The sequence below is a fragment of the Maylandia zebra genome, linkage group LG19, assembly GCF_041146795.1.
Source record: "Maylandia zebra isolate NMK-2024a linkage group LG19, Mzebra_GT3a, whole genome shotgun sequence".
Taxonomy (NCBI): domain Eukaryota; kingdom Metazoa; phylum Chordata; class Actinopteri; order Cichliformes; family Cichlidae; genus Maylandia; species Maylandia zebra.
The window spans coordinates 24,295,623-24,439,145 of record NC_135185.1 but is presented as its reverse complement, the minus strand read 5'-3'; the positions used below and the strand labels follow the sequence as shown (position 1 = coordinate 24,439,145).

Here is a 143,523-nt window from a genome sequence, read left to right as displayed (position 1 = left end):
ATCCAAGCATTAGGAGCCTTTGTGTTCATATATATATTCTTACATTGGCAGCAAAATGTGTGATCTTAGAGAGAAGACGTTATAGCAGCTTCCATAACTTAAAAAACTTATTTTGCTAGAAGGGTTTTAAACTAAGTTGTCTGTTTGGGTTTTTGATTTGTTTTTCATTATTATATGATTGTGTTTCTGCCACTGACTCATATCATCCAAATAGGATTATTAGGGTTGTGGCTATCATACTAGGTGACTTACCTGGGAGCAGAGTGTGTAAATCTATGTGTAACCTGCATAAAGCTGACAGCTACCCTCTGGGCAACTGTCTTCTTAAAATTTCTTTTTCTAAATTCTTGTACATGCAAATAGTGTTTGGTAATTCTGCAGCTACTGTATTAATACTTGTTGTCAATGAATAAAAAAATTAATTTCTATTCACCGTGTGACTTATTTATTCAAACAAATCACTACATAATTACGCTGTGTAAGAAAAATTGTGACGGTTTAATAAATCACATCATACATTTATGTATGATCCAGGAGATAAAAATCTCCTGGATCACCTGTTGAGAGAGAAAGAATAGAAAACAAGCAAAAAAACCAAAGCAACATACTAAACACAACACCATCGCATTAATCTAGCTAAGTGTAAACAGCAGTAAATACTAAATATTGAATGTTGTTATGCAGCACGCAGGACAGACAGCGCACAATGTGCTTTGAAGTAGCATATCAAATTCATTTCAAGATACTGACTATATTTTTAAAATGGTGCACTGGCAGACCTCCAGGCATTTTTGTCATTTTTCAACACAAATATCTTAAAAAACACCTTTTTAAAGGTGAACACCTGAAAGTTTTTCCAGGTCTTTCCTGCAGTCAAAATGAATCAGGATCTGTAGTTTGGAATAGACATGTCGTTAAAAGTCTCCTTCTTAATTAGCTCATGTTTTTACATTTTCTTCTTCACTGTTGTTTTTTGGCTGCTCCCTTTAAGGGTCGCTATAATGGAAACCCAAATCAAAGTCTGTGTATTCCAGATTTAAATTTGCAGTTTATCGAGGATCACTGAGCAGTCCTTACCTTTAAATCTAACCTCTTTTCTTTCTCAAATGTTGTGCTTGTCTTCCTACGTGCTATCCAACGTGTGAAACCTGCTGTGAGGACTATTAAAGTGTGGCCAGAGGGGACAGACGCAGTGCTCCAGGACAGATTTAAAAACACAGACTGGAATATGTTCACCCACACAGACCTGGACCAGTACGCCTCATCTGTACTGGATTACATCTCCAAAACCACAAACAGTGTCACCACCCAGAAACGGATCACCATGTACCCCAACCAGAAGCCTTGGATGAACCAGGATGTTAGTCTCCTCCTGAAGGCCCGCAACACCGCCTTTAGGTCAGGAGATGCACACGCCTACAGTACAGCCAAATTCAAATTCAAATTTTATTTGTCACACACACACAACCATACACAGTATGACATGCGGGTGAAATGCTTGTAGCTGTACATTGCCCGACCATTAAATGACAGAAGAAAAAGTTTTACAATATTTACAATTTACAGGTTACTACAAAATTTACAAATTAACTTAGGAATTTACAGTAAAGAATGTGCAAATAGCAGATGAGATTATAAAGATTATAAATTATAGGAATTATAGGATTATAGGAAATGTGTGGTGGTGCATGTGGTGACGTGTGTGAGAGTCCAGTCTTATAGTGACGTGTGTGGGAGAGTCCAGTCCTACACCTGGTTCAGGGCCCGAATAGCCTGGGGGAAGAAGCTCCTCCTCATTCTCTCTGTTTTGGCCTTAAGGGAGCGGAAGCGCTTCCCAGACCTCAACAGTGAGAAGAGTCCATTGTTGGGATGGGAGAGGTCCATCATAATCTTCCTAGCTTTGGACTTGCACCGCTTGGTGTAGATGGACAGCAGGTCAGGGAGCTCTGATTGAATGATGCGTTCGGCTGAGCGCACCACTCTTTGCAGATCTCATCTGTCCTGCTTGGTGCTGTTCCCAAACCAGGTGCAGATGTTTGCCGTCAGGACGCTCTCGATGATGTAGGAGTAGAAGTTCTTGAGCACCTTCAGTGGCAGATGGAAGTCTCTAAGTCTTCTAAGGAAGAAGAGGCGCTGACGGGCTTTCTTAACCAGGGAGTTGATGTGGCAGGACCATGACAGGTCCTGAGTGATGTGAACACCCAGGTATCAGAAACTGTCCACTCTCTCCACTGGCATGCCACTGATGATGAGGGGTTTGTAATTCCTCGCCTGCTTTGTAGTGAAGTCCACGATCAGCTCCTTAGTCTTGCTGATGTTTAGGAGGAGGTTATTCTCCTGGCACCAGGTCTCCAGGTTCCTAATCTCCTCCAGGTAGGCCGTCTCGATGTTGTCGGAGATCAGGCCCACAACAGCAGTGTCGTCAGCAAACTTGACAATGGGAGTGGTGTCTGATGTGGCTACACAGTCATAAGTGTACAGTGAGTACAGCAGGGGGCTTAAAACACAGCCCTGAGGCGCTCCAGTGCTGAGTGAGATGGAGGGGGAGACTTGTTTTCCCACCCTCACTGATTGGGGTCTGTCTGTGAGGAAGTTGAGGGTCCACTGACACAGTGATGAGCTGAGTCCTAGATCCGTCAACTTGGTGAAAAGCTTAGAGGGAATTATTGTGTTGAATGCTGAACTGTAGTCCACGAACAGCATCCTAACATAATTCCCTCTGCCAGTGTCCAGGTGACTCAGGGATGTGTGGAGCAGGTGAGATATGGCATCGTCTGTGGAACAATTAGTCCGGTAAGCAAACTGAAGTGAGTTGATGGTGGCAGGAAGTGAAGAAGCTAGGGCTAATCTAAAGAAGGGCATCAAAAAAGCCAAACACCATTACAAAAAGAAGGCAGAAGAACACTTCTCCAACTCCAACCCCCGACGCATGTGGCAAGGACTCCAGACCATTACAGACTACAGGACCACCAAACCCTCCCCCGCATCCTCTGATGTCTCCTTCCTCAAGGAGCTCAACAGGTTTTATGCTCGTTTTGAGCGAGGGAACCCCACAACCACAACCAAAACAGACATGACGCCAGACCACCAACCTCTGACTCTCTCCCCCACCGATGTAGGAGCGGTGCTGAGCAGGATCAATGTCCACAAGGCTGCAGGTCCTGATGGCATCCCCGGGCGTGTTCTCAGAGCGTGTTCTGGGGAGCTTGCACGAGTGCTCACAGACATATTCAACCTGTCCTTGGTCCACGCTGTGGTACCGACCTGCTTCAAATCCACCTCCATCATCCCGATACCCAAAAACTCCAACCCATCTAGCTTCAATGACTACCGCCCAGTAGCACTCACCCCCATCATCACTAAGTGCTTAGAGCAGCTGGTCCTAACACACTTCAAATCCTGTCCCCCCCCCCCCCCCCCCCCCCCCCTCCTCCCCCTTGACCCCCACCAATTCGCATACCGCCGGAGCACAGTGGATGCAGTCTCCATCGCACTGCACTCTGTCCTCTCACACCTGGACAACAACAACACCTACGCCAGAATGCTGTTTATAGACTTCAGTTCAGCATTCAATACAATCCACCCCTCACAACTCATCAGGAAACTGACAGACCTGGGCATCAGTTCCCTCATCTGCAAATGGTTACTGGACTTCCTGACAAACCGCCCCCAACATGTCCGGCTGGATAACCACTGCTCATCTACAATCACAATGAACACCGGTGTACCACAAGGCTGTGTGATGAGGCCTTTCCTCTACTCCCTCTTCACCCACGACTGCAGACCTGCTGATGGTTCCAACACCATCATTAAGTTTGCAGATGACACCACGGTGATTGGCCTCATCAGTGACAACGATGAGGCCGCCTACAGGGAGGAGGTGGATCGTCTGGCTGAGTGGTGCGACACAAACAACCTGCTGCTTAACACCAAGAAGACTATGGAACTCATCGTGGACTACAGGAGGAATGCTGACCCACATCCACCCATCCACATTAAGGGGACGGCTGTGGAGCGCGTGAGCAGCTTCAAGTTCCTGGGAGTCCACATCTCCGAGGATCTCATCTGGACGACCAACTGCTCCAAGCTGGTCAAGAAGGCTCACCAGCGCCTCTTCTTCTTGAGGACTCTGAGGAAGAACCACCTGTCCTCAGACATCCTGGTGAACTTCCATCACTGGTACCATCTAGAGCATCCTGACCAACTGTATAACAGTCTGGTACAGGAACTGCTCTGCCTCGGACCGGAAGGCGTTGCAGAGGGTCGTGAAAACTGCCCAGCGCATCACCGGAGCACCACTTCCTGCCATAAAGGACATCTACAGGAAGCGGTGTCTGAAAAGGGCTGGGAAAATCATCAAAGACCCCAGTCACCCATCACATGGACTCTTCACCCTCCTGCCCTCTGGGAGGCGCCACAGGAGCCTCCGGACTAAGACCACCAGGTACCGGAACAGCTTCTTCCCCACAGCTGTCAGACTCCTGAACTCTGCCTCCTGACATCTGACCCACGTTAAACTCATGGACTGAACATACACACACCCAGAACCACCTACACACACACACAATGGACAACCGTACCCTCAAACACACAATAATTACATGGACTGAACCACCACTCACAAACACTAGCACTTTATATAGCCTCTGTAGAAATTATCCACATATCTCACTTATCTTAACTGCACTACTTTATAGTTCTGTGTAAATAATCATTCTGTACATACGATAATTTTTAATCCTACAACTGTTTATAACTTGCATAGTTCACATTTCTGTATAGCTGTATATCTCAGATTTCTTTAAAGTTATTTATTTCATATTCTGTATAGTTTTTCATATTTATATCCTGTTCATAGCCTGTACATAGCTTGTATTCACTACAGCCTGTACATGCTTATAGTTATAGAATATTCATAACATACTTCATACCGTATACATTATAACATACCATAATAGACCCATTTCTGTAATATACTTACATATCTATACTATTGCTAATATATATTGTAATATATCTATATCATGGCTAAAGCACTTCTGGATGGATGCAAACTGCATTTCGTTGCCCTGTACCTGTGCATGTGCAATGACAATAAAGTTGAATTCTATTCTATTCTATTCTCAGAGTAAAGTTATCTCTCACTCTTTCTCTCCCTGTGACAGACAGCAGCTGGGCCTTTAGCTAGCAACACACTGTGCCACACACAGCATACAAACAGTTTGTGTGTTCGCTGTGAGTTGAGCCGATAGAATTTAAAATTACCTGCCACTTTATTTGCACATAAGTGAATTTTTTTTTAAAGTCAATATTTCGAGATTAAAGTCAAAAATGGATTTTTAGAAAAAGGTCTAAATGTGGAGATTACTGTTGCTGTTTCAAGACAAACTGCCATGGCTGCTGTACCCTCTAAAAATGCCATGTTTAGTTTGTTAGTGAGACAAACAGATCAACCGTCTTGTGGTACATCTTTACTGTGTGATACATCTTTACTGTGTGCATCTGTCCATTACAAACCATTTCCTTTCATGCAAATCTACTCTTGCTGTAAATAATGAATCCTAGAAAATAAAAACTGGTTATGATCTGATGATCTGATAACAAGCATGCCACAGTTTAGAGAACCAAAAACAGGTCTCGCCTATTATAAATATAATTTATACATACATAAATATATAAGTGAGGTGCGCCTACACATCGCTTTTTAAAGGAGTACCCTCAAACACTGTTATATAGAAATATATTTATCAATATAAATAAATGTTGTCTGTCATCTTAAGTACCAAAGGAACAACTAATCTTCTGGGATCTGCAGCAGAAATTCATTTTTTGCATTTCCAACCATTTTCATGTGCAATGGTGCTCCTGTTTACGAGTGTATATATGTGTGGTGTGCTGTGTGAGCTTCTGGGCTGATAACAGATGGTCTTTCACTGATATCCTATGCAAAGTGTCATCAGCTGTTATCAACACGAATGCGTTCTGCAGAAGATACTTCCTTGTTCAGGTTAGCATAGATCACATGTTGCACTGGTGCTTTCCTATGAGAGGAAGAGTAGGGCATTTTACACCAAACTGGGATGTCTGTTTGTGTGGGGTCTTTACTCTTCACGCATTCATCTACAGGAAGGTCAAAATTCACCCTCAGTCAAATGTTACTGAATGCACATTTAATCTCACAAAAGATCCATATCTAATGATGGAGAGGATGCTGATTATTTTTAGTTTTATCATCCCTGTTATCCTTCTGCACAGCATTAGAAAAGCTCTGAGAAACAGTCTAGCAGTTCGTTTAAACACTCAGAGAATTAAGCAGCTGTCATGTTTTGCAGTTCTTCTTGGCTTATCTTGCGTCTTCTTCTTATAATTGAGCATTTTAGTTTGCTTTTCATTGCTGTTCTTGAGCTTTAGTTTAATTATTATTTTAGGCTGAGCTTTGTTAGTGTGCCTGTGATTATTATTGCATTTCAAGGTTCTGTCAGAAATATCCCCCCTTCTGGCGTTATTTTAGTTCCCCTAGTGTTTTACTGTCAAGTCCCCGTCTTAATGTTAGGCTTTGCCCTGTTTTGTTGCTTCGTCTTTTTAATTTGGGTCTTTGGCCTCTTGTGGTCTATATTTTTTTACCTTTCCCGTTTGTGTCTAGATTCTGCTATGCCTTGTTATCTCCAGCTGTGCTGACTCTTCATGATTACTTTGTGTATGTGTTTAAAGCCTCTGGTGTCCATCTGTCTAGTTCCTAGTGTGTTTTCTCCTCCTGGTGCTATTTGGACTTTCTAAGCCTTTGTTTGGATTTTTTCTTTTAGCATTGAATCAGCTGCAATGAAGCTCACTTTTTTATTTCTTCAAGTCTCCTGTAGTCTGCACTTAGGGCTATGGCTGGGTATCGCCACTGATTTCTACAATCGATTCGATTCTGATTCACAAGCTCCCAAATCAATTTGATCCACGATTCGATTTGATTTGAATCTGAAATTTTTTTGCCTCAGATAGTCAGAAATATTATAATTCTGATCACGTATCGGTACATTTCCATATTTTTATATCGATAAAAACAACAAGGACCATTATCTTCAGCTTCATCATTTCTGTTTCCATGATCTCCTTCTGTACTGTCATAATTATTCACGCACTGGGGAAAAGAGGGGTGAGACACTCAGAGAATGGAGTAGGAGGCCACCACTTTCATCCTGTGAGTTGTTCATTCTGGCATTCCTGATCTGCTGGGTGCCCATTCTCCCATGAGCAGGATACTAGATGTACTCGACAGAATAAATACTGAGATTCTGCATACTAAGCCTTCTTTAGAACCCTTCTAAATCCCATTTTCCCATTCAGCCTTGTTTCCAAGAATCCAAGAGTGACGGGAAGAAGGTGAGAGGCAATTCAGTGAATTTTGCCAAAGTGACCAGCATCCAGAGACTTGAGCTAGGAGTGTGTTAAGCAGTGAAGTGGCAGAGAAACTGAAGACACAAGGAAATCAAGATAAGTACAGAGCACAGACGTAAAGATACAGCCTGGTTACCACCATGAGATAGCTGACAGACTGGCACAGAGTAGATGAGTAGATGCCCTGCCCTTAAGTATTGCCTCGTTGATTGTCATCAGCAGGTGAGCAGAACAGGTGAGGAACCAATGCTCTGCCCACAAAGCAGACACAAAGCAGACACAGAAAGACACAGGATGACCACCATGATGGATGATGGATATCCTTGATAAGAGCTTCTCAGGCACACAGCTCTGGCTGTAAGCACAGAAGCCCCAACCAGCTGCTGTTTTAAATTGTGTTATTTGTGGAACAGTCAATCAGTGTTTTCCAATAGAGAAACACATTTTTTGTCCTCTGTGCAAGATGAATATGTTCCTGTCATTTGCACATATAATCCAAATGTACAGTTAGGGTGGCCCTGTTGTATTACGGAAGTTTACAACATGTATGACTGCAATAATTGCAGCTTGCATCCATGCTCTAGACCAAGGACAGAGAAGCAAATAAAATAAAAAGTATTCAAAAAGAAAAAACAAAAGAGAAAAAAGTGAGTTCTACTTTGTTTAATTATTGGAAACAAATAGTGTCAGCGACAGTTTTATTACTTCTTATCAAAGAATCTAAATTTTGTTTTCTTCAACTTATTGTATCGAGTATTTATTCAACTCAAGTCCTTTGCAACAATTATGTCTAGGATTATTTAATTGCATTAACACGGGGGCAGGCATTTAATATTGAATCAATATCTGCTTTTTATGCATAAAGTGTCATCTTCTGTTTTGAGGTTTTTCATGAATATTTTGGAGATTAATTAAAATCTCTGCTCTTCGTTTTTGAAAGGTAGTTTTGTTTATAGTTTTGTTAGGTGTGGTATTATATCCCTGTGATTCTTCTATACATTTATTGTAATTTGCAAGGCTTATTTTGTACTTATCTTAGCGTCTTTTACCTTATAATATAAACACACCTTGAGGTGACTGTTTTTGTGATTTGGCACCATTCAAATAAAATTGGAAGGCTGAATATTATCTTCTAATTGTGTGTATTCTGTATAATTTATTATATATGCTTGTTAATTGAGACCTTCTTAGCTCTTGTTACTGGTGACTTTCAGGCTGCATTTAGCTTCTTCCCTTTTCTCGTATCTAGTTGTCTCTGTCATTATGTCTCCTCGTGTCGTGCTCAGTCTGTCTTATCGCACCATTTTGGTTTGTATGTATTCTGGTTTGTCTGCTCCCTTTCATCAGTTCCTGTCTTTACTTTTAAAGTTTCTGTTTCTGCCCATGTCATTTAGTTTTACTCACTTTCTCTGCCCTTTCCTTTTTCCTGACTTACCTCAGCTCTGTTCTGTTCCCCACCTGTGTTCTTACAGCAGAGTAAGTCCCGTATTGGTATTTTAATCGATAACGACAGCGTCTAACATGTTGGCATTAAGTTAATAAATGGAAAATTTTCTCTGTCCATAATAGGGTCATTTTTGTTAATAAAATCAACCCAGAGAAAAACATTTTTAGAAGTAACTAAGGAGGGGGAGACACAGGAGAGGTGGAGGAAGATCTCAGCCTGGGTGTTTATTTTCTTATGTAGTCTGGAAGATGAGTGGATGGTGGGGTGGGTGCAGTTTTCTCTGTGGTGGGGTTGGGTGGACTGTCCCGGGCTCTGTGGGGCCGGGAGGCGCTGCTGCACTGGGCCCCGGTCTGGATGGGCCTGGGCCCCCTTTCCCTGGCGGGTCGCGGAGTATGGGGGTGCCTACTGGGGTCAGCGGGGGAGCTGGCCCCAGGGAGGGGTCACTCGCCCCTCCCTTCCTTCCCTCCCCATCTCCAGCTGCCTCCCTCTTCCCGCTCCACCACAACCACCCACACGTGCAGGACCTTGGAGTAGGGGTATGTCACCAGGGTGCAGAGGAGGCTACCCCCCCCCCCCCCCCCCCCCCCCCCCGTCCCCTTCTGGCTGCCTCTGCCTCAATTTTATCCCACAACTTAGACATTCACATTACTCACACTCTCATTACACATACATATAGGATCTTGAGGGTGGGCACGATACACGGAATCCAAAGTACCATCAGGGTGTACACCCCACCCCTGGCGTCGTTGCCCACCTCTCAATGTTAAATACACGTAGACATTGAGGGCTAGCAGGAGGGACCATGCGCTTACCTGCTGCTCTCTGGCAGGTAGCTCCATGCCCTCCTGGGTTTTAATTGCACCTTAGAACACACATGCATCAACACTACAATGAGCGGGTGGAGGGAGGTTTGTAGTCTTCTCTCACCCCCATTCTCTGCGACCTGCTGGAGCGGGGGGGCTAGGAGGAGGAGTTGGCCGTCCGACTGCGGTCTGGAGTGTGGGGCCTCCCTGCTGCTGCGGAGTCGGGGCGGTCTGCCTCCCCCCACCGCAGGGAAAAGGGTAACACCACCTGGGTCTGGGTGCAGTTCCCCCCCTCCAGGGGCAAGGGTACCTAGACCCGGTTTGTAGAGTATGCTTGGGGAGTGTGATCGTGTGTACAGCGTCTCTTTATGTCTGTCTCCACGTTGGTTGAGTGTGGAGGAAGTGCATATGAGAGCATGAGGGTGGGAATGGATGTTTGTGTATGTGTGTGCCTGTATTTCTGTGTCTATATGTCAGGTTGGGTGTCAGGCGCCACCTCTCTGGGGACATCTTAGGCCCTCCAAGGTATGGAGGCCTATCTCCCCCTACCACCACTTCCCCTGCCAGTGGCGGACTCCCTCAGACATCGGTGCGTTGGTGGTTCTTTGTGTCCGGGGATGGGCGTCCAGGTACACACCGGTTCACAACTTGGCGGCCGCTTATCGGGGCCTGGAGCCTGGGGCTCGCTCGGGCCACTTCGGAGGTGGGGTGCCCCCGGCCTCTCGGCCTGGGGCTCGGTCACTCAGGCACGGCTGGCTGCCGGCGGAGCTCACGGGCGCGTCACTGCAACTCCCCCTGGCTTCTGCTCCGCGGCTGCTGAGTGAGCCCTCATCTGGGACTCTCCTCAGCTCTTTCTGGGACAGTGGCGCGGCTGCCACTCTGTTGGTCTTCCTTGGTCTCTAGTGTTCTGGGGGCCTCTGGATGTCTGGAGTTTTGATCTCCTCCATACCTGCTTCATGCCCTGGAGGACGGGGCTGTGGCCCCCCCACACCCTCTAGCAGATCATTACATGAAGGAACCTTTTAAAAAACAAAAAACAAGCGCGTCCATGCTCACAGGTGTACACACGGGTGATCACACCCACAAACTACACCCTTTTTGGCTCCTACCTCAAAGCACACTGTGTTCTGTTGATCTTATGTGCTGCACAATAATGTTTAATATTTAGTATTTACTGTCATATTCCCATATATCATTGTGATGTTGTTTATTCTATTACTCTTGTTCTCTTCTGCTTGTTTTCTTTTTTCTTTCTCAGCAGGTGATCCAGGTGATTGATGTATGCTTTTTTTTTTCTGCTCATTCTGTTGGTTTTTGTCTTTTGCCCTTCTCTCCCGTCCCTCTTCTCAGCTGTTTCTCTTTCCCTCTTTCTTTCTCCCCTTCTTTCCCCCAGTCAAGTCTGTCCCGTATTCAGTAAGTGAAAATAAAATCAACAATAAAAGGTGAATCAAATGGACCATTACGGCAAGGCTGGGATGGTCAATTTGGTAAAGTAAATCCGTTGGGCATCTTTCTTTGCCTTTAGACAACAATTCTGATGGCAAAAGAGCCAAACGGGACAGGCGCAAAAAAAAAAAAAAAAAAAAAGAACTAACTAAGTACTTCATTGAAGAGTCAAGGAAGTGGTCATAGACTGGGTGTGATGTCTCTCTTATCTGAAATCACTTGACTATCAGTTTAGTTTCTTCTTTAAATTAAGCGTTTCAGAAAGAAGACTGTAGCAGAAGGTACTGAGAGAGTGTAGCTGGCTGTTTGCTCTTTTTCCATCAGGAGCACAGACTAATTTGCCTGCAAGGTATGTAAACGCTTAATTTGACTTGGAATTTACTTTCCTATGTCTTTACCTTTAGTTGGAATATTTGCAAGGTCTAAATCACTGTCCATCAGGAACAGTGTTTTTGACCTTTTGGCACTATCTGTATAAAAAAGGAAATTTCTTCAGTTTAACAGCTGCACAGGTTTTAGAAGCAGTGATGTTCTTAGATGTACAGTAACGTGTCGACAAGTAGACGGCAGATTAACTGATTTTGTCTCAGCATGTTTGTCTCAGCATGTTTTGTGTTTTGATCAAATTCAGCCTCATGCAGTAAGAACGTTTATAGTAATGTATTTAACACAAACGAAAATGTATTTAATAAAGACTGCCCCCCAAAACATATAATAAATTCACATTTAAATTGTTTTAAACTGTCTGTAAATGTGAGGATGGGAATACTAAACTTGTGAACTTGTTTTACGTAACTGGTGCATTGGTGATGACTCTATGATGCTGGAAAGCACGCTCAGCTCTAAATATGATGTAAAATGTGCATTGGTTATGCATGTTTTCTAATATGATGATGGTCTTTAAAACTGAATCAAATACTATATATCAATCCATTTTCTTCTGCTTATCCAATTCAAGTCGCTCGGGGTCTGAAGCCGGGTAGTTACATATCAGTCTTATTCAGAATTAGGTGTATCTATGTTTTCTGTCATCATAACAAATTATGTTAGAACAATACCAGTTAAAATTATATTTATGTTTTCTATTTTGGTATCCTTTATTTCACTCCAGCATCCCTGCCAACTTAATTCCTGACACTGAAGATGTCCGGAAACCAAAGCAACGCAAGTGAAGAGCATTGTTTTGTTGACAATGACTTCACTCTGGCTCCAGTTTATGTCATCTGCCTGCTTGCAATCATCTTTAATGCGTTTGTGCTGATGGTTTTCTGCCTCCACAAGAAGGCCTGCACTGTGACTGAGATCTACTTGAGCAACTTGACTGGAACTCATCTTGTTCTGATGTGCTGTTTGCCCTTCTGGACTGATGATGTAAGATTAAGCATTGACTGGCCTTTTGGTGAAAGCCTGTGCATGCTGGTACAAGCTGGTGTGAGAATGCATTTATTTTGCAATATCTACTTTCTTGTTCTGGCTATCTTAGATTGTTATGTGGCACTGGTGCACCCACTTTTCCACGAGTTGATGAGCAGGCCATTTTATGCCAAACTGGGATGTCTGTTTGTGTGGAGTTTTGGTTTGGTCTTTGCTTTCCCCATATTCATCTACAGTAAGGTAAAATTGAACCCTCAGTCAAATATTACTGAATGTATAGTCGACTCCACTTCACAAAATCAATATCTGCTGTATGAGGTGAGAAACATAATATTCAGCTTTATCATCCCTGTTATCATTATTTTGTTCTGTTCTGTCAGAATTATTACAATTCTGAGAAAAAAGCGAATGGGGTTTTTAAAACCTGAGAGAACAGAGCAGAAGACCACGACTCTCATCCTGGCAGTTGTACTGTCATGCCTGATCTGCAGGGTGATATTCTGCGTGAAAACACTTGTGTTCGAAAACACTGACAGTCAGAAATGTCACATCATGCTGGAAATCATCGATTTGGTCTGTGTGTGCTTAGCCTTCTTTGACAGTGTCCTTAACCCCATTCTCTACATCATCATTGGAAAAAGCTTCCAGAACAGGACAAAGGAATTCTTCAAGCAGTGAAAAAAGCCTTAAAGGTAGAATAATTAAACTGGCAATTATTCATCCAAGCATTAGGAGCCTTTGTGTTCATATATATATTCTTACATTGGCAGCATAATGTGTGATCTTAGAGAGAAGACGCTATAGCAGCTTCCATAACTTAAAAAACTTATTTTGCTAGAAGGGTTTTAAACTAAGTTGTCTGTTTGGGTTTTTGATTTGTTTTTCATTATTATATGATTGTGTTTCTGCCACTGACTCATATCATCCAAATAGGATTATTAGGGTTGTGGCTATCATACTAGGTGACTTACCTGGGAGCAGAGTGTGTAAATCTATGTGTAACCTGCATAAAGCTGACAGCTGCCCTCTGGGCAAATGTCTTCTTAAAATTTCTTTTTCTAAATTCTTGTACATGCAAATAGTGTTTGGTAATTCTGCAGCTACTGTATTAATACTTGTTGTCAATGAATAAAAAAATTAATTTCTACTCACCGTGTGACTTATTTATTCAAACAAATCACAACATAATTATGCTGTGTAAGAAAAATTGTGACGGTTTAATAAATCACATCATACATTTATGTATTCAACTCTCAAAGAACATATGAACAGAAAATATAAACATATAATAATCGTGTATTTTCTGTTTCTCATATGGATCACCCCATCTCAAATCAACGTGGGCCTTCTGCTCGACCATATCTGAATTGAATAAAAATGTTATGACTCAAAGTTTCAAAATATATAATGAACTTAAATGATTGCTGTGAATTTCTAGCCTTATATATCAAATTCATTTCTTTCTTTTGTTTTGTATTTGTTTTTGTTTTTTTGCCTGTCCCATTTGGTTCTTTAGCCTTCAGAATTGTTGTCTGAAGACCAACAAGGATACCCAATGGATTTATTTTGCCAAATGGATCATCATGGCATTGCCGTATTGGTCCATTTGATCGACCTTTGTTTTTATTATTTATTTTATTTTATTTTCAGTTGTTACAGACGGGACAGACATGAGTGAGGGATAGGAAAGGGAGAAAAAAAGAGAGGAAGGAAAAGAAAAACAGAAGGGAAGAGGGACAGTGAGAAAGGGGAAAAAAAATCTCCTGGATCACCTGTTGAGAGAGAAAGAATAGAAAACAAGCAAAAAAAACAAAGCAACATACTAAACACAACACCATCGCATTAATCTAGCTAAGTGTAAACAGCAGTAAATACTAAATATTGTTGTTGTTATGCAGCACGCAGGACAGACAGCACACAATGTGCTTTGAAGTAGCATATCAAATTCATTTCAAGATATTGACTATATTTTTAAAATGATGCACTGGCAGACATCCAGGCATTTTTGTCATGTTTCAACACAAATATCTTAAAAAACACCTGTTAAAGGTGAAAGCCTGAAAGTTTTTCCAGGTCTTTCCTGCAGTCAAAATGAATCAGGATCTGTAGTTTGGAATAGACATGTCGTTAAAAGTCTCCTGTGTATTTTAATCGATAACGACAGCGTCTAACATGTTGGCATTAAGTTAATAAATGGAAAATTTTCTCTGTCCATAATAGGGTCATTTTTGTTTATAAAATCAACCCAGAGAAAAAAATGTTTAGAAGTAACTAAGGACTTCAGTGAAGAGTAAAGGAAGTGGTCATAGCCTGGGTGTGATGTCTCTCTTATCTGAAATCACTTGACTATCAGTTTAGTTTCTTCTTTAAATTAAGCATTTCAGAAAGAAGACTGTAGCAGAAGGTACTGAGAGAGTGTAGCTGGCTGTTTGCTCTTTTTCCATTAGGAGCACAGACCAATTTGCCTGCAAGATATGTCTTTACCTTTAGTTGGAATATTTGCAAGGTCTAAATCACTGTCCATCAGGAACAGTGTTTTTGACTTTTTGGCACTATCTGTATAAAAAAGGAAATTTCTTCAGTTTAACAGCTGCACAGGTTTTGGAAGCAGTGATGTTCTTAGGTGTACTGTAACGTGTCGACAAGTAGACGGCAGATTAACTGATTTTGTCTCAGCATGTTTTGTGTTTTGATCAAATTCAGCCTCATGCAGTAAGAACGTTTATAGTAATGTATTTAGCACAAACGAAAGTGTATTTAATACAGACTTCCCCCAAAAAGCATAATAAAACTTGTGAACTTGTTTTATGTAGCTGGTGTTGTGGCGATGACTCTATGATGCTGGAAAGCACGCTCAGCTCTTAATATGATTTAAATTGTGCATTGGTTATGCATGTTTTCTAATATGATGATGGTCTTTAAAATTGAATCAAATACTATCAACCTATCCATTTTCTTCTCCTATTCCAATTCAGGTCACTCAGGGTCTGAAGCCTGTTAGTTATATAACAGTCTTATTCAGAATTGCATCTCTATATTTTCTGTCATCATAACAAATTATGTTAGAACAATACCAGTTAAAATTATATTTATGTTTCCTATTTTGGTATCCTTTATTTCACTCCAGCATCCCTGCCAACTTAATTCCTGACACTGAAGATGTCCGGAAACCAAAGCAACACAAGTGAAGACCATTGTGATTACATCTTTGTTGACAACAATAACATAATCATCGCTATGGCTCCGGTTTATGTCATCAGTGTGCTTCGATTCATCTTTAATGCCTTTGTGCTGATGGTTTTCTGCCTCCACAAGAAGGCCTGCACTGTGACTGAGATCCACTTGAGCAAGCTGACTGGAACTCAGCTTCTTCTGGTGTGCTGTTTGCCCTTCTGGGTTGATGATGCAAGAGCCAACTATGACTGGCCTTTTAGTGAAAGCCTGTGCAAGCTGATACCAGCTGTTATAAGAATGAGTACATGTTGCAATATCTACTTTCTTGTTCTGGCTATCTTAGATTGTTATGTGGCACTGGTGCACCCACTTTTCCACGAGTTGATGAGCAGGCCATTTTATGCCAAAGTGGGATGTCTGTTTGTGTGGAGTTTTGGTTTGGTCTTTGCTCTCCCCATATTCATCATCATTAAGTTAGAATTCAACCCTCAGTCAAATACAACTGAATGTACACTCGACTCCACTTCACTAGATCAATATCTGCTGTATGAGGTGAGAGACATAATATTCAACTTTATCATCCCTGTTGTCATTATTTCGTTCTGCGCTGTCAGAATTATTCAAATTCTGAGAAAAAGGCTAATGGGGGTTTTAAAACCTGAGAGAACAGAGCAGAAGACCACGACTCTCATCCTGGCAGTTGTACTGTCATACCTTATCTGCTGGGTGCCAGTCCACGTGGCATCGTTACTAGTGTTGCTGAAATGTCACATCATACTTGTAATCATCCAAGAGGTCTCCATGTACTTACTCTTCTTCAACAGTGTCCTTATCCCCATTCTCCACGTCATTATTGGGAAAAGCTTCCAGAACAGGACAAAGGAATTCTTCAAGCAGTGAAAAAAGCCTTAAAGTTTGAAAAATTAAACTGGCAATTATTCATTCAAGCATTAGGAGCCTTTGTGTTCATATATATATTCTTACATTGGCAGCGTAAGGTGTGATCTTAGAGAGAAGACGCTATAGCAGCTTCCATAACTTAAAAAACTTATTTTGCTAGAAGGGTTTTAAAGGCAAGGCAAGGCAAGGCAAGTTTATTTGTATAGCACAATTCAACAACAAGGTGATTCAAAGTGCTTTACAGAGACATTAGAAACAAGAACAAATAAAAAGCATGATTTAAAATTGAATAAAACAAGCAAATAAACTAACTAACTAATTAACAAACAAACAAACAAACAAACAAACAACAGTATATAAAATCAAAACAGATAAAATCAGAACAGTAGATAAAATCAGTAGTTAAATGTAAGTTTTGAAATTTAAGCTTAAAGTGTGGATTTGGTGCTTTATTCAAATGCAGCTGAGAATAGGTGAGTCTTCAACCTGGACTTAAATAAACTGAGTGTTTCAGCTGATCTGAGGCTTTCTGGGAGTTTGTTCCAGATATAAGGAGCATAAAAGCTGAATGCAGCTTCTCCGTGTCTGGTTCTGACTCTGGGAACTGATAAACTAAGTTTTCTGCTTGGGTTGTTGATTTGTTTTTCATTATTATATGATTGTGTTTCTGCCACTGACTCATATCATCCAAATAGGATTATTAGGGTTGTGGCTATCATACTAGGTGACTTACCTGGGAGCAGAGTGTGTAAATCTATGTGTAACCTGCATAAAGCTGACAGCTACCATCTGAGCAACTGACAGGCACCACTGGTTTGGTTTGGTTTGGTTTGGTTTTTTGTTTTGTTTTGTTTTGTTTTGGTTTTTTTGCAGTTGTTTTGCAGTTTCTGGTAATTCTGCAGCTACAGAACTAATCTTCTGGGATTTGCATCAGAAATTCATTTTTTGCATTTGCAATTATTTTCATGTGCAATGGTGCTCCTGTTTACGAGTGTATATATGTGTGGTGTGCTGTGTGAGCTGGCTGATAACAGATGGTCTTTCAATGATATCCTATGCAAAGTGTCATCAGCTGTTATCAACACGAATACATTCTGCAGAAGATACTTCCTTGTTCAGGTTAGCATAGATCATTGTGTTGCACTAGGGCTGCTCGATTATGGCAAAAATGATAATCATGATTATTTTCACTGAAATTGAGATCTCGATTATTTGACGATATTTATTTAACAATAACAATGTATTGAATAATGACTTTAAAGATTGTCAAAAAATAATATAAAATAGTGTGCAAATACTGATGCAGTGCAAATGTTTGCAATATAAGAAATAAATGAAAAATGTAAACATCTATGTTTAGTGAATTTTGCAGTGTTGCTCTGTGGTGCAGCTACGACACTGTAGCAAAGTTTACACACTATGTCTATGACTCCGCGAACCCATAATGTTTCCACACCACTGAAGTTTTTTTTACCTCTCTGTTCAACCAATGGCAGTCACTCTCCTCTCCAAATAACTTCTACTTAGCTTTCCGAGCTTCCCTCGGGTTCTCTTCTTAATTGTTGTGACAGGTATTCGAAATGCAGAGCGGTGCGCTCGATTTGCCACATGGAGCAGCGCGAGAGTAAAGCACGAGGGAGGGGCTAATAATCGGCTCAGTCATTTTTAATGGTCGTTGAAAGCCCAGATCGTAATCGAGATTAAAATTCGATTAATTGAGCAGCCCTATGTTGCACTGGTGCTTTCCTATGAGAGGAAGAGTAGGGCATTTACACCAAACTGGGATGTCTGTTTGGGTGGGGTCTTTGCTCTTCACACAGTCATCTACAGGACGTTCAAAATTCACCCTCAGTCAAATGTTACTAAATGCACATTTAACCTCATAAAAGATCCATATCTAATGATGGAGAGGATGCTGATCATTTTTAGTTTTATCATCCCTGCTATCATCATTTCCTTCTGCACTAGTCAAGTTGTGAGAAACAGTCTAGCAGACGGTTTCAAACTCAGAGAATTAATAAGCAGCTGTCTTGATTTGTGGTTTTTCTTGGCTTAGCTTGCGTCGTCTTCTTTTTGTTAGTGTTCCTGTGATTATTATTGCATTTCTGGGTGCTGTCAGAAATATCACTCCTTCTGGCGTTATTTTAGTTCCTGTAGTGAAGCTCACTTTTTTGTTTCTTCAAGTCTCCAGTAGTCTGCATTTGGGGCAACACTTTTTCCCAGCCCCATACAGTAATTTCATTTGCATGAATATATTCATACAAATGTATTTATTCAAACTTACACACACATATAATGAAGTCTTCAGGGTTTTTTAAGTGGCTGCAAAGGTTAGAATATGTATACTCATGACTTGACGTTTCAGGTGATTGTTGGTGTGAAAATGACACTGTGAATTGTAAAGCGCTCTTGGTACGGAAGATAGATAAGATCTCTGTAAATTATGTATCCTGTAAAATACTCAAACAACATTATTTCCTGGAAAAAATGACCATAATCTGAAAGTAAGTATTTTAGAGTTTACATATCTCATATATATCTTTTTCATGATTCATACTAAAATCTGCTTGGTTTTAGCAGATATTCTTTTCATCATTTGCAGCCATTTTCATGTGCAGTTGTGCTCCTGTTTACAAGTGTGGTGATCACGCTGTGGGCAGGGACACAGCTGAACCTAGGTAACCTATGATCCACCGACCTATGATCCTGTGCCTACAGCTTTTTGTGCCACTGACTAAAACTAGATAATGAAAGTTTTGTTAGCCCAGCAAAAACAAGCATCACTACATAACTACACTATCAAATCACAGAGCTTGGATTTTGCCACTGCTTTCTAAAAATTATTATTTTGATTCAGCCTCTTTGGGAACTAATTGAAATATGAGCATTTTGAGTATTTTGTACTGAATATCAGTGTTACTTAAATAGACATGCATCTCTGCATCTCCAGAGTAACAACATAGTAACGACAATATGCCAGAAAAGAGACACTTAAAATGATATATTTTCTGGTTTTTTGTTTAGAATCCCATCCAAATTTGGCTCTGTGACAATATCTGGAAACCAAAACAACACAAATGACGAAGTCATTGCACTCCTGATATAATTAGCTTTGTGTAAGCCGTGAGACCAGTTTTCCCATGCTTCACACGCGTACATCAGTTTGAAGAGGAAAAAGAACTCCACGGGACTCCGATGTGAAAAGATGTAACAAAAAATGTATTCCACAGTTTGCATCTTACAGGAGTGGTCAGGTTTAACTTATCCTCAACAAAATAACCTACTACGGTAGGAAAACCGTGTGGCTCTGTTCTACCCTGCTGCCGCGTATAGCTTATGCCGTGTTAACTCTTTTTCTCTCTCCCCCCTCCCGCACCGCATGCGCTAACCTGCATACATCCGTGATGCCCGGATTTTACTATAAACACGAGTCTTTTAAGGCACATGTATTCATGGTACTACATAACCAAACCAACAGAGCAATAAAATAATTTTAGTTCCACCATAAACATGCATTTACTTCCAAAATTATTAATTACACAAACAAGCTTAACAACAGCGAAATATAAATACTAAAACATATGAACTATCTTAACTTGGCTCCCACAAGCTTGTTGACGGTGATGTTGGCGGTTTCCAGTGTACATGCTGGTCATCAGTGTGCTTGGAATCATCTTTAAGGGTTTTTTGTTGGGGTTTTTGCATTTTTGCTAATGGTATTCTGTGTAAGAAATGGCTATGACTGGCCTTTCAGTGAAATCCTACGCATATAGTCATCAGCTGTTATCTGCATGAATGCGTTCTGCAGCATCTAAGTCCTCATTTTCCTTAGCATAGATCCTTAGGTGGCACTGTTGCACATACTTCGCCAGGAGCGGAAGAGTAGCCTACTGGGGTCTTGACTTGATCATTGCTCATTGAAGTTACAATTTCTCAGTTAGAGAGAACATTAAAAATAAAAGAGAAATGTACCATATTATTCAAGCTCTTAAAAAAGCAGGCCAGTTTAACTGTTTAAAAATTGAGAAGTCCACCACCAACCTGGCATTTCTCCTGGTGTTCCTAATCCACTGCCATTTCACATGAGCAGGATACTAGATTTACTCCAAGACATTCACATTCTCGAGTGTCACATTGTGCAGGTCATCTTCTAACTCATCCTTCTTCTACTGTGTCCTTAACTCCGTTCTCTATGTTAGTGTGGGAAAACCCTTCCAGAAAAGAGCTGAGGTACTCATCCACCAATGAAATAAATAAAACATCCAACTTTATGTCCTCACACGCACACACTGAATTGCAGTATTGAGATATTTTAAGTTAGGACGTGTGCTGTGATGATTTTAAACGATGAATGGGGGATTAAGTATGAGCAAAAAGTACCTAAGATTTGGAAACATGCTGTCATTGTTCCAGTTGCTAAGGGCAGTTCACCTAAGGTACTGAATGATTTTAGGCCTGTGGCTCTGACTTGAGAAGATGATTAAGAAGGAGATTTTAATGCATGTTGAACACCATCTTGACCCCTTCCAGTTCGCCTATAGAGCAGGGAGAGATGTGGAGGATGCTGTTCTCACACTCCTGCATTTCTTGAATAATCATTTCAAGGCCCCTCACACCCATGCAAGATTATTATTTGCTGACTTTTCATCGGCATTCAACACAATTGAACCCTTCTTACTTGCTCACAGACTTTACAGTCATTTTAGGCTTTGCGCTAGTCTGATTGGCTGGCTGACAGACTTTCTGACCAATTGGTCACAATGAGAGTGAATCATGTATTTTCTGACGTGCTCTCCTCCTCTACTGGATCTCCCCAGGGTTGCTGCCTCTCACCCCTTCTGTTCATTCTGAACACAAATGAGTGTTGCAGTAATTTCTCGAACAGACACATCCTGAAGTTTGCTGATGACAAAGTGATCGTCAGTCTTCTTGTGGGGGACGAGTCAGGCCATGGGAAGTTTGTAGATGATTTTGTGGATTGGTGTGATGAGTCCTTCCTTTCACTAAAGACATGATTACTAATTTTAGGAAGTCCTTTTTTAGCTCTTCACCTACTATCATTAAGGCTGCTGATATTGGGATTGTGGACAGTTATAAATATTTAGGTGTGATACTTGACCATAAATTGTGTTTTGAATCTCATGCTGATGCCACTACTAAAAAAGTTCAACAAAGACTGTTCTTTTTGAGGAAAATTATATCCTTTAATGTCTCATCTGAGATGTTCTCTTTGTTTTATAAGTTTAATTGAATCTGTGATGTCTTTTTGTATCGCTGTAACCTGAAAGTGAAGAATAAGAATCGGTTGGGACTTCTGGTAAGAACTGCTCGTAAAATTTCAGGGCGCTGGCAAGATGGACTTTTGGCCATTTACAACAAAAATGTGCTTAGGAAGGCTCTTTCTATTGTTAATTGCTTGAACCATCCACTTCACAGTGAGTTTGAGTTGTTGCCTTCTGGCCACTGCTTTAGAGTACCTTTGAGGAAGACCAAAGACTCCAGGTTTCTTTTATCCCTACTGCATCCCATCTTCTTAATGGCAAATAACCGTCCTGTGACTTTCTATTACTATTAGTGTCATTATTATTTTATATTCTTGTTTTGTTTACGTTGATGTTGCATGCTGCTAAACTAATTTCCCCTTGTGGTATAATAAAGAATTTGAATTGAATTGAATTGAATTGAAAGCATTTGATAAAATATCATTTAAAAATACCTCAGTGATCCTGTTACACGGGTTCTAATGAAACACTGTCAGGGTGCACGCCATCAAAGGCTTCATGAGTTACTAAACCACTCAGTATATCTGCAAGGCCATCAGTGTCTTATATGACATCTCTAACTTTTTTTTTAATAGCATCAAAGAAACACTAATAGAAAATCAGTGTAATGTAAATATATTACATATCATAAGCCTAATTTAATCTCATGCAGGCCAAATAACAAAGGTACTGTTAATTGTATAGCTTCATAAATACCAATAATTTTGGACTTAATCAAATTTACATAGTTGATCATAGTCAATGTACTTACAATATTTAAAAGTATTTTCTCTTTCATGTTGAAACTATAGGAAAGCTAATGAAATGCCGACAACCAGGTTTCGCTTTGTTGGCTTTTTTTTAAGCAAAAAAATATATATATCATCACCTGAAATAAAGGTAGATTTAAGTTACTGCATTTGGATTTGTTTCTCTACAAATATGACAGTTTGTAAAGAAATGAAAGTTTAAATATGTAGAAATTTCAAACAAGAAGCAAGGGATGGTGCAGAGTTATCTTATGTATAAGGCCCGAGTTCTGCACCACTATAAATAAAGACAGAGTCAGACAGAGTGTGAGAGAGTTCAACACACACCCCCATCTCTGATCCCACAGTGTCTTTGAAAACGTAAATACCTTGTAAATTGTCAGCAGCAGCATGTTTAAAGACAACTTTGGAACTCTTGTGGACACGTCAATGATTTCCGAGAAAATACTACAAAAATAAATAGTGCAAACTGCTACACTGTTGAGGCTCAAAAGTGCCAAAATTAAATGAATATTATTAAATGAATAAATAGATCATTATGTCATGTGCCATTAATTATTTAAAATAGTAAATGATGCATCATTAATTACACGTCTTTAAATGTGTGATTGATTAATTAATTTCGTTTATGTAAAAACACATTTAATTTGTTTCATTTGAGGTGGTTAGCAGGATCTGTTGTTTGTGCATTCAGTCACTGCTTACTAAGCAGAAAAACTGCAAAAAGCTGTTAATGAATGCAGATGAAAGTGATAATGACCAAACCATTGTCACATGAGGGACGCCAAATGAGCAGCATAAAGTGGTCGTTAAACTGAGTCAGGAGCAAAGTGATATATAAAGTAGTAGACATCAAAAACACCAGGAAAATTAGAAGTAAGACATAATTATCTGTAGGGACAAGGTCAGTCATCAGATCAGGCAAAATTACAGGCCAAAAGTTGACAAGCACATTGACTGAGGACAATAAGATTGTCCTTGGACTTATTTCTGGTGTGCCGACAGCTATTAGAGCTGAGCAGACAAAAGAAAATATAGCAGTCTCTATGGTAACCAAGGCACAGCACTTAAAGACAAGAGGAAATAGAGATTAATGTGACAGTTTAGCTGTAATGCTAAAGTGTGTGTGGGGGGGGGGGGCAAAAGCAATGTTTTTAAAGGGTATATGAGCTATGCACTTAGACATTATACATCCCCAGAGGTTTTAAGGGCCAAAATTATATTAATGGCACATTGCTGCTGTGTGTAAAGGAAAACAAAGTTCAAGTGCTAGTACTGTGGAGGACAGCGCATCTCAGATTACTGTGGCTGTGAGGCATGTACTGCAGCAGTGGTGGAAAAAAAGAATCAGTGAAAAGAGCGTCCATGCAGTCACACTTAACGAGATCAACATTTAACTATACAGCTTATATGTCAGCATCACATTGAAAACTGTTTAAAGCTACTGGAAACTTCTCCACTGGCAGCTGTATTGGATATTGGATAAATGCTACTTAAAATTGGGAGTTAAGTTTCCGCTTACATATTGGTTCAAAGTCGAGGGGCATAACGAGAAGAAAAGGCAATCTTGCTGTAGTGCTGGGAGTGTCGTAAAATTTACTTTATGAGTTTTGGATGGGTTTCAAAAGTAACAGGAAAGTCCAATCATTCTTCTGTTAAGTCCATAGCAACTGAGATGGTTTAAAGAACCTGAACTGGTTCTGGTTGCACAGTGTCATTCCTCAGCTCCAAATAACTGTTAATAAACAAATGAAAAAAATTTGAATACACATGGTGTAGCTATAATATAACATTTATGGGGGGGGTAAAGTTATTATCGGAAAGTTTATCAGCACTTCAAGGTTCAAGGTTACTTTATTTTCATTTAGATGTTTCCTTATGTACATGACAATGTAGCAGCACAGTAGGGCAGAATAGTGCTGGTGGAATTAATGAGGTATGAAGTTCACCAGTCTTACCGTCTTCTTGAGTAGAAGCTGCAATTGAACCTTGTTGTTTTGGTCTTGATAATCCACCTCCCGCCAAAACCCACATGGTAAGACAATTTATCGGTTTCTTCAATGGAAATGATTGTGGTACGAGTATATACATACACACACACACACACACACACATATATATATATATATATATATATATATATATATATATATATATACATATATATATATATATATATATATATATATATATATATATATATATACATATATATATATATATATATATATATATATATATATATACATATATATATATATATAAACACACACACACACACACACACACACACACACACACACACACATATATATATATATATATAATTTCCGTTGAATTAATGATATGAAATGTTTATTTATTTCATTCCGGCACGTTAGGCCCTCCGTACCACAACGGTACTTAAACAGAGAAAAGGGAGGGATTGACCGAAGTGTGTGGCAGCAGCGCGAGCCATCGGTTTACTTTCCCCTCGAAGTCAGCGACAGCCACAGTCAGTAGCACAAGGTGTTGGGTGTGTATAGTTGATTTTTGGGACGCTTTCGTTTTTTACCTAGAGGACAGACTCTTGCGTACAAGGTATGAACAAACTTGTTTTTTACTTTTCTGTCTGTGTTTTTTTTTCTTTACCTTTTTTCTTCTGCAGTTTAAGGTTAATTAAATCATAACTACTACTTAACAGTGTGCATAATGATTTATAATGAAAAGTGTTTTCTGCTTTATATCATTACTTGTGACAAATAACAACAAAGTTTTGAGTTAATATTCTGGCTGTGCAGGTTATGAACTCTGTCAGGTGTAACTGCAGATTCTTAACTGGATTTGTCTCAACACGTTTAGCGTTTTGAGAACCTTTAACCAAAACGAGTAAGTACGATTAAACATTTAGACTAATACAAACACACACACATGATGACGAGTTTTTGTTTTTTGCCACTTTGTTTTGTTTTTAAGCGTTCATGCATTTCAGTTAAAATTGTTTTAAAGCTGCTGAGAAAACATACAGAAACTGTGGATGCCCCGCAGTTATACAGTGGAGGCGACATGCAGGCAAAATGTTGTTGGATTGGTGCTGATAACCGTTAATCATCCTTTTGTGCAATTGCTTTTCATATTATGCAGCGTTAAGTGACAGATATGGAAAAGTTCTGCATTCAATGTGGTTTCTGTTTTGCTGAACCGCAGTAAGTTTAAAATGTGAATACCTTTGGGTTGTTATCGTTTATGTGCAAAAACAAATACAAAATACTACATAGGCGTGGGGGACAGGGGGGTGTTAGAATTAAGTACTTTTAATACAAAAAAGTTTTAAAAGCAACAAAAACAAAGTTCAGCAACCCTTTAGAGGATTGAGTGTTTGAGTTATTGTTGGTGTTGATGTTACTCAAGACATCAATTATCTGTCATTAACACCAGATTTTCATAGAAAATCAATTTTCTATGAAAGATTGAGGTTTTTTTATTTTTTGAGGAGGGTTTTTGTTTGTTTGTTTGTTTGTTTGTTTACTATTTTAAATGTCTAGGCAAGGGGGAAAATCAGTTGATTTTTATTTATTTAGCACCAGTTTGCACAAACTGTTCCCTTAAGGTCTTTATAGTGAAAGATGAAGACTATGATAGAGAAAAACCTGACACGCATACAAGTCCCTGGGGGGAAACACTTCTTTGAGACAGGAAGAGGCCTTTGGCAAACCCCGATTCAGGAAGGGCTAGCCATCTTTACTGTGAATAGTTGGGAGATGAGTGGAAAAAGAAGAGAAACAAGTGGTTCATGGGTACGCAAAGGAAAACACAAACTATGGTAGAAAGTAGATAAAAGTTTATGAGAAATAGAAGGAAAATACGTTGTGCATCATAGTAAGTTGTCTAATTGGATGAGCCTAGAGCAACTTCAGTGTTAGGCTTGGCAGTACAGTGGTGCAGTGGTAAGCTCTGCTGCTTCAAAGTACAAAGCTATTGGGTTCAAATCCAGTCAGGGACCTTTTGCATAGTGTTTCTATCCTCTCACTGGGTACTCTGGGTTCCTCCCACACTCCCTGAATTGAATAAGTGATGGCAAAAAAGTATGAATGGTTTGCCGTCACCTGAACCAACCCTAATCGCAAGGGTTGTTTTTGTTTTGATTTTTTTTTTTTTTTTTTTTAAAGAGAGGCTTTAATCCTAATAACAAAACTAAGAAAATTAACTCTTGTCATTGTTTTTGAATTTTAGTAAGGGTTTAGAGATGGTGAGAAAAGTTCATTAAATAAATAAATTTAAAAAATGATTTTCTTTCAGGAGTCACCAAAACAGGTTCTGTGCCTGAACTTGCCACAGTGTTTATTTATTAGGAACGAACTGGAAATACAGCAACAGCTTTTGCATTATGAGTTTTAATGACAATGAAGTATATCACTGTGTTCCATATAACATAGCATTTCATAATGTTTTACCTGTGTTGCTGTCCTCTCTCTGCAGCATCCGTTCCAACTCTTACTCTGTCAAGATGTCTGGAGACCAAAGTAACACAGGAGAAGACCATTGTATTCCTGAAGACAACAGCTTGGTCTTCACTCTAGTTCCACCCTACATCCTGGTCATCAGCGTGCTTGGAATCATCTTTAATGTGTTTGTGCTGATGGTTTTCTGCCTCCACAAGAAGGCCTGCACTGTGGCTGAGATATACCTCAGCAACCTGGCTGGAGCTGACCTTGCTCTGGTGTGCTTTTTGCCCTTCTGGGCTGAATATACAAGAAAGGGATTTGACTGGCCTTTCAGTGAAAGCCTGTGCAAAGTGACATCAGCTGTTATCTACATGAATGCGTTCTGTAGCATTTACTTCCTTGTTATGGTTAGCATAGATCGTTATGTGGCACTGGTGCACCCACTTTCCCATGAGAGGATACGCCGGCCGTTTTATGCCAAACTGGGATGTCTGTTTGTGTGGGGTCTTGGCTTGGTCTTTGCTCTCCCCATATTCATCTACAGGAAGTTAGAATTCAACTCTCAGTTAAATCTTACTCACTGTTCACTTAACCTAACTTTTCCAGAGCAATATCTGGCATCTGAGGTGACAACCATAACATTCAGCTTCATCGTCCCTGTTATCATTATTTTGTTCTGCACTGTCAAAATTATTCAAACTCTGAGAAAGAGGCTAATGGAGGTTTTAAACATTCAGAAAACGGATCAGAAGGCCACCACTCTCATCCTGGCAGTTCTCCTGGCATTCCTGATCTGCTGGGTGCCATTCCACGTGACAAAGATACTAGATGTGCTCCGAAACACTGGCATTCTGAAATGCCACATCACACTGACCATCGTCCAACAGATCTCTACGTACTTTGCCTTCTTCAACAGTGTCCTTAACCCCATTCTCTACGTCTTAGTAGGGAAAACTTTCCAGAAACGAGCAAAGGAACTCTTCATATTGTGGAACAAGACTCAAACAGCATCTTTCAGCCGACTGTCCACACGCCTGACAAGTTTTAAATTGTGATCATAGCTCAAAGTGATATGCGGGACTGCGATCTTTTGGATGTGTGCTGTGATGGTTTACCCAGTTAAATGGACAATTATTTACTCAGGCAAGGAGAAAAATGTTGTTTTTGTAATCTGAATGTTTGTTTGTTTTTTTGTTTAACATTGTGCATGCATTACTTTTTCTTCAGAAAGGGATATTTAGCCATAACATGTTCATTTCCTAGAGGTGATACTGAAAGGCTGTCAGTCTGACTCTACTTGGTGTAGTGAAGTCTGAGCGTTCTTTGACCGTTTCTCCAGTTGGAACATAACTCCTGGCTTTGGCTAAGAGAAAGTAGCATGCAGAAGACAGCTGGCATGGAGGAAAGGCTAAAGATAACAAGCAAGTCGTCTGAAATGTGATTCATGCAACACTCCTGAAGTTAAAGAATGAAAATACACTGTTAGAAAAAAAGTCACAATAGGACCTTTTTATTGTCTTGGGCTTTGTTCCATGTTTCGTCAGACTCTGACAGAGGAGTGAATAACAGGAGACATTACCTCATACCTCAAACAAGTTTTGTTTTACCAACCGTCCATGAACCCGTATCTGTTTAGATGTCACATTTTGAAAAATATAATTATAAAACTATAATTACATTTAAGGCCATATTTGAGCTTTCGTTTGTGCTAAATTTCAATGAAGTTAAAATTCAATGGCAAGTAAGGGTGTGGTTGTTCTTCAAAACCAGTGATCCAGTATAGCTTTCTCTTGACATCCTGTTGACATTCGTAGCATGACAGGATATGAGGCTCAAATTTCAAATGTGTCATTCTACTGCTCATCCTCTAATTGATATCGATTAGACACAATTTCAGATTTAATGCCATAATAACCCTGCTTCATAATTGAATAGCATTCCCACCTTTATTTTATATTGCACATGTGATAAACACAAGCTGAGATAATGAAACAAATATGCAAAAGAGACGGCAACAGTTTAACAGTGTTTATACTATTAACATAATATTTGCATGGTTAGATTTTCCACTTCACTTGTGGGCATGGTTATGTAGTTGGAGTGCTCTGTGCTGTGGCATGATGCAGATTTACTGCTACCAACTTGGATTGTTTCAGTGATGAACTTAAAGTTCAAAGAGGGATTTTTTTTCTTTGCATTATATTAAAGTATTGTGCTTCTATTCCCATTGCATCAAAAAGAAACTCTGCGTGTATATATGTAAGGGTTTTAACCTCCTAAGACCTGAACTCTTTCATGGCATGCATTTTTAATTTCTCTTTGGGCTGATTGGGACCTGATGATTGTAAAAAAACAAAACAAAGAATTATGTGATTTTTTTTTTTACCTGATTTTCATTTCTAAGAAAAATGAGATCCACATATGAGGACATTCGCTTTAAATTTTGATAGAACAGTAGCAGTATGTCCTCACAAGTGGATATCGGGCCCTTGTAGAGGAAAAAAAAATGTAGTATTGTGGTCTGGACAACCCTAAAATGTGATGTCCACATATGTGGACGCCAGGTCCTAGGAGCTTAAATTTACAGTTTAAATACAATTAACAATGCTTTAAGTAGTTTATTTATGGTTTAAAATCACAGATCACTGCTGGACACTGAAATGCATACCTCTTTTTCACAGCACTTAATGTAACACTCAATATTAATCACTTGTAGACAATAAATTAATAAAACGTTCCAGACTTGTTGTCCCCTGTGATGTGGTTCTTTGTTATTTTTAATGCTTCTTTAAGCTGTCCATCACGAGTCTTACACTTTTTAAAAACAAGTCTGTATCTTCTACAGGGAGTGCAGAATTATTAGGCAAGTTGTATTTTTGAGGAATAATGTTATTATTGAACAACAACCATGTTCTCAATGAACCCAAAAAACTCAATAATATCAAAGCTGAATGTTTTTGAAAGTAGTTTTTAGTTTTAGCTATTTTAGGGGGATATCTGTGTGTTCAGGTGACTATTATTGTGCATAATTATTAGGCAACTTAACAAAAAACAAATATATACCCATTTCAATTATTTATTTTTACCAGTGAAACCAATATAACATCTCCACATTCACAAATATACATTTCTGACATTCAAAAACAAAACAAAAACAAATCGGCGACCAATATAGCCACCTTTCTTTGCAAGGACACTCAAAAGCCTGCCATCCATGGATTCTGTCAGTGTTTTGATCTGTTCACCATCAACATTGCGTGCAGCAGCAGCCACAGCCTCCCAGACACTGTTCAGAGAGGTGTACTGTTTTCCCTCCTTGTAAATCTCACATTTGATGATGGACCACAGGTTCTCAATGGGGTTCAGATCAGGTGAACAAGGAGGCCATGTCATTAGTTTTTCTTCTTTTATACCCTTTCTTGCCAGCCACGCTGTGGAGTACTTGGACGCGTGTGATGGAGCATTGTCCTGCATGAAAATCATGTTTTTCTTGAAGGATGCAGACTTCTTCCTGTACCACTGCTTGAAGAAGGTGTCTTCCAGAAACTGGCAGTAGGACTGGGAGTTGAGCTTGACTCCATCCTCAACCTGAAGAGGCCCCACAAGCTCATCTTTGATGATACCAGCCCAAACCAGTACTCCACCTCCACCTTGCTGGCGTCTGAGTCGGACTGGAGCTCTCTGCCCTTTACCAATCCAGCCACGGGCCCATCCATCTGGCCCATCAAGACTCGCTCTCATTTCATCAGTCCATAAAACCTTAGAAAAATCAGTCTTGAGATATTTCTTGGCCCAGTCTTGACGTTTCAGCTTGTGTGTCTTGTTCAGTGGTGGTCGTCTTTCAGCCTTTCTTACCTTGGCCATGTCTCTGAGTATTGCACACCTTGTGCTTTTGGGCACTCCAGTGATGTTGCAGCTCTGAAATATGGCCAAACTGGTGGCAAGTGGCATCTTGGCAGCTGCACGCTTGACTTTTCTCAGTTCATGGGCAGTTATTTGGCGCCTTGGTTTTTCCACACGCTTCTTGCGACCCTGTTGACTATTTTGAATGAAACGCTTGATTGTTCGATGATCACGCTTCAGAAGCTTTGCAATTTTGAGACTGCTGCATCCCTCTGCAAGATATCTCACTATTTTTGACTTTTCTGAGCCTGTCAAGTCCTTCTTTTGACCCATTTTGCCAAAGGAAAGGACGTTGCCTAATAATTATGCACACCTGATATAGGGTGTTGATGTCATTAGACCACACCCCTTCTCATTACAGAGATGCACATCACCTAATATGCTTAATTGGTAGTAGGCTTTCGAGCCTATACAGCTTGGAGTAAGACAACATGCATGAAGAGGATGATGTGGACAAAATACTCATTTGCCTAATAATTCTGCACTCCCTGTATACTTCAGGTTCAGTGAGCTGTTAAAAGTAGCTGTTCTCAATCTGTGGCATGAGCCCCCCCTGGTGGGCCAGTGACCCACTACAAGTGAAGATGTGGACAAAAAGTATGGAATTAAAGCTTGAGTAGGAAAAATTAACATTTTGCAGATTTATAAGCGGTCTGCAGTTACTTTATATCTGTGCAATGTCAATGTCAAATTCTATTATTAGAAACCACCAAAACATTTTAAATAAAATGCACTTCCTAAATTTTGCCACAGTTAAATGTCTGTGTTCCACTACATGGGACATTTAGAGCAGATCTGGCCACAAATCAGAGATGGCATGAGTTTTATACACTGGATAGCAGCAACTCCAACAAGCCTTTATTTGGTAAGCAGGAACCAGCTCTCTATGCAAGATATGTGGTTAGTGGGCTGTCTATGCCTGCTTTGTCTCAAGAGTGCACATTGCAATATCCCGAGGTGGGAAGTAACGAAGAACAAAATATTTTGTTACTGCACTTAAAATTTTCAGGAGGCTGTACTTCACTTGAGTATTTATTTTTCTGACCGCTTTTTACTCCTTACATTTTTAAACAAATTTCTGTTCTTTCACTTTTTACATGTTCACAACAGGCTCATTACTTTTGGTTTAACAGATTTGAAGGCAGTTATTTTTAGGTCACTGTGGGACTTCAAACAGGAAACAGATTAAAGCCTAAACAGTAACACATGAAAGGCAGTCCTGTTCACCTATTAATCAACAGGGTATGTGGCACACAAAGAGATGGCACAGCACCATGACAACTGCAGGTGTCCACAAGTTGTGGTTGCAGAACTTCAGTATCCAGCTGGCCCTGCAGGGGCCAGTTCAGAGGGAACTGTGGTGAATTCAAAGTAAAGTGCAGTGTGTGACTGCTGTGTGGCTGTGGTTTCATGGTCAGAGTTAAGTTGCATTAAGTGTAGCAGAGATGAATTTGAAGTTAAGCTGATGATGCTTAGATTCAATCAATGATTCCACCTTCATGCCACCTAGGAGAGAAAAAAAAAAAGACAGCACGTAGTGTACTGTCAGCGTAGAGAATGGAAATACAGGACAACGCATGAAACATCTGCAGACATCTTGTTGAATTCAGTTGTGTACATCCACAAACAGCAGCAGATCAGGTTATCAGAGCCTGTACACCAAGAAAATCTACTGGAGCCCACAATAGAAATTATTGTGAGTTGTGACTCCCCCCCCCAAATTGAGCAGTTAAAGCAGATTTTAGGGCTCCCCTGCCTACCGAATCCCACAAACCTCTTCCCTACTCATTTTCCCGTTTAGAAGCAAAGTCACCCTCTACAATATAGGCAACAGAAAATAAAGCTTTTTTTTTCGTTACTTTACTGATTCAAGCCGAGTACCTTTGTTAATGTGGTGGCACGAAGGAGGATAACCAGTTAAGGAGACCACAGGATGTTGACAACGCCACCTGGGGAGGGAGTTACACCCCAGGAAAGATTTCTATAGCCAATGTAAATGTTACACTAGCTACCAAAGCCCACAGGCTCCTTATTAATAGCAGAGGTGAGGCTGATCAATTTTACAAATCAAAATTTATTACGGAAAATACTAAAAAACAGAACTGTAAAATCAGAAAAGTTCTTAAGGTAACAGGGCTGAGACCGCAAGACTGTCAATTAGAAGACTTTATTAACAAACAGTGATTAAAATGACCAGGCTCGCTGTCACTATGCTACCCTAGAACAAAAGCAGCTCAATAAAATAACTAAACAAATAGTGGAGAACGACGACTTGAGGAGGCAACCTAGAGGAGTTCCCAAGGGTGCCACCAATTACTGACCCGTATAGTTCCACTGCAAACCTCACTGTCACTCACACTGAAATCTAAATGGTGCAGTCTACCTATGCCCGGTGTGTACACTCTCACGCATCGGGGAGGGGATTCCATCTCACGTGCCTAGCCCCTCAACAAGCGGCCGCACCTCCACTAAAGCAACAAAACAAAGCATAAAACGTTAAACAAATTAATAAAAGAGAAATAAAACAAACACACCCTAAGATACAGTTATTTATAAACGCAAGATTAAAATATATCAAACAATTCCGAGTAAAAGACTATAAAGCCAGGAGTCAGTCAAGGCCAGTCCATAAGATGACAACAGGCCACAACAAGACAGAATAAAAGCGAACAAGACTGAACAAGACAGCAGCAGTATGGCACAATTCTGTAACAAAAGAGGGAAACAGTCGTCAAGTTCCACCCTTGACGACTGAGTCCCACTTAACACTCTCTAAGGGCAATACTAGAATGAGCGGCTTTCCTGAAGAAATCAAACCGCTCTGCAACGCTTAACCACTTAACGCGCTTGACCACCTTGGATAGAACAGACTACCAAATGCCTCCGTGCATAGTGAAGCGCAGCTGTTTCTTATAAGGCCGCTAATTATCAGCTGGGAAGGTGTGGATGTCAGTGCTGCATTCGCGGACATCACGTAAAATCCTACTCAAAATCTACTTCACTACATTAAAATTAGATTTTAGACTTAAATAAACGCAGTATTCCTATTTTCTTTTTCACTTTCAGAAGTTGAATTAATCAACCAGAATCAGCATACTTTATTAATCCCTAAGGAAATTATGTGGGTTACAGTTGCTGCAGTATAAATAACAGTAACAGAAACAGACTACACTATTTAACAATAGCATATGTTACACATTTAAGACATTTAAGCAATAGCCCAATATACACAGATCACTCAATAATAAATATCAAGGATTGACAGAGTTTATTATAAATAAATATCAAGAACGTTAACGGGAATATTACAGAGTAGAAAAGAGCGTGTGCAAAAAGGATGTAACTGTTGCAGTGTTTACAGTGGCCATATCCCACTTTAATCCTCTGAGCTACACTGGCAGAACGCCATGACATGCAAATATATGCTGTTCCTGGAAAGTTATACAGAGTGTATAGAATGGGGACACTCTAATAAAGTAAATGATACATTTTGGCACATTTCCACGGTTTAAAAAACACAAACATATACTTGTGAAGTGTTTTCTAATTCTGTTGCATTTGTGGGATTTTACATTCACCAGTACTCGGACACGGAATTAAGAAACTTGATGAGCACATTTTGCTTAGTACTGTAAAAACAGGACAGCTTCCGTAAATCATCAAACACTGTTTTTATTTTGAGCACAACAACACTTCCCCATTATTTGCATTTTCAGATCTCGAATCGAATGAGCTTCCCATTCGGGCTTCAGTCACCGCTGTGTCAGGATGGACTCGACGATCACCAACAACACAAACTCATGCACGGCTAACTCCTCGGTGCAGAGGTACATGTATCCAACGGCGTACTCTCTTTTTTTTAGTGTGGGCTTTCCAGCCAACTGCCTGTCTCTGTATGTGGCCTGGATGCTGATGAAGAAGGGGAACAGCATGGCAGTCTATCTTGTCAGCCTGTGCATTTCTGACCTACTATACACAGTCACTCTGCCTATTTGGATAGTACAGGCCATGGGGCAACACATAGGTGACGAACTTTGCAACCTCATGGCTGTAATCATGTACAACAGCTTTTTTGTTGGTTCTGGTCTCCTTTGCTGCATCTGTGCTGATCGCTATCTGGCAGTGGTCTACCCACTCCACTTTAACTGGATCAGGGAGGTGAGGACAGCAGTGCTTGTGAGTATAGCTGTCTGGGCTTTGGAGATTGCCCTCCACATTGTCTTACTTCACCACATGGGGGCGCTGCAAGCTTCAAGATACTTGTGTGATCAGCAGATACCCATGACACAAGAAGATGCCGCTGTTGCCCTTACAAGGTTCGCCTTGAGTTTCTTGGTTCCTACCTTCATCATGACTTTTTGCTATCATAACATCATGCGCTCTATCAAATGTAACACCTCCATCCAAGTGGAAGACCGCAGGAAAGTGGGATGGCTGTTATTGCTACTCCTTCTAACCTACATAGTGTCTTTTATGCCCTACCAGTTGGTCATGCTGCTCAGGGCTATACTGGAGCCTGGGTCCTGCGTCTGGGCAACTAGGCTCAAAAGTGCATTCATGGTGACAGTTGCCACCACAACGCTAAACAGTACACTGGATCCTATAATATACTGTCTAATCAATGAGAGCGCAAAGACAGAGATTAAGAAAACTGCACAAAATGTGAGGTGGCTTTTTATGCGTGGAAAGCACAGTGATAGCTCTGTTTGAATGATTTCTTTCCCCTTCTTTCAACATAAAATGTAAATATAATGAAAATCTAACTATTATTTGGGGCTGTGCAACCTATATGTAACCTACATGTGATCTAAGTTTAGGCATATTAATTATTTTTTTTATTTCTTCTGTATATTTGTCTTTAATGTGATGTTTAATTTTAACTGTGATTTGTGTAATTTGAAATATTTGGCTGTGGTGTTAATAGTTTCATTTTGATCCAGTGTTCAGTATTATTGTGTATCACTGCACTTGAATATTTGAGTGTATTTTTGCACAAAGAGAAGCACACTGTGGAATTTTCCTACTAACCACTTGTATTTATAACACTTGACAGCTATTCATGCTTCCATGAGATACTAATAAAAAAAAGCATCTGTTCTTTTAGAGCGTGCAGTCATTGAAACAAAACCATAAAGACATATCTGCGCTGTTCAAACAACGAGCTGAAAAGACATCTATCACTTTATGGGACGATTATTGGCATCACCTCTACCTGAGTTCATGTCTGTTGACACGCCAAACAGAGACACACACTTTCATATGGGCTTAAATTAAAATCACCTGGTCCTGTAGTTTGTTTTGTCATATCCTGTCACCCAGTAAATGATACAGTTGTTAAGGATAAAATGCAGCAGCTGCTGACCCTTCCTCTTCTTTCTAGCAGATTGATTAAGCGGTGAAGACGAAGAAACAGAATACGTCAGCCTTTCATCTGTTTTATTGGTTTTATTCTAAGAATTTATAGAAATTTGAGTGGAAATACAACTTGATACAGAGTAAGTACTTTGTTAATATGACTTTATGGTTTAAAGGAATACTATAAAAAAAAATTTAACAAGCCCCTATCAAATAATTCCATTGCAATAAAAATGTGACCTTAGGATTTTCTATCATGTTGCAATATAACTGAGAATTTAGAGTACTTAGGAAAAGTTGTATTTGCAACTTTTCACATGTTTTTCGTGGTAGACAATATCAGGAAATGTAACTGTGAGGAAAAGTGAAACACAGTGCCAGTGTAGCAAGCTTGTTCATTGAAATAGCACACAACCAAAGCCTAAACAAATCTTGTAAAAATGACAGGAAATTGTTTTACAGTAAGGTATATGGTGAAACGTGATAACAGGGAAACAGACACGAATGAGTTTGTTACAGGGGAATTGACATAGGAAAAAAAAAACTCTAAAGCAACCAGGAACTGAGAACAAGACTAAACGGGAAAATATATATAGAACAATATAAACAAAAATAAATGGTAACTAAGGAAAAAGTGGGGTCGGGGCAAATAAAGCAAACTAAGAGCGAACAGAAAATATTCAAATATAACTAAAAACTCCATGAACTCAAAACACTGGGTAAACAACCCAATGCTGCAAAAGCGAGGCTATTGTAACAATTTAATTGCACTTGCATAAGGTTGACTCACACTCATGCTGAATGTCAAATCAATCCGCACAATTGAAACACTCTGCCTTTTAATCTTAAACTACCAAAACAAAAGGGCTTACACTCAACAGCATCTTTCAACTATTCTTTCTAAGTAGTAAATTTTCCTCTTTTTAAAAAAATAGTGCATAGGTAGAGTTCTCCATTTTCACATTCCATTGATAATTTGTAGTTCCCAGTGGTGTCAGACTTGCCAACTTTAAAAAGTCCTTTCATGAGTTGAGATGTAGTCATGTGGCAGGTCTGTGAACTTGGTAGAGACTCTTACAGGTATTGTGTATTTACATCCATTCATGTATTGCTTCCTTATTTTTCTACAAGGTGTAAGCATATGAACACAACCTCTACAATGGAAAACTCAACCTTGACCAGTAATCATTCAGAATGTAACCTGGTCGACGATGCAGCCGGGAGAAGTTCATTTCTGTTGTTCTACATGGCTGTCGTTGCCATCGCCATCCCTTCCAACACCTTCTTCCTCTACGTATCCTGGCAGCACATTAGAAGGAGGAACGAGCTCGGTGTGTATCTGTTCAGTCTGGCGCTGAGTGACCTAACCTTCACTGTTTGTTTTATTCTCTGGTTGGACTTCCTGTGGCGAGGAGTTTGGATCCATGGGCGTTATGTTTGTGTGCTGTCCATATACATTCTCTTTACCAACTTCTACACCAGCGAAGCTCTCCTCTGCTGCATTGCAGTTGACCGCTACTTAGCAGTGGTTCACCCATTAAAGTGCAGATGGTGGAGGAAAGTTAGCACTGCAGCAGCAGTCACTGTTACCATTTGGTTGTTGGTGGTCTGTTTCAACACCAGCACCATCTCCTGGGAGGACTCATACCATGAAAAGAAAAACTTTTCAGTGTGCTTTGACATTTTTAGTCCACTGTCAGCGACTCTCCTCCGGGCTAATGTAATGCGCTTCTTTCTGGGGTTTATTATTCCAGTTCTCCTAGTGTTCTTTTCCACCTGGAGGATTTGCACAGCTGTAAAATCCAATCAGGCCACTGACAAGCAGGAACAAAAGCAGATTTTAAAGCTATTAACATTGGTTCTTCTTGGCCTTTTGTTCTGCTTCGGACCTATTCATGTCATGATGCTTCTTCGCATACTGGTTAATGACTGCAGGAACATTGCATGGATCCTCTATCCCTACAAGATCAGCGTTGCCCTATCAAGCCTTAACTGTCTTGCCGACCCACTGCTTTACTGCTTCATTACTAGCACAGGACAGGCATGTGCCAGTCAGATTGTCCTCTTTTTGCAGGAAAAGAAGAGAGGAATTCTGTTACCTATTTAACCATAGGGATTGAGGCATATAAAACTTTTTGTCAGTAAGGTTATGCAAAAAAATACCAGCAGAATTTCACTGAACTTTGTGGATTGGTGGAGCATGGCCAAAAATAACAAAAAAGGCATTCAGAGAGCACATCTTTTGCAGAGTTCAGTGCAGTTTTGCAGTTTTAGAGGAAATGATCGGGAGCTTTTTTTTATTATCCTATAACTTATATTTCAGAAAACTGATGAAATGTTTGCTCTTTACTTTAATAAAGCTCAGTGACTACTCAGTGCAAATGGTTACATTGTTTTGATCGCACCTTCTGATTTTCATTAAAATCATAAAAATCCTTAGCAGTGACTTACTACTTCCGTGAGTGGACAACAAGACTGGAAAAGAGATATTTAAATGCCTGTGCTTATTTGCAACTGCTGATCTGATTTTGTCTCTTATCAGCGAGTTACTGGTCAGAGTGGTTTCACTTCAGCTTTTTAGTCACGTTGTTTGTATTTTCTGTCAGACAACTGTCTGGGTCAGGTGCCATGTGGAAAGAACATTTGCATTTAACAAACCAAAATAAATTTGCTCTTTCCATCACCACGCACACAACATTATGATCTAAAATGATTCTTTTTCAAATAATGCACTTTTCTCAATTGTCAGAGTGAATGATATATTCATGTTTGCACTCTTAAACTTTAACTGAAAGCACTGTAAATAAAAGAACTTTGTGAAATATTTGTCAGTGTTTGTTCTCTTAGCATCCTAGTCTCTGGCAGATTTGCTGGTATCCATATGGGAGTTGAGTCATCTTAATGTGAGCATGAAAACTTAGAAAGAAAAAAGAAGAAGTGCAGCTCCCCCAAATGACCGCTTGAGTTCTTAACCAACAGTGAGTCGGTATCCATGGACTCCCATTTTAAGAGATAAGCTTTGCAGCATTGTGCTTTTTGGAGAATTTGCACTGTTGTTATCTCACAAATAATTTGGCATGATATGCAGTTCATTGTCCTGACAGCTCATCCAAGAAGTCTGTGCTCATGTGTTGGTGAGTGAAATTCTCCTACTTCACTTGTGTGTTTCAGAAAACTTCAGAAAAACAAGATTGTGATGGTGATAATCCACATGTCCACAGACAAATCTTAAAATAAAATAAAAAACGATGGTAAGTGTTGTTCAAAAGAAAGAAAAGAAAATTATAAAAACTCAAAGGTGCTCGATGGGAAGGCTTTGCTTTTTTTTCCACATGTATTTAAAGTGACACACTCCTCAGGTTGCTGTTACACAACAACAAAGGCTGGAAAGTGCATGTGCTCCACCTGAGTGTTCTTTTTGCCTCTTTTTTTCCATCCAGACTATCAGATAAGCATCGCCTATCACTGAATAGCCTTCACCTTCAGTTCCCCTTGACTCTGTAACAGACTGGCATCTTTGTAAGTAAAGTAAGCACATCAGAGAAGACAAGTACCTCTGGATCAATAGGTTTTGTTAGTGAAGCCCTTCCTCTGCCTGGATGTTGGCAGCGTTTCAGCAGTGGCACGTGTCAGACAGCCTGCTCTCTCAGGAATGATGGATGAATGAGGCAGTAAATTGCACTGGTGGTCTGACTGTACAAAAATGTAACAGGATGAAGCAGTGCAAACTGAGATATGGTGCTGCAATGAAGACCGCTGACAGCTTGGCTTAAATTGCTCCCATTATGTGAGGGTCCACCTTACTGCCATTTGGAAAGCTAGCATTGAATCAGTGTGTCAGGAAGTATAACTACACTTTGACCAATCCTAGCGCTGGAAGCTGTGGCTTGCAGGTGTACTATGGGAGTACTCAGGGTAATATATACATGTACATGCACTCGATCCTATTCTATTCAGAATCAGAATCAGAAAGGGGTTTATTGCCAAATGTTGAGCAGGTTTACAACATTAGGAAATTGCTGCGGTGCTTCAGTGCAAACATAGTGTCATAAATAGCACTTAAATAGACATGAAAAAATAAAAGTAGGGATAAGAATTAAAAGTGCTACGTAGAAAGATATGTGCATGAGCTATACATGAGATATATACATGAGAATAAGAATTAAGAGTGCTACGTTGAAAGATATATACATGAGTGCAGGTGGTGATCAGTGCCAAACATGGAATGATGCAGTGAACACAGCGTAGGGTCATGTGTTAGTAGCGGGAACAGTCATATGGTTATTGTTCATGTGTCCAACAGCAGAGGGGAAGAAACTGTTCTTATGGCGAGAGGTTCTGGTGCGAATGGACCGGAGCCTCCTGCCTGAGGGGAGCAGGTCAAACAGACTGTGTCCAGGGTGAGAAGGGTCAGCTGAGATCCGAGCTGCACGCCGCAATGTCCTGGAGGTGTACAGGTCCTGAGATAGGTCTCCTTTTTTCGTGGTTACTCTTTTTCTTGGTACTTATTTAGACCATTAATTAGTAAAATCAGTTACCCCTAATTAGTCCATCTTTCTCAGACACATTTTCTTCAAAGCTACAGAAATAAAATTGAACTGAAATGAATTTTTCACTTAAAAATGTGACCTCACTCTCAGTTTGATATGAGCCCCCCTGACATGACCTCACAGACTCGTGCTCCATTAGCTGTTTTTTCAAGCAGAAGAATTTTTTTTTTTGGTCTGTGTCTTGTGCTTTCTAACAAATAAATTTCTGTACTGCTTGATTGATGTCAGCTGACATTATAGTCAGTGACAGGAAAAAGGAAGAACTCATTACGGACAAAGAGCCTGTGGCCACCTGACAAACCCTGGAGTTGTTTTTTTTTTTAGATATTTCTTTTGGCACTATTGGCTTAGACAGCTCGCGCAGTGTCACTTAAACCCATCATATACACTCACCAGACACTTTATTAGGTACACCTGTTCAATTGCTTATTAATCTAGTCATCATTAATCTAAACAGCCAATCACATTGCAACCTCTCAGTGCATTTAGGCATTTAGACACGGTCAAGACAACCTGCTGAAGTTCACACTGAGCATCTGGACAGTAGATCACATATGTGGCTTTGAATGTGATAAGGTTGTTGGTGTCAGGTGGGCTGATGTGAGAAATTCAAACCTCCTTATCTACTGTGATTTCCCTGCACAACCATCACTCAGGTTCATAGAGGATCTGAAAAAATAGCAAAAGCCATTTTCACCTAGAAAATGAAAATGGTGAAAATGACTTCTTGTTGTCAAAGGACAGTCAAACAGCTTCTACCTGATCTGAAAATGACACCAACTCAAATAACCACTTGTTACAACCAAACTATACAGAGGAGCTTCTTTAAATGCACAGTGTGTGGACTCTTGAAGCAGATGGGCTACAGCAGCAGAAGACCACACTGGGTACCTCTCCTGTCAGCTAAGAACAAAAAACTGAGGCTTTCCAAAACTAGACATCAGAAGAGAGGGCAAATGTTTCCGGCTCTGATGAGTCTTGATGTCTGCTACAATGTTCAAATGATACTATCAAAATGTAGCGTAAACTAGAAGAAAGCATACATTGATCCGACCTTGGATCAGCTGCTCAGGCTGGTGGTGTTGGTGCAATGTTGTCAGATTTTGGCCCTCTTAATACAAGCTGAGCACCAATTATACCCCACAGCCTACCCGAGTATTGTTGCTGACCGTGCCTATTCCTTTATTACCACAGTGTGCCCATCATGGGTACACTCATCTCAAACTGATTTCTTGAATTGTTTCCACACATGTTTGGACCATAAACTGAGAAATGATTCCATTACCTTGTTGAATCTATGCCATGAAGACAGAAGCTCTGAAGGCAAAGAAGGGTCCACCCCAGTACTAGCAAGGTGTACCTGTAAGTAACCACAGAGTGTAGCTATCTCTGTGATGCACCTTTTTTCCTTGACTTGTATAAATGACATCATATTACACTTTACTTCATTATTTCAGTTGTCAAGCAAGTTGTTATGCAGGTTTCATATCTCCCTCCTGTGATATTTTATGTCAAGCTTGCTCTGCTCCTCTAGGCCCTGTCTGACACTCCCTCCAACATTTCTTCTGTGTTATCCTTCCTGTCGCTTTTAGCACTTTCACACTTGTCTCTTCCTCACAAGTATTTGTTCTGAAAACAACCCCACAAAGCCTGGAGGCAAGATATAATCACATGTCCAAGTAGGGGAAAGAACCTATGAGTACTGTAGTGGAGCCCTCTTTATGTATTAGTTTAATGTATTTGATGAAATTCTGTCACAGGTGACAGGTTTCTTTCCTTGAAATGAAACTTTGTTTGTATGCACTACATATTTGATATATCAGCAACATATGAAATATGTATCAAATAGTAGTTTTTGTTAGGTTAGGTTTTTTTGTCTTGTATGAAAGCGTGTTAGAGGAAACAACCAGCAATTCAAATGTCGGAAAATTTGCATATTCCTTTAGCTGGTATTGGTTACTCACTGTGATAAATTTAGTGCTTTAAATTTGAATGAATTGCTTTTTGGGAATTAAATTCTGCATATCATTTTCAAGTCAAAAACCATGGCATTGTTTTGGACCATTATCTCAGGTTGCCATAGCTGCTTTCTATCACTTAAAAATATATCAAAAGTTAGATAAGTCTACTGTAATAGTAACTATGAGAAATTGTTCCGTGTATTTATATTAAGTAAGTTACACTACTGTAAAGGTCTATTTGCAGGATTATCCAAAACTTCAAAGAATTCTGCATGCTGCAGCCAGAATCATGACACATACACAGTCATTTCCACATTACCCCAGTATTGAAGTCACTTGATAGGCTCCCAGTTCAATACAGATCACACATCTCTGACTCTCTCAGTGTCTATAACCAATCAGGCCTCTCAGGTCATCAGGTGCAGTTCCCAAATTTAAATTGTGCTGAGGGTGTGTGTGAATGTTCAGTGGTGGTTTACTTCTTTTTAAAGTTTTATTTCGCTGTTTTCACTTCACTACATTTTTTTTTCTTTGTTTTTATCTTCTGGTTTAATCACACTGAGTTCAAGTAAAATGAAATTTGCTCATCAATGCAGCATTTAAATTAGGAGACAGAGTGCACTTACACCAACATGGACTTGAGGATCCGTCTAGCTGGCATTTCAGTTAAAATTAGCCAGTTATTGTCACCTAAAATAATTTCTCTAATCTGTAAACATTTTTATTTCATAACGTGGAGAGCATTATTATAGCGTCAGGGTCAATGGACTCCCGTTTTAAAAGCTTTGTAGCATTGTGCTTTTTGGAGAGTTTGTACTGCAGTTATCTCACAAATAATTTGGCATGATGTGCAGCTCATCCAGGAAGTCTGTGCTCATGGTGGGTGAAATTCTCCTACTTCACTTGTGTGTTACTAATTAGCATTTATCAGTGCCTGTGCATTGCACCTGGTCTACAGATAATGTAGCACAAGATGTAGTACGCTGCCATCATGTGGTGATAATATTCTCACACATCACTATCGGGAATTTTTCTTTTTGCTAGTCCAAATGTCAGACCAGAAATAGAAGGCTAAATACACTGTACTGTAAGCTTTTCTAAAAAGTTATTATTACAATTTAGGCTGTGTTAGCTATTATGCAATTTCTTTTCTGCAGTGTTGTTTGTATCTTCTCACTCATGCTGTTGGGAAATTACCAAAAATGTCATAGATATTCCAACCATTCTGAATAATGAACATGAGGCAGGCCTGTCTCTGTCACATAGTTTGCTGGGCTAAATTTTAAGTTGGAGAAAAGCCGCAGTCTAGACTGCAGATTCTTTTTGTAAATGACTGTAAAGATATGATACATAAATAGAAATAAATAAAAAGTGTTGACCTCCACTGATGCTTTCATTGTGAGTCATTCATGGTCATTTTAAACATCTGCAAACGGGAAGGAAACTGAGCAGATTTCTCCATTATAATCCATCTTCTGGATCTGTTTACAACAGTGTGTGAATTTATTTCAGACCCGCTATCCTCCCATTGATTACCCTTGCTAAGATAAGGATGTGTGCCCACGCATGTTATTGGCCGCTTTGGATGGGATACGCATGCTCTCATGGACATTCATACACGCACTAACGCTGATGGATGACATCAGTCACAGTCTCCTTAAATGTCATTGTGCATGAGGGAAAACTGAAGCCATAAGAAATGCTTTTGGCATGAGGGAAGGTTTAAAAGCTTGGATGTTCATTAGTCCCACTCATTAATGTTTGCAGCATCAAAAACAAACAACACATTTGTGTGTGCAAATTCAATTTAACCTTCAATGAATTTAACCCAGACTGCGCCATCTAGTGGCCATTATCCGGTTGTTCAGTCTGACGTCACTAGCCGTGTCTGGGTCTAAACTCCGCTGCAGGTCCATATATCAAACGATCACTATGGCATTACTGAGAGTTGAAAAACTGTCTAAAGTCTTTCATCTTTAATAAAATGATCAGCATTCTGCTCTACCAGGTGTAACAATTGAGTTTAACATCCAGGCATCCATGAAAACGGAATTTATGACATTTAAAGGAGTTAGAAGTTAGCAGGGAGTTAGCTCGCTAGCTTCTATCTAAATACAATATAGCATGTCCTGACTGCGGGGTTTTGGAAACAAATTAAAACGTACAGCTCTGCTATCACTTCCAGCATAAATGAAGACAGAAAACTAAACAGCAGTAACGTTTGTAGGGTTTAGGGTTGCCAACTCCCTGAAAAATAAATAAGGGACACCTCGTGGCCAGGGCTGGGCAACCCAGTTGTCTTCACCCTTCCCAGTGTGGTAGCTCTTTTTTTGTGTGTGAAATTATTTTTTAACCATTTGACTTGAACTTGATTTAAGCAGATGCATATTCTTTGTGATATGACTATATGTGAAACAAATGATCATTTTAGCCATTTATTTTTAGCTCACAATGACAACATTAACACAGTAAAACAGGTCTCTTTCTTAAACAGAAGCCTGTCATGCTTAACTTTTGAGAATATAAGTAAATCTTTCTTTAAAAGAACTCTGTCCTGCTTAACTTAAAATTATATAAATTAATAGAAAGTAGTCTATCCAAAAATATTCTTGTAACAGTGCACATATAGTGCATTTAGTACAATTGGCTTCAGCTGAGGTATTATTTCAGCTTTTCTAATGCTAATTAGCTGCTCCTGTTTGTAAACCCGCTTGTTCCCATGATTACGCATCATAACTCATCATCATTATTCATCTATGTATTACTTTTATGTATTAGTCATCTATTTGTTGTAATCATTTATCCTTGCAGTTGTTTATTACACAAAATAAATTATATTATCACACTTCTGGCCACATAGCGCTGATATTCACTGCACATGCCCATATTAACCTTAACCAGAGGGTTTAAAAAAACAAACCAGTGTTTACATACCATATCTGCTTCTGCCATGCCTGGTGGACAAGAAATTGGTTAAGGGTTCCCCGAGCTTTCACGCCCCTCGTGTTCTTCATGTGCCCACCATTAGAAGCATGCCTATGGAAAAAGTGCGCCAGCACACGGTGCAGTGCGCTTTATAGTGCACTTTTCCAGCCAGGTGTTTTCCTTTTCCCATTCCTCCCTGTACTTTTGCAGCCTTTTTTTTCTTTCTCTGAGCGAACAAACATTGCTGCTCTAATGCTGGGCTTACACTGTGCGATTTTTGGCCCATTTTGAGCCGATTTTTGAGTCGTGCGACCGATTTGGTGATCGGCCCGATTTTGGCCTTCATCGTGCATCGTGTAGTATACGTGGGGTAACGAGAAGCGATTAACACCTCGAGCAGCTCCCGATCATCAATCGCTCGTGAGGGTGTCACCACAGGCGCTCACATTGCTCACGCGCAAACACATAAACGTCGGTGAAAAAGATGGAGCAGCACGGCTGTGCAGCGTGTGATCTGGACACAAGCGATGGAGGCACAACTTGTAGAACTTTGGAAAGCTCATCCGAGCCTTTTCGATGTGGCATCACAAAATTATCACGACCATAACAACCGTGAAAATAGTTGGATTTACACTGCTGCTCAATCACAGCTGCCTTATTAATGTTTTTCATTAGCAATTTAGCAAAGTTGATGGTGGCGGTGTGCGTGTCTGTGTGAGTGAAAGACAGACACAGAGAGAGAGCGACAGATTTTCTGTTATAACCTTATGGAGGCACAGTGTGCCGTCCGAGACTTGCACCGCAGTGTCGGCGTTTGTTTCCCTGTTGGCCGGTATTTTCTTCGTAAGCGACCTTTCCTCGACCAATGAGATAAGCGATAATCTGACTTGTCATACTCGAATTGTCATAAGTGTGCTGTCAGCGCATTGGTCACAAAGCAGGAGAGGGGCTGGGAATTATGTTTTCAAACAAAGTGTTAATTCCATTAAAAGTTATAGACTACTTTTGATTCTCACTGTATTACGGGATAAAGTGCGTCCCTTATTAGCTCAATACGGGACGTGTACTTTTGTTTCTAAATACGGGACGATTCCGTTTTTTAAGGGACGGTTGGCAACCCTAGTAGGGTTACTGAAGTTGGGCTAGCTGGTATATAATGATGTGCTGCGTGACCGCTAGCGACACAGCTACGTTAGCATAATATAAACAAGCTAACTTTTTTTCCACTCGATAAAAGTTACCGTGAGTGTTCTCGGTGGTCAGGAACAAATGTAATCGCATGGCAGGATGCTGTAAAAGGACCAAACTTCAGCCAGGAGAACAACTGAGATAATCCATCCACAATACGAGGTTAGTCATTCATATACTGCTGCATGGGCTGGGCTGTAGTTACATCCTAAGGTTTTAAAAACTGAGCTTAAATAAATGATTAGTGGTAATAAAAGCCGAGGGAGGTCAACAGTGATCACTGACTGTTTTAGGAGCTTTTTGAGATCAAATAGAAGAAAATACATAACATTAAACATGTTAACAACACAAAAGCCATATTAAACGCAGACTACTTTAGACCCGGAAGTAGGATTCGTCGCGTCATCACTGAACAACCGGATAGGGGGAGCAGAACAGGAAATGAGGTGTAGTAGTTTACAGAGTCACAAGCTTGGCAAAGGTATATCATTTAACCATGATATTTACTCTTAACTCTTAATTATGCAGCATCATGACTGTTTGACTCTGAGGGATAAAAATGATAAATCACATATCAGTTCAATAGACATCAAAGTCAAACATCCCCACAACCTTATTCTTACTTACCTTTAGGACCATTTACACAAAGGAGGCCTTTGGGTGAAGCCAGATTTAAGAATCCACTCATCATGATGCCCCAACTGCGAGATTTAGAAGTATACTGTCAGTAGATGTAAGCATCACGCTAAGAACGTTTACTTATTTATTTAAGTTTGGGGGAAACTGTTTGTTTGTTTGTTTGTTTGTTTGTTTGTTTGTTTGTTTGTTTGTTTGTTTGTTTGTTTGTTTGTTTGTTTGTTTGTTTGTTTGTTTGTTTGTTTGTTTGTTTGAGTTTAAAGCACTTTAGTTTTAGTTTAGCTTTAGAAATAAAATTTACTTTCAGGAAGTGACCTGATCCCTCCAAGAGTCAATGTAAAATTACTGTAAAGTTATTATGTCCCAACTCTTGACAGTTATTTCCACTGTGTTTTGGTAAATTGTGTTTTATTCATCCAGTTTTCTATGTGTGACTTGGCATATTAACCTTAGCGTGTACATGTATACCATGCTGCCGTACCCACGTCAGATCCTCATTATATTCAATTGAGGCACAAAGTTAAGAATTTGTTAAAAATATTATAATATTTAAAAGTGAGACAATATGAGGATCTTTTTCTTTGCTTTCTTTTCTTTTTTATAGTTTTATGTTGAGTTCGATGTTGTTTCTCTCGTGTTGTAAGTGTGTGTGGGGTGAAAGTATGCTGCATATTATTTTTTAGCATTTTTGCTGTGTCAGATTTTACATACCTAACTTTATATGTTTGGTTTGTGAGTCTTACTGTAGGGCATTTTCATTACCAGCTCAATCACACACAGACGCGTCCATCAAATGAGTTCACCGTCCTCTACAATATAGACGACTCTGATTAATTGTTTGAACACATGAGTAAGTAGACTAATGACTGACACAGAGCAATAATGTTCAAGAGTGAGATTAAAATCTGCTGGTGATTCATCATGTGTAGGAAAGCCATTGAGATAAGGGAACAGAGAGACAATGAAAGACAAAAGAGAAAACAAGGAGTGCAGCAGGATGAGATCACATCACTATCTGAAAGAAAGTTCCACAGATAACACCAATTGTTAAATGCAGATAATTTCTCTTTCTTCACTGACCTGTCTCCATGGCATTTCCTTTCTTTCTTTCTTTCTTTCTTTCTTTCTTTCTTTCTTTCTTTCTTTCTTTCTTTCTTTCTTTCTTTCTTTCTTTCTTTCTTTCTTTTAGGGCTGTCAGCTATTTTAAAGCAGGGTGCATGTGCATGAAGACCATGGCCTTCAGTTTTCTGCAACACTTTTCTGAAATAGTGTTGTATTAAACCACCCATCATAAAAACAATATATACAAACATTTTAGAAATTTGTCAAAAACTAGTTTAAAAGTTTTGTTTTATTTATTAAGGCAAATAAAACTGAATGCCCAAACATAAATCAGCACAAAGGACAAAAAATAATTCAGTGCCTAAAACTGCAGTTTCTGTTCTGTAAATAACTGTAATTTGACATCCTAATTTGAAAATAATGTGCTGTGGGCAACAATAATAATTATATTTAGCATTAAAAATATAATTTGAATGAAAGAACTTGTGCACACTGATGGACTGACAATTACAAAAACAGAAGAAAATTATTTTGTGCCGTTAATTAGGGCAGCTTTGACGTAAACCCCACATTAGATGGTGGTTAAATAAATTTGTTAAGCTCTGTGCATAATGTGCATAATATTAACTGCAAAAAGCTTCACAGAGGAAGATTCACTATCATTACATATGTTATTTAAACAATTATAATAAAAAGTTTAAATGTTAAATGGAAATAAGAAAATGTAACTTAAATATATATTATATATTATAAATAAGAACTGTCAAAAAATGAAAAGAAGAAAAAGAGTAAATCAGCAGTGCTGATGAGGCTGTTGGTGTTCACACACTGCCATTTTCACTCTTTATTTTTCCAGCTTTGGTGTAGTTATCACAACAGTGCTGCTATTTCTTTGTTTTTATTGGTGCAAAACCTTTAAAGCAAGCATCATTAACTGTAGTTATCAATAGAATATGTGGTAAGGAGCACATTATGGAGGAGAAGAAGAATGGCTGAATTATATGTTTATATGGCTACCTTTAATCCAGAGCCTGACCAATCTAGGATCGTGAAGACCAATACTGATATTTTGTTGATGTGAAAATCTGATATTCCAATCATCTAAACATATTTACATTTTTTTCATTATATATATATATATATATATATATATATTTATATATATAGCGTAGTGGTTAAACTACACGCCTTTGGAACAGAGGATCGCAAGTTCGATTCCTGCCTGGGGCGTCTGTATCCAGTAAGGGTCCTAAGGCTAGACCCCCTATGCTAAGCAAGCCTACCGCAGACATGAGCGAGACAGATAAATATGAAGGCATGCCGGCTCGGACGTCGCCCGGATCAACAAGGTCCGCGTCAGGTGTTGAGGAACCAGGGCACCCTGACGAAAAGTGGGCTACTGGAACAAGAAGGCATCGGTGGGCAAGAGACGAAAACAGGGCGTTGTTGGAATGCTACTACGCAAGTAACCCTGGCGGAAGGGGCTACATGAATAGGCTGAGGGACCTATGGATTCTTCGATACCCAACATCCACAATGACAGCGAAACAACTAGTAGCTCAGTGTTCCAACATTCGAAAGAAGGGACTGCTCTCACAGCTAGAGATTGACAAGGTACAACACAAATGCTACGGCAAGGAGGAGTCAGGACGCCCGGTCAGGGGGGCGATATCATCACCCCCACCCGAGATTGGGTACATAGCCCCAAGTGCGATAGGAGAAGGATCGTTAAGTGCGAGAGGAACTGACCTGAAAGATACGATCATGGCCAAGCTTGAAACCTGGATCCCCCATAGCCGGTTACCAAGATTACGTGAAGTACCCTCAGAAGGTCTGCTAGATGATGTTAATGCAGCACTACGGACAATACCTACAACCACGATTACCGACACTAACAAGCTGATCTACAATACGGCAGCAGTGATCAGTGAGATGCTTGGCTACAAGTTGAACAGCGACAAGGGGCAGTACCCTCCATGGAGAAGGAGGCTAGAGGGCAAGATCAAAGTAGCACGGAGGGAGGTTAGCCAACTAACGGAGTTGCAGAAAGGTGCGACAAAGAAGGTGCATAAGAAATACAGCAAGCTGTCCATACCTGAGGCCTTAGAAACTGCCAAGCAAAGACTCACAGCCTTGGCCAGCCGCTTGAGAAGGTACACCAGAGAGATAGAAGGCAGGAGAATAAACCAGCTGTTCTCCACAGAACCAGCAAAGGTGTACTCTCAGTGGCAAGGGAACAATAAGAGAACAGCACCACCAAGGCTGGAGACCGAGCAATACTGGAAGAGCATATGGGAGAAGGATGCAACCCATAACGGCAATGCTCAGTGGCTAGTGGATCTGAGGGCAGACCACAGCAACCTCCCCGAACAGGATCCAGTAACCATCACAGTGGCAGATATCCAAGAAAGGGTCTCCAGTATGAAGAGTTGGACAGCACCAGGGCCCGACATGGTTCACGCCTACTGGCTAAAGAAGCTGACTGCACTCCACGAGCGTCTAGCAGCACAAATGAACCAGCTGCTAGTTAACGAGAGACACCCGGAATGGCTAACCGAAGGTCGGACGGTCCTGATCCCCAAGGACCCCAAGAAGGGACCGGTCCCCTCCAACTACCGACCAATAACCTGCCTCAGTACTACATGGAAGCTCCTGTCAGGCATCATATCGGCTAAGATGAACAGGCACATGGGTCAATACATGAGCGGGACACAGAAAGGAATTGGCAAGAATACCAGAGGCGCAAAACACCAGCTACTGGTAGACAGAACAGTCAGCCGAGACTGCAAGACCAGACTGACCAACCTGTGCACTGCCTGGATTGATTACAAGAAGGCCTATGACTCAATGCCCCACAGCTGGATACTGGAATGCCTAGAATTGTACAAGATCAATGGGACCCTAAGAGCCTTCATCAGGAACTCAATGGGGATGTGGCGTACAACACTAGAGGCCAACTCCAAGCCCATAGCACAAGCCACCATCAAGTGCGGGATCTACCAAGGAGATGCTCTGTCCCCACTGCTGTTCTGCATAGGCCTGAACCCCCTCAGTGAGATCATTAACAAGACTGGCTACGGATACCGACTACGGAACGGAGCAGTTGTCAGCCACCTCCTGTACATGGATGACATCAAGCTGTATGCCAAGAGTGAACGAGACATCGATTCACTGATCCACACTACCAGGCTATACAGCAATGACATTGGAATGTCGTTCGGACTGGAGAAGTGTAGTCGGATGGTAACAAAGAGAGGGAAGGTAGTCAGAACTGAGGGGATTGAACTACCAGAAGGCAACATTGCAGACATAGAGGACAGTTACAAGTACCTGGGGATCCCGCAGGCGAATGGGAACCATGAAGAGGCCGCTAGAAAAGCTGCAACCACCAAGTACCTGCAGAGGGTCAGGCAAGTCCTGAGGAGTCAGCTGAATGGTAAGAACAAGATCCGGGCCATCAACACGTACGCCCTGCCCGTGATCAGGTACCCTGCTGGGGTAATAGGCTGGCCAAAGGAGGAGATAGAAGCCACTGACATAAAGACAAGAAAGCTCCTTACCATGCATGGAGGGTTTCACCCCAAGTCCAGCACCCTGAGGCTGTACGCTAAGCGGAAGGAAGGGGACCGGGGACTGGTGAGTGTCAGCACCACAGTCCAGGATGAGACAACGAACATCCAAGAATACATTGGGAAGATGGCCCCAACTGACCGAGTGCTCAGTGAATACCTCAGGCAGCAGAAACCCAAGAAAGAGGAGGGAGACGAGGAACCATCATGGAAGGACAGGCCCCTGCACGGTATGTACCACCGGCAGATAGAGGGGGTGGCTGATATCCAGAAATCCTACCAGTGGCTGGACAAAGCTGGACTGAAAGACAGCACAGAGGCACTAATCATGGCAGCACAAGAACAAGCTCTGAGCACAAGATCCATAGAGGCTGGGGTCTATCACACCAGGCAAGACCCCAGGTGCAGGCTGTGTAAAGATGCCCCAGAGACAATCCAGCACATAACAGCAGGGTGCAAGATGCTAGCAGGCAAGGCATACATGGAACGCCATAACCAAGTGGCCGGCATAGTGTACAGGAACATCTGTGCCGAGTATAACCTGGAAGTCCCGAGGTCAAAATGGGAGATGCCCCCAAGGGTGGTGGAGAATGACCGAGCTAAGATCCTGTGGGACTTCCAGATACAGACGGACAAAATGGTGGTGGCTAACCAACCGGACATAGTGGTGGTAGATAAACAGAAGAAGACGGCCGTAGTGATCGATGTAGCGGTTCCGAATGACAGCAATATCAGGAAGAAGGAACACGAGAAGCTGGAGAAATACCAAGGGCTCAGAGAAGAGCTCGAGAGGATGTGGAGGGTGAAGGTAACGGTGGTCCCCGTGGTAATCGGAGCACTAGGTGCGGTGACTCCCAAGCTAGGCGAGTGGCTCCAGCAGATCCCGGGAACAACATCGGAGATCTCTGTCCAGAAGAGCGCAGTCCTGGGAACAGCTAAGATACTGCGCAGGACCCTCAAGCTCCCAGGCCTCTGGTAGAGGACCCGAGCTTGAAGGATAAACCGCCCGCAGGGGCGTGCTGGGTGTTTTTTATATATATATATATATATATATATATATATATATATTTACATATATATATATATATACATATATATATATATATATATATTTACATATATAAACATATTTACTTGCTTACACCCAGCTTTGCTCGGATCACATGGTGTTGCCTTCCAAACACGTTGCTTCGTCCTAAAGGAAGTTGCAGTGTGCCCTCTGGTGGACAAATTATGCAATGTCAACACTTGCGACATGGTTGAAGGGTGTTTCTCTCATCTTTTATTGCCTTTTTTTGAAAGGCAATAAAATATGCTATTATGTATTGTATATAATACTGGCCCATTAATAAATTGGTCAGGCTCTACTTTATCTTAGTCCAAATTTTGTCGATACTGCATTCATTTTCTGTGAGTACTTACATAATGAATATACCTCTTATGTTTTGTTCATTTATTCAGTTTTAAAAAGGCACTCACTACATTTAATGTGACAAAAATAAACTGTACACAACAAACAGCCGCTCAGTGTGTCACAGGTTAGGGTCATGGAAAGGTTAATGCTATCATATCAGACAAGCAGGCTACTGGAACAGTGTGTGTGTGTGTGTGTGTGTGTGTGTGTGTGTGTGTGTGTGTGTGTGTGTGTGTGTGTGTGTGTGTGTGTAATGTTCACCTTAAGGAATGCATGCAAAGTACAACAGTGGTACATTTAATCCTGTAAAATTTAAAGCTGTTTTTGAGTGTCAGTAAATGTTTGCAAAATACAAATCAAGTGAAAATGGACTAAAATTTTAAGAAATGCCCCCGTCCACACATAGCAGTGTCAAGATGCTTTGTGAGTTGTGTTGTTAAAAAAGCAATACAAAAAAGAAACACGTTCAGTATATTTTACAGTTCAATGAAAAATACAACTTGGGTGATTTAAAAAAAGAAGTAAACATAGATGTAAACATGCTTGGCAAATACAAATTAACAGCATCACATTCATCAATTAAAATCCATCCAAACACTCTCAACGTGTTTGTGATCATTTGAATGTCATTAAAAAAATGCAATTGTGTTTTACATTACCGACAGTCTGTGTTTGTGTATGTTTGTCTGTGTTGATTCACAATTCAGAAAATGGTAACAATCATTACAGAGACACATTGTTTGTCTGTTGAGAGAAGAGTAGTAATGAAAGAAGTGTATTTTGCTCATTATGATAGCTGCAAATTCAAGCTTTCCAGTTAGTTTATGCCAGCAATGAATGGTTATGGTTGGTACCATGCACTTCAGATTGTTTTTTTTAAGCTGTTAACATATTGTAGTTTTTCGCATCAGGCTACATTTTCAAAGCCAAACATAATGTAGCAATCGTTCTACATGTCATCTAGGTAAATACGGCCTGTTGATCCAGCAAAAACACAACCTACTTTCCTCTGTTCGATAAATATTAAAGTCACTTTGTAGCATGCTGCTGGGCTAAAAATAGACCCCTAGAGTATGAGATGACAACCCATAGATCAATAATAGTACTGAATGAATGGCATGAATCTAGCTCTCAAGCGGTCCTGCCCACATTGTTAAAAAAATAAGATTCAGCATGAACAGATGGAAGAAGAGCCTTGAGGGCTAAAAAAAAATCAACAGAGCGGTTCAATACTGCTCCTGTAGAAATCAAAGTTCTTAAGTAGCCTATTTAACAGCAACATCTCAATGAGGTATTTCTACTACACCCTCTTCTGCACCGTTAGTTTTATTCATTTTTGGCAACACATTTTCTTCCCATAGCTATGGCATGATGACTGACTTCTTGGGAGCAGTTCCAATCTAAGCATAGGAAACAGAAAGGCACATTTCTTGACATCTCAAAGGACTGTGCACTCTCCCAGTCTGAGTATCTTTCACTCTTCCTGTCTCAACACTCCTTGTATGTGGATGAAGTGTTTGTGCATTCAATACTTAATTATTCTCACTGTCTTTGGCCAGTGCCGGTGTGAACCCATTCAACTTTGAGCGCTCCATTGTGTACTGCGAGAGGTTTGTCAGACTGGTGTTTCCCTCTTTTCTTTCTTTGTTTTCCTCATCTGGCTCACCATCTTCTTCTTCCTCCGTTCCCTCCTCCCCGAGCATGGCGCTGCCATTGTTTATGCTTAAACTTGCCCGCCGAACATCTTCAGGTATGTTCCTCCGCAGTTCACGGTTCTTGTTGCGCCTGGCCAGCTTACTGAGGGATCCGAATCGTAGGTTGAAGAGATTTTCCTCTGAAGATGATGCGGTCTCTTGCGTTTGCTCGTTTCCCTGATGATCGTACGGCTCGCATGCCCCCTTCAACCTCAGGTTGTTCAGTTTGCTGTCGATGCTCTCTTGGGAGGACGTCTTGAAGCGGCTAGCATCCAGACTGGCGAACAAAGCCCGTTTCTCTGGTGACAGCATGTCAAGGGAGTGAGCTCGCTGCTCTAGGCCAAGCTGACGGCGCTCCATGCTACGGATGGTGGCTGCCCGCTGGAGCTTGTCGTGGATCTCAACACTCAGACGTCGTCGAGTTTCACGAAACTCTGCTCGGACATTTGCTTTCCATTCAGCAGCATGTGCTTTAAACTCCCCAACCTATGAAATATGAACATGGAAACAAAGCAACAGTTAAAGGATAATATACAGATTAGCAACAGTATCCCATATATACCATTCAATATAGCACCATATAACATCTACTACTGACACAAAGAAAACGTAATTTCATAATTACGAAAGTGGTCAAAAGTAGCTTTTTACAGGCAAAGTCTCCCTGCCACTTTCAACTGTATTTGCTATTCTAAAGAGGCCCTATTATGCTTTTCTTTATCATATATATATATATATATATATATATATATATATATATATATATATATATATATATATATATATATATATATATATATATATATACCACTACACTGTTGAATACTTATATTTAATGTGGCAAAAGTTCCAGTGAAACATTGATTCTCAAAGTTTTGAAGAGTGTTTCATTCATTTCAGAGAGCCAGCATACTGTTGAGAGAAAAAAACGAACCCATCAAAATAATTCTAAAGCCAATAATTTGTTAATTGAACATTAAGCTGTCAGGGAGCTTCACTGCTGGGCGTGAACTCTTCCAATATATCACAAAAGGTCCTTTCATTACTAACTTGGCACAAGCCTGTTTTCAGTTTAACACAAAAGTTTAGTAATGTAATAAATGTACGCTCGAGCAAAAGTGTTTAACCCTCATCAGGTCTGTGATTTAGTAGTCATTAATTACTAAGTTTGTGTGTTGCTTTTACTTAATATCTGAAACCTGTTTTGTTCATTCTAACTGTTGTGCTAAATTATAGCTTTGTAGCCATTAGTAAGGTTGGATCTTACATTTACCAATATCAGCCTTGGAAATATTAAAGAAAAGCTACTGTCTAAAAGACTGCACTCATGAATGTTAGACTCAATTGACCTATGCCCCATTTTCATTGCCCTTGCTTTAAATGCTTCATTTCCAATTATTCTTCTTACTCTTACGCCCAGCTGGCATCAGGTTAATATTGATTTTCTTAAATGTTCATGAAAAGACGAGATGCTTTTAAAGAGAAGGGTCACTAGGGAAACATGCATATCCACTTGTTGGTTGCTGATTGGTTGCTGGAGGTTGCTGGAAGTTGATAGAGTGAAAACATTTGCAAACACCCAAACAATGCTGCATGGCAAACCTCTTTGTGATTGCTTTGGTGACAAGTAGTTTGCTGAGTCATTTGCAAATACTTGTAAACTACTTGCCAAGCAGTGGTGAAACTGAAAAGTGGAACATATTGAAAAGAGAAAGCATCTGCCTTCAAAATAAAAGTTGTCTTTCTGAAAAGTAAATGGCGAGGGTTTGCAAAATTACAGATGTTGGTGGAAATCTGCATTCAACCAAAGACATCACAAGGAGGTTTTTGGTGCAGCACCCTCTTTGTAACAGATTTTAATTAGTGGCACACAGCAACCTCCAGCAAGCATTACCAACCGCTTGGGGAAATACATATTTTTCCATCGTGAAACACTGCTATGCCAGGGGGATGCCACCTGGTCTCTAAGCTTGTGCGACTGAGGTCTTTAAGAGATGGAAGCACAAGACAATACAAGGAAAATAAGAATGCTTTTAATTCTGAATACTGCAGCACCGTAGTGAGATCCTAAAAATAAAAAAATTGAGACACAAACCACAGATCATTTTTAACTCACTATAGATATTTTAATAATTATAACATATAAGATGCTGCCTCTGAACCTTCAGATCCAGAGTAGAGTTGTAAAATAATACATATACAAGACTTACCTCCTCTTTGGTCTTTTTAGACAGTACTCGGAGCCAGTCTCCGATCATGCTGAGGACGGCTGCAAAGTACGCTAAACCTATGAGGATCCAGAACCACACCAGAGGCTTGTACCACTTCATGTAATCGATCTTGCGATTTCCACCTGAAGAGGAAGGAAAATGTCGTTATGGTCAGAAATTAAGCCCAAAACTTCAACAGAACAGCTTATTGTGCCCGAATTTTGGAGCGTAGCTCTACCTGCCACGTAGTCTCCTATTCCCACTGTAGTGAGCGTGATCACGACAAAGTAGATGGCATCCAGTGTGGTCCAGCCTTCAATGTGTTTGAAGATGACAGCAGGGATGGTGACAAAGACAATGCAGCCAGCCAGGATGAACAGGATAACAGATGTGACCCTTATCTTCGTCTGGCTAATCTGCTTGTGTTTTTGCTGAAAAGAACAGGAGGTGCATTTAGAACCAATATAAGCAACTAAAAAGATGATGTAAGAGTGACAGTGTGAGCCACAAAAAGCAATGAAACATGGCTCACAAACAAAAAAGAAGACACCATTACATATGCCATTAGGGTAAGAATAAAAATGCAGCTAAATGTTAGAATGATATCTGCATATTTGACTTTTTTACACAGCCAGTAAAGAAGAAAACATCACAATGTGTTACTTGTATCTCACCCTGAATATCTTTTCAACTTTTAAGACACTTTTTACAAAGATGGTCCCCAGCTGGTCTCCGATCCCCGCCAACAAGAAGCCAAAGAGAGGGATGCCAAATATGGCATAAAGGATGCAAAAGATTTTCCCGCCTTCCGTGCTCGGAGCTATGTTTCCGTAACCTGTTGAACAATTGAAAGCAGAATGAGGAGGAGGGGAGAAGAAATGAAGAAACAGGACAGGAAGGTCAAAAAACAAAGCAGGGCTGAGAAGAGTGAGTGGTGAGATGAGAAGCAGAAGACAATCAAGACCTCCTTATGCAACATAATCAATTGAAGCTCTTATGTAATACCTTTCAGTTCCAGGAGCAGGGCTTGAGGTAAGTAATGCAATAATTAGATTCCCCTTAAAGAAAATTGAATTAATAATGACATACTATGATACAGGGAGGTAAAAGGAAGGAGCTTGAGGAGCGTCAGGCAGGAGACACAAATCACTATCTCCTGTTTTAACCTGCTGAAAAGCAGAATATTAGCATAATACCTGTTCTTTGTGTAGAATATACTACCTTTATTGAGAGAAGTAATATGTTTACACATGTTGGACAACATACAGTACAGTGCAAAAGTCTTAAGCCACCTCTCATTGCTTTTTACTTCTAATTGTGGATATTGGATCAGAAAATATTGGTATATTAGTGAAAAAAAGTATATTAGTAAAAGAAAATGGAGTCAATGGCTTCAGCATCAGAAAAAGAAAGCATGCAAGGATCTATTTCAAATTTCAGTCTCTTTAAGAGAAACACATTAACAGTATATATATTGCTCATATAATTTTAAAATGAGTGTCTTCAATTTTTCAAGCCACTGGACATAATAGATCAAAGGAAAAATATGATGTCCTTAAGGAGGCTTCAATCTTATCCTGTTTATCTGTAGAGTTAAAGCCTCCCTGTTTTTGTTTCTGTGGAATGTCTAATTAATATTGATCGTATCCTGCTATCTTTGAAGGTCTTCTCAAATATTTTCTTTTTCTCTTAATTAAAAATACATATAATTTGCTTTTTTTTATTATTAATGGAGGGGGTCCTATGGGGTGATATTTGTGTTGATCTTCTATTTGTGCACTAGATTAAATGAAGCAAGCTACCAGGTTAATTAAATTTCTAGACTACACCATTAAGGAGGTCAGGGACATGTTGTTTTTCCAGTCACCTAAAGGATGGTACCCACAGCTGATAGAGGGAATACAAACAGTAGTGCCTCAGCTTTGATTTTGTGATTGTATATCAAAATGTTCCATCTGATCAAAGCCAGGTACCCAAAGTCTTTTTACTTTCATTTTAAAAAGAATTTCAGTGAGTCACAATTTACTGTTTCTCTTTAAAAAGCAACAAAGGGCAAAATGAGACAATTAAAAAAAACTCAACAGTGTCTTCATCATACACTGAATAATGAGTCAGGTCTCACATACATCTTCAACAAAATTACATCAGACTGAATTCTCGTGAAGGGGACTCCCTCTCTCTCATATATACTTAAGAATGGCAAGGCTTAACATTGATGCCATTTAGTAGTCCTCACTACTACAAACTTTTTTTCGTTCTCGTACATCCTCTTACATCTGTTCACGCTGTATAAATGAAGACTGTGCTTTTGAGAGTACCTCGTGCATGTATTTTTTATGAGATTTGAGGTTCGCCTCAGTCTACATTATTCTTAGATTGTTAAAATTGAGTTCAAAAGGAATTTTGATGGTTCACACGTACAATGAAAATTGCATGGACTGTCAGCAATACCAGGTTCATCGTGTTTTAGAGTAATAAAGAGAGCATTATCTAATAGTTTTACCGATAGTTGTAATGACAGTTCCAGCGAAGAAGAAGGCACTGCCCAGGTCCCAGTGACTGGAATTGTACAATGTGTCTCCAGTAGGCCTCACTCCTCCACTCACAGAATCTATAGCATGCTGGAAAGTAGAGAAATATAGAAATTATATGGATTAAAAGTATTTAAAATTGCTTAAAACTGAAATGTGTACTTTGACATAATTAGTGAAAGTCATGCCAAAATGCTTAATAGCAGCTGGCTCCTGTTTTGCCGCTGAGCTTTTACAAACTAATCAAAGCTATGACTATATGCCAGCTCAGCTGATGACAACACAACAAACACGTGTCTGCTTTGATTTCACTATACACAGCCCCAATGGTGTGAACAGAGTGAGTAACAACGTATTGTTTCTGTTACATGCGCCTCTATGTATTGCAATTGATTGCGTAACACTCGTGAGGAAACTGAGATTAGATCCAGTGCAACGATCTCCAACATCAGCCCAGAAGGTCACCACCTGAATACAAAGAAAAAAGGCTCTGAACAATAGAGGAAGGGAATGCAAGTTAAATGAGGTCTGAATCATTCTTATATCCGTGGAACGAGCAGGGGCGCTACCAAGGGGGGTCCTTGGTAGCGGAATAAATAATTTATTTATTACTGCATATGTGATTTTTGTCATTCATATTGTGTCACTTTGTAGGTCCCTCACAATTTATAGTCATCACCCCATCACCTTCGGCACTCCTGCACTGTTTTGCTTTTGGTGTGCCACCGCAATATTTTTGGTGGTGCCCACATGGCCACCCCCATGAAGAAATTCTGGAGACGTCCCTGGCCTTGAGGCTGTGGATTGAGTTACACTTAATTAAATCAGCTGATAACTGTTGTAGTTCAGTCCAGACTCGTATTGTGTTGAGCTACCGTTTTCTGACTGTTGTGAACTGTAATTGGAAACTCAATAACTAAGCATTGCAATAAACATGTATAGTTGCTCTTTTTTTAATTTCCTCTTGATCATCTTTGGCTTGTGAGTTTAAAAAAAGACTTGTTTGTTTTTTTAAATGAGAGAAAGGCAGTGAAACTTAAGTAAAAGGTGGTGCAGCAGGCTCTTCTGAGCCTTTCGAATTACTAATCGTGTGCACATCAAGTTGATCTGACCACAGGATGCGTTTAAACTGTTCAGTGTCTGGCTCTCTTCGAGGAGCTGTTTCTCCACACACCCAGTTTCCATGTTTTCACAGTTCACATGGACCAAATCCACACAGACTCTCACTTGCAGCCCAAACACTGCTGTTTCCCTGTTGTTCGTTCACGTCAGCCTTTTTTTCTGCGTTCCATCGACTAGTTTGTCTAGTGCAGGGAAAACATTTACTGCTTCATTATTTTCATTGATTGCCTTCTGTGCTCCATTATGCTGCCGTGAAAAGTTAATTGACTGTCATTTGGTCTTTCTACATTTTCTGTTTATGGGCATGCTGTGTTCTCTACACAAGCATTTATAGTTCTTTATCTTTAGGCTCAAAACTTCTGCTGACATGAAAGTCACACAGAGCAGCCCCCATTTTATACAGTGAGATGTGAGATAACCTTTCAGAGAGTGCAGAGCGGTATAATAAAATATGTATGAACTGCCGTGATACGCATTTCACAGCAGAGAGTCTGGGACCACTAAACACATAGCTGCACATGCCTATTCAGAATCTTACATGTGATTACCTCGGCTCCATCAGTGCCCTCTCTCCCTAATGAGACAGATTTTTTGTATCTATAATTAGGCAGTTTCAATTACGTTACTTCATAGGTTTTAGCAGACACAGCTGCTTTATGGGGGCAATATCAAAGTGGTAATTATATAATAAACCCCAAATAACCTAATTCTGGAGTCAAGGGAGAGCTATATATAGCCGCACAATGTATCTGAATACTGTATGAGGAGATCTATTTTTGGCACTTGTCTGTTTCTCAGCCATGTTCATGCTTCATGAGAGAAAAATCCTCCTTTTGCACATGCATTTTGGAGCCATGAGGATGGTGACTTGTGTTGTGTTGCAGTACATTAATTAGCAAGACAAATGGTGTTTTCGTTTCACGCCTCGTGCTCCTTTCTATTTTGATTTCACCAAAGAATCACTGCAGAGTGCTCACGAGTCCTCGTGGCTAATGTGTTTTCTGTTTCTTCAGTGCAGGATCATTACAGAGCAAACACACTCACTGCAGATTTTTATCCTCTCGGTGTGCCTTTCTACCCCACAGCGGGGGACAGCGGTGATCCTGCCAGCACGGTGCCTTGCTCTATCCTTCACCCAACCTCATTGTGATACATTGCCAAGCACTGTCCTCTGCAGCACTTTCAACATTACTAATATCTAAAGCTTTAACCTAACCCCCTTGAAGACTTAATGCTTGTTGCAATGAAGGACACTGAGGTCCATCATATACAATCAGGGTAAAAAGAAAGTGCACGGTCTCTTTCTAAGGTTACGTATCACGGTATAATAATAATATAAAATCATCTGGTCCTTACCAGGTCCTAAAATTATTTTAGTTCCAGCTCAGATGAACAGCATCACATGATATATTATACCATATTTTTTAACAGCTAAGCCAAAATACAGAAACAGTGGATTTAAACTAATTACATATAGTGATCCAGTAGGTTACAGAACCTTTAGCACCAGTAGCTTGAGTAATCCTTTTCAGTAATCATCATCAGTCTCTCACATCATTGTGGAGGAATTTTGGGATACATATAACTACAACATTACTTCAGTTCATTGAGGTTTGCAGGTGTCCCTTTATGCACAGCTCTCTTAAGGTCCCAGGACAGCACTTCAGTCCATTGCAGCACATTGACTCTTTCCCTTTTTAGCCGTTCTGTTGTAGTTTTGTTGCTGTGCTTGTAATCAAATCTTGTTGCGTGACCCAGTTTTGTCTAGAATTGATATATGCAGGTTTGACTCACTGACTATAAGGTGCCCAGATCCTGTGGCTGCAAAACAAGTCCAAGTCATTACGCCTCCACTATCATGCTTAACAGTTGGCATGAGGTGTCCTGATATGCTGTTTCGTTTTTGCCAAATGGGGCATTGTGCATGTCTGTTCAAAGCACATTGTTCCAAAATCGCGTTGTTGTTTGTTCAGATGCAACTTTGCAAACGTAAGCCAGTTTTAACATTTCACCTGTTAACTTCGGGCCTGTTGACTCATTGTCTAAACTTGTGAATTTGCTGTGATTTCCACTCCTCGGAAACTTTGGAGCTATCTTGAAAGCTTTCCACGTATGAATAATCTTTCTCACTGTAGAATGATCGATCTCAGATTGTTTGGAAATGCCCTTGATGAGCAGTAACAATTGGTTCTCTAAGATCATTGCTGATGTCTTTAATCCTGAATGCGCACACATCAGAATGCTCCACATAAGCAAACTACCAAAACCTTTGCTTTTATAGATGTGCTCACACTTTTTCCTGATTAATTAATTTAAATGCACTTTTTTAGATTATGAATAATAGCATTGTGCAAAATATCATGTGATTTTCATTATGTCTTCACAGAATGGTTGTATATGGCTGGTTTTTATGATTGACTTTTCATGTGGAACAGGTGATCAGATTCAAATGAAAATAGCAATATAATAGTGAGAAAAAAAAAAGTTTATTATTCATGCTTAAAAGCCCAGTGTTAAGCTGTGGGGGTATTTTCAAGGAAAACCTGAAATGGAAATGAGTAGAAATGAATCTTTTTTGCCTTTCTTTTTCAGTGCAGCCATCTAAAGAGCTTAGCCTTCACTAGTTAGTGGAGCATTTTGATTTCGCATTTGATCAAGTATGTAGAATTTGCTTGACGTTTTCCGGAAAAGCACAATTTGTGCTACATAAGATTATGACGGAAATGGCAGCACAACCTGACGTAGATTCTACTGCAGGTAGCTCAGTGAATACAAAAGTTTATTTTAAATAAGTGACTCATCAATAAATGAGACCTGACTGGTGTCAGTAATAGCACGGCTTCACATCGTGCCATAGTGTGAGTCATCAAAACAGCAACAGGAAAGCCAATTAGGTCTGCTGTCTTCGTGGGCGCACAGTGGGTGCGTGGACGACACAAATATTGAAGAAGACACGAGGAGGTCAACAGACGTGCATGGGCACACACTCACACACATTAAATCAACACACGCTGTGCCCTAACAAGAGCTTGCGATGTGATATACTGTCTGCTTCCATCTCAGGCATGCACATGCTTCCCAAGGTTGCCATTTTTCTGTCAACTCCTCCACCAAACAGTTTGACAACAGTGAGTCACCGCTGCTGTGTCCCCGCATAAAGGCTTCGGCTGAGTGACAGGCTTGACATAGCACACACAGGCCGATAATGGAAACTGTTAGAGGACTGGGCATACTTTTTGATGGAGTACTTGTGAAGCAGCATGTCCTCCAGGCTTTTGCTTGAGACACCAGGGAAAAAAAGTGTTATTTGTTCATATGAACTTCACACATGGCTTACACTTAGTATTGGAATCCCATAACAACTCAGCAGATCAACATTATATCTACTGATTTACAGAAATTTACATATTATGTTTTGATTATGTTAGTACATCACTTATGAAGCTACGATAGAAAGGAGAGGAGTAGCAGTAAAAAGCTCATCATTATACACATAAGTGCACAAACCGAGCATGACTAATTTGCCACTATTCTTAATTAACTATATCAGATCAATGACTTGACATGCCATTAAATATTTTCTCATCTATCTGAATTAGATGATTTGTCTAGAAGAATCTCATGTCTATGATTCCAGCACTTTTACTTTGAGCAGCAGGAGGTGTGTGTGCCTGCTGGTCTGTGTAATGAATAATTGATTCCCTCCGGACCCCAGGCACTCCATGCTAAAGGTTCTAATTTCCACACACTCCTCCATAAGACATACTGTTATTGATTTTTGAAAGCTCTTGATAGGGCTTTTGTGGCTCAAAGGTTGAGCACTGCTAGAGAAATAAAAGAAGAAGCTAGAAGCAGAAGAAGAAAAGAACAGAGGTGGGTGTGGAGAAGGAGAGAGGCAGTCCGATATTCACTAGAGTAGTGTTGAAGATATTAACGTCAAATGGAGCCATCCTAGTGGAAAGTGGAACACACCATTAGCATTGCCATTTGGTTGTTTCCAAGTCTTTACTATTTTCAAGCTACATTCGAAAAACAGGAAAGCACAAGATTTCTAAAAGGCTGTTTTTTTTTCTCTCCATTGCCAAAAAAAAACTATTTTCAGTCTCTTTTGATTCCTGTTAATTGTGTGCTTGTGTTTGTATTTCAGCTCTTGTGTTACTCAGTTCTTTTGATTGTCCAGAATGTTTCTTTCTTTTATTTCTAGATGTTTTCTGCAAACTGATTGCTTTTTCCCATCACTCCCTCACAAATCAAACTTCCCACTCACCCACTCGTACATCTCAAATCATTTTCCACTCCCCTTTGCAGTTGTAAGTGTCAGCTGGGTGTAGTGACCTTAAATCTTGATCCATAATTTTGGATGTGGTGCTAGAGAGCAATGTGAACTGCTGCCATAGTGTGTTATAAAGCGGCTGACACCATAAAAATGCATTGTAAAATGCGCCGTTAAGTTTCAATGAGATGGGAATGGTTCTGTTTTGTGGGTCTGCTTGATAGTGCGCACAATTATAAAAAAGTTTCACAAGCTGGCTTGGTAAAATGTGGAACACTCTAAAGACAGCGTCAGACCATATGCCGCAGGTTTAAGAGTTATCAGGCGAGTTTTTTGGGCGAACAGCTGTGCCCAGTAAAACACCGGCACCCTGCTTCTATGCAGCAGATGCTGTATTGAGGGGGAAAGCAGATAGTGACGGGATTTTGGGGAGACTGTTTAGAATATTGAGTTTCTGAAATCTCTCTTGGGTCTTTAAAGATTTTAACAATTTTTGTATGTCATAATAGAGCAGCATCACACAGTATTAAAAAGAAAACATTGAAAAAAAACTTGTTTCCTGACATTTCTCACAGTAAATATAACAGCGCTGTCACAGCCATGAGCTTGTTTCCTTATTTAAAACATGTGGGCGTTGTTAAAGCTGCACTCTGGAATTTCATATCGCACTAACACATCTATTATTGAAGGTTTTTTAGCTATGCAAATACAAGTTAGTTATTTGTCAAATAAAATGGGAGAAAATTGGCCTTATTGCTATCATTACTCTGTCTTTACACAGCAAGAAAACTAGAGAGAGCTGCAATTAAATAAAAAAAATGTTTGTTGTGAATATAGCATAAAGGTCATTGTGAAGACATTTTTTGCCCTCTTCTCAATGATCATGCTGTCTTTTGTTATGTAATATCAGGCTGCATGTACTGGTGTATGTGTTCTAAAAGATCCGTGTTTATTAGAAAACTAAATGCATTTAGGTTTCTATGGGAGGGTTGATTGTTATCAGTTATCAGCTGTTACTCAGGAAACCGTCATTCAATGGGAAGGGCAGAACAAATGTCTTGGTCAGGCTGTAGCAAGCAGCAGCCATATAATTTGATTAAAAGTGCCTCAAAAAGCCCTGAGAGCACAAACAATTTTTAAATTGTATAAAATTCAGTGGCTCCAAATCCCTTACTTTAGTGCAAAAATGAAGGAGTTCACCCACTGTAGTTTTTATTAAGAGGTCAAAACTATTTTTGTGCCAAGCTGTAAATGTGTTCTTTAACGCTGTAAAGTTGGGCATTTTTCCATGGGAGTCTGTGAGGATTGACTTTTGGAGCCAAGTTTAAGAGGCCATTAGAGTAACTGCAGTTTTTGGCACTTCCACATTCCCTTTATTTAACAGAAAGGAGCACTGTGCAGTCTTATCGTAGCTACTTCTTAATCACAAAATAGGCCCACTGTAAAGGATACCATGCTTTGCCATCCTTTTAAACTCTGCTCCGATCCAGGGGACCCTGCCTCCTGCTCTACGACAACTGGGAATAGCGCCAGCTCCCCATCCTTTTACCTCTACCTAATTGCTCGGTACTATAATAAAGTGCACAGAGGCTGCCAAAATGCCTGGAAGAAGGAAACAAACACCAGACAATCATGTCCACTTTCAAGCGCTTACCTTGATGATGGCATCCAGCTCATTGGGAGTAACACATGGGTGCCTTTCGAGGAAAGAGGCCTTCTCCAGGGTGATGCTAGTTTTCAGGTTGCTCTCAAATGGCTGCTCCAGAGCCTTGAAGGCAAGACCTCCACAAACCAGGTAGAGAACAACCACAATGAACACCGCCAGCACCGTCTTCCACTTCATCACTGAGTGGAGCCCTGTTGTCGAGCCATCCGAGTTGGTGTCCATGCTAGCCACAACACTGGCAGAGCGAGATGAGATGGACAAACGTGGCAGTGGACAGTGACCACTGGCTTTCGGGTCGCAGCCCATTGGGTTTTGCATGGTGGCAACACTTGCCTGGACCAGGGTTGACTTCACCATGCCAGGCTGGACCTTTTTGGGAGGGACCAAGTTGGTCTGGACTGCCACTAGCAAAGAAAGTAGGAGGGAAGAAAGGGCTGTTGTAACACTTTTTTTTTATTTTTTATTTTTATATAGATTACAAAGATGGAAACACCAGTGGTTTACTGCACGTTTGTCTCTCTGATGGTCATTTATGATGTGTTATAATAATTGGCTAAAGGCTCTTTTTGTAAGAACCTTTTACCTAAATCAACAGGCATTTGGACATTTCATTTGTTGATTTATGCGCAGATTCTTTTTCTTTTCACCTTTTCTCTCACCTTCAGCCTTTCTTTTGGTTTATATTTCGAATTTTGTGTTGTGGAGACATTAACATAGGTTTTAAACAGTTGTAATGAAATTATGTGTCCTTTATGAAGCTTTGAAAACATTTTATACCTCCTACACTGGGCTAATAAAAGGCTTTTTGCAAAGTCAAACACTATTAGAAAAAAATCTAGTTATCCAGCCTACAGCTCCGCCAAACATAACAAGACTCCTTTGTCATCTCAGAAGCTTGTTATCCTGAGAATTTCTTCATATAAAATGTATTTCAGATTTCACTTGTGAAAAGGGGTCCACAATCACTTGGCCTCACATCTGCCTTACAGATCATAATTTGTACTCTCATTTTAACATCTGATTTCAACCCTGCTCTGTTACAACACATGGATGGATGGATGGATGGATGGATGGATGGATGGATGGATGGATGGATGGATGGATGGATGGATGGATGGATGGACACAGATATATAAAAAGCACACCAATGAAAACCTTACAGTAATGTTGGCAGAGGTGAAGGTGAAAATTGAGTTACTCTCTTTGAATGGAAGCAGGATCCAATTTTTCTAATAGACTGTAAGTGAGGGATAAGTGCCACTTTCAGTTATTGTCTTCCAAAGAGGTTTCATAACAAATGCATGTGTACTGTATAGCAGGTCAACCATCAAACATCACCTATGGAGATAGCCAAATTTCGACTTCCTTAATGTATATAAAGCACTGCGTGAGCTTTTTCAGAGCTCTAGACTTCACCCCTGCCCTGACGCCCCCACAACTCCAAAAAGGGAAAGCATGGAGTGCCTCTGAGCCATGGGTGGAGCTTGTTGTCTGTGATGTAACCTTTGAAGGTAGGGATGAGAAATGTATTTGTTTTTTAAATGGGGTGATATTACTTTTGGGATATGCTAAGTACAATGCACACATGCTTAATCAAGTATTTATGACTTTAGAGGAGGGGACATGTATTTCTTTAATATTTCCTGGAGACTTATTCCATCTTGCCTAAACCTCAACTTAACACATAAGGGACTTGCTTTCTGTTCCCGTAGTGTGAGTGTTTAAACAGATTCAGGTCCCCACAGCATGATCATGCACTCGCGCGCACACACACACACACACATCGACCCATGAGTCAAAGAATGTCCAGGAAGTGGCTTGTTCCCTGATCTAAGAGCTATTCATCTTCCGAGTCAATTCTTATATAAAAGACTGAATCAATAACACCAATGTGATGTCAGCTTAAGGTGGAGAAAAACACTTTCGGTTTATAGTATCTGTCTTTAAAGGTGCTGACTGCAATAGAGCACAAATCTATTAGAAAAAAAAAAAAGACTGGGTGGTGAATCAGCTGGAAGACTCAGTATAGTATGCTATATTTGGTGCAATGTTTTTTTAGAGATGAAGTGGAACAGTTACTGGTTAGTGAATTTCAAACTAGGCCAAGTCCATGACTAATCTAACTAAGATTTTAATTTTCTTTTTATCATAGTGTTTGACTGCGTGAAATTAAATAAATTAACTATGACTGAATGTCATATATTTAGTTTATTTGGTTCATTTCAAAGTCAACTTCATGCACTTCTGAGAAAAAGCAGAGAATATGAAACTATAATCTATATTTTACAGCTAGAGTTGAAACCAGAAGTGCAGTGAGCACTATAAGGTTTGCATTTCACCTTTCTGAGGCTATGATCCATTAATGCAAAATCCTTTTTGAACCATGCAACAGCTTCGAATTGATTTTTGCAAATTAAATAAGGCTTGAGTGGAAAGTGGTGTTTTTTCTTTTTTTTATCTGATCTCAACCTCTCAGCCCTCCCTTTGGATCCAAGTATGTCTGGCCAAAGCAGAGGAAATGTTCTCATGTAGTGATGCCCCTCATGTCGACCACAAAGATGGACATACAGAGCATGTGGATACAGATAAGGAGTTTGATGACAGTATCTATCATATTTACATCTGATGTACAGTTAAGTGTACAAAAAGAAGTCTAGTGGTATTAAACATAAAGGCTCAGGCAAGCTTTAGGCCCTGTGGCACTGGGCAGGTTGTAGGCGTTTAATTCGGCAGCTGAGCCTCAAATTTCAAACATTAAATCAAACCCAGTGCACCCCAAACACTTCCGGCAGTGACTGATTTCAAAATAAAACCTCTGTTAAGGGAGGCGCAAGCTTCCTCAACACGATACCCATGCATAGTGTATTAAAGCAGAATTCCTTTCCAGCAGTGACTGGAGACTTAGCACGACTCTTATATGCTTTTGAAAGGGCAAGGGGTACATGAGCCATGATATTATTTAAAACAACAACAACAACAACAACAACATTTCTCTTCAAATAAAAATCGCATGTCTGAAATTCTTATAAATTCTATTCCTAAGTATAATGATGTCTTTTAGATGGCGACATTATTTTTAAGTAGACACATTTTACAGCCTAGTTCTCTTTTGAAATCTCTTCCGCTCTCATACTGGTTATTTCTGCCAGCCTGTCACTACCAGAGCTCCGCATCCAGCAACGTTGCTTTATACGTCTGAGCGGACAGATAGTGCAAACTAGAAAAGCCGCGTTGTCGTATATGAATGGTAATTTTGCATCACAAAAGCAAATAAAGGGACCGCTCAATTAAATGAAAAGAAGCAAAAATATGAATTTCTGTATACTGAATCTGTGAATAATGCAGCCTGATGAGATTGTGTATCAAGTATTTCCACTGACATTAAGAGTACTATTTAATTGCATATCTGAAGTTATTCCACAGTAAAACAGCAATATTCACCAACCTTGTTCTGGATCCCAGTTAACTTGTTTTCTCGGGTTTTCTATTGGAAATTTCATCTCTAGGTTTGGCTCAGTGAAAACGCAGGTAAATTCAGTCAGCGTGATCGCAGAAATACAGGAAAAAATGGACAAATCACAAGAAATTCATGTTGGACACATCATCTTTTCATCGAAGTGGGAGTGGATTGCACAAAGGAATAAAGGCATCGCAAAACCGCATTGTCTGTCTTCCTTTCTTGCACCCCCTCCTTTTTTTTCCTTCTCCACCTCGCCTGGACGCGTGGTGTTCGCCTGACAGACTGACAGAGATACGTGTGGCACCTTGCACTGAGCAGTGGCTCCACTCCGCGGTCCAAACCACTTCCAAACTCACACTAGAGCACGCACGCAAATGGTCCGGTCCAGAAACACAGCCGGAGTGTGGCCCAACCTAGCAACTTTACGCACGCGTTACACCGGCAGCGAGAACAACGAGGGAGGATGCTGTCCCCTCCCTTTAATTCAAATAAGCGCTCTCCTCCACCTGCCTTCATTGTTAATGTGCATCGAGCTTTGCATCAGAGGCATTTTCTCTCATTGTGGAATCCGATTTTCAATACTCACTCTTATATTTTCCCCCAAAACCAGATGATCCTATTATCGTTACCGTAACCAGCGTCTGACCACATGGCGCAAAGATGATCACCAAATCAGAGGCAGACTTAACCCATTACATCATTCACGCATGTGAGGAAAACTGTATTATTTATGAGCTTCAGTGGTACAGGGAGGTCACCTCTTCCGGCAGCCCCCCCCCCCCCCCCCCCCCAATCATATACTATAGATCTGATGATTTGGCGGGATGACAGTTTAGACAGGGGGGAAATGAACTGTCTCGTTATCTATTTGTTATGTAAAAGCGCCCTGCAACACACACATGTACAAGATCAGAAATGAATCACTTAATAAAAGAAGATGCGGTCTTATGGGAAAATCAAAATAGATCATCGTGTGGATACACTGCAAATAAACAAATATACATTATTGTAAACTGACGTCTTTACGATCCTAAATGATCAAAGTCAGCTCTTTGAGCATCAAAAATATTGATCACTTTACAATAAAGTTATTGTCCAATGTAGTCATTGACCAGTTCTCCTTTGAACTTATGCCCAATTCAAGTGCCAGTAAAATGTGTTGCCTGTCACACTATATTCTTTTGTTGGTAAATGACGCAAGGGGTTAAAAGTTAAATCAAACAATGCAAGGAAAATAAGAGAATTAACAATATGATGCTGACAGAATGTTCTCGTGGCCAACACGTACTCAGATGAATCATAACTTATATTTGTGGTACTGTAGTTTCCCACATTTTACTGTAAAACTAGGTCACTGAGGATTTGGCTTTTTATGATAACAGCACACCATGGTCAGAGTTTGTTGCAGTAATGAAGAAGAACGGCTACCATTAATGATATGCTTATTGATGATTTTGGTGCAACTGGAAAGGATCTAGTGACCCACACGGTGAATAAATTATAATGTTTGCTCTTGAACCAGCCACATAAACAACCAGAAAGCTGTTTTAGTCCATTGGAGGCAGTATTCTGTCTGCAAAGCCACAAAACACATTAACCTCACCCACCAAAGTAGAAAAAAAAGTTATATAAACAGATAATGCATTTTGAAATAAAAAGAAAGAAAACCTATGGCTGAAATCTGTCTAGTTCCTGCTCCTGCTCTTCTTACTGTCACACTGTTAAGACTACTACTTAAATGTTATTTTAATACCTAAGCCTTTTCAGCCAGACATTTAACAAAATGTTATTTATTAGAGAGAAATACTTCAAACCGGGGGATCTGTGGAGAGATGGGGGATTTATTCTTGGAGACCAAACATGGGCTTTCAAGGATGATTTCTCACTTGATGACCTTTGAGAGGGTCAAGTGGTCCTGAATTTACGGCTGTATATGTTTTCCTGTTTTGTTTTGATTTTTACACTAGCCCCACTTGCTCCCCCTGTTAGTCTGCAACTCCACACCCAGAAATCCAAGTACTGAAACACAAATATTCACAGGAGATCTTTGTCAGGTTGTCTATTATTATGTTGTGCATGTCATATCTTTATCATATGTACTGTACTCTTCAGACTGTTGAGATAACTATTTGACATATTTCATTTAATCAAGTTTGGATTTAAGGGCGTTTTTCTTAGGTTGTCATTTCGATTCAATATTCTCATTCATGTTGTGTGTGTGCGTGCTCCTGTTGTGCATCAACGTGATGACGACAGCAATCATAGCAACCAGCATGGCGACGGGGAAGCGTTTCTTCGCTCTTCATTTGCTAAACCTTTGATAGGTTATTACTTGTACGATATTTGATTGTATCACTACGTCAGCATGTTTACGGTTAAGTACAGTGAATTTTCTGGATGGATCCGAGCTCTGCCATCTCTCCCTCAGAATATTTCCGAGGTTGGGATATGCTGAGTGTAGTATTATGGACTCAAGAATAGGTATGCTAATGCTATTAGCATTGGTTAGCCATGTAGCTGGATAATGAGTCGGGAGACGTTAGCACATTTAGCTTTTTTGCTTAAGCAGCTACCTAAAGATAAGCTCATGTCCACCGTATTTACTGTTAATAATATGGCTTCAAGTCGGTCAGCACAGTGGTTACTAGTCCCTTGTCTGTACCGAAAACAGCTTGTAAAACGATGCTTCAGTAAAGCCAGCTTACGTTTAGTGACATTTTAACCTGTTAAATCTTTATTCGTTTCTTCTTGTTTCTGGTTTGAAGAGATCCACGATATCAGCTTAGTACTGCCCTCTATAAACTTAAACCAGTATGTACTCTTATTGTTTGCTGGAGCTTCGTCTTATTTATTTTCAGTGTTATTCAAACATTTACTTCAAATTATGTTACCACTTTTTGAGTATTTACTATTTTTATTTGTAAACAGTCAGTGTTATGAACATTAAAACCTATAGCACAGAATTTACCCCCGAAAGTCTTGGAACCCCTTAACAGTATATTGCCAGGTCCAAAAGAAAATACTCTGTACTGTAATGTGTTATTAGTTAAATGATCAAAAAAAAAAAAAATACTAGGAAACGCATAGATTCCTGTTAACTAAATTAGCATTGCCTTACTGTGTGTCTTGCTGTGGTAAACTTGCTGTTTTAGTTATCTAAAAATTATTTAGTCTTGAGAAGCGCTGTGCACCACATACTTATAAAATGAAATGATAAATGAAAAGTTTTTAATCATAAAAAACCTGTAACTGATAAAGTGTGAGTCATAACACTTTTTTACATTTTAGGAAGTGTGTCATCTGGACTGGGGTACAGCCCTGGTGTGAGAGGAAAGGCTTTGAAAAGTAGTCGTAAGTATTATTACATGCTCATGAGTACTGGTCATCTGTAAGAAGAGCTTAATTTAACAGTTTATCATATATTGTTTTGTGTTTTTAGCTTTCTGTCCACTCTCCTCTAGCAAGTTGACACAATCCATCATTAAAGACCACATGGTGTCTCATTACAAAAAGGTTTACTCAGCTAAAGGTGAGCTGCATGGCAGGTATATTTTACAGTTGTGGTCATGGTAATTTGGGGCTGTTAATGATTTATTTGAACTGTTCTTTTTTCAGGGTGCATTGATTTTACAGCATACATCTTTAATTACTTTTTTTAAAAACCCATTAAAACCCATTGAGGATGGATTTGTTCTGGATTGTCTCAAAAAAGTCAAAAGTTTGCATACACTCAGATACATACACTAACTTAAATTTCTTAATAACTTGTGCTTAAGGTTCTTTTAATTTGACAAGGTCAAAGCCTATTAACATCTCATTGGCGATCATGATTGACAACTGGTAGTTTTTCTTTGGAGCATAAGAAGGTTGGTTTGACAGGACTCATTAGACTGATATTCAGAACAGGAAAGTCCAAAGAACCCACTGAAGATCTAAGAAGAACAATAGGAGTTTACTCTAGATTTACACAAGTTGGAGCCATTTCTAAACAACTGCAGATTCCAAGATCATCAGTTCAAACAGTTATAAGGAAGGTTTTATGGTTAGATCAGACAAAGATTAAGCTATTTGGCCACAATGACAAGACTTAGGTTTGGAAGATTAAAGGTGAGGCTTTCAAACTTAAGAACACTGTACCATTTGTCAAACATGATGGCTGTAGCATTGTGCTTTTGAGCTGATTTGCTGCCAGTGGTACTGGTATACTGCACAAAGAGGATGGAATAATAAAGAAGGAAGACTACCTCAAAATTCTTCAACTTCACCTCAAATCAACAACCTGATGATTGAAACTTGGACACAATTGGGTATTCAAATGGGAAAATGATCTAAAACACACATCAAAACTGATTTTGGAATGGATAAAGCAAAGCAAAGCCCCAGTCTCATATTAAATGTGTGAACTTTGTATAAAAACTGGTTCTGTACCAGGAAACCAACATGTGAATGACCTCAACTGATTCTGCCAGGAAGAGTCAAATATCCACCTAGAATTGTACCCAAAGCTTTTTTGTGTTTACCCAAAGGATCTGGTCCAGGTGCAACATGCTAAGGGATATTTAACCAAATACTGGTGTAGATTTATGTATATATTTGAGCCTGTCTGTATACTTCAGACCAAAACTAAGTATTGTGTTTAATTCTGTTGTGTAATAATACTAATAGTTTCTATCTTATCCACCAGCTGCCATTGATACCTCAGTACCCAAAAGCTTGCTGTGTAGTGTGAAGTGTAAGTATACATATATATGGTGGCCATACTCGGTTCTTATGACTCATACAGCAGGAGATGTTGGGACAAAATAAATTTAGATTGTGTCATAAGTTTAGCTAATAATTAGACAAATAATGCCATAATTAGCAGTGCGTATAATAAGTAAATAATAGGCAAATAAAGTAAAGTACATGCTTTGCTGCTGGTGATAGTTCTGCAGTGCAGAGAATTGTATCTGTTCAAATCAAATCAAATCACTTTTATTGTCACATCACATGTGCAGGTACATTGGTACAGCACATGTGAGTGAAATTCTTGTGTGTGAGCTTCACAAGCAACAGAGTTGTGCAAAATACAATAATGTAAACAAGCAAAATTCAAGAATGGCTACATCTGAAACTAATAAATATATGTACAATATATAATAGTATATGCATTTCTGGATGTGTATACTAAATATTTTTCTACGTGTGTGTGTGTGTGTGTGTGTGTGTGTGTGTGTGTGTGTGTGTGTGTGTGTGTGTGTGTGTGTACATATTTTACAAATTAAATAGAGTGAACAATAAATAAAATATATAAAAATATACAGAGTTGAGACATGTGCAAAACAGTGGCATTACTGTACAGTATGGAGTGCATAATGTTAAAGTTCCAGTAGTGAACTGTTGTGCTACTTCAGTTGTTTTAATACCTCTTTACAGACAATGACCAGATCAAGCGGGATAGGTTGAGGAAAAATGGCCGTCCTCAGTCAGCACCTGCACAGAGGAATAGCAGAACTTCATACTCTTCATCACAGGTAAGAAAATCTGGCGTTGTCATTAATCACTGCTTCATGTGATGCTAACAATTTTTTACTAGCAGATTTCAAGCAAACACAAAGCCAACTTTATTTGCTTGGAATCTTTTTCAGTCTACACAACAACAGATTCACTCCATGTGTGTTTTTTAGAGCAGATTATCTGTGCAGTATGATGACAGCACCTACCTTTGCTCGAGGAGCTCCTTGGTCTCCAGCCCTAGGTTCAACACCACCTTTAAAGTCAATGAGATGGTTTATCCATCGCTCAATGTCAGCTCTCATCACACTCGCCCAGCATCAGAATGGAAGCATCGGAGCCCGGAGGCAACTTTTCGAAGAAAGTCGTCAGCTTGTTCATTGGCAGCTTCTGGAGATCAGAGTTCCTACAAAACCTTCCAGGACCCTGTCCGGAAGACATACAGCGGAGACTTGCTACTGAAACATTCACAGCACTTTACACAAGACAAACCTTTCACTCCTAAGACCTTAAAATCAGATAAGAGCTCATACTTGTCAAAATATCGCTACTACAGAGCACCACAGAGAAAACCTACTCAGGACTGCAGCAACTCAACATCATTTCAACAGGAGATGTGTGATGGAAGGTAACGGCTGAATGTCTTGATGAGACTGCAGATCTAAAGACGTGTCTTGGGAGATTTTTTTTTCAGCATGTGCCGCTTGTGTCTTCACGTGTCTTTTGGTTGTTTTCATACAGCGTAAAGAACAAGGACTGCATGCTGGATGTTGATGAGCCATCTCAGGTAATTTGGAGAATTTGATTTGATTAATAATGCATACATGCATACATGTGGGTGACTGTAGCTCAGGTGGTAGAGCAGGTCATCTACTGATCGGAAGGTTGGTGGTTCGATTCCCGGCTTCCCCTAGTCTGCATGCCAAATGTCCTTGGGCAAGATACTAACCCGAAATTGCTCTCCGATGCATTCATCGGAGTATGAATGTGTGTGAATGTCAGTTGTGCTTGTGTGAATGGGTGAATGCACAAGTTGTGTAAAGCGCTTTGAGTGCTCAGAAGAGTGGAAAAGCGCTATATAAGAACTAGTCCATTTACCATACATATCACAATTTATCAGTAATACTTTGATCACAAGAACGCTTTGACAGAATCGAATTACACTTCCCATTTTCCAGCCTTCTTTTCTTTTTTCTGTTTTTTTTCTACAGGGATTTATTACAGAGCATGAGTCGTTTGAGGATGAGCTTAATGGCACATATTCATCATCAAGACAAAAGAGTCGAGCAGCCAAGGGCAGCGAGTGCGGTTTTTTCGACTCCTTGTCCAGGTGAGCTCATGCAGTAGAAAAGGACATTGCATTTTATTATTTATTTAATTACTTTGTTCAGTAAGATTCTTAAAGTGTTTCATCTTCTAGGGTCTCACCAGAAAATAGGAAATCTCCCAATATGATGAGAGTATCCACAGAGTAAGTTCACCGACCTTCTGATTAGTAGACATAGACAAATTTTAACAATCTAAAGTAATACATTATCTAATAAATGAATTATTGTGTTTTGTCGAGGAATAGAGAAGAAGAATTAATGTACCTTGAATTCATTTCTGCTGTGACAGAAGATATCTTGTCCAGGGGACACATTTCTGACAGGTTGAAACATTTTAATTCTTTTACATTTTCTGTGCCATAGTTGGATGACAGATGTACAGACGTTTGCACAGCTTCTTAATAAATTTGTATGTGACTGATAAAGGAGTTATTGATTAAATAGTAGCTATGAGTCTTATTTTGAGTAATTACTGACATGTAAGTGTCTGTGTCCTCTGCAAGGGTCCTAGACCGTGTGTTAAATCGGCACATCGACATGAATCGTCATCAACTAGATGAGGTCAGCATGTAATTTCATGCATAATACAAAACATTTTAGGCAAGTCATGTTCATGGCTTTTTAAGCTGTTCTTATAAGCCCGCTTTGCTTGTTTTTAGGGTAAAATGCGCCACCTGCTGGAAGTGTTGTGTAAAGACTTTGAAGAACCAACCAACATATCCAGCTCCACTGCAGAGCTTGAAAAAAAGAATTATCTGCTTGATAGCCTCCTACCGTGTCCGGAATCAGCGGGAAAACATGTAAAGACCAAAGAAGACAATGACTTGTTTCCTTATGTGTCCCCAATTAAACACTGTGATTTCCCAGTTTATACTGATCCCTTATTGGCTTCTACGCCCTTACACTCTCCTACAAGAACTCCTTCTCAAACTGAAATAACTGAAAAAGATAAGAAGGGTGACAGTGAGGGAAAGTTTATTGACTTTTCTTTGGTCAGTGAGCATGTCCCTGATAATACAACAGCCAGTGAAGAGGATTTCCATATAGTAGGCACAACTGTTACAACCAGCGTCCACAGTGAAACCCAGGAGAATTCTGCTATAGCCAGTGAACAAGAGCAAGCTGATGGACAGTCTAATGAGCTTGAGGATCTAGGGAAAAGTTTGTCAGAGTTGTTGCATGTGTCCAGCAACACACACTGTGAAAGTGCTGCCAGTGAGCAGCGTTCAAATGCAGGGGATTCTGGCAGCGAAGATGAATTTTAAGTTTTTATTGTACTGTGGGATTTTATGTCCATCTACATTTTTACCGAGTGAAGTGTGTTCCAGAGAATGAAGTGATATTTCACATTTTTAAAAGGTGTCATATAAAAAGAAATAACACTGGTTATTTACGAGCCTCACTAAAGAGTGTTGTACTTCTGCTTTGTTTTCGATGAATTTTTAACAACAAAAGCACAATGAAAATGTCACAAAAATAAGTCTGAGCTTTAAAGTTCTCATTTAGGATGGGGATAAGCTTGATCACTGTAGTGGCTGAGCTGCAGTTTACCTCTGCAATTAGTTTCAGTATACTGCCCTGTCAGTTTTAAGTATGATGTAGCACAAGTTAACATTTTCAGATAAGGTGTGAAGTGTGTTCAACCTGAAAAGTCCACTGTTACCAGAAAGTGTCTTTACAACTGCAATAAAATTTGCTTTTCATTCACTGCTTGCTTCTGATTATTGAGACTATCATTGAGGTTCTTAACTTGGGAAATATTGCAACTGGGAAACTATAAAAAATAATCTATTATATGTATATAATAGATTTTATGTACACTTCACAGGTAATCTGCAATATTCTGCTGTTCAGTTATACATGTACATCCTCATACACATTCATTTTAATAACTCATTTTCAATGCTAATGTGCAACATCCTCAAGTAAATTCTTATTTTTTAAATCTTTTAAATACGTACCAATGTTTACGGTGCTTAATAAATGTACACACACAAACACACACACACACATTCTGTCAGTAAAGGTTTTATATTTATCTGTTATTTAATTTTCGTGCACTGTGTCAGGGATTTCGTTATGCTTGAATCTTGAAACTATTTATTTTGCAATATCGTGTGTTTGCCATTAGCTATGGGTCGATGTAAAAAGTAAACAGACAGGTCCTCGCCAGCAGTGCCTGACAGCTGTCCCATTTCTGGCATTTTCACTGCTCGGCATTCCAGCTGTCTGATGTCATCGCTCTGAAAACCTGCATGTATCCTTCCGCTCCAGAGGAACTACAATAGATTTTAAACAGTTTGCTTATGAAAATACACCTAACCAGCTAGCTTGTATAAATGTTTAGTTGAGTTGGTGTTGATTTCAGTGTAGTCCAGGAATGTATTGAAGGCTGATCAAACAAACGCCAAAGCAATAGCGCCGCGGATGAAGACCGAAACACTTGTTGCTCTTCTAATCCCAGGAAGCGAAACACGCTTGGAACTTGGAGTGAACACTTGGACCAAAAGGCATGTGGGCTCTGTTAGTTTGGATCCAGAACAAACTACAGACAAACAAACTGCCTGTTAATCTAATATCCAGTAAGCAGCATCCATTGACTTTGGTGGCGGAATCCCTAAGGACTGACCAATAGTTGGACTACCAAGTTGCATCTGGTGGCTAACGGTAACGTTGATGTTTTTTTCCCCAAAAAAATATTTACCGGGGGCGACGTCAGCTTCCCAAGGGTGTCGTCTATTTGCTGGAAGTTAGCGGGCTAGCGTAAACGCTAATTCCAAGCCAGTTGTAGTGAATGTAATGGATTTTCTTAAAGTGACTTAAAAGCAGCTAGATAATACCAAATATGTAGACCAAGCGTTTAATTGTAGCAGTAAAGAAAGTCCAATTGTAACTATCAATAATTTGAAATATAATGGATGCATGGTTTATGATTTTGAAGTGCCTGCTTCTTATAGAATCGGTCGCACTTGTTGGTGTTTGGATCAGACTATTCGCCGGAAAGTGATTACTGTAGCCATAGGCGTAGTAAAAATGACCATTGTAGTTAGCAGTAAGTGCACAGGTCAGAGGGGATATCCGTAGGATTTGCCCTTTCTGCTGTGCCCAGATTGTTAAACAACTCAAGAGGTGGAGGAATTGTAACGTTACTGAGACCCAATTGCTGTCAAAATGAAGCATTAAGGGGATTACTTTACGGTAATCCCCGTGTTAGTCTAGTCTTTAAGGGTAAGTATCGTAATATATTCTTTAGTGATGAGTAAGGCCACGCTGTTAAAGCTAGATTTGGTTGTGGGTTTTGGATGCTCATCTGATTTGATTTTTCCGTCTGACTTTTCAGACCTGTGTGCTGATGATGACCCCCCTGACTTGTTACATTATCACAACTTTGTGGACATCAAGGAGAATACTTCCTCTGGCCTGAGTGGAGACCCCCTCTCCACTGTTTAAGACGCCTGAAACATGCCCTTGCCGTTTGGCTTAAAACTCAAAAGGACTCGAAGGTATACTGTTTCAAGCAAGAGCTGTCTTGTCACACGGATTCAGCTTCTCAATGGAGAGTTTGTTGAGTTTACACTCTCAGTGGAGAGCACTGGACAGGAATGTTTGGAGGCAGTAGCCCAGAGACTCGAGTTAAGAGAGGTATGTAGGTGTTTTTCACGCAATACAAGTGCTGATTGTTCTCTCTTATATGGACTCTTTAAGACCTGCCATCTCAGCAACAAAGTATTTTTGTGACCATTGTCTGCTGGTCACATTCTTACTTGAAACTAGTAAGCAGAACAACAGAAACTATGATAACCAGTTTGTCATTGTCTACTCATATAATGTCATTTCCCATAATATTTCCCAAGATGTAATGACTCAATCATTTCCCAGTTAAATGCTTTACATACACATATATGTAACTCACGTTGAGAAACATGAAAGATAATGTACTGAGGTTCATGTCCAAGTCTGGCATTTATTTAGCATGTTTGGTTAGTGATGCTAATGCAAGGCCTCCACCTTCATTTACTTTATGTCACATTGTTTGCTTTTTTAGTGTTAGTAGAGTTACTAGGCGAATCATGTGGTGAACTAGTCAGTCTGTTAAACTACAAAAAGCACAATTCACTGTTGCATTTCAACCATGGATGTATCTGGGTTAGTAGGTCCTTTATTTTGAAAACAAATTTCTGTAATGTTTACACAGTGCTTACTCATAGACAGCAGCTATTGTCCAGTGTAAAATGCCAGTAAACACATTTCTAGTTGTTTTTTCCAGCTGCTCTCTTACCAGTGTTCATTGTGGGATATTCGGATAGAGAGGGCAGCACAATCTAGAGAAGTCTTCGATTTTAGATTTATTTTAGATGATACATAACAGCTACATAAAAAGAACCAGACAATTCGTATTAATGTTCCTATTTTTTTGAGAAAATTTCATTTCACTGATGACGTTAAATTAAAACAGAAGAACCTCGTGTCTCTAGTCTTATTTCTATATAGATAAGTTTTTAAGCTCCTCTGTCTGTTTTCATATTGGTAATTATATAATTTAGCCTTTCTAGTTAATCTAAGTTTCCTAAGTGGGATGATATAAGCGTTTCATTATTTTGTAAATTTATCTTGCTGTGCTTATAACAAAAATGGCAATCTTTCCATTGAGTAGTTTTCATAAATGATTTTTAGCCAGTCTTCAAATTGTACTCACGTTTTACTGGATTTATTTCCCCATCATAAAGTAGTACTGCCATTAAGCATTTGCCTTCATTCGTTGTTCTATGCTGTGACCCACATATACACTGTGAAAGTGTCAAATGGAAATGTGTTCTTAAATACAGTTTCTAAACATTTGTGGATATCACGCCAACATTGCCAGAATTTCAGACATTGCAACTTTGGATTTTAAGGTCTGTGTTATATTTATAAACAGGAGAAGACGAGCAGATTTACATTGGCACTGAGCTCTTAAGCGGTAACCTATTGGTCTAGTCTTTAATATGTAATATAAGTCTAAATGTGCCTGCCTGGATTACAGTTTACCCTAGAATGGTTAATGTTTAATCTGTCCTCTTGCATTTTTTTTAATTTTTTTTTGGCTTGTTAGATAACATACTTTAGCCTGTGGTACTTAAACAAGCAGAACCAGCAGAGATGGATTGACTTGGAGAAGCCACTGAAGAAGCAGCTGGACAAGTATGGGCTGGAGCCCACCGTTTACTTTGGAGTCGTGTTTTACATACCCAGTGTCACCCAACTGCAACAGGAGATCACAAGGTGATCAGTGGCAGGAAGTGTCTTTACAAAGCCACTGCTCTTTTTTTCTCTTTTACTGTTTGTCGCTCAAGACTACTGGCAAGAAAGACCTTAGAGAATTTTAGACAAAATTTAGTGCCGCCACATCAAGTATTAAAAAGTTGTACTGACTATCAGCTACAGTAGTTAAAACACTCTTACTTGATTGTACAGTTTTTTTGTTTTATTTATTGATTTGGCCATTAAACATTGAGTGTTAATTTATCTGGTGCTGTATGCTAGATGTTTTGTAATTAATGATGTTATATCTGAAACATGAAGATAGTTCTTGTTTTGTTTGCCAGTCTTCTGCTCCTAACAGTTGCTTCCTCTCTCTACAGATATCAGTATTACCTGCAACTGAAGAAAGATGTTTTAGAGGGCAGGATATCGTGCTCACTCGAACAAGCTATACGTTTGGCCAGCCTGGCAGTGCAAGGTATTGTGGATGTATTATACTAGCCTGATGGCAGAATTTGTAGTTTGGTAAGTCCTGTGTTCCTTCTTGCCCTCACAGATGGCACAACGTGTTCAGTGTGGTGTCACGTCTTCTGGTGCAAGCTGCTCTGTGTTGTTTCAGTTGTGCACATTGCAGGTTTTTTTTGACCTGGTACAGTGCTGCTGATACTGCAGCCAGGAAGAAGACATGAGTATGTGTTCATGTCAGTTTTCACTACCAGTTTAATGATGGATGTGTCATTACAGAAGCATAGAAGTTACAGCATCAGCACTGGTACAAGACTGCTCCTCCTGTACCAGGAAGAAAAAAAGCAAGAGGACAGATTAAACATTAACCATGGTCCGCTTTAAGCTGTGGCGACGTTATTTTTGCGAGAAACACGACGAGTGCTGTGAATATAAAGGGGTCTCAAGTCTCAAGCAAAGAGATTGGAGGAGTTGTACTGGAAATGAGTTTTCATCAATTATTTCTGAATAGAAGTCTAGTTTTCCACCTAAAGCACAGCTAAAAAAAATTGAAATCAAGTTGCATACAAATTGTTGGGATTAATGGTACTTTTTTTTTTTTTTTTTTTTTTTAAATCTCAGCATCTTGTTTTAGAGGTTTGCTCCTCACAGTAGTTTGTCAGAAACCTCCGTTCAGCTGTTTAACGGATAGATTATAAGAACATTTTTACAATTTTTGTATATGTGTGTGTGTATATATATATATATATATATATATATATATATATATATATATATATATATATATATATCTCAACACTGAAGAAGAACTCTACATCCTAAACATATCTATGAAACTGATCAACAGTGAGTGAATTTGAACACTCTTTGCTTGAGTTTGAGCTCCTGTAACGTTCGCTCAGCTGGAAGAATCTCAGACAGTGCTGGCAGAGTTATATCAGGCGCTGCAGCTTACTTGCCTGGGTGTTACAGCATAGCTGTGCTGCTGAGATCACTTACTGCTGCAGCCATATTCAAATGCCTGACTAACATTCAATGTTTAGAAAAGCACACTGAATCTTCTTGCAGTTGCCCTTCATATTTAGTCTGTGCTTTGTTTGCAATGAAAACTTGTGCAGTGTGCCGCGAGTAAAGCTGTTTTGTGTAACGTGCAGCAGAGTTGGGAATGGAGGACAGTTGTAGCCTTTAAGCACAGCTGATGTCTGGGGAAAAAAAGAAAAGCTGTTAATGTTGCCAGAAGGAAGCCTGAGGCTGTAACAGTTTAGGACCTCTACGTTATCAGACGCTGGCGGGCTAACAAACAAACATCTCCCCTTCTAAATTTAGTCCATCATGTCATCATACACTACAGCTTTCCAGAAGGCATTACAGCGTTCTGCAAGTCCTGAATGTCTATTTTGAATTGTACTGCAAGCGGAAATAGACATAGGATTTATTGAGAGAGCCTTGGAGTCTGCTTTGCTACAAATGTCTGTACTTTATGCTCTATTGTTTCTTCTTGCCCACAGCTGACTTTGGAGACTTTAATCGATATGATTCCCAGGAATTCCTTCAGAAGTTTGAACTGTTCCCCATTGTAAGCATTCTCCACTTGTTCTCCATTAAACTCAGATGTTCTTTTGTGTGGATTGGATCAAACACGTTTCTCTCGCTCTGTCTTTGCAGGACTGGATTCAGGATGAGCGAGTGCTGGAAGAGGCCATTCAGAAAGTGGCTCTTCTTTATCAGTCCTTCAAGTAAGCCAGATTTCGAAGTATCAGTCTACCCGGTCACACAAATGGCGAGCAGAGGAAACACACTGGCTCTGATTTGGTCTGTTTGGAGATTGGGGCTTTTGGTTCTTGGTCGTCTCTATTCTGAGTAGAATGTATAATGTAAATGTTTAAGGCAAATAACGCATTTGGTTGATTTTTGTAACAACGGTAAACACAGTTAATTTAACAAACTGTCATTCATCAGATTTTAATGACTATCTTTACCTCATGAGATAAAAAAAAAAAGTAAACAAATTGTTAATAAAGCTGTGTCACTTCTACTTATAATGTCATTAACTTTTTAGTATCTCCTAGGAAACATGAGGTGATGAAAGTTTCAGAGGACAACAAACTGTTTTACACTCGAAGCCTTTCTGTTGATCCTTGACCATTTTACAAACTAGGGTTCCCTAAATATCTGACTGAGGATGCACAATAAGGGGCTAAATGTTGTTTCTCCTAACAACAAAGCTGTTGTTAGGAGAAAAATACCTTTTAGTAGTGGTACAGAGGTGAGAGGTTGGGCACTGTCGCCACACGGCAAGAAGATCCTGCGTTTGAATCCACTGGGTTGCATGTTCTTCCTATACCTGTGGCTACAATGGCTTCCTCCCACAGTCCAAAGATGTACAGGTTAGATTAACTTAAGCGTGAGTGGTCATCAGTCTCCGTGTGTGTCCAGAGTGTGCCTGGCCTCATGCTTCATGACAGCTGGGATTGGCTCCAACCCCACCGTCACACAGAATTGGAGCAAATGCACAAGCAAATACATATAAAGTCTGTTTCGATTAATACACATCTCTTCTGATTAATATGTTTATATGATCACAGTACTGTTATCATTTTCTTGATATTTTTTAAAAATCTTTTCAGGGGTTTGCCAGTTCCAGAGGCAGAGATGTTGTACATGCAGGAGGTTGAGAAAATGGAGGGCTATGGCCAAGAAACCTTTCAAGCCAAGGTAGGTCTGTGAAAGCCACTGGATCATCACTGGATCCTTTAACAAGTATGACACTGGCTTACAAAATTCTCCTTTGGTCATACCAGGACAATACAGGTGCAGATGTTACCCTGGGTTCCTGCCTTGACGGCATCTTTGTCAAGCACAAAAGCGAGCGTCCGCTTGTTTTATACAGGTGAGCCTAGGAAAAATGATTGCAATTATACCTAAAGAACTGAAATCTGATTTACTTCTAAGAATGGGGGGGGGGGGAAAGTGTGACGGCCACACAACTCAATCTGGAAGACAGAGTTTTGTGGCACAGCTTACTTACAAGCTATTCTTGGTTAAGGTTGTCTCCTTAATGTTCTCCAGCCTTGAATATGGCTCAGGAGGTAGTGGGTCAAGTAGACTGTGATAGCTGATGAGGATGTTTGGGAATGTTATCTGTCAGTTTTGTAAGTATGTGAACATTAAAGTATTTAGCTATGTACCAGTATGAGTTCTAGATGGCTTTTGATTGACTCCCACATATGCATGTTTTTAAAGCAACCATGTCTGTAAAAACGCCCTGAGGTTTTGTGACCACCATGACATCATGTGTTGTTCTTTTTTCCTTTCTTCCCCCCTCCTTTCTTCCTCTGTGCCGCTGTGCTTTAATTGGCTGTGTAGGTGGCATGATATTAACAACATGAGTCACAACAGGTCTTTCTTTGCCCTGGAGCTAGCCAACAGAGAAGAGAGTGTTCAGTATCAGACCGTGAGTAACTGCAGTGTCTTTTCCATCCCTAGTGACATTGCTGTCTGTTATTGGATTTTGATAATTTGGAGATGGCCTTCATCATTAACCTTAGCATAGTGTGTATGTGGGGCCATGAAATCACACTGGCATTCCCAGGATTGCCTTTATTTGTCCATAACTAAGCAAATACTAGTCTGTACCACATGTTTAGCCATCTAATTTTTGTTTTTCTTTCTCATGTGTAGGAAGACATGGAAACCTCCAAATATGTGTGCCGGATGTGTCTGGCCAGGCTCAAGTTTTATAAGATTAACATGAGTAGCCTGTGAGTGTTTTTTCTCTCCACCCGTCTACCCCAAGCTGTCTCTTTGTTCATCGTTGTCTCATGCATGGGTGTCATCTTTGGTGTAGTCTCATGTCTGTACTCCTTTCCTCCTCTCTCTTCAGAGAGGAGTGTGACCCCCTGCCTTCTGAGGGCTCCCAGAAGTCCCTTCTCTTTCTATCCTTTCCTCGTTTTCCAATGCTCTCTCGTCCCTCTCTGCCTTCTAATAAGGGGTGAGGAACACAGTCAGCCAACGCCTACAGTATGCCTGCCAGACAAGTGCCATTATTCATTCCTTTCAGCTGCTTACCCAACAGTGCCACCACAAATACGCTTCCTGCATATTTGAAATGGGCCTTGGGTTTTGAACCACACAGTGATTCTTAATTTAAGTGAAATACATTTTTAGATTTGAGTTACTACTTAGAGCCAGTACACAGGGTTGCACATTTTATTGACTTTTAGATGAATTTCAGCATCTGTGAATCTAAAAGTAATGTAACTGAACTGCGTTGGGTTGAATCAAGGGACTATTAAGAGTGTCAGAACTCTATACGTGTTGAGTAATGAGTCAGATACATTCATGAGACGAAGAGCTTAGTCACGTTCTTTCACTTCTGTGTTGCATATTTTCAAGTCTAAAACAAGGTTAGACTGCATTTTATTTGGGCAGTGCGTTGTTGTTAAGACAAAATCTAACTTCTGCTAAACTGTCTTTAACAATTGGTAAATGAAAAGTGAATGTAAAATCAAAACATGACTCATCAAGCATGTACACTGGTGTGCTGGAGAAGAATAGCACGACATGTTTTATGGACTTAACCTGGTCTGCACCTTTCCAGGTGTGCCATATCAGTGTCCAAGAACAACATCAAGTATTGCAAAACACTTTTTTTGTAACAGCAGTAGTGGGTAAGTTCATCTTTGCTGACTCACGTTTTGTTTTGGGTTTTTTTTTTCCTCTGCTAGCCAACCCCAGCCCACAGTTGTCAACCCAGTCAGACGGAGATCCTCTACTAGGGTATCTCTGGTAATGCCCACACTCACTTAAAACACACAGATTTAAAAAGTTGCATCTTTGCTTTATTAAAAAAACAAACAAAGAAAATGTATTTAATGTGGGGGGAAGGAAAATACATACAGCTTACAACATAATGGTCTTGTAAAACAGTAGTTTATTTTGAAACGCGTCCTTAAGAAAAATAATTCTGCATTTGTTTTTAATTGAAAAGTTGACAAATTTTTGCACTCTTTCTCATGGGTATTGTTATAATGAATAATCATTGTTTAGAAGCAGTGTTTGATTCTTTGCTCCTTGGCAGTGTTTGGCTCATATTAGCACTGATTAAATCCCTTTATTCCTTTTTTCTTTTTTGATTTCCAGCCAAAGCCGCAGACCTACATGATGCCCCCTCCACAAATGCACTACAATGGCCATTTCACAGAGCCTTACACATCATCACAAGGTAAACTCTTCTTCTTGTCTTTTTTGTTTTGGTTACGTCTAAATGCTTAAACTGTTCTTTAGTTATAATGGAATTTTCTCACTTGCTCATAGACAACCTGTACATGAACAGTCAGAACGGTTTCTACTACCACTCTCAGACCAGCCTGGACTGCTCTCCTCTAGAATACAGTAGTGGAGGACGTTTACGTAATGGCAGTGTGTACAGTGCCCACAGTACCAGCTCCCTAACCAATCCCCAGCACTACCTTCAGCCTTCACCCATGTCCTCCAACCCCTCTATTACAAGCGACATAACCAGACCAGACTACGTCCCCTCTCACCGGCACAGCGCTCTCATCCCACCTTCTTACCGTGCCACTCCTGATTATGAGACAGTGATGCGTCAGAAGAACCGAGGTGCAGGGGGAGGAATGGTTTTGTCTCAAGAGCACAGGCAAAGCCACTCTATGAGGAACCTAAATATTGGAAACTCCTATGCCTACAGTAGACCAGATCCTCTAGTTTACAGCCAGCCAGAAATCAGGGGGGAGCATGGCGGGGCAGCTCAGCACCACCACTATCCCTTGCATTTGGGCTCCAGCTTCCACAGCCCTTCTCCATACCCCTACCCTACAGAGAGGCGATCTGTGGTGGGGGCAGTAAGTGTCCCAGAGCTCACAAATGTCCAGTTACAACAGGCACAAGAGTATCCAGCCCCCAACATCATGAAGACACACGTGTACCGATCACCTCCACCTTACCCATACGCTCATCCTAGACCAGCTAACAGCACACCTGATCTGTCACGTCACCTGTACGTCAGCAGCAGCAATCCAGACCTGATTATAACAAGGCGTGTGCACCACTCAGTCCAGACCTTTCAGGAGGACAGCCTGCCCGTTGCACACTCTTTGCAAGAGGTCTCAGAGCCTCTTTACAGCGGACCTCCACAAAGGCAGCAGTACCATGCTCAGAAACGTAACTCCATTGAAATTGCTGGGTTGGCGCAAAGTTTTGAGGGGATAAGGGTCAAAGAGCGCACGGCGTCTTCTTCAGCAGCTGAAATGGCCACACCTCCTCCAGTGCTGCATGGCGGGCGCTCTCAGGGATCCCAGCTCAATGTGTTTTTGGAACAAAAAAATCCAGAAGACATTGAAGACATTAAGGAAGATGTGCAGTACGGACATAAAAAGTCCCTTTCAGACGCCACCATGCTAGTTCACAGTAGCGGAGAAGAAGAGGACTTTGAGGATGACAGTGGACGTCACACACCACTTTCTCAGGAGGCATTAGTTCCCGAGCAGCCGCCACAGCAGCATCACAGTCTGACATCTCTCTCTTCCCTGACACCTCAGCAGCAGCAGCAGACTCCGACAGAGCCTCCTCCTGCATATCCCATAGGCTCCTCTCTTGACCCCTCTATAACCGGCACCTTAACCTATAAGGTTCATACCCTGATCCATGAACGTGAGCCACTGTACCTAGTATCAGAGTTACAGCAGCCCAGGATTATGCCTTCGGTTTCAGAGGGAGACTTGAGTGGTCAGGAGAAGCCGAGGCCCAAGAAAGACTTCAAGAAGAGGCCTGTGTCTGATGTTCCTCCTGGGAAGAAAGCAGTAGAAGGTTTACCTCCTGCGGTGAGTCTTGTTTCCAAATTTCCCCCGTTGTTCAGAGTATTTTAATAATATGCTGTTTCTTTTTTGATTTTTTTTTTTTTTTTTTTTTTTTTTTAACTGGGAGTTCTCCCAACCAGTCCACATGTGTTTTGTGGACTTGGAGACTGCGTCCTTTGTAGTATCCTGTGGGGATGCGTCATGAGTATGGACTGACTGCCCTGTTACTACAAGCCATTTGAACACTATAACTGTTGCAGGAGCTTGGAGCCAGCAAATAAGTCAGACTCGTTCTCAATGCATGTAGGACTCCGCCAGGGCTGCCCTGGTCACAGATTCTGTTTATAATTTTTATACAGAACTTCTAGGTTTAGCCAAGTGGCAGAAAGCTTCCACTTTGATGGCCTCAGGATTTCACCTCTGCATTTGGCAGCTGATATGGTCCCACTGACTTCATCAGGTGGTGGCCTCCAGGTCACAATGGAGCCGAGGACAAAGTGGCAGGAATGAGAATCAGTCTGGAGAAATTACATCTCTCAGCTGGCTTGGGAACGTCTTGCTACTCCCTCACATTAGCTGGTGAGAGGGATGGATGAATGGACCTGCATTAACTATAATACATCAATGTATTTCTTTACAGTAGGAGCATAGTACGGTAGTGCTTTAATAAAAAAGTTGGAAAAGCACTCTTCCTGGGCTTTTCTTTTTTTGGCCATCGTTCCAGACCAATTTTCTTCTCACTCCACCTCGCTCCAAATTAGCTCTTTTGGTGCCTATCCGGTTGTTCAGTGATGACGCGACGACTCCTACTTCCGGGTCTAAAGTAGTCTGCGTTTAATATGGCTTTTGTGTTGTTAACATGTTTAATGTTTTGTATTTTCTTCTATTTGATCTCAAAAAGCTCCTAAAACAGTCAGTGATCCCTGTTGACCTCCCTCGGCTTTTATTACCACTAATCATTTATTTAAGCTCAGTTTTTAAAACCTTAGGATGTAACTACAGCCCAGCCCATGCAGCAGTATATGAATGACTAACCTCGTATTGTGGATGGATTATCTCAGTTGTTCTCCTGGCTGAAGTTTGGTCCTTTTACAGCATCCTGCCATGCGATTACATTTGTTCCTGACCACCGAGAACACTCACGTTAACTTTTATCGAGTGGAAAAAAAAGTTAGCTTGTTTATATTATGCTAACATAGCTGTTTCGCTAGCGGTCACGTAGCACATCATTATATACCAGCTAGCCCAACTTCAGTAACCCTACAAACGTCACTGCTGTTTAGTTTTCTGTCTTCATTTATGTTGGAAGTGATAGCAGAGCTGTACGTTTTAATTTGTTTCCAAAACCCCGCAGTCAGGACATGCTATATTGTATTTAGATAGAAGCTAGCGAGCTAACTCCCTGCTAACTTCTAACTCCGTTAAATGTCAAAGGAGCTTGCAAAGAAAAGCGTCTGGACTTCTTTAAGTTGCTTGAAGACGTTTCACCTCTCATCCGAGAAGCTTCTTCAGTTCTAAGGTCAAATGGTGGGGAGTCCCAGATTTAAACCCAGTGGGAGTTTTCCCCCAAAGAGGGACCAAAGGACCCCCTGATGATCCTCTAATCACATGAGCCAAGGTGTGAAACTGGGTGTGGGTCCCAATCAGCCAGGGTTTCGGGTGAGCTCATTGTGAAACCTGGCCCTACCTTATCATGCGAATTCCTGAGGTCAGCTGGCCCAGGATGTGAGTGGGCGTTTTAAGGCGTCTGGGAAGGGATCTCAAAACTGGATTATAGATGGCAGAGAGTTGGTGTCGTAAACCCTCGCCTCTGTTCAAAGATGGTCGCTCACAGTGGACATAGATGGCTTCTTTCACTCCTCTTTCAAACCATCTGTCCTCTCTGTCCAAAATGTGAACATTGGCATCCTCGAAAGAGTGTCCTTTGTCCTTAAGATGCAGATGGACTGCTGAGTCTTGTCCTGTGGAGGTGGCTCTTCTGTGTTGTGCCATGTGCTTGTGAAGTGGCTGTTTGGTCTCTCCAATGTAGAGGTCTGAGCATTCCTCGCTGCACTGTACAGCATACACCACATTGTTAAGTTTGTGTTTTGGCGTTTTGTCTTTCGGGTGAACCAGTTTCTGTCTGAGCGTGTTGCTGGGTCTGAAATACACCGGGATGTCATGCTTGGAGAAAACTCTCCTGAGTTTCTCTGATACACCGGCTACATAGGGGATGACAATGTTGTTGCGTCTGTCCTTCTTATCCTCCCTCGCTGGTGTCTGGTCTTCTTTTCTGTGCCTCTTTGCTGACTTTAAGAACGCCCATTTAGGATAGCCGCACGTTTTGAGTGCTTCCTTTACATGTGTGTGTTCCTTCTTTTTTCCTTCAGGCTTAGAGGGAACATGTTCTGCCCGGTGGTGTAGGGTCCTAATTACTCCAAGTTTGTGTTCCAAAGGGTGATGGGAGTCGAAGAGGAGGTACTGGTCCGTGTGTGTGGGCTTCCGGTAAACTTCGATGTTGAGTTTGCCGTTCTCTTCAATGTGCACGGCGCAGTCCAGGAAAGGCAAACAGTTGTCCTTTGTGTCTTCCCTGGTGAACTTGATGTTTTTATCCACAGCGTTAATGTGCGCAGTGAAGGATTCCACTTCTTGTGTCTTGATTTTGACCCAAGTGTCGTCCACATATCTGTACCAGTGGCTGGGTACTTCTTTGCAAGCTCCTTTGACTACGATGACCTGGATGACTGAGAACCTTCACAGACATATTTCCGTTAAATGTCATAAATTCCGTTTTCATGGATGCCTTGATGCCAAACTCAATTGTTACACCTGGTAGAGCAGAACGCTGATCATTTTATTAAAGATGAAAGACTTTAGACAGTTTTTCAACTCTCAGTAATGCCATAGTGATCGTTTGATATATGGACCTGCAGCGGAGTTTAGACCCAGACACGGCTAGTGACGTCAGACTGAACAACCGGATAGCCTTAAAAGTATTGAAGCTGAAGCCACATATCTTTCAGCAAAAGGAGCGGCCAATGGGAGTACAGCACATGTATATGACCTGATTGATAGAAAAGACGTGAATTAAACATTCTAACTTTTTTTTTTTTAAACAGAGCCCTAATTACAGTAGTTGTTTGGAACTAACCCAAATGTTGATTTTGTCAGCAAACAAGAGAGTTATAAAAAAATAAAATAAATTTAATGCAGAGAAACGGCTTGGGAAATAGCTTGTAAGAGGTGGCTGGTTTAAAAATTAAACAGATCCCAGCTAATGGGTTGTGTTTGTGTCCCCATTTTATACTCTTCCCATAGTTTTATTGGGAACTCAACTGCATTAAAACACAGCAAATAGGAGCACAGAGCAGGAGAGAAACAAACATCTAACGGGCCGCGGGGAAAACAAGCCAGCTGAGTTTGGCTTGTTCTGAAGCATGAAAGGCGACATGAAAACCAGTGACCCAACCCAGTCCTTGTTTATTGGATTCAGATCGGTTTTAAAGTTTCCACAATTTCTGATTATCCCTCAGGGTTATAATTACGACATAGCTCTGGCCTGTGGGAGTACAATCGGAGCTAATGTAATGTTAGCCACAAGTATTTCACTGTTGTTGTGGTGACATTGCCCTCAAAAAAATCAAAGTAATCTGCTGGGTCTTCAGTGCCTCAGATGGCAGAATCGCATAAAGATACTTGTGTTCGCACTTACAACAAAGAACAGAGCATTTGCTCATAGCTCAGACATTTTAGAGCTCGCAGAGCATCTTTTGCAAGAAGATAATAATGGCAGGCTGCAAGGCTGCTGCCTGAGGTTGGAAGGTGTGTCTGGATAGCCATAATTGTATAGCTGTGACACACAGCCTTATATAAGCCCTGATGGCATGTTTACAGGCAAAGTTCCTGAATATGGGCTGTGTGCATTTCTTTGTATCAAGTGTTTTTGGTATTTAAATAGCTCCTAGACCCACTTGATGATCAACAAAGACATGGTAATATCATTTTCTACAATATGCAGTTATTTTAGGTTTATTTGTTATTTATTTTAGACATTTAATTTTGTTGTGTATTGCTTCATTTTTAACAACATTGTCATAATTTCACAATGATGTACAAATTACTAACAAGAAAACTATTTTTTACGTGACACTAGCTTGGTTTGTCTGAGACGAGGGTTGTTGTCTTTTGGGGTTTTTTTTCCTGTGTTGGTGTTCCTATAATAATTACCTACACATAAAACTGGTTTTACTGTATACCTAATGACTTGTTACTGTCGCTAAGCACACTATGTATTTATGGTGAATACATTCGAAAGCAAAGTGGTTTGGAGTCGTGCAGTTGCAGCAGACTGTAATGTAAGACTGTAATGACATTGAAGACGCAGTCACCTGTGCTTATTAACAATAATCACCAATAAGGGAAAAACATACAAGATTTTCTTTCTTGAATCGTCAGTGTTATTGCCAGTAGTACAAGCCTAAGTCTGTTTCTGTTTTGGTCGGTTGCTGCACTGTTAATGTCAGAAAACAAAAACTGCTTTCTCTGTAACCTGATGCCTCTGCCCTACATCAACATCACATGAGTCCAGATCCTGAAAGAATTAGAAGAAGTTTCAGTGGCCAGCATGTAATGACGCAAACGTATTTGAGAAGAATGCGGTCGGTCTACCTTGGTAAACCAGATAGGTGACATTCCTCTAGAAACGCCCAGCGAGGCTGCATTGTCCCCGCCTCTTGTCCGTCTGTTCTCTGGGGTTCGCTGTCATTCTCACTTCTTCTCTGTCACCACTTTAACGTCTTTCTAGGGCATGAAAAAAGGAGCCAAGTCAGAGGTGAAGAAGATGGGCCCTCTGAAAGTTGCCCACCTCAATGGCCTGTCCATATCCAGGCAGCCAGTCCACAGCGAGATTAAGGATGAGCCTGAACGAGCCTCGAATGATGAAAGGGTATGGCATCTAAAAATGTTTGAATTCGTGAGTGATTTTCTGTGTGAATGGGATGTGTTTGAACTTCGTTTAGACTCTTGGAGGACTTTTTATGGAGAGGGTACGTGTTCTTGTTCAGAGCTTTGAAACACAACTGAACTCGTAAGGATTGCTAATCTTTATGGTTGTTGCGCTAACAGTGAAAGTAAACCCAAAAAGTTGGGACACTAAATAAATGCGGAATGATTTGCATATCCCATAAACCCATATTTTATTCACAATGGTACATAGAAAACATCAAATGAGAAAAAGAAAATGTTTTGAATTTGATGGCAGCAATGCGATTCAAAAAGGCAGGGACAGGGGCATCTCCTCTTCTTCAAAAACAGTCTGTAAGTGTCTGAAGAACTGAGGAGACCAGCTGCTGGACTTTTGGGAGACGAATGTTGTCTTTTATCTTCTAGCTGCTGAACAGGTCTTCTCTGTCATATTTTTCATTGATGCTGTGATGTCAGATGTTTTTAGTTGGTGAAATATCTGGACTTACAGGCAGGCTAGATCAGCTCCTTCTACCACGAAGCCAGGCTACTGTAAAAGATGCAGTATGCATATGCCTTTCAGCATTCATGCTGGCTTTCTAGAAATATTCAAGATGCCATTTTTATAGGCACTAATGCAGCTACTTGTCATCAAAGATGCAGACTTTTGAACTGAGTGCTAATAACAAGCATGATGGCTTCTTTCCTCTTTAGTCTGGAGGACATGTGAAAAATAGACTTTGCATTTCCAATTAGTCTGTGAAAAGGAGCTTTGTCCCAGAACAGACAGTGGTGGTTGTGGATTATGATTACACATCACTTCTTTGAATTTGTGGGAGACACGGTGAACTCTGTTCAGGCAAAAATTTCTGGATGTGTTCCTGAGCCCATGCAGCACCACACGAGTGTAACCGCAGATTAGACATCCAGTATTGATTTTACAGTCATTGTTGTGACCTGTTTGTTAAAAGAATGCATTTTCTCAGTTTAAGCATTTGATATATTTTCACTTCCATGCAAAATATCTTCTTTGACAGCATTGTCCATGACAGTGACATATTTTCCGTTTGCATTTGTCAGTGCAAAGTGTTGGAGCAGCACATGGAGAAGGGTGAAGTGTTGAAGGAGTACGAGAGCATCCCAAAACGTCCGAGAGGGGAGTACACGATCGCCCAGCTGCCAGAAAGCGGAGACAGAAACCGCTTCCAAGACGTCCTGCCTTATGACGATACCCGAGTGGAGCTGGTTCCCACTAAAGAGAACAACACGGGCTACATCAATGCATCACACATTAGAGTAAGTTGTTTTGGGGATGTATGTACATACATTTGCAAACCAGATAACTAGAAATACTGTGCAAATAGTTTTCTGCGACTCTTAAATTTCAGTCGTGCTTAATGGTTTGTGGTAAGGCAGCGTGTTAGTCACCTTTACTTCCTCTTTCTGGAGTTTCAGGCATGACAACATAACATCTTCCATAGATGAATAATATTTTCTGCTGTACTGGCTCTCCCTCTTTAAAAGAAATGACTGAGAATGCTCCTTATGTCTTATTTCTCATTAGATGACAGTAGGTGGGCAGGAGTGGAATTACATTGCCTCGCAGGGTCCCATGTCGCACACGTGTCAGGATTTCTGGCAGATGGTGTGGGAACAGGGTGTCTCCATCATTGCCATGGTCACTGCCGAAGAGGTACGTTGATTTAATTTTAAACCCTTTCATATTTTTTTCCCTCCTTGTCTCTATGCGCACTTACATATGCGCATCATCTCCTTTGTTCAGGAGAGCGGTCGAGAAAAGAGCTTTAGATACTGGCCCCGACTTGGCTCCCGGCACAACACAGTGACGTACGGGCGCTTCAAGATCACCACGCGGTTCCGCACAGAGTCCGGCTGCTACGCCACCACTGGGCTAAAGATCAAACACCTCCTGACGCAACAAGAGAGGACTGTCTGGCACCTGCAGTATACAGACTGGCCTGACCACGGCTGTCCCGAGGACTTCAAAGGCTTCCTCAGTGAGTGGATCAGTATCAGTTTATAATCAGATCTTTACCTTTTTGAGCCTAATAACCTCTGCTACATTCAGGTTTCCAGAAATGTAGTTAAATATAAAGTTTGCGTTCTCATCTTTCTCCAGCCTACTTGGAGGAGATCCAGTCTGTGAGAAGACACACAAATAGCATCAGTGACCCAAAGAACTCCAACCAGCCTGTGCTGGTGCACTGCAGCGCAGGAGTGGGTCGGACTGGAGTTGTCATCCTGTCTGAGATCATGATAGCGTGTCTAGAGCACAATGAGGTAATTTTCTTACCCTAATGAAGGTTTTTTTTGTTTTGTTTGGTTTTTTTAAGTGATTTTTTTTGGGGGGGTTTCTGTGTATTATCTTTGTATTATCAAAAATGAATATTTTCTCTTTCAGCCATTGGATGTTCCCAAGCACCTGTTGGCGCTACGCAATCAGAGGATGCTGATGGTTCAGACCTTGTCCCAGTACACCTTCGTGTACAGGGTCCTCATCCAGTACCTCCGCAACTCCCGGCTGATCTGACCACGGGCATCAGCACAGATGATTGCAGTGGATTTTGCTCCACAGTTGTGCCAAACTGCAGTGATGCAGATGTTTGAATCTGTTCTGAAAGGTGGCTGCTTACATTCTGTTCTGGCCGTGTATTAGAGCCGGCAAGCCGGGAGGTGCCGATTGTTGAGATGTGCAAGACGCTGTGCCACATGAAGGGGAACAAAGACTTGTGACCTGTCTCTAAACAGTATTATATATTATTTCTTACATATATTGGCTACTTTATAAAGCCCAGCACTTTCAGAGTACCATGCTGTACATAAAGAACCAATATTAAGCTGCATTAAATTCTTTTAGATATCTATCAAAAATCATTGGTTGATTTTTAACTTGCCTAAGAACACTTTTATTGTCAGTATGTTTTGAATTGCTGTTGCTTTATTAATTCCGATAATGAAGGATTTATTTTTTTTAAGTTTGGAAAAGCTTGGAAAATGTGTTTGATATGAAATCCATGGATTTAAACTTTATTTAGTGACCTCTGCTGGTGCAGACAGAAGGATGACAATTCATGCAATAAACACAGATATGGCTGTGTGATTTAGTGTAGTCATCTGTATTATTAATAGTACTTTTTTTTTTTTAAAGACGCCATACCTGCCCAATATTTGTTTACTGAACCAATACACCTGCTGAAAGAGGCATGGGAAGTAATGGTGAAAAAAGAAAACACACACTGGACTGATCAAAGTAGAAATTTGCTGCATGGGTTTAAAAAGCTAAAATAAATGCTGGGTTTGGAGTAAAATTGGAAAATCTTTTTTTTTAATACATTCGTCTGTTTTTATCTTAAACTGAAGATGAAGTGTTACGTTTCTGCGCTGTAATGCTGGCGGGCCTCCGTAGCTTGGTAAAATATGAAGTAGTGCAGTGATGCCTTCAGAAACACGAGGGTTGATATCATGACAGCAGCGTCTTTGTTTTAATGAAAGGCAAAAAAACAAGGAGGTGGTGTTGCAACAGTGTTACCATAAGAGTGCATGCAGTGTGTTGAGTTTTGCATCACCTCTGTTGGCCATGGCCATGGTGCTCGGTTTGAAGTGCAAACTTGTATGGATGGTGTATCTCTAGTTTCAGTATTCTGGCTGCCACACTTGTCCCGACTCCAATGAGAAATGTCACTCTGTAGATACACTTCCTGCTTCCACAAATGGCTGCCAGACTGTTAATGAACACTTGTGCAGTCATATTAAACCAGAGTTGGATTTAGCTGCTCTGCTGCAGCTGTGAGTTGCATCCAGATCCATTTTTTTCCCTGTGCAGAACAAAATTGTTCTGGATGCCAAAGTAATACTAGTTTTACTGACCTGATGTTTGGGGGATTTTTTGCATCAAAGGAACATGTTACTTAACAGGAGGGGGTGAAATGTTGCTGAGATTTATTAAGTGGAACTTTTTTGGGGGGTGGGGGATGACCATAATTTCCTTCTGATTGTTTGGTTCTGGCAGAAAGACGGAGTCTTAGTTTGGAGACTGAAAATATGATGTAAGCGTTTTGTCCATGTACAGGTTGTTCATAATGTACACAATGTAAAAGTCTGCTTTGATGAATATTGGTTGTTGTACAAACTGTATCTATTGAACTGAACTTGGTATGCCATTGGACAAAAACAAAAAAAGTGTAAAAATTATTTTCAGCCAAGAATAAAAACTTGGAAATAAATTGTCGTCTGTAGCTTCAATTTATGTGAGTCCAGGCTGCCACCTTGTGGTAGAAATGTGCTATACCACTTCTGCTGTTTTTTAATCATTTCAATACAACATGATTGTAGAATTGAAAGAGGTTTATTAATTAAAAACAACAAGAAAAGGCTTCTCACCATTATATAAATAACTATTACAGGATCCTGGAAGGGGAAAAATAAAAACAGTCTCCTGTGCTTAAAGGGGCATACTGAAGTATCAATCAATGGAACTACAGTGTAGTTGTCCTCATTGTAATCAGGTTATTCAGATAGCAGTGGTTTCAGTCATCAGAGTCCATGCAGCATAGGGAGCTATTAATTTATAAAGGTCACATTTAAAACGCAGTCATCATTTTAAAAATCCTTCAATCCATCTGCCTCTTAATATTCCAGATGTGCAAATTTACAGTAATATGCACAAGAGGCACGACATTACATTTTGTTCTGAAGCATGGATATGGTATATGTGCTGAGCAATGTTAAAGATACAGGCTGTGTCCAACTACTGCAACACTAAATACTTAACACCTGAACGCTGCAGAATGTGTTTTTGTTTTTGTAGTATATAAAAGGATCTCAGCTGGATTTATCATTTAAAGTCACTTTGCCAGTGTTTAGAATGCAGTCTTCATTTGGAGTGTAACTACAATATTATGGCCACAGTGTTTGTGTTTGCCACTTTTGTATGAGTGAAAACTCATGTACTGAGTGCTACTTTCACTATAAAAACACTGATGACAATAGTGAGGGGGGGGGAACGATGAGCACAGATAAAAGCTTAAGGTTTTCCACCCAATACTGACAACCATCCATCAGCTTTTCATCCATAAAAACCAAACAAACAGTTGAGGTCATGTGAAAAACTACGTCTAGTGTCGCAAGAAAACAAAAACAACAACAAAACCCAGCAAAGGACAATGAGTGGAAGCTAATACTAGTACCGTCCTCGCTTCCCTCCGTGCCCACTGTGTCCTCCGTAATCTCCGTGTCTGCCGTGTCCTCCTTGATTCCACCCACCTCCTCTCCAACCACCTCCACCCCCTCCTCTTCCTCCTCCTCCTCCCCATCCACCTCCACCACCTCGTCCTCCTTGTCCCCAGGCTCCTCCACCTCGTCCCCCACCACCACCGCCACGTCCTCCCCAGCCACCACCTCCGCCATCTTGTCTTTTCTGCCAGGGGGGCATCTCAGGAGGCGGGGCTTCGATCTCTGAGGGACGTCCTCCTCGATCTGGTACTCTTCCCATCAAGATCTGCAAAGACAGGTTAAACAGAACGTCTATGAAGAAAACGTCCAAATCGGCCCGACTATTCTGACCGTGGGAAACGTTTGCTGCACCTTGTTGACGGCACAAGCGGTCTTCTCCCTGCTCGAGCCGCTGCTGGTCTTCACCACATTGCAGAGATCTTCTCTGGCAGCCAGCAGCGCCGCTATGTCCACAAAGGACTGAGGCCTCAGAGAGTGTCTCTTAGGCTGGTAGGCTCCTGCCATGCTGTCCACCTTCACCTAAAACACAACACAACTATCTGAATGCTTCCCGCTATTCGCCAAATAACCACAAAACATTCTTCAAACAAGCAGACGTTAGTTTGAAGTGTGACTGTAAACATACCTTGGCTCTGTCTGACCACCCAAATGACTGAACAGTGACGTCGAGCCGTTTGATCAGCATCCTGCGGCGACATTCGTACTCAGACGATAGAGTTGCGTTGATGCTTTGTAATTTTTCCTGCAAGCATTAAAAAGAGACCTGTAACAACAATACAACCAGATACATACACAGTACAGTGTAGCTACTAGCCGATCATATACATACCCACTGTTCACTACCGAGTGATTTCTTCAGCACTGGGTTTCCAACAGAGGCACCAGGAAGGGTTTTAAGCAAGTTTTCAACCTGTTAAACAAACAACAACAACAAAACGATCAAAGAGAGACAGTGATGTAAAAATACAATGATTAATGTATCACACACAATTTCCTCCTAACTTGCTATCTCAAGTATTGACAGCTAATGAAGCAATGCAGGAAGAAAATGTGTCGATGTCTGTCTGTGCCACCTAATAATAATGAGCAGAGAGTGCTACACATTTAAATTACACAGCCAAGAGGTTTTTTTTATGTGTTACTCTGATTATTTTGGAATGGGTGGGACGGTAGTTGCCTCACAGCAAGAAGGTCCTGGGTTCGACCACACCATCTCCCCAAGGCCTTTCTATGTGGAGTTTGCATGTTCTCACTGTGTCCGAGTGGGTTCTTATCTACAGCTTATAGAATACTTTTTTTAAGATTGCATCATGCCTTGTGTTAAAGAAGGAGGAGCAGATCTTTGTTCATTTTCTTTTTTTGTTTGATCGTTTTGCAATTACCGTAAAAGAATTGCGCACACTGCTACTACTATACATACATTTTGATCAGTAAATTGAGCCTTATTCTTGCTCATCCTAACTGAAATCACGTGCAGTTTAAACAGCCTCACCTTATTTTGAAGTTGAGAGAAAACTCCTGCGGCCTCCTGTCCCTTTGGCACAGGTAGTTTCAGAGTTTCACAGATTGCTGTGAGCTCCTGGTTCACTGGACTCTGGCCTTGTTTATCAGAGACTTGCCTGCTTCTCACAATCTGGGCGGCCTGAAGCTCAGAGCTTAAAAACACTGAAAAACAGACACAAAAATCTAATCTTCCTACTTACTTACAGTTTACAGCCCACAGAGTGGATTACACAGAATGATACATACAGACAAACTTGAGATGGTCTTTTGTTTTCTGCCCAGTGCCCTTGAGAATCCCTGAAACTTCACAGGGGCAGTGCAGCTCCCTCAGCAGACCACTCATCTCCAGCTGGAGGCTGTCCATATCGTCTTGGAGGAGAAGAGCAAACAAAACAGATGTGAGCGCAAAGATTAGACACTGTTTTTTAGATCAGATTAAGGTGAGAATGGATGCTGCTCACCTGGGCCTGAGGTGATGCTCTCCTCCAGGTCACACAGGGGCTTTAACCTGGCTGACAGCCACTTGCAGAGATCCACATATTCAAGCGACTGCAGGCCTCCTTCCGCGGCTCTGAGCAGCGCCTTCTCCTCAAGCAGAGGGCCGTCATAGCTACGGACCAGCACACACCACCAAAAGTCAAACACATCCAGGAGTTAGACGGGGGTCTTGGCTGCTTTATTTTGATTGAAAACACGCCGCAGGATGTGGAAGCTAAACAGTTATGCTAGCAGTGACTTCGCTTACCCAAGCTGCTCTAACGAGTCCAAAATGTCACACTCCATCGCTGAAGCCGCGAGCTGTTTCACGCGCGTGTATCAACTAAAAACATGACAGCACAGGGGGCTTTAGCATCCATTCATTCCGTTATCGTGGATATCCGCCTCCACTGTGGTCCGACCAAGACAATGACCCGGAATGAAACGGGCGGATTTCAGAACTACGTTCCGCAACTTTGGTTCCGCCTAGGTTCCGCCAGTTTTAGCAAAACTGTAAGTAAAGCGTGTCTATTAAAACAATAAACTTTGTGCATTGATGTCGGAAAATAGATGACAAATACAAATGCTAACATCTAATCAGCCAATTATATGGCAGCAGCTCATTTAGGCATTTAGACCTATGACCAAATTTCGCATCAGAATGGAAGAGAAAGGTCAATTAAGGGACTTTGAACCCATGTCTAGAGTTTACAGGGAATGGTCCGAAAAGATTGTAGCTATAGATAAATGGCTCCAATCTTAACCTGGGGGTTGTCTTGTTTGTTTTCTTGTTCTTTCTTTTTTTTCACAAAAATTGGTTCTTTTATGTGCGTGTAACCTTTAAGTTTAGCTCGAATCTGTACTTTTGTGTGTAAAGCTCTATGTCCAGGCCCGGATGCAGGGGAAATGGACGAGACTGGTTCGACCCACCATCCAGTTCTTCCTGGTGTCGTTCTGTATGTGGGATACACGCGCGTCTCTGACTACAAACACCACCCGGGCGACGTCCTGGTGGGACTGCTGCAGGGCCCTCTCATCGCTGTGCTCACAATGAGTGCATTTCTGAGTCACTTTTATTGATGTTTATTATTAAAGCTGAGGATATTTATCCAATTATATAAGGTGAACACTTAAATCCTCTATTTTAAAGTGTAGATAAACATATGAAAGCATCTATAATGGGGCCATCAGCATCAGAACTGAACTGTCAGCCGACTGGTATGATGAAAGTGATGACGGCTGGATGCACCAAAGGAAGCAGCCAACATCATGGAGGCAGTGTGATGCTCTAGGGAATGTTCTGCTGGGAAACTTTGTCCTGACTTCCATGTGGGTGCTACCCCCCACCTAATGTTCTAGACCACTAACAACCACTTATGACAACTGCTTTTCCTGATAGTGGAAACCTTATTCTGCAGGATAATGATGAGTCCGTAATCCTATCAACATCACTGTTAATTATACTACTGCCCATCTAAGTGAGAATAATTCTTTTTAAATCTTAGCAAGTTCTAAAGATTTAAAAAAAAAAAAAAAAAAAAAAAAAAAATCAGGAATCTTTTTGAAGACAACACGATGTTAAAAGGCCCTCTATATAGACAGAAAATTCTGCCTTCATGGCTTCTGAGAAACAGCTCACATTTCTATTGCATACCATTACCGGCAGACGTTGCTGTGAATTTTGTAAGAATTTAGCACATTGGATCTCTCAGCTGTTGATAAAGTCTTTTCTGCAGCGTCCTTTGCAACCACTGGCATCGACTCAAAGTAGAACAGCTACTCCTCTGTATCGAAAAGAGCCAGTTAACGTGGTTCAGACATCTGATTAGGATGCCTCCTGGCCATGTCCCATTGGGAGGAGATCCAGGACATGCTTGAGAGATTATATCTTTCAACTTGCTTGGGAATGCTTCAGTGTCCTCCTGGAAGACTTGGGGAAGATGTCTGCAGAGAGTGAGGTCTGGACATTTCTGCTTTGACTGCTGACCCATCAACACTGCCCCAGATAAGTGACAGAAGACAGATGAATCGATGGCTAGATGGGTTTTGGGCTTGAACTAGTTCTACATTTTGTGGTCCCACCTCACAACGTATAGAACCTAAAGGATCTGTTGCTGAAGTCTTGGTTGTCAATCTTCAGAGGTCCCCACCCATTTAATGTTGCGGTTCACTAAATGTATGTCTTCTTATATTTTGTCTTTCTCTATGCAACATTGTATATGTTGGCTGTGATCAAGAAATCAATCAAGCGCAGGCAAAAAGATTAAAACTCACCATTTTATTATGATAATGTTATTTGATATGTCAAATTACAAGTGTATGATGTAACATAAAAACAGTTACAAACATATGTATGCATATTTACATTATATTTATGAAAAGTAACAAGCTACATCTGTATAAAGAAAATACAACTATGACATGAGTTATTGGTACTATAAATTTTACAACAGATACTTGGTATTCTCGAACCATGATAATACCTAGACGTGTAGAAACCAATAAAACCAGAACAAGAGACGTTAAGATGGAAACTAGGATGGACGTGAGGCACTTTTTTGAGGTTGTCAGGATGTGAAAGCAGATGGCACTAAAGGGAAACCAAAAAAAAAAAAAAAAAGATGCACAGGAAAAAGAAATGTGCACAAATAGAGAAAGTGAAAGAACGAAAAGTAAGAAAACAGGCAGTGTTTTACAGAATAGTTAAGAATAGTACCATTTATACTGCAAGTTTCAAAACACAAATGTCTTCCACTATTTAGAACTAATCACGTAAATGTTACATCGAGCGCTGTAAGATGAAAAAAAGCTTACGTATAGTATCATCAGTGCACCAAAGCATCGGAGAATTGAAACATAACCACTCAACTGCTGTAAAAAGTAACCGTTTTTAAAACAATACACTGAAGAGAAACAGGTTTATATAGCTTTTTTTTCATCTTTCTTAATCTACACAATGTCAAGAATGTACACTTGTATGCATTCCCAAAGATATGCACAGTTTCCAAGATTGAAAGAGGATAAAAGACTAGCAGCAAAGTGGTTAAAACTGAAGTCTTTATATAATGCAGGTCAAAAAAATATATATATATTAAAGCGGACAGACACATGTTGCATATATAATACAGTACATGACAGGAAGTTGCACTGTGCTGGTTAATGCAGAATGAGAAGTGTTATTTCAGCATTCTCTACACTTTGTATAAATGCACGTCCTACATTTTGCTTCTCAGCCAGCAAGTTTTAATCAGGTTCATCAAACCTTGGTTCAGCTTGCAATAATGCAGGGTAATCAGATTACAATGGGAGAAAAAGACAACCAACCAAACATTTGGTTACACACACACCAACGCACATGCACACCGCCAACCTACCTGGAATCTAGCACGCACACACATACAAACACACAGCCGTGGGCACAATATAGTAACACTCTCGCACCCACACACATGCACAAGTGTCCACTTCATCACACAGAGCAATCAAACATTGCAAAACTGACCGTTGTCGTTATATGCTGTTGGAGAATTAAGGTTTAACAGTCGTTCATAGCTGATTTTCTCTGTCAACACAATAAAATTAGTGATTGTATCTAGCAGCTTTATACGTATGTGTTTTTTTTTTAAATTTTATTTATATATATATATATATATATATATATATATATATATATATATATATATATATATATATATATATATATATATATATATATATATATATATATATATATATATATATATCTCAAACTTAAAAAACAAGTGGACTGCCACTACTGTACCGTGTTAGCACTATCCTTCCTTCTACCATACAAAACTAGAGAGGAACTCTATTAGAAACTCAATAGTCATTTCCATCACAAACGCCCTCTACTTTTCAATGTGAAATAATACTAAAAGGTGACCTATGTACAAATGCTGTCATTTCAAGCTACGGTATATGCTGACAGCAACGATAAATACAACTCTATCTTTAAAATTTCAAAGACAAAAAAAAAGAAGAAACGAAAAAACAAAAAACTGGGATTATTATCAGTACTTAAATATAGTGTTACATATTTACAGGTGTTTGGAGTTTGGTACCAGGGGTTTGTCGTCTACCTATATATAGTATTTAAAATGTCCTGTCTAGTCACTGACTCAGTCCGCCAAGAGGTCAATGCGTTTCCCCACATTCGAAGGTTTGCATAGAAAGTAAAGGGAGCATTGGTTAGGGAGGAATCTGGAAGATAAATTGTTCTCTTGTACTACTAAGTGAGGTGTGGTTTCTCTCTTCTTTTTTTTTTTTTTTTTTTTTTTTCCTTTTTTGAGTGACAGGAGGTGGGAAAACATGCATATCTGATAAGAACAGCATTTGGATGTTGTACCAAATTTGCTATTTTAAAAAAAAAAAACCCCACTGAGGTGGATTACACTTTGCAGTTAGGGAGCATTTGGGTTATTGCAGCCAGATGTCCAAAATAAGCTGTTCTTGTAGTGACTTTTATTCAAAGTTCAATTTTGAATATTCTGTTGGGTCAGACTGCCAAACAGTCCATGTAGATACTGTTTCCCAAAGGGTTTTAAATTTGGACATTTGGGTGAGGAGTGCAGGATAGTGTCTTTCTTGCCAAGAGTTAGAGCAGAAGATTATCATCATTCACATCTGTTTACAAAATATGAAGTGTAGTTAAGACTGAAACGGAGGCAAACATAATCCATCTCCTGAGGTTACCAATTTACAGGTCATACCATGTTTGTGCAGTGGACTACAGATGTCGACATGCTGCCCTCGTCAACCGATATTGGCCTACCAGGAAATCCAATTGGACAATATTTCTGGTCATTAATTTTGGCTATAGCCCTGTCCATATATAAAGTGATTTTCGCTTGCCACCTCTCGCTTTGCAGCGGACAGCTGCTAGCAGACTTTTCAGACACTGGTTGCATAGGAAACCTTATTTCCTGCCCCATCTTTTGTCAGTCAGCAGTATCCCTTGCCATCCCATTGGTAGTTGTTTCAAATTGTTGCTTCTAGCCATTTTGCACCGCTAACTGTTATTCCATCTGTCATCACTACAAGACTCCGAATTTCACTGACATTCCATAATCCCTGGTCTCCACGCCGCCTTTTTTTCTTCTTCTTGTGAGTATTAAAAACAAAACAAAAAAAACCCCAATGTGATGAAGAAGATTTTTAACAGTCTTATTTAGGGTGAAGATTTCTTTGTTTCCCTGGACAAAGACGGAAATAAATAACAACAAAAAACACATTAAAATGTGGAAAAATATCATGCTGGCGTTGGCCAATTTATTTTTAAACATCCGTGCATCCATATGTAATTCATTTTTTTAAAAATGCGCTTTTTGATTACCTTTTTTTTTTTAATTTAAAGGGAAAAGGGATTCATGCAATTTAGAGATATCGGTTAGCTGCTTCCACCTGCTTTCGGTCTTCATATTAACAGAACGAGCGTCACTCTTCTCAATCTAACTTGGCAAGAAAGCCGATGAGTGCATTTCATTACTTTGTTTACTCTGAAGCCAGGGCTTCCAAAAGCAGGATGGTGGTCAGTACTGTTATGAGTCAAAGCCTGAATCACGTAGTCACTGGTGACGTTACGTAACATAAAACCACCTCTGCGTATGCAGACCTATGCACACACACACAGAACATCTCAGGGTTTAATAGCTGAGATGCTCAGCGTTCCCAAAACAATGCATTCATTCCTTCACTCGTTCGTTCATTCATTCATTCATGGAAGGAGTGGACTAACTTTCAAGGAACAATGTAATAACCACATTTGCACAACATTTGAAGGGGAAAAACAGAAAGATTCAGAGGTCAAACAAGGGAATTTAAGAGGGTGCTGCAACCAAAGCTTGGAGAGCAGTGCTTTAAAAAGAGGGTTGTTTTTTTGGTTTTGTCTCTTTTATTTTTAACCCACTAAAAAAACAAAACAAAACAAAAACAGGATTTTAACTTAATATTTGAACAGGCTAATTCCAAAATCTGGAGTTTTATCAGTCAAAGAATAGTCTAATTTAAGTGCCATGTCATTTTAACCAAGGAGCACTGTAACCCCTTACCTCACCAAAACAAAACTTGCTGGTTGAGCAACATTTTAACACTCGATTAGGAACTAATTGTAAAAATGAGCAGGAAAATAAGAAAAGAAAATAACAACAAACAAAAAACCCCACCAATTTCACTACAGCAGTAAATAACTGGACTATAACTGAGATTCACTGAAGTAAATGAAACTGTTGTGTGTTGGTTTCTATTTATATGGTTCTAAAATGCAATTTTCTTATGAGGAACTAAAAATATATGGGGGGGAGGGGGTGTTTAATGTAGTGAAGTTGTTACCATATTTTTCCCTTCTAATCGTAGAATCGATCCCTTTATTTTGGAATGCAATCAAACGATCTAAATCACCTCAGGAAGGCGAGTTAGTCATTTTAACGTCTTTTAAATGAACTGTGCAAGCTGTGCCAAGGTGGACCTTCAAAATCTATCTGTTACTCTGCTTAAAAAAAGTGATGGAAAGGAAAGAAGGAAATCAAATGGCCAGACATCCACCACAGCAACTACTCTCAAGCATTAAAATTACAATAGAACACGGTGGTTAATATACCACAAGAATTTCAGAGGATTACCTTTACTCGGGGGGAATATCATTTTATAGTGCACTTTTCTCTGTCTAATAATTACATTGTCAGCGAATGCTTAAGCCATGAAGGAAAGGCCACTGTTACCTAACTGCAAATTCACAAACAAGCAAAAACATATCCCTTTTAGCATACCCAAACAGCAAGTACGGTTTTTCCTCAGCGCAGAATAGTTTTGATTTCTTTTTCTTTTTTTTGTCGTGAAGTCGTCGCTCTCTGTACAAAAGACAATTTTCCTTCATGAAGTTACACATAACTTGTACTAGAAGTCTGATATTTGTGGCCTGGCTTATGAGTGTGAATGTGAGAGAGGTGTGTGTTTGCATGTGCAGATGTGTGTAGTAACATCTCCAAGTCTATTAATCGTGACTTCTCCTCCTCCTCTTCTTCTCCTCAGCTTAAGCTCCTGAGCTTAGCTTGATGCTCAGAGCCCCCCTACCCCCCACAAAGCATATGGTTTTGTCCTCCGCTGCTGCTTGTCGGCGACAAACACAAACTGAAATCTCCAAAAGCCCTCAAAGTGGGGATCAACAACATATCACCCCGTCTGAGAGGGGAATGAAAAAAGGATGCCAGCTTATAATTTTCCGCTTTTATCCACTTCCTTTGTTTGCTAGCTTTGATGGCGTCCCAGTGTCCGGTGTCGGGTCACCCTGCGGCCTTGTGCTTGCCCCCACAGCAGCGGCAGGCCTCGCCACAGTGGTGGCACGCGCGCAGAGGCAGGTAGCAGCACATGCAGGGTGCGATAAACGAGAGCGCCACCAGGGCCAACCAGCGCAGACAGAACTGCTCGTCAGAAGTGTCACATGAACAGGGGTCTGAGAAGTCACCCTCTGAGTCAGACATGCAGTGATACAGCATGCTCTCGGCGCATAGCATACAGCTGACTTTGTAGATGCACTGTTTAATTGGGTCGGGGGCATCCTGGCACTGCCCCCGCCAGTTGTCTTCGTGGTTGAACATCTCCCGACAGTAGATGCACCGTGAACGCTCGCCGTCCTCTCGCCGCCGTCTGCTCTTTTTGGACTTCATGAGGGGCGACGGCTGAGTCTTGATGGCCGTGTCCTTGCCCAGCCCAAGCCCTATACCTGTTCCTATACCCATTCCGGGGCCTGAGTGGGAGTCTCCACCGGGGCCATCGGGGAAGAGGTACTCGCACTTCTTACTGTCCAGTTTGTGAAATGCAGTGGGGAAATCCAGGTCCTCACGGTCAGGTTCAGGTTTCCACATGACAGGGTGACGGTAGTCCTCGTAGCCACGGATGAGCACGTCTTTGCGTGGGTTGATGCGGACGATCTCTTCTTCATCCATGCGAAAACTGACACGGCGAGTTGACTTAAAGAAGAAAATCAAAAGAGGAATAAGTCAGATTGCTAGAAAGACTAGAAATCAACACTTTGTGGAAAATACTACATAAAAAGTACCTTAATTTAAAGAATTATATATTGATATAAGCCAGTAAGGCAAAGGCAAACCTGTGGAGGCAGGTAGCGCCTGTTGCTGGAGGGGAACTCGTCAAAGGGCTGGGCGCGAACGTAGCAGCCCCTGAATGGCTCGGTGGAGACGACATTGTTCAGAGGAGAGAAGGGCTCTTTCATCGGGGTACAGATGGAAGGAGGCTCATCACACACCTACAGGTATACAGAATCAGGTAAGTATGCGAAACAGGATGAAACTTAAAACATGTTCAAATTTCTTCCTTAGTAACACGTCACAAAGAAAATCTAGTGAATTAACACTCTGATGATGCAATAACAACTTTTGTAATTATTTTTAGTCACTCTGCTTACCAAAAAAATCTGCAAATTATCAATTTTTTTTTGTTAATCCCCCCTGAAAAAAGCCATTCTCACTTTTCACGATACTGCTTCACTGTTAAAAGCTCTAATGGTCAATCAGTTCAGTTTTCATGATTACAACAGCTTTGACTCAGTGTGTGTAGGCTGTCGTTTGTGTGTGTGTGTGTGTGTGTGTGTGTGTGTGTGTGTGTGTGTGTGTGTGTGTGTGTGTTCCACTTTAACCACCAGGGGGCATCCTGCACCCACGCTTGTCCAAATGACTGAGCTGTGTAGATGACTCAAGACCCTTCTGTTAAGAACTCAGAGTTCCCATCAGCCTTGCATGTGTTCCCACAAACATTTTAGCTGATGCAAAAATCTACAAACACTGGCCTAAAAAGGCTCTTGACAATGCCGAAAAAAAGAGAGATGTTGGAAACCATGCGCTGCAACGTGAAAGTGAACAATTAATTCCTTCCAACAATTACAAGAAGAAAGCTCACTGTTGACATCAATCGGCCTATAAATAACATCTTGTGAATGACACAGAGGACATCAAATGCAGGAAAAATATTTTTACACATCTACAGAAATTATATTTAAAAAAGGAGCCTCCAACAGCAATAGCCTCATACTTTAAGTACTCATGGCAACAAAAATCAAAAGCAGCAGTGATTTTCATGATTCATGCATGCAGAGGTGATGAGAGTTGGGGGAGGATAGTTATTATGTTAAGAGCCTTGTGATATTTTGTGGAGCTTGATTTCAGTGCAACTATGTTCACAACTTCCAGCTTATTCAAACGTTCACGCGAGATACGGGAAAATAAGCAGAACTGTGTACCGGTCGCCCTCAAAACGAGGCTAAACTTCACATTCACGGACGTGCCTGCCTATTTCTAAACGCTCCTGTGATGTCTCAAAGTGACCCCGCTAAACTGAAGGTTCTTTCTCTCTGCGTGTCGCAACCGAAAATACACAAACACAGATGGATGCATGCCGAGGCGTCTTCGAGTTCGATCGGACCGTATTCGAGCCTCGTATGCACTGGCTAGCTGACCCTCTTTTCCCCCCCCCCACACACATCTCGACCTCATCAAAGCAGGGTTAGTCCTCCTCTCTTCTCCTTCTCCCACCTTCTCTCCCTCTCTCTTTTCTGTGTGTGGAGGTGGTGCTGGCTGTAGTTAGTCAGTGCCGTGTGTAAAGTAGCCCACGCCAGTGCTTTAACGCACAGCGGAAATCTGGTTTGCTCCCAGCTGCTGCTACAGTAATTACTGTCCTGTGGTTGCTAAGAGATGCTTCCTTTGACCCCCCCCCCCCCCCTTTCCTCCACTAGCCCCCTACCCCACCCACCCCACAGACTGCTAACACATGGTCTGTGTGCGTGTGTGTGACTTTGTTCCTTCATTGCCTCCAAACATACCAAGTGGTGCAACACACATCGACAGCGTCTGCAGGGGAATGTGAGGAACAGGAGACATTGGAGGCAGAGGGAAGAGAAAGAACAGAGCAGGAAAAAATGAGATTGTGTTGTATTTGTGTGTGCGCGTCTGAGAGAGCTAGAGCGAGAGAGAGGGGGGGAGAGGGAGCGAGAGGCCAAAGAGTCTGCCGAGGGAATGTCATAAACCAGCTCCAGCTGGAGAAATGCAGCAGAGAACTTAAAAAGCCAGATGACAGCTGTATGTGTATGTGAGAGAAAGAGAGAAAGGAGCGAGGGGCGGCGGGGCAAATGGGAAACAGACTTGGGCTTCCTTTTAAAGTGCTAGCCCAAGCCCCCACTATTCAAAGGCATGCGTGGGGGCCAATCTGGAGCTGATCTGACCCTAGAGATGTGGCTGTTTGAGGGAGGAGACGAGAAGGGGGAGGAATGCAGAGAGGGCGTTGTAGGTGGTGCGGAGCCACGGGCAACCTGGCTCCACACCAACATCAGGGATCCATGCACTTCCGCCCTCAAAGGCACAGGGGTTGAGGACAGGGAAGGCTGGCCCACATACTAAAAGCTTACGACACACACTTCAACAAAGCAAAGGAACGTTTTGTGTGCGTGCCTGGATATTTGAATGCAAACATGAATACATGCTTTACTTCTCTATGAGCTTGTTTCTCACAGGCTAGAAAGAAGCCTGATGGGTGCTCATCTCTGGGTCCTGCCAGCTTAAAATAAAAAAATGTAACATTTTAAAAAAGCCCACTCCTGATGTGTCCTAAAGGAGTGGTTGGCTGTTTTCGGAAGTGAGTCTTTATTTGTAAGAATGAGGTGAGATGTATGTAACCAACTTCTGGCCTGCTGAGTTACATCAATCTACAAATACATTTTTGTAGATTTTTGTCAAATTCACAGCAAAAGAGAATAAAAGGCATATTTCATAAAATGTCAAATGGCTACTTTAAATTACTTTTCTTCACAGCTTAGAGATGTCTCATAGAAAACGACATCATCGGTCAGAATGAGGCTGTGAAACTCACTGGCCAACAAAACCCATGTGTACAAAACAGATAAGAGAAAACTTCCTGCCAGTTCTAAATTAGATGTGGATGTTTTCCTGTGGTATTCGAGAAAAGAAAAAAAACAAAAGAACAAAAAACCCTCACATACATATTTTACTTAGTACTAGCGGAAGGACTGTAGCAGTACAGCATAATTCCTGGCAGTGGGTCATCACAGCTGAGTAGGGTGTTGTGCAACCACTTTTCTCTATGGGTGAAATATGTTGCATGTTCAGTGTGTGTGTGTGTGTGTGTGTTTTTTGAGTGAGAGGAAGAATGTGGTAAGCTTGTGAAGGGCATACATGTGGGTGCTCAGCCTCAGTGGGCAGGATGTGGGTGGAGAAGACCATCTTCAGCGCACGAACACTGACAGTTCACGCGTGTGTGCGTGCACATACACGACGCACACAAATCTTTGTAACAATGCAAGGCTAGGATGAATTCCAGCAAATTTTGATACCCGTCGATTTTTAGAGCCATTTAATCAAGGAACAAAAACAAGGCTTCATGGTAACCTCTGGCATCTGTTTTTGGCACAAGGTCACAGCAAATCCATAGAGAGCTGCTACTGCTTCTAAAAAGACCTACCACTAATAAAAACTACACGTGTGGTCAACCAGGGGTGGGACAACATTTTGAAATCTTGATGCATCATCACACCGCTTCCTCTTGTGATACAATTATTAACATTCTGGTGCCAAATATTAGCAGAAAGTGCACACGCTCCAAATACAGCAACTAATCTGACTTACTAGAGTGATTATTTCATGACTCTGTGTGAAGTGAATGAAATTACTATCCATTTCCCACCTCTAGTGGTCATAACAATTTCTTTCTTTCTTTTATGCTTTTTTTGCATTTTGCCTTTTACACACCCACACATGGCAGATGGAGGGAGCCACAGAAAGGTTGGGAGGGGGTGACATGCAGCAAAGCTTCTGTACTTTTTTTTTTGTTTTTGAAAGTCATCATTTATCTGCACAGACACTGACGTGACTTCGTGATGGAGCTTGGAGCCACACAGCTCGGCTAACACTTTGCTGTGTGGTGGTATTTGCTGCTTCTCTGGCCGCAGCCTCTGGTTCACTTCTCTTTTTCTGTAGCCCAGGTCTCTGACCGCAACATTCGGATGCCAAATCACCATGGTGACACCCTCGGTGGCTTGCTGAACACCCCCTTTCTACCCCTCTCTGGCTGCACCCCTTACCCCTCCTTCCCCCCCGCTGCCTAGCAACAGCGGTGCCATTGGATTTCCTGTATGTTCAGGCTGATTCCTTAAAGAGGAACTTTGCCACAAGAACTGGAACACCACTTTCTTCTCCATCACTGCTCTTCTAGTCTGCATCATGCAGATGGGCAAGTACAGAGCAGATCAGAGGTAAGTATAAGCCTCTGGGAGGTTCATAGCTAAAAATTTAATTCACATGAGGTCCAGCATGAAGTCAACAAGAGACCACAAACGTGGTTCTGTCTATTCCATATACAGTGTGCAGAGTGGAGGAAATGATCAGAGGTGAATCAACACACCTCAGTGTTGCACAACAGTTAATCATTATTATGTGTAGGGTTTCTTTACAGCACTGGCGCATTGGATTGCTTAACAGTGTCAGAGGCTTCTATACTGTCACTAAATGTGTCCTACAAGAGCTGCCCTTCCTACTAATGTGCCTTTATCAAATTTGCAATCAGAAGCAGAACAGGTGGGTGGCTGGCTTTCCTGTAAAAGGACAGATATCTAAAACAAATTACCAAGGGTGTGTTGCCTTGAACTATACACCTGCTGCCTTTCTCTGCTAAAGAGAACGTGACATTCTTAAACACACATGGTGACAGTCAACCGCTGTGCAAAGGCACTGAGTGTTGTTGTTGGTACAATACATGGTGCATGCAGTTATTGTGTACAGGTTTAGTTGGTCCCAAATTTAGTTAGCTAAAGTCAGAGTCCTATCTTCACGCAAAGGAAGAATAAAGAGTCTTACGAGATGCGACCCTGACGTCAGCATCATGGAGAGATTAGCTTAAACAGGCTAAACGCGAGTTCACAACTATCTACTGAGCACCTTAAAGTACCTTGTTTTTTCAGCTAAGACAACATCAACATCCTAAAGCCTTATTTGACTAGTAAAGATGAATGCTCCAGGTGATAATATATCATCTTCAATCTCGACAAGACTGACAGCTGCAGAGTTAGAGTACACCACATTTGCTGGCCAACACCCAGCTTCACCTCAGGGTCTGGCTGACACTGGTTAAACATCTGTAAATCTCTAAGAACAACTGTGAGACAACAAAGGCAGGTGTCAGCACCTGGCTGGGACAGATCAGACCCCAACCAAACATGTGGATCATGTCATTTCAGAGTCGGTGACAAAGCAGAGAGAACTTCACTCTTTTCAGTCATAGCAACACAGGTTTTCTTTACTAAACCTTAATGTCACTCACCGGTAGTCCATCCTCTGGATTATCGCCCTCCCCAAACGGTCGACAACCTGAAAGAGAGAAAGGTACGAGAACTCAACAACAGCTCAAAGAGGCAAAGTATACAACACAAAACTCTCATAGCTAAATTTGATTGACAAAAGCAAGGGAAGACTAGAGGGTAAAAATTCAAAGAACCCAGGCGACAACCTGCGTCAGTCTGAATCTTTCAGCAACTTCCTTCTACCAACAAAATATTTCTATTTGTTTGTTTGTTTCTCAAACTGTTCCCCCCTAAGCATGGTTTAAAGTTACCACGCTGACTCTTGTCGGGCCGGAATAGTTCAAGACTTCTGCTTTCTTCTGCCTGTGGCCTAATGGGGAAATGAAAGCTGCTTTGTGTTAGTGGGGTTCACAGAAGTTAATAAAATAAGCATGCAGAGAATAATGTAACCGTGACCTCGGCTAAAAACCCACGTGCCATTTTCGCACCCCAAACACCTCAGTTACCAAGGTGCAGGAAAGAGCTAACGTTTTTCATCACTGCACACATTACACAATCTACAGGAGAAGTCAATCTTAAGAAAGACACGTACACTACTTATATTTTCATAGTGTTTTGCTGAACACTATTGTCACAAACATCACTTTTAAAAAGAAAACATTTTAATGGTGCTTATGTCAACAATGTGAAATAACTTGTTTAATGTATGCAGTCTGAATATTTTTTTTAAAGCTTGGTGAAGGTGTAATTGAATAAAGTCTGCCAATTTCCCTGCACGTAGTCCAGTGAAGTCTTGAGGTTTGTCAGATCACAACAAGCAGAATGCAACACCACCGTTTTGTGACATAAGATAAAAACTTTTCTTGGAATAAACCTACATTTTTAGTATGTGTAATATATGGCTGTTAATGTAACCAAATCCAAGAAAAATAACCAAAAATAAAGCATTACACAACTAAAAGATGCCACCAGTTAACCACTCATTCGTGCAGGTGTGTGTTGCTTTACAGACAGCAGACATTTACTCTTACAGAACAATAATTGAAGTAAATCTGAGTTAATATGTGCATAACGTTGTATAAAGAACTGTTAAATCACATTTAAAGTTAATAATTTGATAATATTCACCAGGTAATATCATCAGAAGTATAAAATCTAAAAGCTGAGTTCAGAACGATGAGTTATACCTATGCACTTCCAAGCATATGGTCAGAATTAAAAATGCAGCCATTTACTAAAAAATATCAGTGCACAGGTACAGCCAATCAAATTATTGTGGTTTCAGTCAGCTTAAATTAACACATAAAAACCACTGATGAAAGCACCAGCTTATACATTGAAAAAAATAAATTAAAAAAAAGAATCAATGTTTAAGGACATTTCAGTTTGGCAATGCTGTAGAAAGCAAGAACAAAACTATCTGAATGTGGGGAGGGGGGGGTGGTGAATATATTTGCACCCAAGGGGGAAAAATAGGTTCTTTTTCAACTTTGGTTCACTTATTTAGGCTGAGGCTGAGGCTTTATTTAAAGCACTGAGGCATCAATCTTCCTGTCTGCATTCAGAGAGAGAATGCAGAAAAACACAGTAATGTGATCTCTGTCACAGAGAGGACAGAAGAATTCACTGAGCTTGTGTTAGACACAGTCTGTCCATCAGTCTGTCTGTCTGTCGCTGAGTCACATGGAGAAAGGTGTGTGTGTGTGTGTATGCATTTCTCCACTACTGAGAGAAAGAGGCCTCCTGCAGCCCAACTCTGGCAGCGCTGGGCCACAAAGCTGCCTGAGCCATGTGCCTGACGTTGCCATGGCAACAGAGGACTGCAAGACTGATACACACGTGTGCGTGCACGCAGATACGCGTGCGCACACACACACGCACACACACACACCCTTCCTGCCTCTTCTCTCCCCCACACACATTCACGCAGCAGTCCAGCAGCAGAACGATGCAACTGGAATACAGAAGAACTGAGGAGAGGCATTACACAACACTGGCAGAATACAGAAGATGCCAGGAGAGAGAGGAGAACGGAGGGAGGAGAGGACAGCAGGGGTGGGAGGGGGGAGAGAGAGAGAGAAAGGCAAGGGAATGAAACCCCACCATCACCTGCTGTAGCTGACATTCACAGGAAGAAGCCGAAGCATTTATTAGCACACCAAGACTATACAGTCTCTGAATGAGAATCTTCACAATCACCCGGGCCCTGCTACATGAGATATCCATGCCTCTTTGCCATCTGATTATGTGAACAGTACTGAAACGGCCTCAAATCATGAATATCAGATATGTTACTGATATTTTGTTGTCAAACTGTGACAAAAGACCATAACAGCTTCCCAGCTCACATCTTCAAATGCCAACACCCCATTCAAAACAAAACCCCTCAGGTTTCCACACATCATTTTAGCGTACCAAAATAGAAGACATTTAAGAAACTGGGAGCGAATTTTGGTTTGTTTAAAAGAGACACTAATCATCCTAGAAGATGACCCTGTGATAATGAAGTACGCTATTATTGCCGGTTCGTTATCTTCATGTGAAATTTACAGGAAAAGCAGCTTGCAAAGCAAGTTCTACATGACTACCTTTTACCTAGATGGTGTGGACTTGTGCCCAGGAAGTTCAAATCTCAGATAAACGGCTGTGGGCAAGAAGCAACTGATGCTCAGTGGCGATAAACCTTTACAAATGTTCCGCTGTACCTCCTCTATGCTCCCCATGATTCCTGGGTCTAGAGTGTAAAGGATATTACAGCTCCTCAGCCAGCCAGCCAGCCGGTCGACCAGCATCTTGTATAACACAGGGCTGGATAGCAGATTGCTGAGTTGGCAATTCTCCTACTAATTGGATGACTTTGCAACCTCTGGCACTGTGCTGAAAAATAATGCTTATTAGGACCTAAACCTGCCCACTCAGTTCCACGCATAAAGTAAATACCTATCTTAGCTTTAAAATATATAAATGCCACATTCAGTCCAAATACAAAATTTTGTTAGACTAGTCTAGCCAGTCCTCAAACTATCTTGCCAAGACAGAGAAGGACAAAAGCCCAGTCTGGTCAAGTTTCTTCTGAGTGAAGCTCAGCCCATATCTCAGGTTGCGATCCATTCTATGAGTTTCTTGTCTTTCCCACCAACCCTCTCCTGCCCTCTATCACCCACTGTCTGAGCAAAGCATTGCATTGCCAGTCTCTACGGATGTGGCAAGCTTATCTGGGCAGCTGGGCTTGATAAGATAACACAGGAGGGTTCAAGCTTGGGTGAGAGAGCAGGTAGCATTGGCGGAGGAGTCATCAAAGGTAATCAACGGCACACATCTCTTCTAGAACAGATGCTAGGTCAGCCTTTACAAGCCAAGATAAACAAGCAGGAATGCAGGCTGTGAATGCACACCAGTAGAATACACACCACATTCATGTGCATACATCCATCTACATCCAACTTTTACATGTACTGAATGGTTGCTAAGACACACAGTGCAAACTCTAGGTGGGAATTCTAAACAAATGTGATGTTTTGTCGATCGAGTAAGAGTTTGAAAGGTGGTGAGGGTAGTAGAGGGGAAAAAATCTGTGGGCTGCCTTGATTTCTTGATATGGAAACAATAGCCAATGCTGGCTGATGGACTGTTAAGTTAAGGTGCATTCTGTTGGCTTTCTATTGGCTTTGTTATCTGGTTTGACCTGTTCTAAACTAGCAAAAAGAAAACAAACACACACACGCATGCAGACAAAAAGGCAAAACACACCCTGGTTAATGTCCTCAATGGCCCTCCGTATTCCCCGGTCAAAAGCACGAGCATCAGCAGGGCTCTGAAAGGTCAGTCCAAACTTCTTGTCGTTGATCCTCCAGTGGTGGAAGATGGGGTTGACCTTGTTGTATACTAGGTCTTTCTGCAGCACACACTCCAGTACCACCTGAAAAGAAACAAACAGAAGAGTTTGAAAGTGAACCAAGGCATGCTGGTGCTCTTTGAGATGTTTTAATATAGCTGGATACAGAATTTGACCTGTGTGGTTTAATCCAACCCCATAAGCTGTTGTAATGTGTCAAATTCAATTATTCCAACACAACAGGAATATAACGAAAAGACATAGAAGATTTCTGCCATTTGAACTACACATATGGGCAGTTCCAGAGCTTCTAAAATCAAAAATAGAAGAAAAAAAGAAAATCCCCCCAAATCCAATACTCAACATACTTCTTAGATAATTTGTAAAACACATTCTAAATAGTGGGGTTTAAAGTTAAACTTGAAGAGCAGTGGTGGCCTGAGAGTTGGAGTGTGTGGAGGTGTTTTGGAGCCAGGGAGCCCAAGTGTATGGCAGAGAGAGGCTGCGTTTCCAAAGCCTATTATTAATCAGGGCTACTGGGCCGCCTCCCGGTCTTCCTCTAGGCAGATTAAATGAAATGAGAGACGGCCATTAAAGTCTTTGAGGTTTTTACTGACGCGCACGAGAGGTGGCTTAATGGGGTGTGAATGTGTGACTGTGCGCACCGCGATCTGCGTGAGAGCATGCGTGAGCGCAGGAGCTGGTGCGATGAAAAGCTCAACGACCCAAGTGCTACGCTGTGCATCTTTGCGGTTCAAATGTCTTGTCGGAGGATAACGGTCACAAACAAAGTACTCGATTGCTGAAAGCAGATGGCACCGTTCCCCGTGGATCTGGACAACAGTCAACATGCACACTTCAAGAGGCTAATACGTGGCAGCTGTACAAGAGGTTGATGATATGTGTGTATGTGTGTCAGAGGGGGGGTGCTCAGGTCTGAATTTCATTCTGTCTGTGTGAGTCGCTTTGCAAGTGTGCTGCACATAATTCAAGCGTCTGTCTCCATATCATTGTTTCATACATGTCTCTAACAAGAAAAGGAGGCAGCGAGGGTTAAGCCTGCGTGACTACCCTAGAGCTACTGGATGAGTGCACAGAAGAAGGGAAGGATGGATGTGAGAGGCTGCTGGGGTGACAAGGACAGGGGAAGGGAGGAGGGGTCCGCTGTGCCTCTGGGGGCGATTGTGGAGGCGAGACTGAATGGAGCCGGAGCAGGTAAGGTGAGCGCACAGCAAGGCCGACTGAGGAGGAAGTATCACAGTTGCATGGAAGGTTGATACTTAACACCGCATTCCATATTGTGCTTAGAGAAAAGAGAGGAGGAGGAGCCTTGCTGACAGAAAAAGAGACAGAAAGGGAACAGAGGCAAGTGATGTTAATGGAGGAGAGTGTCAGAGAGAGAGAGAGAGACAGACAGAGAGCAGTCAAGACAGTGTGTAAGAGAAGAAAAGAGGAACAGATGGAGACTATGCTCACATGAATGCAAGAAATCAGGCTTCTTTCAGAATGATGATTCCAACCTTGCTATTATTTTAAGACAAAAATTGTAAAGAATAATGCAACAGGGTGCATTGATTCATAGTGAAATAACCCAGCACACCCTCACCCCCTCCAAGACTTAAAGCTATAAATGTTACTGGTAAGTCAAAACAAACAAACAGTGTTAACAATTATTTAAATAACAAACAAACAAACAAACAAAACAAAAAACAGTCAAATAGGGCCTTGCCTCCAAGGCAATGCCATTTAGAGTAAGCCTGGAATGCACGGCTGTACCAATCTGCAGGGAGTTGCAAACTATGAATGACAGGAAGCAAGGTGGAGTGAAAGAGCTTAACTGGATATTTGTCATAATCCGAGAGCCAGCATGGTAAGTAATCATCAACCAATTAGAGCTGTAGTTTTAAGAGAGTCACCGAATAGCAGCGAGAACGAGAAAGAGAGACGGAGGGGAGGTGGGGGGCCAAGGAGGAGAGTGATTGGTAGCTATATGGAGAGCCAGCTGAGTCATCACCAGTACACTCTGTGCCGCATCACTGCGCTTATAGACAGATCCCCCTCCACCTCTCCTCTTCCGTCTCCCATCTATCTGGCTCCACCTCCATTTCCTGCTCTTTGACTACATTCGGCTTCCCGAATTCCTCTAAATCCCACCCCCCACATCTCCAGTCACCTCAGGAAAAAAAAAAAAACAAAACCTTGTCTTTTTTATTTCAAAATAGCTGCATTTATGATTCATTTTCCTCACAGGTTTCTATCAGGGATCGGTGATGTCACTGCCTTTTTTCCCTTTGTGTCTATTTCTGGTTGGATTAAAACACCCAAATTGTATCCTTCAAAAAAAAAAAAAAAGTCTAAATAAAAATACATCTAAAACCTTGCAGACCACTGTCCTATTTTGTATGTTAGACATAACCCAAACCAAGGAGCCTTAGTGATATTCATCACTGTTTTCTTCTTGGACGCTGCTTCTGATGCCCTCACACTGCCGGTGGCAAAGTGGTTGATGCCAACACCCTGGCACTGGGTGGTATCCTGACAGACCTACATATGTCTGGGTGTTTGTTGTGGTGGCTGGGGATTCTGGTGGTGATAGGGGTGTTTTACCACATCCCAGAACAGTTGTCGGGGTCTCTGAACCATGTCTATACCCTGTCTGAGCAATGCCGTTCCCATCACACCCTTTTTCTGTGCCACACACATCCTGGGTTACCAACGCACAAAACACAAGGACTGTAAATACGAAACATACATAAAATGTGTTCAGTGAAAGAAAAAAAAAAAGAAAGAAAAAAAAAGGTCATTTAGGCACAGTGCTGTAAGAAGGCTCTAATAACCATCTGCCAGAAAGCACCAGATTCTGTGCATCATGGTGGCCGCCTTTTGTCATCTGGCATTTGACAGACAAATAGATTTACACTCCCGATTACCACAGACCAAGGATTATCCCAGTGCATCTACTGGGTCTGTTTTACATCTACAGCACAGAATGAGTCTCAGGAGCTTTACAGCAACTACTCCATAAGCCAAACAGATTAAAGCCACAACACAGCACTTGATATTAGGGCCTCATTGTTACTTTCATTACGAAGAAGCCGACAATACCAACTAAAAATAAAATAACTAAATAATAACAACAAAGGTCGATCAAATGGACCAATACGGCAAGGCCATGATGATCCACTTGGTAACGCAAATCCGTTGGGTATTTTTGCTGGCCTTCAGACAACAATTCTGATGGCTAAAGAACCAAACGGGTCAGGTAAAAAAAAAATAAAAATAAAAAAAAAGAAGAAGAATCTGACAATACATGTAGAATGCAGGTCTAGCGATTTCCTGTGAACATCTTAGGCAATGCCTGCTGACACAGCTTCATATATTCATTGTTAAACGAATCCTGTGGCTAAGGTAGGGTGCCACTGTTGCTGGTCAACTTTCTTAGCTTCAATCTGGGACTTTAAGAGAATACTTTTTAGACACAAGTAATTGTACTACCCTATTAATCCAACTCTGTATACTATAACATTACAAACAGGCAGAACTAATGTTTGCCTGCGCCAACATTAACGTTATAGTTTTATTATTAGCTCCAGCTGCTAGCCACAACTTTAATGATAACTTAACCGATGTGGCTATCCGATAAATGTACCTTATTTCCACAGCGTGTGCTTTCTGATGCAACCCTCCCATTTATCCGAGCCTGGGAGCGGCACTGAGAGTATACTAGTTTATGCCCAGTGAGGCAGGGTGTGTGGCTATCGGATAATAGCTAATAGTTAAGCAACTAACAGTAACGTGCGCACCAGCCAGGTTAACATTTATGATAACTGTTCAGTACTTCATGATGTTGAAACTGGAGCTTTACTGACCTCTCAATAGTGTTGGATGAATGTTCATGTGTTCAGTAACTAGTGAGGGGAGGTGTTATGTGAAGTTGTGTCAGTTGCATGAGACAGAAACGGCACTGTTGGTATCAATACTGTTGAAATGAGTAGCTAATTCCACTGTATCAATTAAGATCTGATTTTTTGTTTGACAACCCTATTAGAAAACTAGCATTTCTGGCTACAAAGGAAAATATAAAAGTAATTGTTAGGAGAAGCTTGACTGTAAATGGTTTTATTGGGAAAAAATAAATATTTTTGCATATATCTGAAATGAAATATTTATCAGAACTTTCAAAAATTATTCTACTTTTATTTTTACCACACTAACTACGGAGTGTGTTGTACAAAGAAGTATTTATGGGTTAAAAAGGGACAGATTAACTTTAAACAGTCTTTACATCACAGTCAGGAAGAGAATTCTAAAAAAAAAAAAAAAAAAAAAAAAAACAGGGGGGGGGGGGGGGGGGGGGGGGGGGCCAAGTAGTTGAGTACTGATAGAAAAGCAGAGTAAATGTGCATTTCCATCTCTCACATTCTATTCTCTTTAATAATTTCCTGTTTTTCCTGATGATTCATCACAGAAACACGCAGTGTGCTCCTATTTTCAGATACCTGTGCCATGGAGGAAAGCCTAACAACCACTTCCTGTGTCAGTACATGTATGAATGACAAAGCAGTGGAGGGTCCCGTCTGTAACAACTAAAAATAAAATAAATAAATAACAAGGACAACAAAGGTCGATCAAATGGACCAATACGGCAAGGCCGTGATGATCCACTTGGTAAAGTAAATCCGTTGGGTATCTTTGTTGGCCTTCAGACAACAATTTTGATGGCTAAAGAACCAAACAGGACAGGCGCAAAAAATAAATAAATAAATAATAATTTCCTGTTCTTCCTGATGATTCATCACAGAAATACGCAGTTTGCTCCCATTTTCCGATACCTGTGCCACGGAGGAAAGCCTAATAACCACTTCCTGTGTGAGTACATGTATGAATGACAAAGCATTTGAGTGGAGTCCAGAACAGCAGGGTTTGCAGTGATCTCATTCAGATGAAGAAAAAAAAAAAAAAGAACAACTTTGGATGTCTGGCCATGTAGCATAAAACGCTAATCGCATTTATGAACTTGAGGTTCTCTTACCAATTTGTCTTTGAGCCTTTCGCCTTTGATGTGGAACTCCACAGCGGTGGGACTAGGGCTTGGACTGGGACTAGGACTAGGGCTACAGGGGCTAAGGTTGCTGCTGCTTCCTCCACTGCCTCCACTGTGGGTGCTGTTGGTGTCCTCCGCCCGGGTGACCTTATAGACAGTGACACAGCTAAGTCCTCCACCGCCCAGGGGAAGCCACCCACCACTGGAGTCATCCCGAGTCATGACCACTGCTCTCACACGCGCATAACTGTCACTGTGGAGAAAAAAAGGAGGAAGAGAAAGAAGAAGGAAAACCCAGTGGTGTTAGTGAACATAATCTAGAATCATTAACATATTTTCAGTTGTCTCCTGGGTTCTTTTCTTTGCTTAAATCTCCTTTATTACAAAAGCAGAACTACACAGCCTCAGCCTTGACCAGTAATACAGTTTAAGTGCAGCACAAACAAAATGTTGAGCAAAGAGAACATACACAAATGATAACGTGAGAAAATTACAATTTAAACTAGGGATGGGGCAATTAGGAAATTCTGGGCCAATATCTGTCTTTTGCTTTATTTGCCATTTACTTACTCGAAAAAACTGAACATAAGAGATTAAATTTTGCATTAAAGATACGTTTTTGGTTTTAGTACACAGCAAAACAACAGACTGTCTGAAGCGCCCAGTGTGTGTGTTTAACCCCAGGCAGAGGGTGACTGACCGTGTGGCCAAGTTAAGTCTGGCCACAGCTGATTCCCAACCTTTCTCTTGAAACAGGTGGTTTTAAACTAGACAGCACATGACCTGGTTTCCAAACAACATCATCCGCTTTCCTTTAAATGACTATTATGAGATAGCCGTTTAAGATAATTAACACTGTGTATGTAACAGAAGGCAAACACACTAATAAAAAGTTTAGTTTTTTTTTTTTTTTTTTTTTTTTAAATGAAGCAGAAATAAAACATGGTGTTGATCATTTACTGTATTATAGAAGTTTCAGATAATTTATAGAGAATTAACATGAAGCAGATGGTTGAAAAGTACCTAAAAAAAAAAAAAAATCATCTTCTTTGAAATATCAATAAGTCACAAACTCTAAATTAACAAGAAATTCAAATCAGAAACACAACTCACAAGAACAAATTGCTATTTTGTGCCAATGTATCAGTAATAAAGTAATAAGAGATTACTATCCCAATTACATAATGTAACTTTAAATCTGCTCGCCTCTCATTCCATGTCTTTTTCTGTCCTCTCACTTGGAGACAGATGTTCCGTGATTAGATAACACAGCACCGGCCACCGGAAATGACAAAGGTCAGGGGGTGTTGAGGGCAGCGTTTTGCACAAACTACTGGTAACATATTAAAGACTTGGAAAGATCAGAGCGCAGCCAGAAATAGTCAAAGAACTGAAGTATATAACTGCCGGATGTCTCCCTGTGACACATTGCTCTCTGGCCAACGTCCGGGTTAACCAATAAAGATGACATCAGAGTCTGAAACATTTGCAAAGAATGTCTTTTCAATCAGCGGCCAAATCTCAAGCATTGACAGAGGCAGAGAAATGTCACTATGAAGAACATGTAATATGAAAACAGTTAACATTTAGCTCTTGTTCTAAAAGAGGAATAGCATCATCCTGGCTTCCCTCTTGGCTAACTCAATGAGGCCAACCTTTGGTCTCATTCCTTCCCCACCCTTGGCAAATCTCAGTGTTCAGGATATTGGTTAGTAATTAATCTAAGAGCCAGTGAGCATTAAATCTGAAGCCATCTTTTTCTTCATGTGAAAGCTTTGACCTGCCACCATGTAATAATTGACCAAAGTTTCCTCAAAAGAGTGATGAGTATGTCAAATAAGAGAAACTCAAAACAAGAGACAAATACAGAAAGTGATTTGAGAGTGGGGTAATGGCTTTAAAGAAATAAATGCTATATAAAGAGCATACATTCAAGAGGTGATCAAAAACATGCGTGTTCTAAATCTGCTGGTTGTGTAGATAAGTGCCTGTCTGCCATCAGAAATAAAAAAGAAAACCAAAGAAAGAAATGTCTGACTAGCAGAAAAACAACAGAATTAGCTGCCAAATATTAGTTGTCTTCCTTTTACACTTTTATGGTTCTACAACAGCTCATAGTGCATGAGGGGATGAGACATCTGCAATCAATAATTGTTGGTCGTCATCATCAGTGTGAGCCGAGCTGAGTCTTCTACTACTGCTTCAAATCTAAGGATTTGTCTTCCTTCTCTGTTTGGACAAACATGTCACAGTCAAAGTCAATCAGACGAAAAATGAGGTTCACTTTGCAGAATACTGGTGGGTAAAAACAAAAATGAAAAAATAAATAAAATAATAACTTTGTGCGGACATGTTAGACTCCAAACACATGGTGTAGGCCACAAGCAGCAGAACAGGCTTTAAACCTAAACAGGCTCAAAGCACTTTAACTTAAACTGCTATTGTGGTACAAACATTTACTAGCCAGTGTGGTCAATGGCTTCCTGATATTCACTTGCCAAAAGGAAAATGTACCAGCATCTGGCAGGTGTTAATTTCTAGCCCTGTTAACGTTATAATCTATCAAATGCCCTTTATATCCTTAGCTTTTCAAATATAGACCTTTCAATTACTACTCAAACAAACAATCTCTCCATCAAACTGAAAAAGTTACATCAAATTCTTCTGTGATATTAAATTAAGCACATTCTGTCTGTATCTGACGTCAATTTTATTTTATTTATATAGCACTAAATCACAACAGCAGTCACCTCAAGGTGCTTTTTATTGTAAAGTAAATGCTCTACAATAATACAGAGAAAACCCCAACAATCAAAACAAATCCCCAATGAGCAAGCACTTGGCGACAGTGGAAAGGGAAAACTCCCTTTTAACAGGAAGAAACCTTCAGGAGAACCAGGTTCAAAAAGGGGCAGCCATCTGCTACGACCAGTTGGGGTTGAGGGAAGATTAAATGAAGAGCAGTGTATAAACATACACTTGTGGGGATAGGTTAATTGGATAATCCAAATTGCCACTAGGTGTGAATGTGCGAGTGAATGTGAGTGTGAATGGTTGTTAGCCCTGCGACAGACTGGCGACCTGTCCAGGGTGTACCCTGCCTCTCGCCCTATGACAGCTGGGAGAGGCTCCAGCGCCCCCCGCGACCCTGAAAAGGATAAGCGGAAGCGAATGGATGGATGGATGGACAGTGTATAAACACACAGCGAGTGAAAATGGTGAGCATGAAGAAGCACCGCCTAGGTCTGCTGCAGAAAAACTAAGGGAGGATACAGGGTCACCTGATCTTGCCCTAACTATATGCTTTATCAAAATGAAAACTTTAAAGCCCAATCTTAAAATTAGACAACTACATGTCTGTCTCTCGAATCCAAACTGGGAGCTCCTTCCACAGAAGAAAGGCCTGAAAGGCTTGGAATCTCCCAGTCTACTTTTAAAATACCCTAGCAAGCCAGCTATCGGTGAACAAAGTGCTCTATTGGGGGAGATATGGTATTATGAGGTCTTTAAGATAACATGGGGCCTGATAATTCAAGATCAAGGTGCAAAGCTTGATGTCAGGAAGATTTTTAGGTTTTACTGAAGTTATCTAATTTCCAAAGATATTTTTAAATATTATTTTGTCAAGTTTATGAATATTACTTTGTGAATTTGTGATTTTTTTCCCCTCACCTGATGATTCAACCAAGCCAAAAAAAAAAAAAAAAGTGTATTTAGATATATTTGAATAAAATATGCATATACACTCACACACACCACTTGTCAGTTCTGTTCCTAACGCCCACCCCAGGCTTATTAGACAGTAACTGGCCGTGGGAGGATGCAGGGTGACAAAACGCAAACACAACTAATTTCCTCTTTGCAATCTGCTACAAACACCCTTTTCTGGCTTAACCTTAGTTTAACAGCAGTGTCACTAAATTTGTGCATGAGAACCCATGCCACACACACAGACACACAATGTACTTCTGAGCAGCCAGTAAGAAGAATATGCTGCTGGTGTTATACCTCTCTACAGCCCCCAATAAAGGATATGGGTGATGGGTGCAGAAGGGACTGTCAGTCAGGAAGGGGTCCCTGGGGTGAACAGAAGGCAGGCGGTGGTGTCGCTCAGCCATGACCAGGGCACAATGACCAGGGCCTGACCCTTCAGACCTACCATCACACACATGCCAGCAACCATGACACTCACAGGGAGGGGGGCAAGGCTCAGAAAGGAAGTTAACTGAACTGCATACATGCATTTATGCATCTGGTCTAAAACACCCATGTCACCCAAGAGAGACTCCTGAACAAGAAGTATTGTTATTACTGCACTTACTTAACATTTATAATCAAATAGACACACCTACATCCTGGAGACCAAGAAAAAAAAAAAGAAAAAAGAAAAGAAAAAAAAAAAGAAAAAGCAAAACTCAGCCAACAAGTTTTAGATCAGTTTTTCACAGCAGTTTCTGTTCATTCTTTCAACCCCTCTCATTCTTAAGAGGAACACTAGCCCCAAAACAAATGTCACTGCAACTTGCTGCAACACATAATGCGTATATGCAGGTGCACACACGTACAAAGTTCAGAGTAGCCCCACGCCCCTTGCTGAGAGCACACAGTCGACTGGACACACAATTGAGAGCGGAAGCAGATCAGCTGGCCTGGGCCTGCAGGGGAGGGGGCAAAAGAAAAGAGCCCCCCAATTCTGAATTATTCCAAGTTGTTCTGCTGGATGACTGACTTCATTTCCGACCGAAGCAGGAGAGGAAAAAAAGGAGGGAGGGGTGAGAGTGTAACAGAGGACTGCTGGTGGGGGTGATGAGCATGATTGCTGGAGACCAAGGTGACAATAAACAGCCCACAACCAACACATAAAGAGGAAGCCATAATCGAGTATCTCACTGTATCAAACCTCATTTGCGAAAAGAACACACAGAAGGTCTAAAATTATAACTTAGCTTCCACTTGACGCAAACTGTAGTTTCAGTACTGTAACAACACTGCACACAAAATGTATTCAAATACATATATGTACTGTGTTTGTAATTCGACAATAGATGGGCAATACAAAAACAACAAAAAGACCCTTTTTTTGGCTGAATGACAATACAGTTATGTAATTGTATCACATTTTGCATTATTTTTAGTGGTAGCTTTTTCCATGTTTATAAGCATAATAAGCATGAAACAGCAACTTAAGTTAGCTTGCATGTTGCTACAGTGAAGTCAATGAATGTGCTCCTGTTGCTCACAGAACCTAGTAGATAGAGAGACGCAGCACTAGAAACTCTCTTCTTTGAAACTAGCCAGCCAAGGGTTTTTCAAAAAGCATGCTAAACAAATCACAAAAAAATAAATAAAACTGGAAAAAATAAGGAGATCTTTCGAGTGAGAGTGAGTGAGATAGGAATGTGGATGGGGCTGCACAGACTCAAGAGATCCAAATACTATAGCACAGACTTAGCTAAAGGGGAAGGATTTAAAAAAATAAATAAACAAATAAATAAAAAAAAAATACATTAAAAAAAAAGGCTATGTAAACAGTCTTTTTCCACATCTTCTCCAATCAGTTTGCTAGGGATGTGCATAACTAGTAGACTAGACAATGAAATGTTGCTGCTCCTGCTAGCTAGTACCTGAAATACTAATAGTGCAAAACTACTTATTCATATTTATTAACGTACAATAGCAGCTAGCTGTTTGAAAAGTTACAGCACCACTTGCTACTATTTGAGAGAAGACAACTGCACACCTCTTTCTACTTGACAGGAAGGCCTACACAAGCAAGGTGTAGCAAAGACGGAAGATAGCCACATAAACCAACAGAGTTCTGCAGATGTAGAAGATGAACAACTGTGTCAGAGTAAAACAGAATGTAAACACCAAGATTAAGCAAGAACCACATACAACACAGACATGTGGACATTAGCTTGTGAGGAAGAGGGCTACTTGTGTTAACACTGTTAATGATCACAATCTGATAGCCACTTCTGTCCGCGTGACAAGCGCTGCAGTGGCATTTGAAAAATGATTTGATTACTGAAGAATACAATTAACAGTTTCAAATATGCACAAAATATTTTGATTTTCCTTAATTTTGACTATTTTCTTACTTTTAGACTAGTCGGCTATTTGAACAACTAAAAATGAATCAGTCGGTCAGGAGCAAAGGAGTTGATATACAGTCCAGCCCTATTTTTTAGTGCATGAATATGTAAATGTGAGTGTATTTTGTTACTACATAAAGGAATAACTAAAGCTGTTTTCACACATCCGCATACACCTCTGAACTTTTCTAGACACGATCTGGCTGAGTTGTATGTGACAATGCAAAAGACCAAATCAGGCAGATTGGCCGTCCTACTCTCCATTAGAGAATAGATTAGAGAATAGAGCAAGTACTGTAACTGTCTGGACCAAAACAAGTAAATGTCTCTCTTGGATTCCTACTTGCTGTGAGAACTAGAATATCGATAATTGCACTTTTTATTCATCTGCTATGTCTCAGAGTTAAAACTATGTCACTCATGATAAATGGCTATTTACATACTTTATACATTGTGTACAAAATTACAGATATCACTTGCTCACAGAGAAGAGAAGAGAAGAGAACAGAACAGAACAGAACAGGGGAGCATGTGCAGTGCAGGCAGGCGGGCAGGCCTGGGCCTCGAGGCCGGCTGCTCCAGTGTGGTGGAGAAGGGGGATCTTGGGACAACCATTTCCTAATTGGACAAAGTGGCCGTTTGTCTGCTCCTCTGGCCCATGGCTCGCTGGACTCCAGCATGCCATCATGCTTTGCTCCTGTCTCAGCTTTGGGCCTCCCACCCCAAAGGGGAGTGGTAGAGAAGAGAGCAGGAGGATTGGGGATATTTTTTTTTTGGTGGGGGGGGATCATGAAAGAAAGACAGGAGGGGGGAGAAGAAGGGAAGGAGAAGAATGAAGACGAAAGCAAGAGACGAGGGGAGAGAGAGAGAAAGGATGTGGCCTGAGCCCTGGGTGCTCTCCAAGTCGCCCTCCCTATCCACTCCGTCTCCCCCTCCAGCCCAGCCCCTCCCTGGCCTGCCTCACTCTACACAATGGCCGCTTCTCTGCTGAAATTTCACGTTATTGGATCCCGGGCCTGGAGTTTTGTCCTCCCACAATGTCCAGGCAGCGGAGCATGCTGCAGGGGAGACACACTCTGCAAGCTAAAAGCTGGAAAACCATTCCTCCTTTCATTAGCATCAGAAAAGGGGAGAAAAGCCCCCTCGACACCACCTCTTTTATTTTTTTCCCCCCCAATCACCCCTTTTCCCTCACCATCTCTCCTCCATATCAAAACTGGAGGAAGGCTATCAAGCACAGTCAAGCTCCACTAGACCACTTTGGCTTGTAGGACTTTTTATATTATTTGGTGGGAGGTCATTAAAATACCATTGGGAAAATAAACACAAGCTACTTATGCCAATCCGATTCCATAGCTTATCCTCTGAGAAGAAAGTGATCGCTAGGAAAGTGGGTGGGACATGGAAGATTTAGCAAAAAGGAACTCTGGCCGTTTGAGTCGCTTGCTTTACTTCAGAGGCTGTTATCACAGGAAAATTGTGATATTTTGACATTTCCTTAAGTACTTGACCTAAAATATACCAAGTGTAGTAGTATTAAGAAGGGGGAAATATTTTACCTTTATTTAACAAGTTAAGGCGAGTCTTCAGAGTGTATATTGCAAGTTTCTAATAAAAATACCTCACAAATCATTCATTCTGCAATGCCAGTAGGGCTGGGCCATATTATACCGTTCACGATAATACCGGTATAATGTTAGGCAACGATAGGAAAATGAAATATCGCGATAGAATAAGAGTAAAACGCGCATGCCCAGTGCCTTTGTTTTCATACGCACATGGCCGATTGTTGACTGAAACCAGAATTGGTTTGTAAAAATGGTGCAACTTCAGTGATGTGGAACTGGTTTGGTGTTTGTCCGTCAGATACATGACAAAGCACATTTTTTTGCAGAAGATGCAAGCGGCCGTCATTATTGTCGTATTTGTCGGACTAAGATGCTCTTAAATCTGGGAGTAATCTGGGTCCTAAACTCCGTATGCTTCAGGTCAAACGAACACTGCAGCATCACTGAGAGTTAAAAACTGTCTAAATTCTTTCATCTTTAATAAAACGATCAGCATTGCTGCTTTACCAGATGTAACTATGAAGTTTAACTTCCAGGCATCCATGAAAACTAAATTTATTACATTTAACAGAGTTAGAAGTTAGCAGGAAGCTAGCGGAAGTTATCTCGCTAGTTTCGCTAGTTACCCAAGCATGATATTGCATGTTCTGACTGAGAGATTTCTGAAAAAATTCAAACGTACAGCTCTGCTATCACTTCCAACATAAATGAAGACAGGAAACTAAACAGCAGTGACGTTTGTAGGGTTACTGAAGTTGGGCTAGCTGGTATATAATCATGTGCTACGTGATCGCTAGCGACACAGCTATGTTAGCATAACAAACAGTGAAGCTGGAGGACGAACACTAACACTTTTCCACTTATAAAAGTTAACATTCCTGATAGTTAGAGACAAATGCAATCGCATGGCAGGATGCTGTAAACACCAAACTTCAGTCAGGAGAACAACTGAGATAATCCATCCACAATACAAGGTTAGTCATTAATATACTGCAACAACATGGGAATAGAGCAGCTGCCAGAGAATTCAACATTAATGAATCAATGGTACAGAAGTGGAGGAAGCAAGAAGAATGAGTTTAATAAAGTTTGATTTATCTGACTGCTTTGTTTCACTTAATGTGCCTTATAATCCCGTGCACCTTATGGTCCGAAAAATACGTACTGCAAACTGCAGTTTAATGTTGCAAAGCACCTCTTTTTAACTTCAGTGGATATTATACATGGTTATGCTCAGGATATGTCAGCCCATTTCTACTGGAAATGCCTTTTGGTTAAACTTTCAGCAAGGAATTTGCATTTGCACTGTTACATTTTTATAAAGCTTTAATGTACATAAAAACCAGCTTCTTGTTTAAGTGAAAATAAATGAAAGGTTGTCTTTTTGCGCTAGTAATGTTGTGGAGTTGTATTTTGTCTCGCATCAATTATATCGTCAGTTATATCGTTATCGCAAATTTTCAAATATATATCATGATAAATATTTTTGGCCATATCGCCCTGCTCTAAATGCCAGTATATCCCACCTAATGCCATACTAAAGATCAATTCAGTACCTGTATCTTTGAAACCAGGTGGCCTACTGCCACGGCAAGAGTTTGAATGAGAAAGAAGAGCAGCCAGTGGAAGTAACACGACTCAGGCTACGTCCACACTAATGCTATTTCGTTTGAAAATGCATCGTTTTCTTTCAGTTTTGTCCTCCCGTCTACACTGAGACGGCGTTTTTGTCAAGGAAAAACGCAGCGTTTTGAAAACGCTCTCGAAAACCATTTCAAAACAGAGCTGTCCCGTCGCAGTATGGACACTGGAAAACGCAGACTTTCTAAAACGATGACGCATTTTAGTCATGTGATGCAGTCACGTGACCAATTAAACAAAGATAGCGGAGTGCATTATACAGCAGTTGTTTTGATTGCTCTCAATTTTGACAGCCCTAAAAAAGATTAATATCAGTTTGTACATGCTCCACGTAGCTTTTCTTCCAATTCTTTAATTCTCACTCGCATTTGCGCATGCGCAGGACTGGAACATAAGCATTTTCGGCCATTTCAATGTGGACGCACAACTCTGTGAAAACGACTGAAAACGCTAGTGTGGACGCGGCGCGTTTTCAGACGAAAACGCAGTTTTCAAATCTATCCGGGCTAATGTGGACGTAGCCTTAGGTGAAGGCATGGCAGTCGACAAACACGAACAAGATATCTTCTTCTTTTCAAACATCTCTAAGTGTAATCATGTAATTATAACAGGAATTTGCAATGTCAGTTATAAAACTGAAGCAGTGTGTATTGCGATTCTGTCTGTCAGACAACAACATGGTTATAGAAATAATAATTAGAGCCGTGCGAAGAAGCAACTGGAATGGCTTGAAGGGCTATGTTTCTGTTGTCATGCCATTGTCGTTCTGCTGTCTGACAACAGGAATACAAAAATATTTACATGGTAACAACTTTATTAGAATTCAGCTTTACTAAAACAAAGTAAATGTGAGGACTGAGAATATATGAGAGGTACAAAGATGGAACAGAAACCTAGCATAGTTAAGACCACACCTAGTCCTTGTTTAGTCATTGGAAATTGGGTCTTCCTCAATTTATGCTCTTTAGCATTTCAAAGACATTCTGGCCAGTTTTTGGCCTTACATTCAAAATGAGTGAGTGACATTTGCTTTATGACCTTTGTAATGTGCCAATTTAAAGGTTCTTTTATGTGCTTTAACAACAGGCACTTGGTCTGCTTTGCTCGCAAATGAGACATTTCAGAGTTGGGAGTTTGCAGAAGAGACTCCTGTAAGGATATAACAATGGCCAACTGCAGATAGTCATTCAGAATTTATAAGGGTAGGTCTGTGCTACTCAGACGAATCTGTTCACCAGACAGGGGTTTGCGCTTATCTCCTTTTAATGTGAGAGGGGGCTGCAAATCTGAGTGGCTTTTTAGAGAGCTTTTCTGATACATGCAGAAAAGGAAAAAATAAATAAATAAAAAAAATAAAGGATGGGAATCTCTCATGTTTCATGGATCTCTTGGTTCACTGAAGACACAAAAGTGTGTTAAAAGTTGATGAAAATCTACATTTTACACATCTCCTTCACCATTTCATGAATGAGAGGTTCGTACATGCAATAAAACAAAAGAGTATGTTATTCCAAGGCTGAAAAGACAAACTAATGGCACACATTCTTTCACTAGGATCATGCCTCATTGAAGAAATAAATAACATGCAATCTGGGACTCAGCCATTGATTCCAACAGTGCATCTAATCTGAATGGTGCAAACTAGCTAGCCAATTAGTGATGGTTCAAATCTCCCAAATAACCAGAGGCAAACTCAAGGGCACAGACTTACCCCAAAACAAACACCAACATGGCCAAACATGGATGCAGTGCAAATTATGACATAAGGTCAGAGCAAAACACTTTTAAAAAGCCCATCTTGTTACTCATTAACAGAAGTAACAATAGGACAATGCCTAGAGAACCACCAGCATCACAAGCCTGCTTACATTAACTGCAGTGAAAACCAATACGCTTGCTATAGAAAGAGAAGTGAAAGAGAAATTTGCCCTATCTCCTCTCAACACCTCAGGCTGCTGGTGAGTCATCTCGCTCACAAGAACATTCAGCTTAGCTACCAACTGACTCAGGGGAAAAAAAAGAAAGAAAGAAAAAAAAAAAATTTTTTAAATTAAAAAAAATAAAATAAAATAAACAGGCTTACTCTGCTGCTGCACCACACAGTGAATCTCGACTTCAAAATGTCTCACCATTCTTTTATACAAAAAATAAATAAATACCTAATGCATACGACAAATTAACCGCTCATTGTCATGTCTGTTGTTATCTGTCACATACATCCGTTAGTGGCACGGATTACCCTGGAGTCTAATCAAAGATAGACCAAACCAGTGCACGAATGTCAGATCTACTCACTCAGACGGCATTTCTAACACTGATTTTCAAACCAACCCCTCCATTACTGGATTGGGCCCACAACCCCAACAGCAATGTTGTAGGTGCCGCTGCACTGTGGCACTATAAATCAAAAGATTCCCGTATGTGTATCAAAAGCCAAAAAAACTATTCTCAAACATCAATCAAAGCCACATATTGAGATGATCTTAATTTGAACCACAAGCATTTGGAAAATTAAAACCTCGTGCCTGCCATTACAACAAAAAGAGGAAAAAGAGGAACCACAAATTTCGACTGCTGCAGCGTCTCTGGGCTGCTTTGATGTAAGAGTAGTCCCCAAAGACCAACCATCTACTCGTCATAGCTACTTTGAAACTAATGGGGAAACAGGAAGCTAAGGGGACAAGGCAGCCATCTAGCTGTGGGAGAAACTATTGATATATCTCAGGAGGAACTTGGGAAGGTCAAACCACCAAACCAAGATGATGGCCCATGAAGGTTAAGAGAAACTGCAATGACATGTTGTACATCATCGCAGCACGCCCAGTTGTTAGGAGTACTATAACATTATCATCATTATGAATCGTGCATTTTTCAAGCAGCTCTTACATGAACCTCTTCCTCTCAATAAAAGTCTGTTCCAAATTCTAAATATAGCCTCTAGACAGCACAAAATGTGATCAAAACTTTCCTGAGGAGATAAAAATACATATCCTTACAGGCCTCTCATTTTAATCCTATTTAAAAATGTGAATCATTAAGCAATTTATTTGATAACACGTTATGTGCACATAAATTCCCTCATCTAGGATCTGGCTCGATCTTTCCCAGAAACCCATATACACGCCAAATGTTTCCAGAGAAATACCGTAAACACTGCAGTGTGTCTACACAGACGCACACACAGAAACCCCTTCCTGTTTTCAAAGCGTTTGCAAACTCAATCAAAGACACAAGGTTTAGGATTTACATCTGTGCCCTTTTATGTCTGTGACCTCACAGGAAAGAACCATCTTAGACCAGCTGCAGCAGAGAGCTCACTACAAGGCTCAGCCTTCATGCTCCCGCATACAGCATAACTAAACTAAAAACAATATCCACAATTCAGACACTTAGTGCTAAAAGCACTTCTTAGAGGCATTAGGATATGGTCTGTGAACATCAGAGGACCATCCTGACAAAGAAATAAAGATAATCACTGCTATGTGGATGCTGTGACGGACGGACACACTCTCTCTCTCTCTCCTGGTGGCTTAACAGTATATGTATTAGGCCTGCCACGATTAGTCGACTAGTCACGATTACGTCGACTATCAAAATCGTCGACGACTAATTTAATAGTCGACGCGTGGTTTGAAGCTTTGTAAGATCACAAAAGACGCAGGAATAAGTAGTAGGATTTAAGAGTGTAATAACAGACTGAAACAGAAGATGGCAGCACTGCATGTACAAGGATGCCAGCTGCCGTTAAACCCCGAAGAAGAAGAAGTAGCTCTGTCCCAGAATTCATAGCGCAGCCCAGCTCAGTTTCCAACAGCTAGTTAGTTTTAATATTACTCTTATTATTCTTTCTGGGTCACAAAATAAACGTTTAAGATATTTTCAGGCGAGAATGTAGCTGTGTAAACCTCAAATATCTGCTCAGTTTATCAAGACACCACATATTTTCAAAAGCGCTCCGACGTTTTCGGAGACGTCTGTTACCCACTAGCTCGATAGCTAACCGGGGGCTAGGCTCACTAGAGCCGTGAGAACACCGGACTCCGGCAAATCGTTTTCAAACCCACCGCAGTCTTTCGCTGCTCAGGTTAAACATATATAGGTCACTTAGATAACTTAACAATGTTATTGTTTGGCTTTTTTTACTATTTTATTTGTTCCGGAGTAAATCGGTTTGGCTGAGATTAAAGTTATAGTTTTTACTCAGCTGAATAAACGTCAAGCAGACAGCTGATTATCAGAAGTGTGAGATGCTCCAGAATTTACTCCGGTGTCCTGTTATATTTTAGATAGCAAGGAGTTTATTAAACTTCACCGAAACAATCTGCAAATTTCATTACAATTTAATAAACTATCATCTTGTCTTTATTTTTAGTTAGCACATACCTTACACACAGCTGTAAGCTAATGATAGTTATATAAGAGCAGATGCTGCTGGTGCAATAAGTTGTACGCTGTACGTCCAATGGATGATGATCTGATTAGTCGACTAATCGCAAAAACAATCGGTGACTAGTCGACTATCAAAATAATCGTTTGTGGCAGCCCTAATATGTATATATCTACACATGGCATACATTCACATCAGGTCTTTCTCTTAAAAGTCTGTAAATTGGTTTGAAATAGCCTCCAAATAAACTGCCATAAATGTCAGCAGTGTATGTGTGCTCCTAAAATACTTCAAGAGGAAATGAAAAACTTAAAAGAGGGAAGTGGCTTGGGTTTTAAATACACAGAATCCAGGACCAAATCTGGCCATGGGAATGGAACAGCCCAACACTATACAAGGCCTGTTCGTATGTTAACATGTCTCGGTTACAGCCAAAGCCCACTGACTGTACAAAGGTTCATTGTCATTATTGAGACAAAGCAGCAGGTTCTAATAAAACAGGCAGACGTTCAGACATTGATACTCTCTACACAAGATAAGTTTTAGGATTACAAAACATTTTATTAGGTGGACACTGTGTCAAAGTCTGTAGAAAGACATTGTAAACTTCCCATTATAGCCTAACATATAAGACATATATGTACGTCCTAAATCTGCCATGCATCTAATGAAATATGAGAATGCAACCATTAACCAGTCAAGTACAATACTTTTATAAGTGCCCTTACATATCTATATATACATATTTGTCAAATAACACCATTTCATTAGCCTATTAACTACTGCAGCCACAACCATCACTTCCTCAAAAGAATACAGAAGCAAAACCAAAGACGTGGTTAGCTCAGCAGACTTTGTTAAAGGTAAGGTGTGTCTGCAAGCTTAGACTAGTAATACAAAGGTTTTGGAGGAGTAGGTGGTGGAGGTCAGAACTAACAACTGGCAGTAACCCCAAATAATACTATCTATAAAAAGGTCCAGGAAATTGTTTAGCTTAACATGAGGGCCACAGGATATAGGCAATTACCCAGGCCATAAAGCACTAGCCCTAACAGCTGAAGTAGCTGTCTCCCTTTGTCGTTTCAGGACATGATGGGGGTTGTTTGGGAGGAATGTGTTTGGAAGGCTCCGCAACAGGAATGGGAGTGTAAACCAGCCCACAGGTGATAAGATCACAACAATGGCAGATAAAACGCTGAGCTGTCAAATCAATCACACAGATGGGAAGAGGACACAGGGAGAGGAATCACTAAAAGATCACACTGACAACAGACAATACCACAGCACTACAGGAATCTAAAACAATGAGCCTATACCCTAGACATGTTTGGTGAGGTACGGAGGCAACTGACCTTCACTGATGAGACAAAAAAAAAAAAAAAAAAAAGTCCTTCATCCTTTTTAAGTAAAAAAAAAAGAAAGAATCAGACTATATACTTGGACCAGCTAAACTATATTAGCAATATTAGCATGTGTTTATTAAAAACTGGAGGAGGATAATAAAAAACGGTAATTTGGAAAACAAGAGATATAAGCACAGTACACCTCAAAAGGCAGCCGCTTTGGTAGAGATGAATATTTTAGATAAACGTGACATTCACAAAGAGACTGCTTGCACATACTGTGCTTGCATAAATCTCCCACGTCTCCCAGGAAGACCACAGTCCTCGTCTACAGAATTCACATTAGCCTTACATCACAGCACACATCCCAGACGAGACGCAAACCAAAATCTCACAAGGCTTTAAGTGCGTTCTTGTCATTTCAGCCATGTGAACATTGTTGCACCAAGGCCAAGTAACATGTTCTCAGCAAAGGGCGTGCTGTGTGTAAACCAGCTCGGCTTACCACCTATCATTTAGACTAAACCACCTCAGGGCTATCTGTTCACAAACCATGTGGATACTTTCACATTAAATGTTTAAAAATCGAGGCTGTGAGAGCAAAATGTAAAAGAAATTAATAATAAAATAAATAATACATCCCTAGTTACATTTGTAAATGATCCTACGCTTGTTCTACATATGAGAAAAAAGGCAGTTTGATTAAGGATTCAGAGGCTCAAAGACCAACATTTAATTCATCAGTGGAAAGTGGCTCTATTTCACAATGTAATATGGTGAAGATTACTATGAGGGGGGAATGATTATCCTTGACTCTTTAAAAAAAATAAAATAAAATAAGTGGCACACCAAATCTTTTCTTTTTTTTTGGTCAATAGACGTGTCATGAAAAATATTTCATTAAATTGATGCTTTTCAGCAAAAATAAATGGCTCAGGCAGCGCTCAGTATTCCGTTCACTCCATTACTATGAATCATACAAGAGGAAAGGTGGTGAAATCTTAGCAACAATGTTTGGATCGCTTCGCCATTTTAGCTGCTGCCATCATGCTGAGTGGAACTGAGGATTTTTATTTTTTAGCCTGTGGCAGTAGTTCTGAAAAATTGGGGATCTGGGGCATGGATGAGTTCCCGAGATTATTGAAGGGAGCCGAATCAAATTTAGGAGATGAGGTTTCACAAATTCACACAATTCAAGCTGAATCAAGGTTTAAAGCAAATATAGCCTGGAATGAATTCATGTGTGAGCTCCTGTGCTTTGACATGAGGAAAGATAAATAAATCCATGACACATGTTACATAAAAACAAAACAGCAGTGTAGTTCAAGGACAAAACCTCCATGCATTAAATCAATCAGTCTCACAAAGGCCAGAAAGATTGAATGGGGAAAAACAACCACAACAACAAAAAACATGGGTGTGTTTCAGACATTAAACCGTGACACTGTAAATGGCTGAAAAGAGCATATGACAAACGCATTGTGAAAGAAAAATCACGTCGAGATGGTTAAGAAAAAAAACATGTAAAATAAACGACTTGAAAACGAGCACAGGCGCTTATATGCCATGTATTGTACCGAGAATGCAGAATATGTGATCACTGTGTGACCGTCGGTGCAATGCGAAACAGTGTACAGTGCTGTGAATGGGCAGGCAGGTACTTTATGAATGGAGGGGATCATGTGACCGCAGCACCTCCCGAAGCAGATATTTCTCACTGACTGTCAACAAGCGCACACAAGGGATCAGCCCATTAAAACAATACCAAAATGCGACCTGAAATGGGCGCGACGTGTACAAAAACACAGCTTGCACATATTATAATCGATGCCCGTAGGTTGTGAGGCTCTGGACGTGAATGCGATGCCGTTTTTAAGCGTTTTTATGAATGGAGGATTGTGATATGTAAATGAGCATGATTGAGAAAAAAAAATGGCATCTTCGGCTTTTCAATGCCGACTTTGCCGCATTAACCGCGAAGAGCCTTCATTAAAGAAAGGCTAGACTTAAAGACAAATACAATCCGCAATATTTTAATCGATGATTATGTTCCGAAATCATGGCGGACAGCAGTTAGACACAGATCTGGGCTGTCAATGCAGAGGACTCAGATCGTGATGTACTGAGAAAGCACTCACATAAAATTATATTTAGATTACTGCCATCTATGCGTCTGCTCCGAACGATCCTTCGTGAATGAATACATTTCCCGAACATAAATAATAATACACCAAGCAAGTGCCTCGTAAATGAGCAAAGATTAGTACATGTTGTGTACAATGTTGTGGCTTTAATTTGAATTCTCACAGCATATACTGGTTAGCAGTATCATAAGCCTGCAAAAAAGTAGCAACGAGATTAATATTTTACTATGGATAGATGCCACTGTTTCCCCGGCACGGTTCTGTTTAATCTCACAAGGCAATCCTTTCTATTAGCTTGATAAACAAACAAACACGGGGGGAAAGTACAACGTGTTTCTTATTGTTGATATTAGTAAACCAAGACGATGTAATGGCAACGTTGCTCGGTTAGAAATGTCACCGGGAACTAACGTAGCTCGATGCTCGGTGTGTTAATATCTACACATATAAGCACATATTGAAGATTAGCTGTGTGTTTAGATGTAAATGATAAAATAATAATAAAATAATGTGTGTGTAAAACAGGACTCACTCGTTGTTTGGATTTGTTGAATCTTCACTCATTTTTTTCCTCACGGGGATCCAAATCCTAGCAATAGCATCGACGACGCAGTGACGGCGGGATAAAATACCACATATATCACCATTTTCCTTCACATACAGAAATAACCCCTATTTCGGATAGTAAATAAACGGCGTACAAGGGGCATGCCTAACTCAGCGTCCCTATGAAAAGCAAGTGAAGCTAGCTGGACGTTAGCTTTTGCTGGCTGGGCTGTAACGTTAAATCGCGAGGAGGAATGACAATCGTTGATTCATTTTATCCTCCCTGGAAGTAAAATCCGACCACAACAAATGGGCCATCTGGAGCATCCTCTTCAACTGACACAAATCCCCGGCTTGCAAAAAGGTGCATAGATCCTCAAAAAATGTAGAAATCGTTGTAGGTTGTATCGTTTGGCAGGTTATTTATGGCTGGCTGTCGAGCATCCATTCGCCAACTTCAGGTCCAGGACAACACTTGAAAAAGCGCTGTGCAGCGTTGCTCCGTCAACGTGTCCGAGTAATTTTCAGTAAAGGCATCCAATGCCCCCCAAAATGGTCCGACTGTTTTCAGTATTAGCACCGACAGTTAAAGTAAAAATACATAGACTTGAAATTTCCTTGAGAACTTGATGGACATCTGCTTTAATCGAACTCCATTTTCAACTCGGGGGGGAATGAAACATCGGAAAAATGGGCGGATATGTCGACCCTCGCTTGAAAAAAGGATCCTTCCGCGACGTAGTAAAAACATAACACTTGTGATAGAAAAAATACCAACCCAGCTCACACTTTGCTCTTTATGCTTAAAGAGTAGCGTATATTATACTAAACCGCGTTCCCCCGTAAGCGTATGCAATAAGTTAGTAAGATTTCTTTCTAAAGTTGACCTAAAGTAGTCCCCCCACTTCCCAAAAGAAGTTTCCCTTCAATCACGCATTGAAACAAGAGGGAAGCGTCTGTGTGATAGCACGCAAAGTAGGCTAGAAAATAACCTAGAGGAAGGACCTGAGCTGACACGGAGACTTGGTCATTAACAATTTCTGGTATATTCTTTTTTCAGTTGTATTATCGTGATCTACCTCCCTTCCGAACCGCTTTTAAAATCCCAATGCAAAATAGCGGGGAAGTGCTGCAAATATACACAACCGAGAGTGCTGCAGCACGTGGAATTATATCAGACCCTCTTCACGATTTAAGTGTTTCAAATCAAGATGGTATTTCTATCTCTGAGCGTAAGCCAGGGTTATTTATTATTCAGTGATAGCAGAGTGAAAAGTGAAAGACTGTAAAGACTAATTCAGAAAATGAGGATTTTTTTCCTCTGGAATGTAGAAATAAAAATCTGAGTAGGGCACGGTGTGGGATTTTTGAGAACTGTAATTGGCCGTAAATGTAAATAAAAGGCATTAGGATTACACTATAAGCTACAAAAAGGGGGTTTGGGTGATCACTAGAGAGTATGGCACTAAAACAACTGCGTATGGCTCAAAGTTGTGCTGCCAAAACTGCCTTACCTAGCTTCTAAAACTGTACCAGGCAGCTAAAACTCCCTCCAGAATAA

General features: G+C 40.6%; 10 protein-coding genes and 1 pseudogene across 15 annotated transcripts in view; 8 read left to right on the top strand and 3 right to left on the bottom strand.

Moving 5' to 3' along the window:
* Positions 1-305, top strand: part of LOC143414101 (B2 bradykinin receptor-like) — a 1,298-nt gene extending 993 nt beyond the window's left edge. Inside the window, exon 1 of the mRNA XM_076877762.1 lies at positions 1-305. This exon is cut by the window's left edge and continues 993 nt beyond it. The gene's annotated coding sequence lies outside the window, so the exon portion shown is untranslated.
* An 11,920-nt stretch (positions 306-12,225) lies between these two features.
* LOC112436598 (B2 bradykinin receptor-like) lies at positions 12,226-13,381 on the top strand. The gene has a single exon (XM_076877879.1). It carries the CDS (start codon positions 12,226-12,228, stop codon positions 13,132-13,134), a length of 909 nt encoding a protein of 302 aa, XP_076733994.1. The 3' UTR covers positions 13,135-13,381.
* A 2,312-nt stretch (positions 13,382-15,693) lies between these two features.
* Positions 15,694-16,530, top strand: LOC143414149 (B2 bradykinin receptor pseudogene; annotated as a pseudogene).
* An 8,477-nt stretch (positions 16,531-25,007) lies between these two features.
* Positions 25,008-29,741, top strand: LOC101486448 (B2 bradykinin receptor). Of its 2 annotated transcripts, XM_076877588.1 has the most exons (3): positions 25,009-25,141; positions 25,342-25,429; positions 27,020-29,741. In XM_076877588.1, the coding sequence occupies exon 3, from the start codon at positions 27,048-27,050 to the stop codon at positions 28,038-28,040; it is 993 nt and encodes a 330-aa protein (XP_076733703.1). In that variant the 5' UTR covers positions 25,009-25,141; positions 25,342-25,429; positions 27,020-27,047; the 3' UTR covers positions 28,041-29,741. The 2 variants fall into 2 exon arrangements, with proteins under 2 accessions (XP_004540433.1, XP_076733703.1); XM_004540376.4 differs by lacking the exon at positions 25,342-25,429 and having other exon boundaries at positions 25,008-25,141.
* A 4,818-nt stretch (positions 29,742-34,559) lies between these two features.
* Positions 34,560-35,954, top strand: LOC143414072 (G-protein coupled receptor 4-like). Its single transcript, XM_076877714.1, has one exon. It carries the CDS (start codon positions 34,657-34,659, stop codon positions 35,596-35,598), a length of 942 nt encoding a protein of 313 aa, XP_076733829.1. The 5' UTR covers positions 34,560-34,656; the 3' UTR covers positions 35,599-35,954.
* Positions 35,955-36,091: 137 nt separating this feature from the next.
* gpr65 (G protein-coupled receptor 65) lies at positions 36,092-39,008 on the top strand. Its single transcript, XM_076877707.1, has 2 exons — positions 36,092-36,383; positions 37,375-39,008. The coding sequence occupies exon 2, from the start codon at positions 37,385-37,387 to the stop codon at positions 38,348-38,350; it is 966 nt and encodes a 321-aa protein (XP_076733822.1). The 5' UTR covers positions 36,092-36,383; positions 37,375-37,384; the 3' UTR covers positions 38,351-39,008.
* Positions 39,009-53,365: 14,357 nt separating this feature from the next.
* On the bottom strand, positions 53,366-71,208 carry kcnk10b (potassium channel, subfamily K, member 10b). 2 transcript variants are annotated; one of them, XM_004540374.3, is made up of 7 exons: positions 71,091-71,208; positions 67,033-67,448; positions 59,956-60,073; positions 58,127-58,287; positions 57,691-57,883; positions 57,453-57,595; positions 53,366-55,728 (listed from the first exon to the last, which is right to left on the bottom strand). In XM_004540374.3, coding segments are annotated over exons 1-7 (1,680 nt in total). In that variant the 5' UTR covers positions 71,092-71,208; the 3' UTR covers positions 53,366-55,080. The 2 variants fall into 2 exon arrangements, with proteins under 2 accessions (XP_004540431.1, XP_004540430.1); XM_004540373.3 differs by lacking the exon at positions 71,091-71,208 and adding an exon at positions 70,490-71,065.
* A 1,549-nt stretch (positions 71,209-72,757) lies between these two features.
* spata7 (spermatogenesis associated 7) lies at positions 72,758-79,032 on the top strand. Of its 3 annotated transcripts, none has more exons than XM_004540372.2 (12): positions 72,758-72,985; positions 73,793-73,855; positions 73,944-74,033; positions 75,189-75,236; positions 75,920-76,017; positions 76,171-76,625; positions 76,739-76,784; positions 77,209-77,327; positions 77,418-77,468; positions 77,571-77,648; positions 77,829-77,886; positions 77,985-79,032. In XM_004540372.2, the coding sequence occupies exons 1-12, from the start codon at positions 72,970-72,972 to the stop codon at positions 78,588-78,590; spliced, it is 1,728 nt and encodes a 575-aa protein (XP_004540429.1). In that variant the 5' UTR covers positions 72,758-72,969; the 3' UTR covers positions 78,591-79,032. The 3 variants fall into 3 exon arrangements, with proteins under 3 accessions (XP_004540429.1, XP_004540428.1, XP_076733673.1); XM_004540371.2 differs by having other exon boundaries at positions 77,565-77,648; XM_076877558.1 differs by lacking the exons at positions 72,758-72,985; positions 73,793-73,855 and having other exon boundaries at positions 76,176-76,625; positions 77,565-77,648.
* Positions 79,033-79,703: 671 nt separating this feature from the next.
* Positions 79,704-99,034, top strand: ptpn21 (protein tyrosine phosphatase non-receptor type 21). 2 transcript variants are annotated; one of them, XM_004540369.6, is made up of 20 exons: positions 79,704-79,992; positions 80,666-80,967; positions 82,418-82,587; positions 82,947-83,044; positions 84,540-84,607; positions 84,697-84,767; positions 85,659-85,746; positions 85,833-85,921; positions 86,398-86,485; positions 86,713-86,792; positions 86,915-87,022; positions 87,759-87,819; positions 88,174-88,255; positions 88,348-89,873; positions 94,633-94,773; positions 95,871-96,086; positions 96,355-96,483; positions 96,574-96,808; positions 96,931-97,091; positions 97,213-99,034. In XM_004540369.6, the coding sequence occupies exons 2-20, from the start codon at positions 80,788-80,790 to the stop codon at positions 97,339-97,341; spliced, it is 3,720 nt and encodes a 1,239-aa protein (XP_004540426.2). In that variant the 5' UTR covers positions 79,704-79,992; positions 80,666-80,787; the 3' UTR covers positions 97,342-99,034. The 2 variants fall into 2 exon arrangements, with proteins under 2 accessions (XP_004540426.2, XP_004540427.2); XM_004540370.5 differs by lacking the exon at positions 86,915-87,022 and having other exon boundaries at positions 79,706-79,992.
* Positions 99,035-99,137: 103 nt separating this feature from the next.
* On the bottom strand, positions 99,138-102,457 carry fam98b (family with sequence similarity 98 member B). Its single transcript, XM_004540368.4, has 8 exons — positions 102,292-102,457; positions 102,008-102,156; positions 101,793-101,915; positions 101,536-101,708; positions 100,873-100,953; positions 100,669-100,785; positions 100,395-100,562; positions 99,138-100,308 (listed from the first exon to the last, which is right to left on the bottom strand). The coding sequence occupies exons 1-8, from the start codon at positions 102,327-102,329 to the stop codon at positions 99,991-99,993; spliced, it is 1,167 nt and encodes a 388-aa protein (XP_004540425.1). The 5' UTR covers positions 102,330-102,457; the 3' UTR covers positions 99,138-99,990.
* Positions 102,458-104,286: 1,829 nt separating this feature from the next.
* Positions 104,287-142,909, bottom strand: spred1 (sprouty related EVH1 domain containing 1). The gene is made up of 6 exons (XM_004540367.6): positions 141,949-142,909; positions 124,227-124,491; positions 119,110-119,278; positions 115,380-115,426; positions 110,149-110,304; positions 104,287-110,008 (listed from the first exon to the last, which is right to left on the bottom strand). The coding sequence occupies exons 1-6, from the start codon at positions 141,978-141,980 to the stop codon at positions 109,322-109,324; spliced, it is 1,356 nt and encodes a 451-aa protein (XP_004540424.1). The 5' UTR covers positions 141,981-142,909; the 3' UTR covers positions 104,287-109,321.
* Between the last annotated feature and the right edge of the window lie 614 nt (positions 142,910-143,523).

Coding starts and splice junctions, on each gene's coding strand:
- LOC112436598 (XM_076877879.1), top strand. CDS start 12,226: ATGTCCGGAAACCAAAGCAACGCAAGTGAAGAGCATTGTTTTGTTGAC.
- LOC101486448 (XM_004540376.4), top strand. CDS start 27,048: ATGTCTGGAGACCAAAGTAACACAGGAGAAGACCATTGTATTCCTGAA.
- LOC143414072 (XM_076877714.1), top strand. CDS start 34,657: ATGGACTCGACGATCACCAACAACACAAACTCATGCACGGCTAACTCC.
- gpr65 (XM_076877707.1), top strand. CDS start 37,385: ATGAACACAACCTCTACAATGGAAAACTCAACCTTGACCAGTAATCAT.
- kcnk10b (XM_004540373.3), bottom strand. CDS start 70,544: ATGAAATTTCCAATAGAAAACCCGAGAAAACAAGTTAACTGGGATCCA. Junction 67,449..70,489: donor TAACTGGGATCCAGAACAAG/GTTGGTGAATAT, acceptor TTTCTTTGCTAG/TGGCAGTCCAGACCAACTTG. Junction 57,596..57,690: donor AATAGGAGACTACGTGGCAG/GTAGAGCTACGC, acceptor CTTCCTCTTCAG/GTGGAAATCGCAAGATCGAT.
- spata7 (XM_004540371.2), top strand. Junction 75,237..75,919: donor CTTGCTGTGTAGTGTGAAGT/GTAAGTATACAT, acceptor ACCTCTTTACAG/ACAATGACCAGATCAAGCGG. Junction 77,469..77,564: donor ATGATGAGAGTATCCACAGA/GTAAGTTCACCG, acceptor TGTTTTGTCGAG/GAATAGAGAAGAAGAATTAA.
- ptpn21 (XM_004540369.6), top strand. CDS start 80,788: ATGCCCTTGCCGTTTGGCTTAAAACTCAAAAGGACTCGAAGGTATACT. Junction 87,023..87,758: donor TCTCTGCCTTCTAATAAGGG/GTGAGGAACACA, acceptor TTCCTCTGCTAG/CCAACCCCAGCCCACAGTTG. Junction 96,809..96,930: donor GGACTTCAAAGGCTTCCTCA/GTGAGTGGATCA, acceptor ATCTTTCTCCAG/CCTACTTGGAGGAGATCCAG.
- fam98b (XM_004540368.4), bottom strand. CDS start 102,329: ATGGAGTGTGACATTTTGGACTCGTTAGAGCAGCTTGG. Junction 100,563..100,668: donor GGTGGTCAGACAGAGCCAAG/GTATGTTTACAG, acceptor GTTGTGTTTTAG/GTGAAGGTGGACAGCATGGC. Junction 100,309..100,394: donor CCGCTTGTGCCGTCAACAAG/GTGCAGCAAACG, acceptor CTGTCTTTGCAG/ATCTTGATGGGAAGAGTACC.
- spred1 (XM_004540367.6), bottom strand. CDS start 141,980: ATGAGTGAAGATTCAACAAATCCAAACAACGA. Junction 110,305..115,379: donor ATCCAGAGGATGGACTACCG/GTGAGTGACATT, acceptor GTATACCTGTAG/GTGTGTGATGAGCCTCCTTC. Junction 110,009..110,148: donor GGCGCTACCTGCCTCCACAG/GTTTGCCTTTGC, acceptor TTCTTCTTTAAG/TCAACTCGCCGTGTCAGTTT.